The following is a 141,399-nucleotide window of genomic DNA, read 5'->3' on the forward strand; positions in this document are numbered from 1 at the left end:
TGAGTGATGTTATGAGAATCACATTTCACATCTAACTCGTCTATCAAAAAGAGATGGGGCCCACAGAATAAATGATTTAGTATTAATCAACAGTGAAAAAAAAGAAGAAAAAAGAAGCTTGGTTTAGTATTCGTCGATCGTAAATTAGAGCATTTTTAATAGAAGATACAAAATATTTTAGAGATTTTTTAGTTAAAATGGTTTATGAGATTTGCTTAATTTGGTTTAGTATTCGTCAACTGTAAATTAGAGCGTCTTCAATGGAAGATACAAAATATTTTAGAGGCTTTTTAGCCAAAATGGTCCATGAAATTTGCTTAACTCCTTATTTTGGTTCCTAAGATTTGAAATCAATATAACTGGTCCCTGAGATTGTCCATCATCAATCATTTTGGTCCTTCCATGAATAGTTATGTTAAATAAAAATTTAAATAACAAAACTACCCTCATTTTGGTAAACAATAGGCCAAAATGATTTGACAAAAATTGAGGGTATTTTGTCATTTTATTCTTATTTAATGGAGATTTTTCATCAAAGAACCAAAATGATTGATGGTGGACAAACTTAATGACCAATACTATCGATTTCAAATCTCATGAACTAAAGTGAGGAGTTATGCAAATCTCAGAAACCATTTTAGCTAAAAAACCTACTTTAAATATGCATTTTACATTTCTCATTGGTTGGACAGTTCTAACAAAAAGGATATAAGTAAATGGTAGCTTATCCACGAACCCAATTTTTTTTTTTTACACACCTCTCTAAATTTTTGGTTATCCGATCAAATAAATTGATGAAGATTAGTGGATAAAAATTAACATGGTGTATGAAATGTAAAAAGAGAAGGGTAAATAACATTATCCTAATTAAATAAAAATATAAAAGAAAAAAAAGAAAGAAAAGAAAAGTAAACGAAATTTCAAATCACATCTTTGATTTTTACATCTTCCAAATATATAAAATGAATTATAAATTATATTTTAAATTTAGGGGTGTGATATCCACACACCTAATTTTATTTCTCACACACCTTTTTAATTTTTAGTCGTTTGATTAAATGAATTGAAGAAAATTAACGGACATAAATTATCAAGAAGAGTATGAGAAGTAAAATAAGGTGTATGGATAGCACATCCCTAAATTTATGTCTCTTCGTTGGAAAGCTCCAACATCTTTTACTCATGTTAATTGAAAAAAAAAAAAATTCCTTGTATTAATATGATGTTTTCAACTTGAGAGATTTTTAGTAGGCTCGGAACACCACATAATGTTACACAATTGAATGGAGACTTAAAAAAAATTCCGATTGTATAATGACATATAGTGTTTTACCTGATGTTCCGAACATATTGAAAAAAACTCTCTTTGAACTGATTTAAATAGTTGATTATCTTGTCCACAAGTGTTTTTGTTGGGAAAATTGTTTAATGTGCCCAAATACTATTTTATACATCAAGTATCATGATATCGGTGATAATTTTTGTTTGTTGGGGAAATCTTTGATGTATCTCGTCCTCTTTCACTGAAAAATATCTGTTGTTGGGCCAAAAGTCATCGCAACATGGTCCACTTGTCAAACACCGAGTATACACTTATTGTCCTTTTCTGTAATCTGAATGTATATATATATGTTATATAACGAACCCCAACCGCAACACCAAAACCACTTCCTCGCTTCCTCTCTCTCTCTCTCTCTCTCATTGTCAGTTACGTTAAACTCGCAATGGAGCAGCTCAAACCAAACCCTGCAAATCTCTGCCCTCTCACTCCTCTCACCCTGCTAGAAAGGGCAGCCATCGTCTACGGCAATTGCCCCTCCATCGTCTACACCACCACCACCTACACGTGGTCCCAAACACACCGCCGATGCCTCCAGCTGGCCTCCTCCCTCTCATCCTACCTCGGCATCAAAAAATCCCAAGTCGTCTCTGTATTCTCCCCCAACACCCTTGCCATGTACGAGCTCCACTTCGCCGTCCCCATGGCAGGAGCCATCCTCAACACCATCAACACCCGCCTCGACGCCCGCACCGTCTCCGTCATCCTCCGCCACAGCGAATCAAAACTCATCTTCGTCGACCACCTCTTTGCCTCTCTCGTACTGGAAGCCCTCTCGCTCTTCCCACCTCAGCTCCCTCGTCCCCAACTCGTCCTCATCACTGATCATCCAAGGGACGGATCAATCCCAACCGTCGATCATTTCATCGACACTTACGAGAGTCTAGTGGGAAAGGGGGATCCGCTGTTTAAGTGGGTCCGGCCGGTTTCCGAGTGGGACCCAATCGTTTTAAACTACACGTCCGGAACGACGTCGGCTCCGAAGGGGGTTGTGCATTGCCACAGAGCCGTTTACAACGTGGCCCTGAGTTCCCTCACGGACTGGTCCGTGCCCAAAAACTGCGTCTACCTGTGGACTCTACCGATGTTCCACGCAAACGGGTGGTGCTTCCCGTGGGCCATGGCCGCCGTCGGCGGGACCAACATTTGCGTCCGCAAATTCGATGGCCCAAAAATCTACGAGTTAATCGAAGCTAACGGCGTCACCCACATGTGCGCCGCGCCCGTCGTGCTCAACATGCTCATCAACACCCGGAGGTCCGACCCGCTCCGAAATCCAGTTAACATTCTTACCGGTGGGGCTCCGCCGCCTTCGAGCGTCTTGCTCAAGGCCGAGTCGATCGGGTTCGTAGTGGGTCACGGGTACGGGATGACCGAGACAGCGGGGGTTGTGCTGTCATGCGCATGGAAGCCGGAGTGGAACAAACTCCCGGCGATGGAGCAGGCGAGGCTGAAAGCGAGGCAGGGGGTGATGACGATCGGCATGACGGAGGCGGATGTGGTGAATCCGGATTCGGGTTTGAGTGTGAATCGGGACGGGTCGGAAATCGGGGAGATAGTTTTGAGAGGCGGGTGCCTGATGCTCGGGTATCTGAAGGATGCAGCGGGAACTGCCAGCTGTATGAAAGACGGCTGGTTTTATACAGGTGACGTGGGGGTGATGCATCCGGATGGCTATTTGGAAATCAAGGACAGATCCAAGGACGTTATTATAAGCGGGGGTGAGAACATGAGCAGCATAGAGGTCGAGTCCGTGCTGTATGGGAACCCAGCTGTCAACGAGGCGGCGGTCGTGGCAAGGCCCGACGAGTTTTGGGGGGAGACGCCGTGCGCATTCGTGAGCTTCAAGAGTGGCGTCAGCCCAAAGCCAACGGAGAAGGAGATCATTGAGTATTGCAAGGGGAAGCTGCCGAGCTTCATGGTGCCAAAGACGGTAGTGATTAAGGACGAGCTTCCCAAGACTTCCACCGGGAAGATTCAGAAGTTTTTGCTGAGGGAGATTGCCAGAGGTATTGCGCTGTCTTCGTTATTTCCGCCGCTGGCGGCAGTGGCGGCGTCGCGGACGACAAATAGGATGTAAGGGAAACCTCGGACGAGTTTCGTATTTTGTTTTATAAAGTTGACTAAAATTAGCAAAGATTCTAAATTATGGTGGTTAATTTATTTTGCAGGTGCATCGCATGATGACGTTGGACGTTGGAAGCATTTTGGTTTGCCGGATTTGAGATGGCGGGAAGTTTGGACTACGTACATGCTTATGATATTTGCTAGGAAAATTACGTGCATGCTTTTGGCGGCGGAAATGGTCATATCAGTTGTAGTTTGCCATCTCTGACTACGTAACCTTATACATATACATACATATGTATGTATATATAATTTTTGTTTTTTAATTTTATATCTGTTGTTAAAATAAATTTCAAGTACGAATCTCATTTTTTAATAAATTTAAGGGTTCTTTAAATATTGATCCTCACAACTTATGTTTTCTAAACATAAACCCGCATATAATTAAACATCCAACAAAAACCCAAATGTCAAATAAATTGCCACTAAGAATAACCTACTATTACAAATTATTTACAATTTTTACCACAACCCCTTTATCCTTTTCTCACGCACTTGAATTTTAGCTTCAATCAAGGGCATTAAAATCTTATTAATCATCCTAATGTTTTTTAATAATTTTTTTAATCTCTATACAATCTAATGCATTACCTTAAGAGTTGGTTTGAGATTGTGGTGCTTTAAAAAAAAAGTAGCTTACTAAAAAATCTAGAACATTAAATGTGTTTGATAAAACAAAAAAAAAACTTAAAAAAAAATTGCTATCAATGAAAGTAGAAAAGCATAGAAAAGCAGAAGCATGGTCTATCATGTTTCTAAAAAAAGTGCTTTTTTTTTTCTTCAAAGCATAGTAATCAATGCTCATTTAATAACTTTTCAAATGACAAATATACCCTCATATGTTTTACAAAAGTACAACCTTTGCCCCTACATTACTGTCTTTGACAATTATTAGATCACAATAAATACTATATCATTTTTAGTCATTTAACATATTCAAAACAATATATAAAAGTTTACCAAACACTGCTTTTTTTTTTGTAATTTTTTTTTTATTAAAAGCACTTTTACAAAAAAAAAAATGTTTACCAAACACTTAACAACTTTATTTTACAACTATTTATTATCACAGCACAACAGAAATAGTTTTTTTTTTTTAAAGCACAACAATACCAAACCAACCCTAAATCTTGACTACATTATTTTTCAGGATAAATTATTCTCCTTATATATAATAGTAAAACGTCTCTACTAATTTATGTATATAAACAATATTGGTGTATATACAAAGAAATAATATTTCTTTTGGCAATTTACCTATGATAATTTCTTCTTTGAACATTTACCTATGATATATTCTAATAATATTCTCATATTTTGCTGGTAATTTACCTATAATATAATAGTAGGTACATTAAGAGAAAGGAGGTAAATTATGTACGTAATTACCAATTTACCTACATTTTGTATATTTTTATGTCCATTAATTTATATTATATTTAAGGTACAATAGTATACCTATATATTACATGGACACATTGTAATGGTAAATTGGAGTTCGAAGTGTGCCAAAACTTTAGGCTTTTCTCCTTTTTAAATTGGGTAAGAAAAGGAAAGATTGAACCAACAAATCCCTCAAAGTGTGCCAATTGAGAAATGATTATCAAGTTACCATTTAGCACTACGGTTTAGTTGTATTCTTCTTCACTTGTAAGTGAGAGGTCTTAGGTCAGATTGTTGCCAAAGGCGAGTTTGAACCATATTATTACCAGCCCATTGTAAGGCTAAGTCCACCCCTCCCCCAATGTAGATAATATCGTTTGTTTAAAAAAATGATTATGAAATTGATATTAATTGATCCAAACCAACAAGTCCCTACATATATATATGTGTGTGTGTGTAAATATTGATTTTGTAAAATCATTAATTCTCCCTTACAAAGTACAATCAGCATGGAATTAATTGTGTACATCAAACAAAAATAAGGGTTATTTTAGACATTTGAAAATTTTAAATATGTAAAGTCAAACATAATTCATGAATTACTTATGTGGAGTCTAGTCTATAAGTTTTATTGTAGTAAAAAACACTTATGTCGGTTTATGTAGGATATTATGTGGAAAATTTTGAGTTTTAGGGACAAAGTCATATTTTCAATAAATTTAAATATAATTTAAGTTTGATTATTGTTTGACATCTTGACTAGAAAAATAGAAAATCCGTCTCCCGGCATCGAACGTCGACGTTTGATGACCGGCGAGCAGTTTGAATATACCTGGGTTGGTAGTTGTAACTTGTACGAGTCGTCGTCAAGCATGACGGTCACGACTATTTCATTTGAAGTAGATTTCTTGTCGCAGTCACTTTGCACTGTCACTTCATTTCAATAATTTGTGAATTGAAATGTCAAACTTGAATTTAATAAAAGAAACGTATAAGACCGTATGAGAGATTTTGCTTCATGGCATGGGGATATTTTTTAACGGGATCAAAATTTTAAATTAAATTTGCAAATCAAATGATATGTTATAAGTAATGAATAAATACGCTGAACAACACTTATGCAATAATTTAATCATCAACATTTACATTATAAAGGTAATGCTAGGAAAAATAAATTTGCAAACTAAACGATGTGTCACTAATAGAATTGAGCACATTAATCAACGTTTAAGTAATAAATCAATCATCAGCTTTCATATCTGTTAGTTTCCAAAATTTAGGCTCCCTAACATTACCCTTAAAAAATTAGTCTCCTTATAGCATTATCTGTTAAAAAATATCCCCATGCCATGAACTAAATTCGTACACTAAATTTTATAAACTAAATGATATGAAAGTTGATGATTGAATTATTACTTACCTATTAATTAACGTGATTATTTCATATTGATGACACATAATTTAGTTTCTAAATTTGGTCTATAAATTTAATTTTTCTAACATTACTACAGAAGTAAGTGAGTGAAGGAAGTTGTCAACAAGATGAAACGTGAGATTCAACTCTTTGCTAATAAAGTACCAATTTATATATTTTATAAGTGGGTTGGTGGGTGTTAAGGTCAATTTGGTAACAAAGGTGGTGTTTTTAGAAAAGTTAAATTTTGTTATATATGGAGGAGAATAGTTTGAGAGAGAACACGAAAATTCTTTAGTGTTACAATGTGAGGTATAGCGACCTTTAGATTTTGTTTTTTATTTCTTAGTGTTCTACTTAGGTTTTATTTATTTATTTATTTATTTTATTATTTATCATTAATTGATTTAGGTGGGTGTAAAAAGAAGTTTAAAACATTGGGTAGGATTTTCATATGAGAGGGTAGTCAAAAAATAATTTTCAGTATACGGAGCTAATTATAGATAAATCAAACAGAATGTCTTTGTAGAGAGTAAGTTAAGCGTAGAAAATAAAGATATAAAACATTGTAACAAATAAAAGAATTTTCTTTTTTGGGGAGGAATTGTGTGAAAAAGAAACGCTTTTACAATAAGGAATTCATTAGGGCTATGTTTAAGTGAGGGATTTCCGAGTCACAATGAATTTGAGATCAAATTAATAAAGAACTAACTGCAAAATGTTAGATAGGGTGAATTAGAAATGTCATTCATGAGCATTGTAAATGCATGTAGATTGTAAATGTCATTTTTCAAGTAGTGATTTATAAATCGCTCTTACATGTTTTTGCAATGCTTTTTAATCCTCCTCTTCCAACAATTTGTAGCATATATATATTTTTTAATAGTTTAGCCTCGACCCTTGATACTTATAAATATCTCATCCAACACATAGCCTAAAAGTTTATAACTAATAGCACCGTTTTTTTTTTTTTTTTCTGTGTGTGAAAAAGGGAAATTTCATTTGTGTGTGAACTTATTATTTTTTTTTTTTTGGAAAAAAAAAATATTTGTTAAAAGGGAAACTTTTGTAACGGATAAGGGGCTAGATACAGGCTGTGGGTAGAAAAATCAAACCCCAACAGAGGTCGGTCTATGCAAGCAACATTAATATACAGGCGGCCCCTCAGAATTTGGTGCGTGCTCGGGAAATGCGACAAAAGAAGTAAATAGATTTGTTTTTCAAGCTAATAAGTACAAATTTGAGTCGTTTGACCCTTTTTCCTTTTTTTTTGGGAAAAAAAATAATATTTGTGTGTGAAAAAGGGGAAAATACAGGCTTTGGTTAGAAAAATCAAGAGAGTTTTAACGAAAAACTTCTAGTACTGTTCATTTTAACAAAAAATCATATTTTTATACTAAAAAATCAATTCTGGTACTATTCATTTTACCCTTTATTTTGTCCTTATCGTTAAAATTCAAAATTTTCAAACCATTTTTATTAGTTTTCTTAAAAATGAAACCCCAACAGAGGTTAGTCTATGCAAACAACATTAATACACAGGCCAGCCGTCAGAACTTGGGAGCAAATGAGGCCCTAGAATCAGTGGTGGAGCCAGGATTTCGGGTTAGGAGGGGCATCTCACAAATATTAAAAAAAAAAAAATCAATAGTAGTTACAAAATAGTTAACGAAAACATCATGGTATATATATGAAAAGTAACCAAAATTCAAAATAACATAGCATTGATGATATTACATATTCCCAATAATTAAAATAATTGTCCTCGGCGAGTTTTCACATTTTGAAACCGTTGCATAGTGTATATATGCTAATATTACAAACTAAAACAAATTAGGCAATAGTTAAGAGAAATTGCAAGACATCAATTTAATCATAATTTATAAACAAAAAATTGTAAGAGGAATTGAGAGTAAAATACATACTTTGGGTTGCTGACCAATTAACTAAACTTCAATGTCTTTTCTTTGATGGAATGATGGAATAATGGAATTCTTTAAACTGCAAAAAAAAAAAAAAAAATATATATATATATATATATATATATACTTTTTTTTGTTAAATTAATTTACAATTGTAGATGACAACATATATGAATTAGCAAATTGCAAAAAACTTGAAAATAACAACTTTGGAGATTTGAAGTTCATACCTTTGAGGATCATGGAAATTGAAGACTGATAAAAAAACAATACACAGATATCTACCCTAATCCAGACTGCAATCGGCTAGAAACTTGGAGAATAATAAAATACTAATTTGTAGTACTGGGAAAGGGAATAGAAGTGTTGGAAGTTGGAATAGGTAGGCTTTAGGGTTAGACTAGAGTACATAAATATCCTTAAAATATTTAAAGAGGGCCGGATCTTTTGTCTAGCAAATTGGAATGGTTTAAGTGAAAGAGTCACGGACAAGTGATAAAAAAAATAAAAAAATAAGTAGTACTAATTTTTTTTTTTTTATAAACAAAAGCAGTGTGGACCTAGGACTACTGCGGTCCTATGGTTCCTTCGCCCCTGCCTAGAATAAACGAGGGTATATAGAATTTGGTGTTTGTTCGAGAAATGCGACAAAAGAAGTAAACAGGTTTGTTTTTCAAGTTAATAAGAACAAGTTTGAGTCGTTTGACGTTTAACATTTCACGTACAAAATAGTTTTGTTGTTTTTATTCAATTACTTATATAAAACAATTAAATCTTACAAATGTTGGGTGAGCAGCTCAACCCAAAAAATTATTGTATTTAGACAAAGCCGCAAAGTCTAAACTTATTATTTGAACAAACACAAAATTTATAATAGTAAGAATATATATATAACAAAATAAAAATTGAAAGCCCCTCCGAAGCGGGAACTCTAGACCGCCCGCCTACTCAAGCTACCCTTAAGGCCATCCTTGTTAATACAAGTTGAAGTACAAATTGCACAAACTATGAGCAAACGGTAAATATAACATGTATATTAGAGATAACAAAAACTAATCGAGTAAATAAAAAAAGAGAAATTTAAGGAAAAGCTCATGGTACTGTTCATTTTAACGAAAAATCACATTTTTACACTAAAATGTCAATCATGGTACTATTCATTTACCCTTTATTTTGTCATTTTCGTTAAAATTCAAAGTTTTCAAAAAAAAAAAAAAGATCTAGCCCCATTTTTTTTAAATATTAATTATAATAGATTTAGCATGGGAACATATATTTTGAAGAACATGAATATGATAGTTTGTAGTTATGGTAAGAGAAATAAAAAAAATAAAAAAATTGAAAAGACGGGGATCGGTATGAAACTAGAGACTTTATTTTAGTTAAATTGCTAGTTAGCTAGCGACCTTGCTTCTATTTGATCACTAGCTTACTAGCAACTCCCTTCAAGGACAATAGGAAGAAAAGTACCAATTGTAACATTTTTACCCCTCCTTTTTTTCTTTTTCTTTTTCCATTGAATTTTTTTTCCTAAAACTATTTTTTATTGATTTTTAAAGTTGAAAATATGAGAATATCTTTAAATTTGGGTTTTAAATCGTTAATTTCAATTGTTTAAATATTAATTATAATAGATTTAGCATGGGAAAATATATTTTGAAGAACATGAATATGATAGTTTGTAGTTATGGTAAGAGAAATAAAAAAAGTAAAAAAATTGAAAAGAGAGGGATCGGTATGAAATTAGCGACTTTATTTCAGTAAAATTGCTAGTCAGCTAGCGATCGTAATTCTATATGATCGCTATCTGACTAGCAACTCTCTTCACAGACAATAGGAAGAAAAGTACCGATCGTAACATTTTTACCCCTCCTTTTTTTCTTTTTCTTTTTTCATTGAATTTCTTTTCCATTGAATTTTTTTTCCTAAAACTATTTTTTATTGATTTTTAAAGTTGAAAATATGAGACTATCTTTAAATTTAGGTTTTAAATCATTCATTTCAATTGTTTAAATATTAATTATAATAGATTTAGCATGGGAAAATATATTTTGAAGAACATGAATATAATAGTTTGTAGTTATGGTAAGAGAAATAAAAAAAATAAAAAAATTGAAAAGAGGGGCATCGGTATGAAATTAGCGACTTTATCTCGGTTAAATTGCTAGTTAGCTAGCGGCTTTGCTTCTATTTGATCGCTAGCTTACTAGCAACTCCTTTCAAGGACAATAGGAAGAAAAGTACCGATCGTAACATTTTTACCCCTCCTTTTTTTCTTTTTCTTTTTCCATTGAATTTCTTTTCCTAAAACTATTTTTTATTGATTTTTAAAATTGAAAATATGAGAATATCTTTAAATTTAGGTTTTAAATCATTCATTTCAATTGTTTAAATATTAATTATAATAGATTTAGCATGGGAAAATATATTTTGAAGAACATGAATATGATAGTTTGTAGTTATGGTAAGAGAAATAAAAAAAATAAAAAAATTGAAAAGAGAGAGATCGGTATGAAATTAGCGACTTTATTTCAGTTAAATTGCTAGTTAGCTAGCGACCTTGCTTCTATTTGATCGCTGGCTTACTAGCAACTCCATTCAAGGACAATACGAAGAAAAGTACCGATCATAACATTTTTACCCCTCCTTTTTTTCTTTTTCTTTTTTCATTGAATTTCTTTTCCATTGAATTTTTTTTCCTAAAACTATTTTTTATTGATTTTTAAAGTTGAAAATATGAGAATATCTTTAAATTTAGGTTTTAAATCATTCATTTCAATTGTTTAAATATTAATTATAATAGATTTAGCATGGGAAAATATATTTTGAAGACCATGAATATAATAGTTTGTAGTTATGGTAAGAGAAATAAAAAAAATAAAAAAATTGAAAGGACGGGGATCGGTATGAAACTAGAGACTTTATTTCAGTTAAATTGCTAGTTAGCTAGCGACCTTGCTTCTATATGATCGCTAGCTTACTAGCAACTCCCTTCATGGACATAGGAAGAAAAGTACCGATCATAACATTTTTACCCCACCTTTTTTTCTTTTTCTTTTTCCATTGAATTTTTTTTCATAAAACTATTTTTTATTGATTTTTAAACTTTAAAATATGAGAATATCTTTAAATTTAGGTTTTAAATCGTTAATTTCAATTGTTTAAATATTAATTATAATAGATTTAGCATGGGAAAATATATTTTGAATAACATGAATATAATAGTTTGTAGTTATGGTAAGAGAAATAAAAAAAATAAAAAAATTGAAAAGACGGGGATCGGTATGAAACTAGAGAATTTATTTCAGTTAAATTGCTAGTTAGCTAGCGACCTTGCTTCTATATGATCGCTAGCTTACTAGCAACTCCCTTCAAGGACAATAGGAAGAAAAGTACCGATCATAACATTTTTACCCCACCTTTTTTTCTTTTTCTTTTTCCATTGAATTTCTTTTCCATTGAATTTTTTTTCCTAAAACTATTTTTTATTGATTTTTAAAGTTGAAAATATGAGAATATCTTTAAATTTAGGTTTTAAATCATTCATTTCAATTGTTTAAATATTAATTATAATAGATTTAGCATGGGAAAATATATTTTGAAGAACATGAATATGATAGTTTGTAGTTATGGTAAGAGAAATAAAAAAAATAAAAAAATTGAAAGGACGGGGATCGGTATGAAACTAGAGACTTTATTTTAGTTAAATTGCTAGTTAGTTAGCGACCTTGCTTCTACATGATCGCTAGCTTACTAGCAACTCCCTTCAAGGACAATAGGAAGAAAAGTACCGATCATAACATTTTTACCCCACCTTTTTTTCTTTTTCTTTTTCCATTGAATTTTTTTTCCTAAAACTATTTTTTATTGATTTTTAAAGTTGAAAATATGAGAATATCTTTAAATTTAGGTTTTAAATCATTCATTTCAATTGTTTAAATATTAATTATAATAGATTTAGCATGGGAAAATATATTTTGAAGAACATGAATATGATAATTTGTAGTTATGGTAAGAGAAATAAAAAAATAAAAAAATTGAAAAGACGGGGATCGGTATGAAACTAGAGACTTTATTTTAGTTAAATTGCTAGTTAGCTAGCAACCTTGCTTCTATATGATCGCTAGCTTACTAGCAACTCCCTTCAAGGACAATAGGAAGAAAAGTACCGATCATAACATTTTTACCCCACCTTTTTTTCTTTTTCTTTTTCCATTGAATTTCTTTTCCATTGAATTTTTTTTCCTAAAACTATTTTTTATTGATTTTTAAAGTTGAAAATATGAGAATATCTTTAAATTTAGGTTTTAAATCGTTAATTTCAATTGTTTAAATATTAATTATAATAGATTTAGCATGGGAAAATATATTTTGAAGAACATGAATATGATAGTTTGTAGTTATGGTAAGAGAACTAAAAAAAATAAAAAAATTGAAAAGAGAGGGATCGGTATGAAATTACCGACCTTATTTCTGTTAAATTGCTAGTTAGCTAGTGACCTTGATTACAATCGATCGCTAGCATACTAGCAATTCCTTTCAAGGACAATAGGAAGAAAAGTACCGATCGTAACATTTTTACCCCTCCTTTTTTTCTTTTTCTTTTTCCATTGAATTTCTTTTCCATTGAATTTTTTTTCCTAAAACTATTTTTTATTGATTTTTAAAGTTGAAAATATGAGAATATCTTTAAATTTAGGTTTTAAATCATTCATTTCAATTGTTTAAATATTAATTATAATAGATTTAGCATGGGAAAATATATTTTGAAGAACATGAATATGATAGTTTGTAGTTATGGTAAGAGAAATAAAAAAAAATAAAAAAATTGAAAAGAGAAGGATGGGTATGAAATTAGCGACTTTATGTCAGTTAAATTGCTAGTGAGCTAGCGATCGTAATTCTATACGATCGCTATCTTGCTAGCAACTCTCTTCAAGGACAATAGGAAGAAAAGTACCGATCGTAACATTTTTACCCCTTCTTTTTTTCTTTTTCTTTTTTCATTGAATTTCTTTTCCATTGAATTTTTTTTCCTAAAACTATTTTTTATTGATTTTTAAAGTTGAAAATATGAGAATATCTTTAAATTTAGGTTTTAAATCATTAATTTCAATTGTTTAAATATTAATTATAATAGATTTAGCATGGGAAAATATATTTTGAAGAACATGAATATGATAGTTCGTAGTTATGGTAAGAGAAATAAAAAAAATAAAAAAATTGAAAAGAGGGAGATCGGTATGAACCTAGCGATTTTATTTCAATTAAATTGCTAGTTATCTAGCGATCGTATTTCAATATGATCGCTATCGGACTAGCAACTCTCTTAAAAAACAATAGGAAGAAAAGTACCGATCGTAACATTTTTACCCCTCCTTTTTTTCTTTTTCTTTTTTCATTGAATTTCTTTTCCATTTAATTTTTTTTCCTAAAACTATTTTTTATTGATTTTTAAAGTTGAAAATATGAGAATATCTTTAAATTTAGGTTTTAAATCATTCATTTCAATTGTTTAAATATTAATTATAATAGATTTAGCATGGGAAAATATATTTTGAAGAACATGGATATGATAGTTTGTAGTTATGGTAAGAGAAATAAAAAAAATAAAAAAATTGAAAAGAGAAGGATGGGTATGAAATTAGCGACTTTATGTCAGTTAAATTGCTAGTGAGCTAGCGATCGTAATTCTATACGATCGCTATCTTGCTAGCAACTCTCTTCAAGGACAATAGGAAGAAAAGTACCGATCGTAACATTTTTACCCCTCCTTTTTTTCTTTTTCTTTTTTCATTGAATTTCGTTTCCATTGAATTTTTTTTCCTAAAACTATTTTTTATTGATTTTTAAAGTTGAAAATATGAGAATATCTTTAAATTTAGGTTTCAAATCATTAATTTCAATTGTTTAAATATTAATTATAATAGATTTAGCATGGGAAAATATATTTTGAAGAACATGAATATGATAGTTCGTAGTTATGGTAAGAGAAATAAAAAAAATAAAAAAATTGAAAAGACGGGGATCGGTATGAAGCTAGTGACTTTATTTCAGTTAAATTGCTAGTTAGCTAGCGACCTTGCTTCTATTGGATCGCTAGCTTACTAGCAACTCTTTTCAAGGACAATAGGAAGAAAGTACCGATCGTAACATTTTTACCCCTCCTTTTTTTTCTTTTTCTTTTTCCATTGAATTTCTTTTCCATTGAATTTTTTTTTCCTAAAACTATTTTTTATTGATTTTTAAAGTTGAAAATATGAGAATATTTTCTTATTGATTTTTTTTCCTAAAACCTAAATTTAAAGATATTCTCATATTTTCAATTTTAAAAATCAATAAAAATAGTTTTAGGAAAAAAAATTCAATGGAAAAGAAATTCAATGGAAAAAGAAAAAGAAAAAAAGGAGGGGTAAAAATGTTACGATCGGTACTTTTCTTCCTATTGTCCTTGAAGGGAGTTGCTAGTAAGCTAGCGATCGAATAGAAGCAAGGTCGCTAGCTAACTAGCAATTTAACTGAAATAAAGTCTCTAGTTTCATACTGATCCCCGTCTTTTCAATTTTTTTATTTTTTTTATTTCTCTTACCATAACTACGAACTATCATATTCATGTTCTTCAAAATATATTTTCCCATGCTAAATCTATTATAATTAATATTTAAACAATTGAAATTAATGATTTAGAACCTAAATTTAAAGATATTCTCATATTTTCAACTTTAAAAATCAATAAAAAATAGTTTTAGGAAAAAAAATTCAATGGAAAAGAAATTCAATGAAAAAAGAAAAAGAAAAAAAGGAGGGGTAAAAATGTTACGATCGGTACTTTTCTTCTTATTGTCCTTGAAGAGTGTTGCTAGTAAGATAGCGATCATATTGAAATACGATCGCTAGCTAACTAGCAATTTAACTGAAATAAAGTCGCTAAGTTCATACCGATCCCCCTCTTTTCAATTTTTTTATTTTTTTTATTTCTCTTACCATAACTACGAACTATCATATTCATGTTCTTCAAAATATATTTTCCCATGCTAAATCTATTATAATTAATATTTAAACAATTGAAATTAATGATTTAAAACCTAAATTTAAAGATATTCTCATATTTTCAACTTTAAAAATCAATAAAAAATAGTTTTAGGAAAAAAATTCAATGGAAAAGAAATTCAATGAAAAAAGAAAAAGGAAAAAAGGAGGGGTAAAAATGTTACGATCGGTACTTTTCCTATTGTCCTTGAAGAGAGTTGCTAGTAAGATAGCGATCATATTGAATTACGATCGCTAGCTAACTAGCAATTTAACTGACATAAAGTCGCTAATTTCATACCGATCCCCCTCTTTTCAATTTTTTTATTTTTTTTATTTCTCATACCATAACTACGAACTATCATATTCATGTTCTTCAAAATATATTTTCCCATGCTAAATCTATTATAATTAATATTTAAACAATTGAAATTAATGATTTAAAACCTAAATTTAAAGATATTCTCATATTTTCAATTTTAAAAAGCAATAAAAATAGTTTTAGGAAAAAAAATTCATTGGAAAAGAAATTCAATGGAAAAAGAAAAAGAAAAAAAGGAGGGGTAAAAATGTTACGATCGGTACTTTTCTTCCTATTGTCGTTGAAGAGAGTTGCTAGTATGTTAGCGATCTAATAGAAGCATGGTCGCTAGCTAACTAGCAATTTAACAGAAATAAAGTCGCTAATTTCATACTGTCACATCCCGACCCGGGGCGGATCACTTCCCGGGCCCACTCCACTACCGTAGCACGATATTGTCTGCTTTGGGCTTACCATTCCCTCACGGTTTTGTTTTTGGGAACTCACGAGCAACTTCCCGGTGGGTCACCCATCCTGGGAGTGCTCTAGCCCCCTTCTCGCTTAACTTCGGAGTTCCTACGGAACCCGAAGCCAGTGAGCTCCCAAAAGGCCTCGTGATACGTAGGGATGAGAATATACATTTAAGGATCACTCCCCTGGACGATGTGGGATGTCACAATCCACCCCCCTTAGGGGCCCGACGTCCTCGTCGGCACATCACAACCAGGGTTAGGCTCTGATACCAAATGTCACATCCTGGTCCGGGGCGGATCACTTCCCGGGCCCAACTCCACCACCGTAGCACGATATTGTCCGCTTTGGGCTTACCATTCCCTCACGGTTTTGTTTTTGGGAACTCACGAGCAACTTCCCAGTGGGTCACCCATCATGGGATTGCTCTAGCCTCCTTCTCGCTTAACTTCAGAGTTCCTACGGAACCCGAAGCCAGTGAGCTCCCAAAAGGCCTCGTGATAGGTAGGGATGAGAATATACATTTAAGGATCACTCCCCTGGACGATGTGGGATGTCACACATACCGATCCCCCTCTTTTCAATTTTTTTATTTTTTTTATTTCTCTTTCCATAACTACAAACTATCATATTCATGTTCTTCAAAATATATTTTCCCATGCTAAATCTTTTATAATTAATATTTAAACAATTGAAATTAATGATTTAAAACCTAAATTTAAAGATATTCTCATATTTTAAACTTTAAAAATCAATAAAAAATAGTTTTAGGAAAAAAAATTCATTGGAGAAGAAATTCAATGGAAAAAGAAAAAGAAAAAAAGGTGGGGTAAAAATGTTATGATCGGTACTTTTCTTCCTATTGTCCTTGAAGGGAGTTGCTGGTAAGCTAGCGATCATATAGAAGCAAGGTTGCTAGCTAACTAGCAATTTAACTGAAATAAAGTCTCTAGTTTCATACCGATCCCCGTCTTTTCAATTTTTTTATTTTTTTTATTTCTCTTACCATAACTACAAACTATCATATTCATGTTCTTCAAAATATATTTTCCCATGCTAAATCTATTATAATTAATATTTAAAAAAATTGAAATGAATGATTTAAAACCTAAATTTAAAGATATTCTCATATTTTCAACTTTAAAAATCAATAAAAAATAGTTTTAAGAAAAAAAATTCAATGGAAAAGAAATTCAATGAAAAAAGAAAAAGAAAAAAAGGAGGGGTAAAAATGTTACGATCGGTACTTTTCTTCCTATTGTCCTTGAAGAGAGTTGCTAGTCAGATAGCGATCATATAGAATTACGATCGTTAGCTGACTAGCAATTTAACTGAAATAAAGTCGCTAATTTCATACCGATCCCTCTCTTTTCAATTTTTTTTTTTATTTCTCTTACCATAACTACAAACTATCATATTCATGTTCTTCAAAATATATTTTCCCATGCTAAATCTATTATAATTAATATTTAAACAATTGAAATTAACGATTTAAAACCTAAATTTAAAGATATTCTCATATTTTCAACTTTAAAAATCAATAAAAAATAGTTTTAGGAAAAAAAAATTCAATGGAAAAGAAATTCAATGGAAAAAGAAAAAGAAAAAAAGGAGGGGTAAAAATGTTACGATCGGTACTTTTCTTCCTATTGTCCTTGAAGGGAGTTGCTAGTAAGCTAGCGATGAAATAGAAGCAAGGTCGCTAGCTAACTAGCAATTTAACTGAAATAAAGTCTCTAGTTTCATACCGATCCCTGTCTTTTCAATTTTTTTATTTTTTTTATTTCTCTTACCATAAGTACAAACTATCATATTCATGTTTTTCAAAATATATTTTCCCATGCTAAATCTATTATAATTAATATTTAAAAAAAATGGGGCTAAATCTATTAATTAATATTCAAAAAAAATAAAAAAATAAAACCATTGTAGCCCCATTTTGTTAAGCACTAGCGTCGTATATTTCCATGCAAAATGCTTGGTAGGAGCCATGCAAAGACAGACTAATATTTACCCTCTTTCTTGTATTTCAATTTTTCTGTATTTTAAGGTCACTGTACTAAGTGCAGTCTAATAGTATTCTTTTCGAATTATAAAGTGGACAAGGATTGTTTGCCCTCTTACTTCCGCTGCCCTCTCGTGTCCTTCTGTTTGTGTGGTTACGGTTAAGCCATATCAACATTTTATATTACTATTCATTTTTTGTCTTATTATCTCTATAAAAAATAATATAAAATGTTGACGTGGCTTAACCGTGACCACAAAAATAGGAAGGCATGGGAGGGCACCGAAAGTGGGAGGACAGACAATCCTTGTCCTTATAAAGTAGGTCTCAAATTCGAACTTGTAATAAGCGAGGGAGATGAGGTTCAGGCCTTGAAAAACGTCAGTAATCAAGATTTTAATTATCTCATTTCCCACTTTTTTATATGGGAACTTTAACAAAAAGTTTCTTAACTGTTCATTTTAATGAAAAATCATATTTTTACACTAAAATGTCAATCTTGATCAGTGGCGGATTTAGGATTTCAAACTCGGGGGGTCCAAACATAAAAGCTCAAAAAAAGAAAAAAAAAGAATTAGACTAATTTGGTTCCGTATCACTATTTTCTACTGAATTTGGTTCATTGAATAAATCAAGATTAATCTCAAAGGTAATACAACGAACAAATTCTCCTCAGCCACATAACGCAAATTAGTGACTCTACAAAGATAAAATTTGTTAATGTAACATATACATTATTAATTGGGAGTTACGACTAGAGTCTAGGATTAAAAAACTTATATGAATTTGGAAGAAATAAAATTAGGCACCTAAAGGCGGTGGGGAATAGGGTAACCTGGGTTTAAAGTTGGAAGGTCGCGACGATTGGGGCTGAGAGTTCTTAAATATAATTTGGAGATACTAGGAAAGACCGGGGTTCTCGGGCTCTATAAAGAATACAAAGATATTTTAGTTTTTAAATTTTTTATAACGACCTGACTCAAAAACGCTGTCGATTTGACTAGGTCTTTTAAAACAAAAATTAAAAACTTATTCTTCTTCTTTGTTATCAGCATTGTTGCCTGCACATCCATGGAGGCAACAAGCCTCTCCACTGCACCTACCCAAATTGTTGGAAGGTTCTGAAGGTCGATCACAAGTGTTTCTTTGGGCTTCCGAAGGGTCCCGGGTCCCTATATGGATCCGCTAGTGATCTTGGTACTATTCACTTTACCCTTTATTTTATCCTTATCGTTAAAGCTCAAAGTTTTTAAACCTTTTTCATTAATTTTCCTTTTTTTATATTCTCTTGATCCGTGGTCTTCCTGCTCTAAGCCTTGCCGTCTTCTTTTCCTTCCCTTTCCTTTTAACCAACTTATATTAGGCATTTGTGAAATGTTTTCTGCATTACAATCCGAGGCACCGTCTGCTGTGTCATTGTACCTCCACGGATTCGGCCGCCGTGCTTGTGAGGGTGGAGAGAAAGGGTAAGGGGAAAGAGGAAGAGGAAGGCTAAAGACTTCTGTTTGGCCATCCAAACACGTAGAAGGCAGTAAGGCAGCAACTGCTAGCTACAGTCGTTTAGCCATCATTTCTCATTCCAATTTCAGTACCTACTCGATAACATGGATTTGAAAGAACGAGGAAAATAAATAAACACGAAACCCTTGAACGCCAATTTCATGAACCAAGCTTACAAGTAATATACAAAATTTCATCCACAGTGCCGAGAACCACTGCCCGGAGGAATACTAAACAGCGGGGCACTGTGGAGGAATACTAAACAGCGGTTCCCCCACACAAGGGACTACAAAAGGACACTCGCCCCTTTCCCCCCAACAAAAATCACAATCACAACACCTGACCCAGACTCAAAAATCAACTTGTATCTCCCCATCACAAAAGGGGACTGCTCCTAAGTTGCTATATCAGGGATCCTTTGAACAGAACAAGTAATCATCGTCCTTCGTGAAGATCTTCAGAGAAAACAGCTGCTCGAGAGACGTTGTCATTATCAAAGGCACTTAGACCAGAGTAAGGACCAGAAGAGAACATCGAAGATGACACATCGGATTCAAAGGTTATTGAAGACTCCCTGTTATTGGGTCTGGCAGTGGAAGAGGTTAACATGGAATCCTGATATTCTGTGATTCGTTGCACCATCTTCAGTGATTGTACCACTTCACCCATTGTAGGGCGTTGGCTTGCCTCAGAAGCAACACAAGCCGCTGCAATTGTGCAAACTCGTACAAAATCCTCCGTCGGGTACTTTCCTTCAAGACTAGGGTCAGCGAGCTCATCCAGTCTATCCTTGTCTCTAAGAATTGGCCTCGACTGGATAATAGAAAAACCCACATGTATCACTTTCCAATCCAAAATTATAATGGCAAAATACCAATCAAGTATCATTTTTAATATGAAAAAAAAGGTTATACATTTATCGCTTGTTTTTTTTGTTCTTTTTTCCCCTAAAGAATACCATGCTTCTTACGTTAAATCTTTTCAAGAGAAAATGGTCATTTTGAAACAGAAGAATGAGGGGAGCAATGTATGAATAATACTAACCCAAGTTACTAGATTCTCCTGTCCGGCTGGCTGTGACATATCTACAGGCTTTCTTCCAGTGAGTAACTCAAGAAGGACAACTCCATAACTGTAAACATCACTTTTAACAAGTAGGTGTCCAGTCATGGCGTACTCTGGAGCCACATACCTGCAAATCAAATAGTTACGTCTTAGTGCATTCCAAATCGTGGAAGTGAAAAACTTAAGGAGGGGAGAAATCGAGACCAACCCAAATGTTCCCATCACACGGGTAGAAAGATAATTTGCTCTGCCTTCAGGTGCCTGTTTGGCCAGGCCAAAATCAGCAACTTTAGCATGAAAGTTATTCTCAAGCAATATATTGGATGCTTTAAAATCTCTGTGGATGACACAAGGTTGTGAGTCTTCATGCAGGTAAGCGAGTCCTCTGGCAGCATCAAGTGCAATTTTCATTCGGGTGTCCCAATCCAAAGGACAATTTACTCCCAGGGGACCTGAGACGGGGAGAGAGAGAGGTGTCAGTAAGGCACATCAAAAAGAAAAAGTATAATTATGATGTAAAATGTTTTCCATTTTCAACTGCTACACCCAAACTAAACAATTAAATGCATAAATTTAATAGAAACAGTTATTTTTTAGATGGAACATGGCAGTACGTGATTCAAGAAATTACCATGGAGCCAGGCCTCCAAGCTTCCATTTGGTACAAGCTCATAGCAAAGTAAGTTTTGTGAGGAGTCACGACTGCTATAGTACCCCACAAGTTTCACCAGATTACGATGATGCAGCCTGCTCAGCATTTCAACCTCAACCAAGAACTCCTTATCCCCCTGTTGGCCTCCATTGGTAAGTCTTTTAATTGCTACAGCTGTACCATCACTTAAGACACCCTTGAACACCCTGCCAAAACCACCCTCTCCGAGTATGCTTTCAAAGTTGTTTGTTGCTTGTTTAAGTTCTTCATATGCCAGAAATCGAGTGCTGCTTGGGTGAGGTAAAGATCCTACCGCTTGCACTGTATCAACAGTCCTCTGCTTTTCAGGGGCTGAAAAAGTCAAGGAAAAAGGAAGGCAAAAGGCATGAGATAAACAACGTGCAAAAGGAAACCTATACTGTATCATGCAGAACGGTCATATTCAAATTTATATAAGTTCTTTGTTTTTGGGATAAAATCTATTTCAACTTTCTGCTTTGGTGTTTCAAGCAACGTTTTTCATCAGATCCCAAATGTACTTCAGCTGGTTAACTGGATTTAGATCATTGGAAATACAACTAGTTACAAGCTTTAACTTAATTTATACAGACATACTCGCACAAATGCAACCATTTACTCATATTTTTAGGCATGATTTACATATACTTTTATTTTTAAGCAGCAAGAATTTATAGGAATATTATCTAGGTGACAATATCTTCATCATCTTGATGATTGCATACTATGAAAGTATAACTAAAAGTTGGTCTGTAAAATGTTTCCCAGCAGTAAGTTATGAACAGGATAATACCATAGATTATGGGCAAATGGGGAGGAAAAAAAAACAAGAAAATGTACAAATCTGACAATTGAAACACATACCTGTTTCTATAAGAGATGCTTTAGTCTTCTCTCGACGGAATGTGCCCAAACAAAGTATGAGCACAGATATAATGGCAATGAACAATATGCCGACGCCAATACCAATAATAAGACTCCAATTTGAATGCCTCCCTTTATCTGAAGCACTTAAGGATGTAAGAGTAGGGGGTGGATTTGCTTGGCCTTCCACTGGTGATGCAGCAATAGGAGCTTAAAAAAGAAAAGAAAGAAGACCATGTTAAAATTCATATAAGAGATTTAACTTCCAACCATCAAAATCAAGCATGCAACATTTTCGGTAGTGCAAATAAATTATTGCTCTACCCTTTCACAGTTTGAACAACACACGAACACACACCCAATATATTGTATGGTAAAAGCAAGCAGACATCTACCTTGATGCAGATTGCCAAATTAACTATTTCGAAACTGTTACCATCAATTAAAAGAATGAAGATATACCTATTTAGGACGTAAAACATTACAGTCATATCAATATAAAGATTGACATCATATTGCAACCATATACAAGTATAGATGATTCTAAAACATGAGGGTAACAAGTCAGAATTACCATGAGAAGGAGGTGGAGGCTTAAACCAAGTTATATTGAGGAGTTTGTAATCGCCCACTAATGCAGGGTTCAATTTAACCTTGTGCATGACAAGAGAAGAGTTTATTGCGGACGCATCACTCACTGAGAAACTGGATCCTGAATTGGGAGTAATATCCATCGAAATATTTAATCTTGATAATCCGAGTACATAAAAGTTAATCAGCTCTATTTGAGAAACTTGCAAATGAAGCTCGGAAGCTAGTTCTTCAAGAAAAATATTCCAGTTAGGATTTTGTGAAACATTTAGGAGAAGAATATCAAGCTTTATGGGATAAGCACAGTGGCAACCCTGACTTCCTCGTCTCAGTACCATGTCTGGTTTGCAACAGTCTGGAAGGAGTGAAAAAAACACCCTTGTCAGTCTCAGCACTCTTACATTACTCAACATTGCACAGTATAAACAAGAACTGGGTAGTTAATACATTAAATTTTAATATGAAATTAAGTAAGAATTTTAGTGCATCATCACAGGTACATAACTTCAAAACATACATTTAAATTTTTGGGAAAAAAAAGAAAGTAAATAATACTACGAAAGATGGAAAAGAAATCCATCAAGGAAACACAACAACCAGTGCCTAATAAAATTTTATTACATCAAATCAAGACTCCCAACCAATTAAGATGTATTACACCAATAGGAATCACCCGAAAATGCTTGGACAAAGAGGTTCAAAGAGACCATATATTTGACTCTACCAAATAGAACCGTATTGTCCATCCTCTTTTCAAATATCAATTTATTCCTTTCTATCCAAATAGATTAAATAGAAGCCAAAACTGCACATCATCAAAGTGTAATAGCCTTCTTCTTTTCCCCCATTCCAAATATGTTCGCAATCAACAAAGAGTGACACTGTCATAGTTTCTTGGCCAGATTCCACACCACTCCAAAACACTTGAAACAGTCTACTCTACACACGCAAGCACATCCCCATTTCTAAGAAAAGAAAAGGACCACATGTGCGGCACACTCTCAATGTGATCCTGTAATTCAATTTAATAACCTGGTCTATTTTTTTAAGGCCTCATTTAAGGATCATTCTTACAAAAAAATTAGCCAAATCAGATACCATTTAAGCCATGTTTACAGTGATTTAAAAAAAAAAAAATACACAAACCAAAATTATCATGATGGTAATCAGTCGTCCAATCATTTTTTATTTTGCTCATTTTAGTATGGATGATCATTGAAGGAAGCCATAAAACATATGGACAGCTGAAATCATGGAATAATTGCAGCAGATTGAATGTGGTCCCTTACTGTTCTTAGAACTATGGATCCCTTATGAGAAGGGCACTATATGTCTGTATGTGTGCGTGTCAAGCATATTAGTGATTATATCACTTCTTCATGGTAAAGTAGTGATCTAAAATGACTGAATTTGCAGACAGAGAGAGGGAGAGAGAGAGAGGGAGGGGGGGGGGGTATAAGATTGCAGTCCAGAGTGTAACTTACTGGAAATGGAAGGAGTGAGCGGGGGCTGTGCTAAACCAGAAGGAATTGTACCAGCACTCGACTGTGTTGGGGCGATATTCTTAAAGCTAGCAAGTGGAGGTGCCAAGCCACTCCTCTTCATTGATGGCTTTGACAATCGAGAAGCTGTAGGGGGGTGACCAGCAGTTATCAAGGGTCCATAAAAAGGAGGGTGTGCGGGAGATAGAGCAACTGACGCAGCATGTGGCAAGAAATGTTTTTGCCAGCGTCTATGGTAGTGGGACACTGGCAAAGTGGCTGGCAGGGGAAGATTTGGCATAGCTGGTGCAGCCAAAGGTGCACTCGATAGAGATACTGATGGTGCTTTGAGTAAACCATAGGTTTCACTGGCTTCAGTGACGGATATCACATAACAGAACAAAAGCAATTGATTCATCACCAACCATTGAACCTTGTTCAATATTCCTGCATTGTTCATTCCAAAATAGAGTTTAAATGCACCTATCAATAAACAACTCATGCTCGCAGAATACGAAAAGCTCTAAACTTGTAATTGACTAACGCAAATTTTACTGAGAATGGAATGAACGAAGAGATTAAAACATCCCTCACTAACTGAGCCCTAATTGAATGTCTTTTCTATGAAGGGGCAAACGCACACTAAGCCTTGTTTTCATTACTTTTCTCGGCATCCAAACAAAGAATTACAAAAGTTACACTCTAGGAATACCCTCGTCGCCTTCTACTACTAAAATGTAATGGAAAATTCGATAAAATATACGACAATTATATAAAATAATAAAAAACAATTAAGCTTCAACTAATCAATTATTCAACTGAGTCCTCACTTCAGCACTTGACCTAATCACCGAGATAATCGAAAATGACCTAAAAGAAATAGAATTAGCAGTTGGGATAGTACCTGTGAGCTCAGACATCACCGACGCCTCGATTACTAGGAAACGATTCAGATCTGAAACCAAAAGCGAGATCACACCCTTGACGAGCACAGCCTTGAACACGAAGCAATACTAGGAGGTGAAACAATCCCTAAAAGAGCTCAAACGAGGATGATCCAACGGCGGAGAAGTCGTGAAGATGGGAACTCGGAGAAGTGAACTCGGAGCAGTCGTAATCGCCATCGCCGAGTTGAATCGTTGGGACAGAGTGAGCTGAGTTCACGAGAGAGAGAGAGAGAGAGAGAGAGAGAGGAGAGAGAGAGAGTGGTTAACTGTTTGGTGGAGGAGTCGTTGAGTTCACTCTGTTATCAGTGCTGCATAAGCTTTTTGCTTTTCTTTTTTCATTCTTTTTATATATTTTGGGTATGGGGAGGCGCACCTGCTTTTTATCCATTATTAACGTGGGCTGCTGACTGTTAGGGGAAAAAGTGTTAACAAACAAAATTAACGGTAAAAAAAAGGCCGTCTGGGTTGTTGTCTCCTCTGGGCAGGAAGAAGTTGATTGGGACATTGGGTGGCGGGAATGCACGCCCATCGAGTATGAACCTTGTGATGTTATGAGAAGGGACTCGCAAAATTAGACAAATGTGTATACGTTAAGCTTATTTTTAGTCGAGTTTTATGGAACATTATTTTAATTTTACTTTATCTTTTGTCATTTAAAAGTTATCATTTTATTATCTGAAGCTCAGAGTTCGTTCCACTTTTACTTGTGGAGTCTCTCTTCTCCCAGAACGGTCGCATCTTAAAACATATTTACGAACCAACACTCAATAAGACTATGTCACATTTGCAATTAATTTTATTATAATCTTCTAGTAAAAACATTCAACCATCAAAAATATTAAATTTTAAAGAAATTGAAGAGATGAAAAGAAAAAAAAAAATTAATTAGTCTGGCGCACCCAAATCAAACTCACATAAGAAATTAAGAGATTTAAGGTAACGTTGAGCGAATTTTGAGTTTTATGGAGACGACTTTTAAGTTTTAGGGTCAAAATGGGATCAAAATCGAGTTACAAGAGGCAAAGTGAGGCGAACTTTGAGTTTCATGGAGTAAAAGTGGTGACTTTTGAGTTACATGGAGCAAAGTGAAATCAAATTCTAAGAGGCTTAGCTAAAAATAGGCCTATATGTTATAAATAGGCTAAAGTAAGGGAGAACGAAACCGAAGTTGAACGAGAGAATAATGTATTACATTATTTATTTGTGTAACTATACTAGACAATAAATGCCGATAAAGTGAGGGGAGGAAGATTGGTTATATTACTTTTTACTTTTGATCTTTGTGTAAGAGAAAGTATTGTTACAAATTGTTTATTGAGATAGGCAGATAGAAAGACGGGATGATCTTTACGGAGTAGGATTTTCTCCTCTCTTTTTTCCCTTCCCTTCCCTCCTCTCCTATTTGAACGGTCACAATTAAACCACGTCAACATCTTATATTAATTTTTTTATAACAAAAAAAAAGACAAAATAAAAGAATGTGAGAGGAGGGGATGGAAGTGGATGGAAAGAGAAGATGAGAGAATTCTAGTCCGATCTTTACATTGCAAACGCCCTTCATATAGGGAAGCCTTGCACTCGTAGGAAACAATAGCATGAGTGAAAAGTCATCACTTTTCCACCCAAAGCTTTTAATTATTGTCACCAAAGTCAATTTTAGTGGTACGTTGGTTTGCTTCTTCATGCATTTGTATGTGCAGCATTCACACTATATTTCACAACAAAATGTGTTTTTACCATAGATAAGAACGTAATCTTATATGGTTGGTTGTGTTATCTAGAGGAAACACGTAGAAACAGCCTTGCTCTCGAAATACAATCACTACCAGTCCATTATGACTAAAACACTGTCATGATGAAAAATATTGAGGAGATCAATAGTCCCCATATCATATTTGTTGACCATTTCTCTTTGAACCCCTTTCCGTCGTATCGACTGGTTCTCTTCCTCTTCGCTGCACTCTCTACTATAAATAAATTCACCCTGTTTTCCACATACACAACCAACCCACCGCAACCCCTCCACCACTAGTCCCATTAGTGTCAATTTGTGTAAATGTCGGTGCTATTTTTTTTTCTAGGTTTATGCATTATTGTCTCTATTTTTCACTTGTGGGGAACTATTAAAGATTGCTTCACTTGGGTATTATGGGTTTTGATTGCTAATTGAAGTTAAAACTCAAATCAACAATACGACACCATATTAACAAAAAATAAAAATGATATTAACATCTCGTGACAACAGAATATAAACTTAGTGTGAATAATATGGATGGTATATCGATGCCATGTTGAGCCATTGATGAAACTACCGACACCAAAGTGGCACGAAGATATTAAAATAATACCAATGGAAAAACCAAATATATTTTACAATAACCAATGTTGTCAAATACAAAATAAACACTGCATAAAGAGAGACTATAAAATGTCCAACCAATAACATGATTGACTTTGATTCAAGAGAACATCGACATTCTCATCGGTGAGCACTGAGATACATACAAGAATTTAATCCATGTAAAAGAGGTACAACACATTTATATTTAAGATATATGATGATTTGTGGGCTTTTGTAGCCCTAATTTGACAGAGCATACATACATAAGGAGAGTTGAGAGAGCGAGAGGGGCAGCAAAACTAAAACGAGGGCTGTCCAGATGTCCTCGATATTTTTCAGTGCAAAGCTTATGAGTTGAGGGTATTTTTGCGAAAGAAGAGCTATTATGGGTCGTTATGAGATTCCATAGAGGAATAAATCTATTTTTAAGGACAATCATGGTCTTTTTAATGGAGTTCAGACAATCCATTGTTTGTGAACTATGAGGAGAACTTTCGTTTGGGGATTAGCCGAGGAAGAGAGGAAGAAATTTAGAGAGGCTTAGGGTTTGGTTTAAGGAATAGAATGATAAGGACGATACCATACCAGAGCTGAACGTTGTTAGTCAGTTGTTCACCACACAATAAAGTAATTTTGTAAGATAAGGAGAGTGTTTCAGATTGAGACATTTGAGCCTCTTCTAAGCTAAAATTTTGGCTCCACCACTACACATAATGCTTACATTTTTATGGTACGAATTTTTGCATGTGCTTGAGGATTTAGTTTGTAATTAAGTGCATAGTTCTACATTTTTCTTTACATATCAAAATTAAAAAAAATATAATCCCAAAAAGAAAAGATTGGAAAAACAATAATTGAATATTATTATTCATTTTCTAAAAATTTCATTGCGCATTCCTTGTAAATGTAATTTTTTTTTTTAAATAAAAAGTTTGGACTGTAGTGCGTGCGCTTGAAATTTCTATTTCCGTTTGCTACAAACTGGGCCTACCCAACATAGCCCAACGACATAAAAGAACCCAAAGAGAGAGGGGATCCAATCAGCACCCGACCCGAACTATCCCACGGCATCCGGTCCCTCCCAAATCTCATTTGATAATCGGCGGCCGTTGCCTCCCTCCGCCTCACTACTTCTCCTTACACCCGCTCTCTTCCCTCCTTTTATCTCCTCACTGCTCAAACCCCCAACCGATTCCAAACCCTACACGTTAGGGTTTATCAATTTCAATCTCTCTCTCTCTCTCTTTTTCTGAAAAATTCAATTTAGGGTTTTCGTCACTGTAACAGAAGCTGACCAATTTCCAAAGATGTCGAAGAGAAAATTCGGATTCGAAGGCTTTGGCATAAACAAGCAATCCACCTTCGATTTCGAGCGGTCACAGCAAGCCCCTCGGCGGCTCTACGTCCCTCCGTCGTCTCGCGGCGGAAACAGCCACGACAACTTCGAAGACACCGACCTCGACAACATTGATTACGACGACAACGATGGTTCCAATGATCCCGGGAATGATAACAGCCACGGCGACGGTGGCGGCGGTGATGAGGAAGTAGATCCTCTGGATGCTTTCATGGAGGGGATTCACGAGGAGGTGAGGTCAGCTCCGCCGCCGAAGCAGAAAGAGAAAGCCGAGAAGTACAAGGACGATGAGGAGGAGGATCACATGGAGAGTTTTCTGAGGGCTAAGAAGGACGTGATGCTGACGCTGGCATCGGATGCTTTACACGCCGGATATGACTCCGACGAGGAGGTATATGCGGCCGCCAAGGCCGTCGATGCCGGGTTGTTGGAGTACGATTCGGATGATAATCCCATTGTTCTTGACAAGAGGAAGATCGAGCCAATTCCAGCTCTCGATCATAGTTCAATCGACTACGAGCCTTTTAATAAGGATTTTTACGAGGAGAAAGAGTCGATTTCAGGTAAATTCCATTCAACCAACTGAGAATTTTGTTTTGGTTTTTCTGAATTTAGTTGAAATGCGTAGCAAAATATTTAAATTTGAGTGAGAGAGAACATAGATTGGTAGAAGTTCTTAAGGAGATATTTGATTTGGAAGACGAAAGTTAACTGATGTTTTGTTTTCGTTCTTTAGGGATGAGTGAGGAGGATGTTTTTGAGTACAAGAAGAGCTTGGCCATCCGTGCGTCGGGTTTTGATGTGCCGAGGCCGGTCAAGACATTTGAAGACTCTGGATTTTCTTCACAGCTCATGACTGCCATAAAAAAACAAGACTATGTAAAGCCGACACCAATACAGTGCCAAGCTCTACCCATAGTTCTTTCCGGGAGAGATATCATTGGTATTGCGAAAACTGGTTCTGGAAAGACGGCTGCTTTTGTCCTTCCAATGATTGTCCACATTATGGATCAGCCGGAACTTCAAAAAGAAGAGGGTCCTATTGGAGTGATATGTGCACCTACTAGAGAGCTGGCGCACCAAATATACTTAGAGTCCAAGAAATTTGCTAAATCACATGGGATACGTGTCTCTGCTGTATATGGTGGAATGTCTAAGCTTGATCAGTTCAAAGAACTTAAGGCAGGATGTGAAATAGTTGTTGCTACTCCCGGGAGATTAATAGACATGCTTAAAATGAAGGCACTGACAATGATAAGGGCAACTTACCTAGTACTTGATGAGGCTGATCGGATGTTTGACCTTGGGTTTGAGCCTCAAATTAGGTCTATTGTTGGTCAGATTCGACCAGACCGACAGACATTGCTCTTTTCTGCAACAATGCCTCGTAAAGTTGAAAAGTTGGCTAGGGAGATTCTCTCTGATCCTATAAGAGTTACAGTGGGTGAGGTGGGAATGGCCAATGAGGATATCACTCAGGTTGTTCATGTAATTCCTTCTGATGCTGATAAGTTGCCCTGGCTTCTTGAGAAGTTACCTGGAATGATTGATGAGGGTGATGTTTTAGTGTTTGCTTCGAAAAAAGCTGCAGTGGATGAGATTGAGTCACAGCTTGCTCAGACAGGTTTTAAAGTCACAGCTCTGCATGGTGACAAGGACCAGGCATCTCGGATGGATATTTTGCAAAAATTTAAATCTGGCATTTACCATGTTCTTGTTGCAACTGATGTTGCTGCCCGTGGTCTTGACATCAAGTCAATTAAGTCAGTTGTGAACTTTGATATTGCAAAAGACATGGACATGCACGTCCATCGAATTGGTAGAACAGGTCGTGCTGGTGATAAGGATGGCACTGCATACACTCTTATTACACAGAAAGAGGCACGTTTTGCTGGTGAGTTGGTTAATAGCTTGGTTGCTGCTGGTCAGATTGTTTCCACGGAGCTCATGGACCTTGCGATGAAGGTAATTTTGCACTACTATTAACAATTTTTTGTGGTTTATATAGCGAGTTTATGCATGCATCCAACTATGTTAATGCCTTCTTGTTTTAGAGATGTTGGTTATAAGTTATAACTTAACCATAGTTTTGTAATCCTATAATGCATTTATGTTCTGGGGCCAGGCACTTACAAGTTATTCATATGGCCTCTGGTAAAATGTTCTCTTTATGCAATCTGGACAAAAACATCTACAGGTGTTTGCCTCACAAATAAACTACATTAGATTCAATATATAGGTGCATAGGTTGCTTCTGATTTATAGTGCACTTTGAGAGGCCAAGATGGATTTGATGAACCATTTGGTCTTCAAGGCCATATTTAGAAAAGCTTCAGTATGTCCTGCAATTACAGGGATCTTGAGATCTTTGACTTAATAATGTCAAGATAGTCAATTTCTGGAAAAGCACTTAGTTTGGGTAGAGTAACTAGACGGTTTTTAGTAGTCCCATCTCTACTTCAGACTATGGTCTGCATAGCAAAGGAGTTGTTGGGGTGTATTTTGGCTTGTTGTGTTGTGGATTGATTCATAGAGATGAATTGAAAGATGAAGCTCGGTCTGGGGGCTTAATAGTTTTTTATGTATTATAAAGCACTTTGGTCCTCCAAATACTTGCTCGCATTCCGGTCTGCCTATATGTCACTTGAGGCCAACTAATTTGCATTTGACAACTAAGAGATAATTGCATTTTGAGTACTAAATCACAATTACCAGGCATGAACCTTTAGTAAATTGTCACCTATTTTCCTTTGCGCCAATTTATTTCATAGGCATAAATGCACAGGTTATCATGATAGATGGTTGCACATGCAAATGTTAGAAGTTTGACACTACAAGAGCCGCTCATGCATCGCTTCTTCAATCTTGTGTCTTTAATGCTTGCTTGCTCGCTACCTGTAGCTTTTGTGTTTCGTATCCATAAAAAAAATACACTGCAATACTTTTTGTATTTTTCTCTTTAATTGGTTTCTGTCTCCTACTTGGTGGTGCATCTTGATAGTTATTTAGGGTGTATCTCGTTTGTGGAACTTTTGTTTCTCTCCTTTACTATGTTTCTTGTTTGATAGCTTTAGATGTTAGATTTCAGATCTTACATGCTTTATTTCTTAGTGGGATTTACCTTGTTTATTGTCAGGATGGGAGATTCAGGTCCAAACGTGATTCAAGAAAAGGAGGTATAATGTCTGATCATATTAAAATTTCTATCGTTTGCAAGATAAGGATAGTAACTTTTACTGGATATTTGAAGGAGGTTCATTGCATATTAAATTAGTCTTTTCTAGAATTTCACATAATGATATTATATGGATTCTGCAGGTGGAAAGAAAGGTAGAGGGAGGGGAGGCGGTGGCGGCGGTGGTCGAGGTGTGCGTGGGGTGGATTTTGGTCTGGGAATTGGATATAATACGGAGTCCAATAATTCTTCATCGCATACCGTTGCTAGTCGATCTGCTACAGTAACACCTGTGAGGACAGGAATGATGTCACAGTTCAAGACTAAATTCGTTGCTGCTTCATCCAACTCTCCAAGTCAAGCTTCAGGTAACAGCTATAGTGCACCCAGCAGACCAGCATTACGAGGATTTGTATCTGGTGGTTCAATTGGTGGGGATGTATATAGAACTCAGGCAACCAGTACAATTGCTCCTGCTCTTACCCCCGCTCCTACATCAGTGGTAAACGTATCTTCTCAGAACTCTGGAGTAAATGCAAGTCAGAAGCCCTCTGAAAGGTTAATAAAGGTTCTTCTTAATTAGAATTTTTAATGTTTTTAATTGGTGCTGATCAGTTTCATTTGTTGTGTCTGTTGCAGTTCTAGAGATAAACCTAGAGAAAGGCGGAGGCGGTCTGGTTGGGACTGTTAATCATACAGTTGAACTACACCACTCTCACATGTATGAGAAGTTTTGTTTTTGATGTGGAAGATCCAAGTCCTGATATGCCTGTATTATTGTTGATCTTGGTAAGTTTATTTATTTTGTTTTAGTTGGGTACCGAATTATGTATGCCTGTATTTTTTATTCCCTTTGTAGAAATCGGCTTTGGCAGCTTGATCAATCAATTTGGTCAATTTCTTAATTGGCTTAATTGGCTTGCTGCACAAATAATGAACGATCTACAATAGCTTGATCAGCCTGTCCCGTTCGTGTGTACTGATTTATAGCAAACCTCTGCAAGATTAGTCATGCCTCCTTTTCGTTTTCATGCTGTTGCAGATGGAGGAAATTACTTGTCCTGAAATTAAAAGTTAAAAAGGACAGATAAGAGTGTTCCAGATCAAGACCTCAAGTGGTGTATACAAACGATTTTTGATGTTTCCCCAAAATTTTAATTTCGAAGTAGGGAGGTTGTTGAGTGGGAAGAAGGTGAGTAGATATTACTTATCTCTGTTAGAGTTAATTCGTTACTTGGCGTCACAATGCCCGTATGACATTTTCTTTGATAGTTCTTTACCACTGAGAGCCTCTTCATCGACTAGCTTTGGAGGTTGTAGTCTATGTTGGATGTTTTACAGATTTGTAATTTATAAGGCTTGGTTGTTGTTGTTGTTTTCGTTCTACCGCGTGGCTGCATTTTTCTACCAAAACACTCCTCTCCTCGTCCAAAAACCAACAAATCAAGGGTTTCAAGTGGAGCAGAGGTCACTTACCGAGCTATGAAGGCCAGTGTCGTCCGTAATTCTTACCAAATCAAATGCGTGCGTGAGGCCGTCACGTAGTTGAACTTGTAGCTAGACGTACAAACATAGCATTTGTATGATCAAAGCCAAAGGAACGTATAACTGTGTATATATGTGTTGCGAGTATCAAATTATGAGTGAGCAAATGGGATTATGGTTCTTTTCCATCTTCTTTTCATCCCTTTCTCTTACATTCTCTATTTTGTCTTTCTCTTACCTTTTCTATTTTGTCTTTCTCTTTTTATAAAAAATTAATGTAAAATGTTAACTGTGACTGTTCAAATCAGAGAGGAGGGAAGGGAAGGGAAAAAAAGAGAAGAGAGAATCTTATTATGTGCAAATGGATCACATAACTCTTCAGCAACACAAGGAACGTGACATGTTATCCATCAAATTTATGTACTTGATCCCATTCCATAAAAAACATAGTGGTCCATAGGAGACGTCCAAAATTCAATCCCTCTATTGGGTCTGCTCCAGTAGAGGTAGAGGTCGAGGTAAAGGTCTCACCACAAATTTTCCTCCAAGCACATGACTTGATACGTAGTGGGCCCCTTGGTTGCACAGTTAGGCAGGTCATAAATGAATCCGGATCTTCGATGATTCGGAGATCTGTTAATTTTGTCCGTTTATTATATATTGCACGATTAGAAATTATTTTAAATATTTTTATTTAAAATTAAACACAAATAATATTTAACAAAAACTGATCGCACAATATACGATGAACGAATATGATTCACGAATTCCTAGAATCATCGTCAAAAAGATCTAGAGAGGGATCCAGATCCTGAGCCTAGGAATCAATTGATCCGGCCTATTGAAATTTGATCTAACAGTTACAACAAACAGGAATCCCATTAAAAGTTATAATAATGATAACCGTTAGATCAAATTTTAATAGGCCGAATTAATTGATCCATATGCTCAAGATCCTTAGAGTCGGAGATAATCTGAATCCTCTATAGAGGATCCTGTTGGGTCATAAATCACCGATTAATTTGGGATCTAAATCCAACAGCTCAAAAATAAACCAAACCGACCCAAGTCACCCTTCCATTACTCCATCTCACTCACATCTCTCTCTTTTCTCTGTGATTCTGGCGAAGACAAGCATTTGAAGAAGAAGAGGAGGAGGACCCAAATGATCCAATTCTCACATCTGAAAATCTATAACAAACAAATCTGAACACCACCATATCCGATCAAACACTCCAATATTCCAATTATCTCGCCCTTTCTCGGTGATTTTCCGATGCACACCGCCTCCTACCTCCCTCTTCGGCCTCGAGGCGATCTCATGGTCTCTCATCTACCGCACCAACTCCTACAAGTCCCTCCGCTCCTCCATCGACAAAGCCGCCAAGAAGCTCGAGACCATGAAGACTGACTCCTCCTCTTCCGCCGCCACCACCACCACGGCGCTTAAATGGGTGACTTGGGGCTGCCCGGAGCTTCCCAGAATCCTCGTTCAGAAGCACTTTCGCCTTAGACAGGCCGCCACACTCGCACCCCCGTTAATTTTTTTTTTGACAATTTGAAGTTTGATTGAAAATTGGAATGGGTTTTTGAAGGTTGATCGAAAAGTTGTTGCTTGATTTCTGTTACAGGTTCGAAGATAATCATGTTCTGGTCAAGCTGTTGAAGCACATGAGCGCCCACTCAAAAGGGTAACTGATATTTGTCTTACATTTCATAGTTTTTTTGGGGTTTTTATGTATGATTTCGTTCGGGAAATTAAATTGATAGCTTGTGTAATGAAGACTAAAAAATATAGAACAATTTGTAAGAGCTCAATGTTACCAAGACAATAATTTATCATAAGAACAATCCTTAGCTACTCGAGGATGAGTTGGAATTCCTACTCAAAATTGTTCGTGTTCGAATCACAAAGTTTTGTGTTTATGATCATAATCGTTAATAGTATGAATAACTATGTTAAGATCATATTTACAAAAAATGAATTAAAAATAAGGTTATTTAGCCAACTATTCTATTAATTACATAGACGGTTCGTAATACATTACCAATTCCATTTATTTGTTTTTTATACAGTTTGAAGATTAAATGACTTTAGTTTTAATTGATTTTGTATAGCCAATCTTTATAGTGATTTATAATATGAACGTCTTGATCATAAACACAGCGAACAGTTTTGAGTAGGTCCACAACTCAAACAAACAGCTGCAACCAAAATTTTCCCATCTTACAGATTTGCTATTGCATTAGCTCAATCTCCATGGATAACTTTTTCTTAGCCAGAAAAAAGTTTTTCTCCTTGTGATAGTTTCTCTTATAGCTACTGTGCAATATAATTTCTCTACAATAATAATAATAATGATAATAACCTTTTGTCAAACCTAGATCTTCAACATCATAAAAAAAGGTTTGCATTTGGTGACTTGACTGTTAATCGAAAGCTCTACAAAAGCTAAAGCTGATGTATAAGTAGCACAAGATGGGTCCAAAGATTATAAGTCAATTTCCAATCTAAAAAAGGTTTGCATTCTATGACTTGACTTGACTGTTAATCTACGTCGTACAAGGACCCAAAGAATTGTTATACACATCAGAATTGAAGTTTAGATTGAGATGACAATGCAGAATATAACGTTTATCGATGATGACATTGGTAAAACAGTTATCACGTGGAATGATACTGAGCTCCGAAAACTTACTAAAGGTTGCCGATTCAAAATCCTCCACATTCTGTTCCCCGTGCCAACCGTTTTGTCGATGCCATCTCCGATGAATGTTATGTTCGGCATGGTCGTCTCAATCTTGATGTACTCTCTGTAAACGGTGGCTTTGATGTGTATGATTTTTCTTGCGGTCGTACTACGACGCAGATTGGACATAGTAGTCAGAGCCTTGGAAATTGACTTGTAATCTCCAGACTGGTATTGTGGTACTTCTACGTCAACTTTTGGTCTCGACTGCAAAAGCTTTCTGTTAGGAAATGGAAATCTTCTTTTATGATATTGATGATCTAGGGTTGACAAATGGTGGCACACTTGAGGTTGAGGGTATGTGGTTTAGCTGCTGTATGGTGCAGCGACTCTATAAGAATTATACTGCAGCATGAATAGAACAGAAAAGAAGACAAGATAATATGCACTGAACTCCATGGTTTGAACTTTGAGCTATGATCTTCAGAGGGCCAATGGGGATGCTTTTTTTAGACCATAACTTGCCTTATGTAGAGCTTACGTGCGTTTAGGTAGTTTTGAGCTCTTACAAAATGTTTTATATTTTTTAGCCTTCACGTATTGAGAAGATATTTTTGTGTTTGATTATTGCATGGAAGAAGAAATGAACCAGAGTTTTGTACAGAAAGTCCTGATTTTTATTGTTCTTTTGGAATGAAGAAGGGGATGCAAAAACAAAAGGGTGACGTGGAATCACAATTTTAAGGCCTAGAGTAAATTGCAACAAAGGTCCCTCAACTTTAATCAAATTGGAGCAATGGTCCCCCGACTAAAAATATATTACCATTGGTCTCTCAACTCATCAAAACGTGTATTATGGTCTTTTCGTCAACTTCATCAGAATTTTATCAAAATGAGTTATGTTAGAAGGATCATTGCTACAATTGGGTTAAAGTTGAGGACTATTTTTCTAATTGACTTAAAGTTGAGAGACTATTTCTCTAGTTGGATTAAAGTTGAGGGATCTTTTCTCCGGTTAGATTAAAGTTGAGGGACCATTAGTAATGAATTTTTAGTTGATGGGTCATTTTTAGTTTGAGGGACCATTGCCCCAATTGAGTTAAAGTTGGGGGATTATTGCTACAATTTACTATATCACCTATTAATTGGCCCTCCTAGTTTCATATTAGTTCACCCTCCCACTTTCTTCCAGACCCATAATTGGGTTTTTCCTTGCCCAGTTATTAGTCTTTTACAGGAAGACCAAATCAATAGCTTGGATTTAAATATGAAAGTTAGTAATTTCATCAACAACTACTGGGATAGAATGACTCTCTCTAATGTGGTTGATCAAGATGCTGTTAATAAAATCTGTAGTATTCCGCTGCCCATTGCCCAGCAAGAAGACTGACTCTTTTGTTTTGGGGCCTCAATGCTAATGGTAAATTGACTGTTAAATCAGCAACATGGATTCAAAATAATAACATTACTCATGCTTTGAACTCTTGAGTTGCTTAAAAAAATGTGGAATCTCAACATCCCAAACAAAGTTAACTTTGATGGTTCTGTAATTAACAACCATCATGCTGCTGCTGGCCTTGTTGTGAGGGTTGAAAATGACACCCGTATTCTTGTTGGAGCAAGGAGCTTGGGAGAAAACACTATCAATGTTGCGGAATGTGTTGGTCTGGGAGATGTGCATTGGATGGCTAGATCCTAGGGTTTCAGAAAAATTCAAATTGAGGGCGACTCGAAGCTTGTGATTGACTCTATTCTTGGTCGTTGCTCGATTCCTTGGAGATTAAAAATCATTATTGCAGATATCAAGATCTTGGCTAGCTGGTTTGAGGACATCTCTTGAAGCCATATCTTTAGGGAGGTCAACTTTTTGGCGGATGCAATCACAGATGTGGGTTTTAGATTTTGGCAACCTTCATGTGTGGGATAGAACTATTCCTAGTGTTGCTCATGGAGCACTCCTATGTGATTGTATGCAAATTGGTTATACCCTCGTGGTCATTCTTTTTAATTTTATTGTCTTTTCTTTCAAAAAAGGAAAGCCAAAAAAAAAAAAAAAAGCTTGAAATGAATTTGTGCTTGTCAGTGAACAAAATTTCTACAATGGATCCATATGCACACAAAGAAAAGACTTACAGTTATTTGAATCGCCGATATTTTAGCTCCTTTGTTGGACGCCATACTTGTGGAAAAGGCCTCAGAAGTATCCATTGAAACGTTTCCCTAAGCACAAGTATATATTGATGCCATTAACAACTAGCTGCTTCATCACCTCATCGCTGCTGTGAATGCTTTCAGAGCCCTTCTTACACTTCACTCTTAGTAAGACGAGGTTCAGCAAATGAAGATGGGTTCTCAGAAGATCCAGTTCCAGTATCTCCATTCTCAATGGGCAGTTGTTCCTCGTTGTACCTCGATCTTGACGAGCATTTAATCAGTGCTTCTGGTTGTACAACCATCATATTGCCAACTGCTTTTGAGTCCTGACTACAATCAGAATCATTTACCAAGTTCTCACAAGGCCCGTCAATAATGGCAGCGTCATCAGCGGAGGATGGGTGATTACTCGTGCTTCCATTCTTGTTTTCAGTTTCCATTCTATCACTTTCTGAAATGACACCTGGAACTTCAGCCACTTCGACCACTTGTGATTCATCAGGCATAGATGCAGATGGAGCAGTCTTTGTATACACAATATTGTCCTCAGATGTCTTGCAAATAACAGCGGGTTCAATATCGTGGCTGTAGTGATCATCAGGATGAGTTACTGTGCATTGCTCCACAAACTCCATTGTTGAGGAAGGGATATTCATGTCCTCATCCATCGTATTTTCTTGGCTATTTCTATTTAAGATGTCATCCTCAAATCCGGTTGGATTAGTGCGGGCATCATCAGCAGAAGGCAGGTCTTCAAGCTCTCTGTTAAACAATGACCTCTGTCTGCTTTCAGGGAAGACACTGCTAGACACAACCTCGTCAACAGAATGCAACCCGGGTGGGGAAATGCAGATGGATGACGGGTCGACATCCATCTCATCGCCAGTAATTTCTTCTCCATAACTCTCATTACATATGTCATCTCCACGTGCTACCAAATTACTAGATTCAGTAGCCACCTTACCCTTGGTTCTCTCAGCAGCTACATCTCCATCCCCACAGTTATTCTCATTTAGAGATAATACTTCCTCATTTACTGATTCTTGATCTCGATTGGCAAAAAATGCCACATCCATTGCGGTATCGTTGCTTTCCAAATTAACTAGTCCACTTAATTGCTTCTGTACAAATACTGCTAAAGAAACAGCATGATCACGAATCAAAGAATCATGAGGTGGGCAGTGCAGCATGTCAATCAAGGCCTTGTGGTACTGCAAAAGGCTGATAGATGGCGTAGACGACCTTTTCCGGCAAACATTAATAACTTTGAGTATATGTTCACACAGGTTGCCCATTTCTGCCCAACGGCAGTTGCAAATACCGAACTGAGAACCAGGGTTCCAAACAACATAAACCCTGTCTTGGTCGAGCTCGTCAATAACTTTTGCACGTGTACCTTCTATGACAATATTGCGGTCAGGAATCTTCAAAGCCTTACGCCAAGATGTTAAACCACTCGCCCACTCATCTTTCCAATATCGTGCAAAATCATCCTTCTCAGAATATTCATCAAGCCAGAAGTAGGAATGCACTTTTGTACCCAGCTTATCAACCAACCAATCAACTCGTTTGTATACGCTAGGTTTCTTCTCGTTCAATAACCGAAGCTTTAGTTGGTTGTGGTAGAACTCCATTGCCGCAGAGGTTTCCTGGCTAGCAAGAGGAAGATTTTGTAGTGCAGAGATCCACATCCCTAAGTCAAAAGACATTTTTCTTGTATGAATTATTCAAGATAAAAAGAGAAATGGTTCCTATTTAAAGAGAAGGGGGTGAATGAAAACGAAAAACGCCACTATCTCCAAGACCAAGTTTTATCTTGATCCCACACAATACATTGATCTTCTGCCACATAAAGGTTGCCTTAAATTCGGTAGCCCAATTGTTAACATAACCTATTCCCATCTATGCAGAGAAATATATCGCATGCAAAGCATTCGCGTATCAGCATACGAAGATACCATTACACAAACACATATACGTGAACATCCACACATTTATACACTTATATTGTAGAATTTATGAGCATACTGTTTGGGTGCATACGTTGACCTGTATGTATGCAACACACAATCAAATCAATCTTATGCATAACAATTGGCAGGTTAGGTCTTAAGAGATACATACATAGGCATAGATGTAGATTTGTAAAGATAAGAACCAATTAAAGGGCACTTGTTGCTTCGTATCATAAGGCTCTACTAAATATGATAGTGACTTACCAGTTCTAGGATACCAGGTTGCCTTAAAGTAATCCATAAAATCTGATTCATCAAGAAAATCTTCTATGAAGTCCTCAAACAAACGCTCGGTTCCTCGTTGTTGACAGATGTTATCCATTGCCTGATGAAGCCTTCTTGATATTGTAGCTCGCATCTCATTGTCCACACAATTCTTTACTAAGTTTTTATGCCATGCATGACGGACCCGCCAAAAGCTTATCAACACTGAACACTGGAATACATCCCTGAGTAGAATGAAAAAACAATATTTACTCATCAATTCATGCATGTATTAATCCATTAATAACAAGAAGAAGAAATACTACTATGAATCAAGTCCGACTGCCTTGCTCCATGTCAGATAGTTGACTGTAATGTCACTAGCCCAAACCCCAAAATGGCATGGCATAAAATTGGATATCAAAACAAAGAAAAAGAATGATTTATTTTCCGGCCTTCAGCGTTGATTTTAAACATCTGTTGGCATTCACAAGACTCTGTTGAATTAGATTACAAGTTGTAAAAACCATGCACAACAAATCACTCAATACTGATGCATAAACTAGATAGTCTGGCCCGATCAAGAGGAATGGCATTAATTTGAAGGAGAGCGACCCACCCGCTTAGCATAATAAAAATACAATTGGATATTTTATTTATAAGTAAACAACTGAAATCGAATATATTGCAATAGGTTAATCAGTAATCATGTAGTTGCTTCACATTGCCACTTCTGTAGGAAATAACCTACGGACTGTTTGCTACCAAACAAAACATTAGTGACTAAAATTGTCAGTATGAAGTTTGGACGAGAACTGAGCAACCAACCTGATGGTGAGCACATCAGCTAGAGGATCATCCACTATGAAACCAGCTAACTTCCATGCAGGATCTTTCGTTTGAACTCTATTGCAAAGAGCTCTCATCCATTTATGGGCATTGGAACTTTCAAACTTTGGAGCCACTATCCACGCTATCGGAATGGCCTTGTTGTCTTCATTAAATACAAGGAGACTATGCACGGGATACTAAATAATGTTGCAACATGAACACATTCAGTTTCTCATTATTATTAACAATTGTAGTTAATAATAAAAGGTTAAACATACTAAACGGACCTTCAATTTGGTTGTTCCGAACCTTGAATCAGAAGCTATAAGGCTGCGATTGCCGAAGCGAATCATCTGTTGCAACTGCCACTCTGTTTGAATGCCCAAAGTGAAAGGGTCCACATCAGAGAAATCCTCATAGAAGAAAACATGACTCTGATGGTTTTCTACCCACAAGCTAATACTAACCACATCATCGGCATCCAATTCATATATAGAACGTCGAATGACCCTCTCCTGCCTCCGAACATACCTATGGGTTAAAAGGTCATCACGATTAGATGGACCACCCTGTTTCTCTACTGATTCATTGTGTCTCTGCATTATAGTCTCCACGGACACCCCCACGTATAACAAAGATTGCACACGAAGACGTAGATCCTCAGAGATATAAGGGGCAAACATAGCACGTGTTCCAGCAGCCATCTTATCTTGGGGGCCATGGCAGGGCGCTCCTTTCCTATCTACATGCTTATCCTGATTATATATAATAAGTGCCACTGAGGGTTCAGCAATTAATCGTTTCACAATAAAGTGACAGGTACAACCTCTCTTGGTGTTCGGTCGACCAGCATTTTTCTTCTTTGGGATATTAATCCTGCTGGGTCGTACAAGCCCACCCTTCCTATGGTCATCAGGACCAAAGGAACACCAATATCTACACATTTGAAAAAAGATAGTTTAGGCTGATAGAATACAGGAATGCTGACTAAAATGGACACGGGGGGGAGGAATTGGAACTTACAGAATATATTCAAGAATACCATCAACCTTTGGTTTGTAAGGCGTTTTTGGCTGCCGCCGCCGCCTCGCTTCAACATGAAATTTTGTTGGACATTCTTTACTAGAGGATTCACCCCTCAGAAAATCGTCAACTCGAGGAAATGGAATTAGAGCAACTCGATCTTTCTTGTCCCGCCAACCTTCCACCTTTGACCACACAAGATCAGAAGATGAAAACTCCAGTGCAGGTGGACTCTGTACAGGAAGGGACAGAATCTCATCCCATCTGGCCATCTACAATGAATAAACAGAAATGAAAAATTTAATAAAAACAATAATTCAATGGTCATTTTAGCAGAACACTCTAGACCAAAATCCGGATGTTAACCTTGATAGCCCTACTCTATAAGAAACTACTACTTAGGCCTTGTATTATGAATTCAGCTCAACTGAAGTAAAACGACATGGTCAAACTTATACGAATTGGCTGTTCAAATCCTATGCAAAACTCATGTCAATATAGTTTAACAACAGGCCTTCCCAACTTGAACATGTGCTTAACTGCTTATTGCCGTAGTTTTCATTCTAGTATCACTATCCAATTCCTTCAAGCTATCCTCAGTTAAACTCATCTCTAATTTCCCAAATACACATTTAACCCCTATTATCTGTTCCTCTTTGTAACTACACATCCAAGTTGACATAAATACTTCACACTGAGGTAAATAACAAATAATCCACGTGCACTGGCAAAACCGGGATTTCAATTTTGGCTGCAATGAAACTTGGACTAAACTTTGGTGCTTCCTAAGCTAAAAAGTTTGTCAAATTTTGGCAACAATCCTTGTATTTCTTTGAAAATTTTCAAATTAAAATCGAAAATTTGCAGCAGCCACTTAAAGATCAAATATATAATGCGCTAAACCAAAATATAAAAAAAATTGCATATACATATTCACGATAATTACAGCCTCCATATCAAATTGCAACGAAATCCCGAACATAACAACTCTAAATTCAACAAAATCACTGTCACAGTTTGAATTTTAAACAAATTCCTAAAAATCACACCAAACCCTTATCTATTAGTTGCATAAAAGGTTTTTCAAATCGAAAAACTGAACAAAAATGGCGGATTTTGCAGCTTGTTTCGTACAGTCGCACAATAACAGTAACATAGGTCCTTTTTGCCCTGAGGAGGACCAAAAAATGTCAAAAACTTCAAATGCGATAACAAGAAAACAAACAAACAAACAAAAAAGAAGAAACAATTTAATCCATGCAATACATTTCCTTCCCAACAACAAGCTCAAAACTTCAGCAAACAATTTAATTTATTTCTTCTGTTTTCAGAACTTCTCAGAGATCACACAGTCGAAAACACAAAATTAAAGGGGGGAAAAAAAAGAATTCTTTGAGTTTTCTGATATGTATTTAGTTGAGCTATATCGATTTACAGACACAAGTATGTATGTATATGTGTATATATATGTATGTATATTTATATATTAAGGGGTAGAAGTTAGGGTTAGGGTTACCTGGTAAGAGAAGGGCAATAGGGAGAAGGAGCTTGCGCACTTGTGGTGTCTGCGGAGATTGGAGACGGAGAGAGAAGCAAGGACTGAACCCCCAAAAACCCTTTCGTCGTGTATTTTTCTTTTTCTTTTTCTTTTTCTACTTGTTGCTATTTTATCCAACTTCGCAGTATTTGCAAAAAAGGCCAACTATTCTTGAAAAACCCTTAGACAGACGGACACTTTATCCTTTTTAGTAAATAAGCTCATAATGCTCGTATAATACACTTACGTATGTATTTAAAAACAAATTTCTTTGTATACATCTGTCATTCATACGGCCAAATACATGTAAGTGTGTACTTTCCACGTTGAAATAAAAATATTTTTCATACATTTTTTAACACTTGCGCTTGGTACATGAGACATTTTCTAGAGCATTTTTGCTCACCATTTTAAACTTTGGTGTATGTTTACCGTACACCTAATCATGTGATATGTGTCATTTCACTTAACCTTGGTTATCTTTTTCAAAATTAAAAAGGTAACATTTAATATGAAAATTAATTAGAGTTAATTGAAAGGATACATGATAAATTATTAGGTGTATAATAAGCATACACCATAATTATGATGGTGAGTAAAAATGCTCCTGACATTTTTGCTGGACTTGCGAGTTTCGATACATCGGCCACTTAACTCAATAAAGTTATTGACCTCGCACCTAACTTAAGATCTCATCCAGCACTGATGACCTGGTCTTTATAAGTTTATCAGTGCTGGATAAGGAACGATGGGTTAACATTAAACAATCCCTAAAAATGTGGCCCAGTCGTAAGCCCTGCAATGTTAATTAGTAATATGATCTTGAGTATTCTTCTTCACGTGAGAATTGCATTGCAGCTTTGGTTTTCTGTGGATTCAGAAATGGCGTATTTTGTGGTACCGTTTTTCACAAGTTGGGATTCCAAAGCTTTACTCACTTTTCACCAGACGGACCCCTTGGATTTCACATTCTTAATTAAATACAAAAATTAAAAAGAAAAATAAAACAAAAGAGGAAACCATCGCTTTGTGATACTTTTGTAACCGGGAAAGCTAGAATCAGTGCTACTATACATTCTGCACATCGCTTTGTGATATGCATCGAATAGGAAGGGTGGGAAAATTGAGGTTGAAGTGGAACCATTTCATCTATTAACTTGCTTGTTTTCTCCAACCACAAACTCTAGTCAATGTCACAGATGTCTCCAAGTACCTAAATATTTTCTGTACGAGAAACGCTCGAACCAGTGTTTCGGCGCAGCTGGATGAATTCCAGAAACCCGCGCTACAAATGTCTTCTCGCTGGTAGCAATCATGGTGGCAATAGAGTAGCTTTCAAAATGCAAACCCTTCTTCTCTTTGAGCCACACATAAAATCTATATCTGGGCATGATCCGGTTCTCCAAGTTGAAACAAAGAAATGATGGAAAAGTATTGAGGTACTCCAAAGAAGATTTCATTTCCTCACTAAGAAAGCTTACTTTTGCTTCTAGAAATTCTGGACTCTGATTCAAGATCTTTGGTTTCATTCTTATCATTGAACAAAGCCGTGAGAATTCAATGCCCGTCGAAAGAAGGATATCAAACCGCTTTTGTAACTCGCTGCTTCTGCCATGCAACTGGGATAAGCACATTAGCGTCAAAGGGTTCTCTCCAAACCCGATTCTATGCATGAAGTCCAGTTTTCCCATTGTATGAATGGGAGTCGTCGTAGATTGGATCCTCTCCAATCCTTCACTAAATTCTTTCGCGATGCCTTCATCGAAGTCACTGATAACGTAATTAGCTAACAATTTATGTTCATTCTTAATCTTAGTGAAGAACCATTGATGAAGATCCAGAGCCCTTACTAAATGTGGTAAATTAGCCATTCTATTCTTTCCCATCACATGAGGGTACTTTTCACTCACCACCTCCAATTCTTTCGCGTTCAATCCAAAATGTTTCAGCAACCCCAATGCTGATATCTCCGGCGTTTCCAGGTCAAGGTTCAAAACCTCCGGACTTTGAAGAAGCAGCAACCCGACATCTTCCATCCTAACACCAAATTTATGAAAGTAGTTTGATTTCTGCAACAAAACCTCTTCCGAGCATTCAAGAAAAATGTCTTTCTTCCTCCCCATCAATTCCCCTACCTTCCCTTTCTTGCAACCCCAATCGTAAAACACACGAACTTTCTTACAAACACCATACCAAGCATCCACATTTCCCTCAACACAATTTTCCAAATTAAAATCCACAAGAACCCTTTTCAAATCAACAAGCAAATCCGCAGTATCACCGCCCGGCTCGCCCTCCAGCAGCAGCAAATGAGGGAAAGCCAAGCACATACCCACAACAGAATGGTTGCTGAACCCACATTTCTTCAACCTAGTAAGCCTAGCTTTCAACACCTCTGAACTCTCACTAAAAATCGAATTCTCCTCCTCGTACAACTTCCCTATCATATTCCAAGGAAACCCAAACCCGGAAAGTAGCGAAGCAACATCCAAAAGGGTCGGATCCTCAGAGAAAAAGTACTTGTCGGGAGGCAAAAAGTCACGAACTTGACTGTAATGTATGCCTATGCTTTCAAAGAAAAACTCAAATTCGTTGATGGGGTGGTACCTGAGGAACCTCTCGAAGCGGTTGGAGAAACTCGGGGTCGAAAATTTGATCTGCTTGATGAGATTGGCGAGGGAGAAGGGGGAGTTTCTGCTGATGTGCTCGGCGGAGGGGAAGGACAAGCAGCGGGTGGCGTGGAGGTAGTCGGTGAGGACCTGCTGGGCTTGGCTGATGGCTTCGGACTTGTACCTTGGGGGGACATTGGGGAGCTTCGGGAGCCTTGCGGCGGCGGAGGCGGCGGCGGCTGTTGCAGCGGAGAAATGGTGGGAAAGGAGGAGGGCGTAGAGGCATTTGGGCAGGGGCATGCTCTCACTCCTTCTAAAGGGCAAAACATGTAATTTCGTATTCGGCTTGGTTTTACATCCCTTCCCTTTCGTTACTTAAGGCCACCCGCAACTCCAAATGCCTACATTCCTAGTTCCTACCACCCTAGAACCCATACGCGGGTCCGAGTCCGCCCAATCGCCGCCCTGAAGCGCCGCCGTGAGGACGAGTTTGCTGCGGTGTGTGTAACACTCTCCGTTTCGTTTCGTTTCCTTCTCAAGCTCACAAGGTTTTCTATTCCATCTATTTTCCTAATTACTGCTTGTTGAATTCCTGATTCATTGAAAAATCAAAGAGACCACCAAACCTCTGAAACTCCGCAATGCTTACACATCTTAAATTTCGCCACATTCTCTGTACAGTTCAATCCAGCAGGCCAGAAACCCTAATCTCTTTTACCCAATTGGTTAGATATTGTCATTTTCAATTGAAAACGGGTTTCAATTCTTCGAATCCTTCCTCATGTTTAGCACCAAAGAAAATTTCTGAAAACAGTGTTGCAATTTTCTGGGATTTGGATACCAGACCACCCAAATCAGTCTCACCGTACAAAGCCGCCGTCAAGCTCAAGACTGCGGCTTCATCTTTCGGGATTGTCCGGCATATGATAGCGTATGCGAATCGAAATGCGTTGAATTATGTTCCACAAGTTGTTTGGGAAAGGAAAGAGAGGAATAGGGTTGTGATTAGGGATGGTGAGTCGAATACATGTCCGGTTTGTGGGAGAAGATTTTATACCAATGAGAAGCTTATGAATCATTTTAAGCAGATTCATGAGACGGAACATGTGAAGAGGTTGAATCAGATTGAGTCTGCTAGAGGGAGTAGGAGAGTGAAGTTGGTGGGTAAGTATTCCATGAAGATGGAGAAGTATAAGAATGCTGCAAGGGATGTTTTGACAACCAAGGTGGGGCGTGGTTTAGCGGATGAGGTGGAGCAGGCAGGGTTTTGGATTCGGAGTGTGTTGGATAAGCCACAGGGGGTGAAAGTCGCATTGAGACATCACATTGTGGACATGATGGATCACAGGAGATTTGACTGTTTGATGCTTGTGTCGGATGATTCGGATTTTGTGGATGTTGTGATGGAGGCAAAGTTGAGATGTCTGAAGACGGTTGTTGTGGGGGATTTTGGCGATGGGGCTCTGAAGAGGGCTGCGGATTCTGGTTTTTCTTGGAATGAGATTTTGATTGGGAAGGCTAAAAAGGAGGCAGTGTCAGTTGTGGGGAAATGGAAAGACCGTGATGTGTTGAAGAGATTGGAGTGGACATACAAGTCAGATGAGGATCAAAGTTTGCATAAATGGAATGATGAGGTTTATGGTGAAAGCGAGAGATTGGAGTGGACATACAAGACAGATGGGGATCAGAGTTTGCATAAATGGAATGATGAGGTTTATGGTGAAAGTGAGGATGACGATATCGAAGGTTTTGTTGGTGAGGCGAATGACAATTTGGGGAAGGATGATACTTGCAGTTGGTGGGAGCTTGACTCTGATTCCGAGGCCATTTCATCACAATCATCCCGATGACACACGACTCCTTGTGAAACCTGGTCGACTATCATGTATTCTACTGAGTTTGTGATTTTGGTCAGGTACGTTCAGTTACCTATTCTTGGCTAGTGTATGCCCTATTTCAAGACATAGTGAATTGTGTGCCTGGATTATCAGTTTCTGTAAGTAAATTTTAAAAAAATTAGTGCCCAATTGGTTTGTGTTTTGTAGGTTCATGATGGGAAAGGTGAGGAAAAAGCATAGGCAAATTCTGTTTTGTGGTAGTACTCAACAGGTATATTCATCTTTTACTTTATTATTTTAACTTTCTTACCCATTCGTTTTAAAAATCATCTAAGAGTCAGCAAGGAAAATGTTGTGTTATAGCTTCTTTAGCATGGATTCGAGATGAAGTGATAGATTGTTGTAGTCATTCATCATGTGATAAGAGCTGTGATTAAAAAAAAACAGAAATTTTGGAAGAAACATTCTATGAAATGCTGCCTAGAAAGAACAATCATAAGGATTTGACGTAAGATAGGAGTGCCAGCTGTCGACTACCTGATGCCCTCCCCCTCCTCCTTTATCCGGGCTTGGGACCGGCAATGTAAGATAAACTTACACAGGCGGAGTTGCTGCCTAGAAAGAAATGCAGACAAATATGTAAATAGTTCTACTTTAAATTATTTAATAGTTAATACATTGCTGCAAGAGTGTTTGCATTGCAGTTGGTGGTATTAGGTCCGCCGATATACAGGTAAAGCGTATATGATATTGTGATAATATTATTTTTACATATTTCAAAAGAAAACGAATAAGTTAATTAATTGTTGAAATGCAATCTAACTAGGAAAAACAGTTATTTCTTAAATTGGCGTAAAAATTATAATATTTGTAAACTACATTTTCATTCCGACCAAAAACTTTATTTCTGAAAAGGATTTGATCCTTTACCTCTCAATGAAAAATTTTATGATATAGTAATGCTATTTTTTCAATCTGGTTGCTTGTTCGAGAAACAAGCATGCTCGAACTTTTACTTTTAACAATGTATAAACTTCTCATTTTCATGAATCTTTGGGTGCGTACCAGGTGGCACAGGTAGTGCAGAGGGTTGATGAGCATATATTCTCAGCTGGTACAACAGCCTGGTGCTCAACAGCCATCGTGGGTTCCCTGCTTTAAAATGATAGGCAAAAACGTGTGCGAACCCATGCTATACAGAAATACGCAACTGAAGTGATCAATCCAACAGTTCAAGCTGTTAATCATACAATTGAACAACACCACTCTCACGTAAATGTAATCTTCTGTTTCCGTCGTAGATCGAGTCCCTTTTGTTTACAGTTATTGTAGATTTAAGTATTGACATGCCTGTATTATGTTGATCTTCGTAAGTTAAGTTTTATTTTCGGCTTCCTAATTGTGTATGCTTGTACTTGTTATTCCCCCTACTGCTAGAAAGATGAATCAATTTGGTTAATTTCTTTCTCCATTGTGTATTTAAGTTGAAAAAGGTGATAATTTAGGAAGCTGATTGACCTGCTGCAGAAAGTGGATGATCTTTTATACTAGTGAAACTTTTTGTATGATACCATGCAGCAAACCTCTGCTTCTTTTGCTTGCCAAATCTTGATTTCAAATAAAATGGCTTCAGTTAAACTCTGTGTCAGATTAGTCATGCCTCCTCTTCGTTTTCATGCTGTTGCAGATCGAACAGTATTCGATGTGTGCCCAAGGTTCCATTTTTTTTCTTTCCAAAAAAGATAGGTTGCAGAATACATATTGTTCATTTCTCTGTACAACCCTTATGTCACAATTTAGGTCTGATAACATTGTAAATTTGTGTCGGGCAAACAGAAAAACGCATTCTCGTTCATTCACCTCTCTCTACCCAGTATACGCTCGCTTATGACAATTTATTTGGTTGTTTCCTTGCCACCACATTGAGAGAGAGCGCTGAACTCGACTTCATTTGAAGGCTTTACAGAATTTGTAGTCCCTGTCGGATGTTATACAGAATTTGCAGTACCTGTTTTCTAGTTTGATTACCATCAAGGATCGATCGTTGTGTCGGATTCATTGTTATTTACAGCAGACTTTTGAACATACAAAAAGACCTGCACAAAGAGTTGGTTATGACAATGACCGTTCCTTTCGAATCTAGTATTTTGATGTCACCTGTAGCAAAGCGAATGCTGCAGTCATTCATGCCTTGGGACATTTCTCGACGTTAATGTTTCTGGCGATTTCTCTCCGTCGAGTGGCGTTAGGGCAGATTTCCAAGCAGGGTTCTTTGAGAGTGGCATCATCTTCAGGAAGTGGGGGGAGGACACCGAATTTAAACTGCCGTATTCAACTTCAGTCGGGTCAATTGCAGGACAATCAATGTGGAAATGAGTCGAGCTGTAGAAGAGGTCTCGGGGTTTTACCTGGCAGCTGTAATCGACGAAGTTCGGCTCCATCACTAACGGAACGCCCATATAATCTTTGATGAAAGCCTGTAGCAACCGTTTTTATGGATTTCGAACCAATCAGTTACTACTTAGTTTCTATGAAAAAGAATACTTTGTATTTCTCGTAGAAGCGGCCGTGAACAGGCTGTTACTGTCTACTTCGACAGTCCAGTATTTACTCGAAAAAAAAGAGTTACTGACCTGAGTGGGAAGCTTGCAAGTATTCAGACAGATACCGACGCATTTGCTTTCTTCCAAGTACTTGCATTTCTCTACAAACACCTGCATCAACGGCAGACCCTCCCATCCATTACGACAACCATTATCCGACCTCAGAAGGGAATAATGAAAGAATAAGACAGCGAACTCACTCACCCCACTGTTCCATGAAGTCCCGTCTGGTAAGTCGACTGAGTTTACTGTGCAAGGACCCATAAGCCATTGACAAGTAATTGCAGTCACCCTTGCAACCATGATGGCGGCTACTTTTCCTCCTTGTAAAGGTGCTACCAGCAACTTATAAAGGTCTAACAGTAACGGCGGGAACAAGGATCTCAATATTCTTACCTGCCATTTCAGCACATAGCACATACATAACACTCGCTTATGGGGATCATCCAGTCATTTGACGAAAATACTTGGCTCCTTACATCTAAGTGAATAATTTGTCGGTACGAGGGTCACACCTCGCAACATGTCAACTATGTCAGCCCCCTATAGTATAACACGTGGGTTAATAGCTACATCTGACAGTGTCAGTTTTTTATTTTCTCCCTAACAAGTTACTTCACGTTACGTCAGTATATGTTTCAGTTTGTGATTTGCAGGTCCTAATCGAGCAACGTTCTTTGTTAATTTGGGGCTGACACTTACGCAAGGATATAGAAAGAGAGAAAGAGAGTAGTGAGTACCGCAGCTTCTTTAGCGTGAGAATTGGTTGGACTTGTGAGCATAAGCCGATTCGCCACATCAATGAGTCCGTCGTATCCGGGATTTTCGGAATCCCATCCAACTTCCTCAGCCATTTTGCTTCTAAACACTTTGAGGAACAATTCATCCATCACTCCAAGCTTCTGCTGCTTCTCCCGGAATTGGGATTGTGGCTCTTTTATCTGAAAAAACCGAAAACCGAAAATTGTGGATTAGGATTCAGCTACTTTTGATATTAACTTCCACAACTGCGAGCGGTGGATTGCGCTGATGGATAAATTTTGTTTTTCAACTCACTGCATTTCGAGTTCGGTAACTAGTATTCTTCTTACCAAAGAGGATGAGACCCGAAAGCGTTGGTTTCGGAGCAGCTGAGATTTGGGTTGGGATTGAAACTGTGGTGGCGGAGATGATCGTGAGAAAATGGTGGTCGGAGGGCCAACAACAGCCGAAGCCTTCATTTTTTTGTGGAATCTCACCTAAAACTCTGTATCCTCGGAAGCATGGACCTTATTTGAAAGGCCAAATTGCACTTACAGTCCTCCTAGTTTGTTCAAATTTTCAATTTTTGATCACGTAGTTTTTTTCTTGCACTTTCGCCCGAATAGAACTTTTGTTGCATTTTCTTATTTGATGGACTAGATTAAACATGATAACACGATTGAATACAAAAGTGAAGATCCAAGAAAAGAATATACAAGAACACAAGTGAAAATATGAGTAAACTATATGGACTTTGTTGTAAAATTGTGAGAATGAATGCCCTCGTGCTTTAAGTGAGGAAGACTTGAGAACAGTAATGTATTTGTTATTATGTGATGTTTTCAAAAATAGCAATTGTTTCACTTTTTGGTTTATCACAAATGTGGCTCTATATAAAGAGCACTTCGTGTGTGATTACAATACACAGTAAAAGAAAAGAAGTGAAAACAATAATATCAGTATCCTCTTCCACTTTTTACCTGCAATCCTTTTATGTTATATCTACGAAACTAAACAGTGTGATATTTTACACCCGCTTCTCTTCTGTCCCTAATAAAGGTTATCTCTCTAACTTTTACCTATTTATAATAGACTTCAGAATAATTCAATTTATTTCAAATTGTCCCACCAAAAAGGGTTAGTAACTAAATAATGATCAATTTTTGACATTTTGATTGCTTAATTGATTGAAATCAAATGCCGACAACATAACAATATATAGTAACAAAATAATGGTAATATAACAACTACATGATAAAAACCGATAGTTTGGACAAACACATGTCAATTTCGAGACAAAAATAAAAAATTATCAATTGAGCCGGTCCGGGCCTCAACCCATCATCCAGCCCAGTTTAATTAGTAATAGACAGTGATTTAAAACTCACTGCTCGAAATCCGCAATTCCCATTCGAATGAGAAAGCATATCAACGTTAAACCCTAACAAAACCCCTTTGGCTTCGAGAGACATAAAAATCGACTCCGACGAAAATGAATCTGAACCGTTCGATATCCACCGGAACGTGGCTGGTGAGGAAGCTTTGCACGGCAGTTGAGGCTGCTACGGTGGCGGAGGCTGCGACGGCGGCGAAAACGGGTCAGCATGGAAATCCCAATAGGCTGTATCGGAGGTTATCGGCTTTGGGAGCGACCGGAGAAAGCGTGGCCAAGACGTTAAACCAGTACGTTATGGAGGGCAAAATGGTCAGGAAGTTTGAGCTCGAGAAATGCATCAAGGAGCTCCGCAAATACCGCAAGTACCAGCATGCCCTCGAGGTTACGCCCATTTCCACTTCTACCCTTCCGCTTTCTTGTTTGCTCCTTTTTATCTCGAAATTTTCAATTGCAGACAATGTGAATCTATATAATAGAATTTTAGTGGCCGCTTGAAAACCATTTCGTTTTTAGTTTTTATTTTAGACGTATGGAGAAAATAAGAAACGAGGGGAGTCGAGATGTAGAAGAAATGTCTTAGGAAACTAAAAACGAAATGGTTATCAAACAGATTTGTAGTTGTTTAGAGTGCAATTTGATCCAATTGCATTGCTTATTTGTTCATAGATTTCAAGGTAGTCTGTAGTAGCATGTTCGATTTTTGATTCGGTTTGTTAGTGCAGATAATGGAATGGATGGAGTTTAGGAAAATGAATTACTCAAAAGCTGACTATGCCATACGCGTGGATCTTATGTCCAAAGTCAAAGGGATCGGAGCCGCTGAGGATTACTTCAGCGGCCTACCAGAATCTTCAAAGGACCGATTCACTTACGGTGCACTTTTGAACTGTTATTGCAAGGAACTGATGGAAGAAAAGGCATTGGCACATTTTGAGACGATGGATGAGTTGAACTTTGCTTCCTCTACTTTGGTCTTTAACAATCTCATGTCTCTGCATATGAGGAAGCAGAATCCAGAGAAAGTGGATCCTTTAGTGCAAGAAATGAAGAAGAGAAACCTCCCTCTAGACACGTTTACTTATAATATATGGATGCAGAGCTATGCGGCCTTGAATGATTTTGAAGGAGTAAAAAGAGTCCTGGCTGAAATGGAAACACAAGACGAAGAGAAATGCAGTTGGTCAACATATAGTAACCTGGCTGCCATCTATATAAAGGCAGAACTTTTTGACAAGGCAGAGCAAGCCCTTAAAAAGTCGGAAGAAATGATGAAACCCCTGAAACAACGCGAGCCGTACCATTTTTTGATTAGCCTTTATGCCTGCACTTCTAATCTAGGCGAGGTGAAAAGGGTATGGAAAATGCTCAAGAAATCTTTCCCCGCAACAAACAATATAAGCTATCTTGTAATGCTTCAGGCCCTTTGTAAGCTAAACGACATTGAGGGGTTGAAAGAATTGTTTGAGGAATGGGAGTCCATTTGCTTTAGTTATGATATGAGGTTGGCAAATGTTGCTATACGCGGGTACCTCAGTCTGGGCATGCATGAAGAAGCAGAATTGGTCTTTACAAATGCCTGTAAGAAGACTAAAGGGTCTTTCATGAAGGCTCGGGAAATGCTTATGGTTCACGCCTTGAACACCCGTAGGGTGGATTTGGCTGTTAGCCATTTGGAAGCTGCTGTTTCGGAAAGCAAGAATGAGGAATGGCATCCATTCCCAGATACCAGAATTGCATTTCTCAAGTATTTTGAGGAAGAGAAAATTGTTGATGGTGCTGAGAAATTTTGCCAGATTCTGAAGCGTCTAGGTTGTCTCGGTTGCAATGAGTATTATTTGCTGCTTAAGACTTACATAGCTGCAGGAAAGTCGGATCCTGAGATGCGTCACAGATTGAAGGAAGATCATATTGAAATAAGCCCCGAGCTTGAGAATCTGCTTGAAAAGGTTTCCGCAAGTGAATTGACTGCGTAGAGCAGGCCCCTAGAATTTTGACACACTATTCAGTACTTGAACTTGTATAAGGGGATCTTTCGAGCTTTCAGTATTTTCAGGTGGATGCAACCTGTATTGTATCGATATGCAAGTATGCAGGCATAGATTTTTCTGTTTATGGTATCAAAACATTTATTGCACTTCAATGCACATGCTTGTCATTGACTCTGAAAATTGGAACGTACGTTTTTAATCCCATACTTGTATTACATTCTGCCTGTACAGATATATTCAAATTCGTTATAGATGAACGCCTCTTTCTTTTTCATCCGTTGTGTAATATCATTGTCTGAATGTAATCTTACCCGTGTAGTTACATGACACGCATTTGGCATTGGGGGAGATAACTGTAATGGTAGAACTTCGCGGAACTTTGTTGATTAGGTTTTGGTTGTTCATAGTAACAGGCATCGTTGTGCAGGTAGGTCATTTTTCCAGAGAACTGAGGAACAGATCCATTGCTACATAGATTAGTGGCAACGATCATATGAATATCGCCAACTACCACTACTTCGAAAACAAAACCCAGTTAAGTGATTGTAAAGATGTTGCTGAGACACGAAAAACAAAAGGCTCCTAGAACTGTTTGTTTTAGTAAAAATGTAAATTTCGAACAACATTGTTTCGTGGTGCTATGCAAGCCAACTACATCTTCTGCGACCGCTCACAAGAATGTGCTTCAGAACAATGGTGGCAAGAGCAAGTCTACAAGCTGAAGATGTCAAATTCCTGACAAGAACATATATGATATATTTCCTTCGTCTTCGCTTAGCTGGCATCGATTCCCATTGTTCCTCTCTGAGATGAGCAAGTTCAACTGCCTTGCAAAATAGTTCTGCTACTGGCTTCTTGCTGCATATAAATAAAATGCAACTAAGCACACGGCAAATTATCACTACATAGCAAAATAGAAAGAAAAGATGGTCATCGTAAAGTGGCAGGAGGTTGTGAACTAACCTCCCTCTAACAAAACCAGTGGTGACGAAGCCTATTGGTGAACGGTGAGTTTTTCTAAGAACAGTGTTCTCTGGTATTTGGAGTTCCCACTTACCAGAAGGTTGCTCTGCACAGTAAGATGCCACAGCAGATTGAGGCAGTTGAAGTCCACCATCGAAACCCTCTGACCTGCAAGACACACATGAAGCTTTTTTTTTCAAAATTATTGGTCTGTAGAATGAATATTATTCTGAAATACGTGTAAACATCTTTCAAAAATAGCCACAAAATTTAAAGTCACTCCCAAGATTAAAACTTTCAACGGTTACAAAATTTCAAGTCACTCCCAATATCTCAGGTCGAAGCTGCTACACAGGTATCTTCTCTATAATTATTGTGTAGCATGCAGTTTCTAAAATATTTTTTCACTTCTATTTGGTTAGCATTTGTTCTATTGCAGGGAATCAGTTCAATTATAGGAGCAGTTGCCCATGACTTGGGAATTATGACTACACCGTAGCTGCATTGGATGGTTCGTGCTAGAAATAAGGGTTTGCGAGTATCAGACATTGATTACTTCAAACAGCTATCAAGTTCGTTTAGGTTAGTTAGAGATAGAGGTTTGTTTTATGAGTTCATATGTTCTAAAAAGGAAAAAAAATTCATATTTTGTTTGAGTGGCTTCTATTTGTGTGGTTGGTTAGGTGCTTGCCTGCTTGGTAGATTTGATTCCCAGTGAATTTCATGCCATCCTATTTTGTTTGAATACGTGCTTTGTGTGGTTGGTTAGGTGCTTGGTAGATTTGATTCCTGGTGGAAATCATGCCTGCAGCATGGATGACAAGTTGGTTGTGGATGGGGCAAATGGTGTTGGTGGAGAAAAACTCGAAATCTTGTAAACGATGTTGAATGGTTTGGCTATTGAGATTCGGAAATGTGGAAAAGAAGGAGGTGTACTGAATGAAGTAGTTGGTGCAGGTCATGTGCAGGAAGAGAAGGTTGCTCCTTGTAGTTTTGGTTCACAGGATGTTGGGATAAGGTCAGCCGTCCTTTGATTATAAGACGAATCATTTACTTTAAGTAGCTTGTTTGAAATGTCTGCATCACAGAGATACTGTAAAATACATAAATTCCATTAATGACGTAGATGGGAGAAAATCTATGAATTTTGGTGATTGATTTGTTATTATTATCTTGTTTGATTTATAGTACATCTTGGACGGCATTAATGATGTTTGTCATAATAGCATAACTAGTAGGAAGTTTACTGCTTTTAAGAACCTTGAACTTTTATCTGATTTAACTAGTTGGACTGCTTACAAGGGATACAAATGATCGTTAGATCGGAAATAAGTTTGATGTAAAATGTTTCTTTAAATGATAAGAGGAGGGGATTAAGTATTTGTATGGTTCTAGCTTTTGAGGTGAGCTAGTTTAGATGATGACACTGATCGGCTTGTATATTTTATTGTACCATCTAGAAGTAGCAACAAGATTGAACTCGTTGATGGGGACAAGATTTTATTCTTTGCTATATTCATCAAGGAGCAACTAAGCATTTTGAATATGGAAGTAGATGTGAATGGAATAACGGTTATCAATGTCGCCTTGGATCGCACAAACAGCTTATGCGAATGGAGCATCCACAGTCAGATTATCCCAAACAGTTAGGTCTAGATGGTCACTTTTACTCGTACAGGAGTGAAATACCTGCATGAGAAAGCTGCAGAGTATGGTAATCGGGATTTACTTTGAGGCAAATGGCCATGGCACCATCTTGTTCTCAGAACATTACTTATCCTGGCTGGAGGCTAGGACTGCTGAGCTTTCTCTGGTAGCTAAAGGTCATGCAAGGCGTTTTATTTTGTTGGGGTCAAAAAGACCAGGCAGTATTTATTTATGCACGAGTGCTGACTTGATTTTCCATTACTGATCTAAATGAAGTATATGATCGTTTCTTTCAGGTTCAGAACAGCATAAGGCTGCCTTGAGGCTCTTGGCTGTTAGTGAATTTATTAACCAGGCTGTTGGGGATGCGTTGATCGGAGACCTCTTGTTGAGGCTATTCTGAAACATACGGGCTGGTCAATACAGAGGTGGAATGAGCTCTATCAGGATCTTCCCGGTAGGCAGCTTAAGGCAAGTGTCCTTGGCCATCTTCTATGTTACGGACTGTTTATTCTATTCATAATTGTTTTCGTAGCATTCTTAAGTTTTATAATGATACTCGATTCAGAAACTAATTCTTCTCCTTCTTAATTACCAGGTCAAGGTTGTCGATAGAGCTGCTGTTGTTACAGCAAATGCAGAAACCGTGGCTGTGAAAACTGCCCGGCATTCAAGAAGGCGTCGATGCTGAAACTGGTAGGCATCATAAGTGGCGCTGTTGATTCAAAGCGATAATTGGCATGCTTTACATTTTAGAACTAGATGTCTGGTAATTGATTGTTGCACGAGAAAATTGCCTTTTTCCTAACTTTACTGGTATATAATTCACAAACAAAATTTTGAGGATTTTCTTTGTTCCTATTTATATTGCAGTTAAATACCGTAGAGGCCAATGTTTTATACGACCATCTGGTATTGAAGATGTTATATGCGTATATGCAGAGGCATTCACAGACAGTGCAGCAGACAGTCCAGCCAGCTCTATTGCAAAACTAGTAGACCAGTTTCTTGGGTTTGGTAGCTCATAAGTGTCGAAAGTGATGGAATTATCATATCGTCGATGTTTACGACAGCTTACAGGGTGTTGTGGATGTGGTGGACCTCGGAATACGTTAGGGGCAGACAACGAGAAGCAGAAGCGTGAAACATTGAATTTTTCTTTACATTGTTTCTGTTCTTATTTCCATTTGCCACTCTGTTAACACATCAGTCACATAAGTAAATGTACAATTTTAACAAATTGAGCATTCTCGCAAGCGACTTGTAGCTGATGTGATGAAGAGCGATGAAAAACTGATGCATTTGGAATAACATTTCTCAAATGTAACACGACGGTCTTAAAAAAAAATCCGAGTAAATTATTCTCGTCTGTAAAACTAGAGTGGTGGTGGAAGCTGCCAAGCAGTAAGATGAAATTCCAGAACAAAAAGAAGACCATCCAAAATCAGCTCGAACGATGTTCTCACAGGCCTCTGCAAAAAATAAATTCAGAACATGAGAAGAGGTACATAAAGAAAATACTTAAGAATCCAAAACAAGAAAGACATCATACGAGTTAATAGTCACATAAGAAGGAAGTTTGAAAGACAAACTAGGTAAGCAACAAGTGTAAAAATAAGAACAAAAAAACCTCCATCGACAACATTATAACCTTGTGAACAGATGGCCCTTGTTTGGTTTGGGTCGTAGATCCTTGTCTACATTCTGAAATCTAGAAATCTAGTAATAACCAAACAGAAAGTTGGAGAATTTAATAAAATTTTCTCTTCCCTTTCAGTTTAACCATTGGTGAAGCAAACAAAACAAACAAATGGTTGAGTAAATTTCAAAGTTGTTTTTCGCTTTGGAAGGGTAGTCAACAAACTACAAGAAGAAACTAAGCACTCAAGTAAAAGTTGTCTTTCCAAGGCATAATCTCAAACACTTGAACTGCAAAACAAACTACAAGCTGGGAAAAGGCTTAAATACAGTAAAACCTTCCATTATTCTTAATCGTGGAGTGTAAACCTACAATAAACGCCCTAATCTCTATTCCAGCTATTGCAACTCACTTCACCCAATTACTAATCAATAATTCACGTTGATAATGGGCAAATAAAGCGATGGTAGCATATTGGTTTTGTCGTAAAATTTATGCATAAATCATAATCCAGCAATCCAATCACTGATCAATAAATTTCAATGAGAGCAAACAAAGGAAGTTTGTGGTTGTGAAACTGGGTACCTGACTTTCTTGAGGAGGACGGCCTTGAGCTTGCGAGCAAGGTCTTGAGACCGGAGCTTCTGCTCGAGATTCTTGCGAGCCAAGATTCGTTTCTCAGAGTTTTTGAGGTGGTGGGTTTGCTCCCGCTTTATCATCCTCTCAATCCCACTCGACGTCATCTTCCTCTGCATAACCGTCAGGGCCCACTCCAGGTTCCCGTTCATCACCTTCACCCGAATCCCTCTCAATTGCTCATGACGATGGTACCCCAACTGACTCACTGACTCCATGCCCTGACTGGACCGTTTCAACACATTCCACGCACTCCTTGCTACCGCATTCATTGCTTCTCTTTCTCTGTGCTTCCTGAGAATTTGACTGAACTCTAATAACACTACCAGCTAATAATATTGTCTGAAATATTAATCAACACATAACACATTTCAGTTCGGCATGTAAATTATAATCAGCCACAACATTAATCAACACATTCATCAATCAGCAAATAATATATAAAGGGCACATTTCAGAATCCATAACAAGCTATCGGATTCAAGTTTCGACATATTCATTATTTCACACAATCTCTCCACAATTCAGTTCACGGTGTCACACGTTTCATTCCCACAATTGAAATTTGAAGCTAACCTCAAGCAAATGTCAAAAACCCAAATAAAATATAAATCACAAATTGGAAACCCTAATTGTTAATGCAACAGTAAACGTGATACAGATAGGGATATCAATGCAAAATGCATGAAAATCAAATATCCAATGCCAAAACAAATGAGAAATGTGCAAACTCCACCTCTTGAATTGCCATTGAAACCTCCAAAAGTAGAAGATTAAAAGTTTGATCAGATTATTACGACCAAACACCCCAAATTGCACATATTTTTGCACAAATAACAATTTACATCTTCTTTTTCTTCTTTTTCTTCTTCTTCTTCTTCTTCTTCTTCTTCTTCTAATACAAAGATGATAAGACTTCTAGCAGCCAAAAATCTCCAGTGTCTGCCTAACTCCAATATATAACAAACGCAATCCCAAATAGAAAACCCTAATTTCAAAAACCAAGAACCAAATATGAATCTTACCTTGAATTAGGCTGGAAGTGGAGTCGATTTACGCTTCAGGGAGGTCCGATTTCGATGTGGAACTGTGGAAGTGGGACTGGTGTTGAGTGGTTGTGGAAGACGTAGGAGAGAGAGTTATGATGGTGGTCGACGGCAAGATGAATATAGAGGTGGTGGCGGGGAGTGCGAATTTTGGAGGTTGAATTTGAAGTGGGGGATATGTGAATGTGAGTGAGAAAGTTGCAGAGAGATGGGAGGCGCTTGTCGTCGAGAGTCTTGACAGATGGGTTGGGCCTCCGTCAGTCTTGACAAATCTTTAGTGGTGTAAAAGCAAATCCACCCCCATTAAGAGATTAAGAGATGGTAACTTTAGTGCTGTAAGAGCAATTCCACCCCATTAAGAGATGGCAAGGTAAGTCTGGCTTATGTCAACGAGCAAAATTGACGTCAGCATAATGTTATTCATATTCTTTAATTTTTTTTTTTGTATGTTTGGTGCGTGCATTGGATGCCCAATGTGGAGAGAGAGTAGACATAAACTGCATCAGTGGGTTTCGCTGTAGCAGCTGCAACCAAAAAGCCTAACGCCTGTTGTCACCCACTAACGTGCATGGAGCTCCTTTGAATTTTATTTATTTTTTATTGTATTTTTAATTCAACTACTAAAAAAGCTTTATTATAATTATTTATTTATAACAAGTTCATAAAAAGGGTCAGGTTGTTTCTTTTGAATTTGTACTATTTTGCACTTATTTAATTCAAATTTCTTTTTACTCTTTAAAATTTGTAAGAAGGGAGGAGATTCTTATTATTACGAATGTTTCACCAAATTTCCTTTTTTTTTTTTTTTTTTTTCTTTTCACTAGCTTTTTAGCACATACATATTGATGAATATGTTGTTCCAAACAAACGTATACTGATAAATATGCGGTTCCAACAATTAGTTTAATATATTAAACTTAAAAATTGAAATTGCCAAGAAAAATTTTCCGACCCAATATAAGAGTTTGATTGCCATAAAAGTGGAATCAAACTTAATTTTTGGGCTACTTGTGAATGGCCTTACAAATAGGTGGTGTTAAGTTCCACTCTTGTTAACAATTTCAATGTCAACCATTACTAGCTCGTTGTGTTGGGTTTAAGTCAAATCTCCTTAAAAAAAGAAAAAAGAAAAGAAAAAGAAAAAGAAAAAGAAAAAGAAGTCACTGTACTGAAATACTCGAGTCTCCACTCTCTTGCGGACTGATTCGTAAGCTCTCTCTCTCTCTCTCTCTCTCTGTTGTTTTAAATGATGGATCATATAAACTAGGCAGATCTGCGTCGTTGCTTTCAGAGAAACACATCTTTTTCTCGGCCCTCGCAAATATCTCAACTACACAACACACGCGCACGACGGAGGCCAAATGGCCATCAAAGACCACGCCTCACCCTTACTCTTCTTTTTCTTCTTCCTCGCAATCTCTTCCCTCTCCACCACTTTCGCCGATTCAGTCCACGGCTGCGGCGGTTTCGTCGAGGTAAATAACTTCATATTTTTCACTGTTTGAGTTAATGGGTTTTACCCTTTTACTTGATCGACTAAGGAATCGCACTGTAAACTTGCAGGCTCGCTCTTCTCTGATCAAGGCCAGGAAGCCCACCGATGCTAAATTGGATTTTTCTGACATCACGGTAAAACAAATTTTACTGAGTTTTCGTCACTAATGCAAATCCAGATACAAGATATCGAACGAGTTGCAAATTGATTTTGGGATTTTAGGTTGAGCTTCGGACAGTTGATGGGTTTTTGAAGGATAGCACTCAATGTGCTCCCAATGGTTACTACTTCATTCCCGTATATGACAAGGTGTTATTTCTTCTTCTTTTTCGAGGCTTTGGATTTCGCTGCATCTTTTCATTTCACATGCTCTCATGCTTCAGTGGTGATTTGTGTTGTTTTTAAAATTATCGGAGTTGATCACGAAAAGCCACACACTTGATGTTTCTTACTTGACTGAAACGTTCTGTTGTTTGTTCAATGCTTCTCGTTGCCGTTATTGATAATGCAGGGTTCTTTTGTTATTAAAATTAACGGCCCAGAGGGATGGTCATGGAACCCAGACAAGGTTTATTAATTTTTCTTTTCTCTGTCTTTCGATCTATTCCTATATGTGGTTCGTTGACTCAAAATTTGCGCTTGTCCTGAAATCTGATAACAGTAGTGTTTTCTAGGTTCCTGTTATTGTTGATGATTCCGGCTGCAATGGCAGTCAAGATATTAACTTTCGGTTTACAGGGTGTGTTCTTTTGCTCTTATTTGAGTTTGCATGATCTTATAAGCATTTCTGTCCTTCCTTTGGGCTTTTGGTATAAACTACCTTGTGGTATATGTGGGTAGGTTCTCCTTGTCTGGTAGAGTAGTGGGAGCGGTTGGTGGAGGGAGTTGTTCCGTTCAAAATGGAGGTCCTCCAAATATTGAAGTTGAACTTTTGTCTGATACTGGTGGTGTTGTTTCTTCTGTTATAACATCACCAGGGGGGAGTTACTTGTTCAAAAATATTATTCCAGGTACAAAACTTGAGCTTTTGTCTATATTACAAATTTACAATTCATAAATCCTTTCAATATATCACATACTTTTCAAAACAGATTATAATTTGATTATGTTTCCCATATGTCCTGTACACTTCAACAGTTGTGATTATATGTTTCCTTTGTGAAACTGCAATTTTCATCATGCATTATTTTGTATATCATGATTTGGTTTCCAAGACCGATTTTATGAATGAAAGATTTCCTTGTATTTGTCTCTCTCATTTAGTGCACTTTTCAGCAGATGAATAACTTTGTTATCAAATATCCGTCTTGTGTGCAGGAAAATATGAATTACGTGCTTTGCACCCTGACTTGAAAGTTGAAATAAGAGGTTCAACAAAGGTTCATTTATTATTCTTTCTTCTGCCATAATTGTTTTACTTTTCTTTTGGACTTGTGTGTTGTGTTTATCTCCCATTGAATTTCTCTTGCCCTTTCTTGCCAAATATGAGTATGTCATCTTATATTAGGTTACTCGGTTTTATAAAATTATAACATGTTACTGGTTTCATAAGATTATAATAATTACATGGTTTTGTAAGATTATCTTACATAGTTTCTTAAGATTATGTTATGTTACCATTGATAAGCCTTTACAAATTTATATGACACTCATGTGGAAATTATATACTTCTTGCAGGTGAATTTGGGGTTCGGAAATGACGTAGTGGATGACATTTTCTTTGTCCCTGGGTATGATATTCGTGGATTTGTTGTTTCTCAGGTAAGAATGTTACTTTAGAGATGACAATTGTTCATCATACATTTTGCTTTGTCTACAAGTCCCTATCTTAAATATGTGCAATTAATGAATTGAGAAATCTATCCATCAGTACAAGAGTTGGATTGCTTTATTTATAGTTGTTTTCTTCTAATTGATGTTGGTTCCCCTAATGTGGTGGTGGTCAGGTGAAATTGGACTTCTAGTTTGTCTACTTAGATTGTAGACTGATTTCTTTGTTTCTTCTTGTTTGGGATAGGGAAATCCAATATTGGGAGTTCACGTTTATTTATACTCAGATGACGTCTTAGAGGTAGATTGTCCCCAAGGTTCTGGAACTTCTTCTGGGATGAGGAAGACACTGTGCCATGCTGTATCTGATGCTCATGGGATGTTCATGTTTAAATCAATACCTTGTGGTAATTGTATACGTTTGCTATTTATTTGGTTTATTTTAGGCAGTTTCATTACACTTTTTCCCCAATATATGTCCTCTTTGTTTTATAACTTCTGCTTATTTATGCTTTATGTATTATTTAAAGTTTGATTGTTTGCGGTAGATGTTCCATTGAGATGTTTAACTGATCAGTGCATTTTAAATCATATAAGATTGTATACTTTTAGAGTTTGTGGTCAACAAACTATATAGAAGCTGCATTTGGGATTTCTTTTAATACTAAGTGATCAATGTTATACTGGTATTCTTTTAGTACATAGTTAAATGCTTGCAACTATTGCAGAAAACCACGATTTTGTTTTCCTTGGAAAACCTAACAGAAAAATCTGGTTGGCGGACAAAATGACACCTCTTACCCTCTAAAAGTTAAAAGAAAGGGGTAGTGGGTGCAGACAAAGAACAGAACATTTATATTCAGACAAATGTTTATATGATCTTTTTCGCTAACCACTGTCTTGCTACCTTATGTCGTATATGTAGTCACAAATCTTAATTATCGTGCCACCTTATTTTGTTAATGAAGTTTCAAGATTCATCTGGTTTGAAGCCCTCTTGCTTGGAAAATGCTCATCATATGCATCTCACTTTTTACTGCCTTCAAATTGAACCTAGTGCTCAGTTTCATTGAATCATTGGCAGGAACGTATGAGCTCATACCTTATTACAAGGGGGAAAACACAGTATTTGATGTTTCACCTCCTGTCATGTCTGTAACTGTTGAGCATCAACATGTGACAGTTCCTCAGAAGTTCCAGGTAAGATGTATAGCGGTCTGCAAGGTCAAAATTCAGACATTTGGTGTTTTAATATTTGTTGCACAATTTGTCTTCCCGAGATACTTCTGTTTTTTTCTACGGGCCTGTTTGGTTCACGTATTACGAGCTTGGGAATGGCTATGTAATTTCCCAATTGTGGAAAGTGCACTCATGGGAATTCTAATCATGTCACATGGGCTTCAAACTCCCATGAAGGGGGAAGTTGAAACCCTTGGGCCCCCTTGGGTTTGCTTCTCACTTGCCCTGTGAAAGCATTTATTGCTCTCTCATCCCTAAATTACCCTCATTATTAACTACAACTACAACTTTGTCTCTAAATATTCGAGGTGTTTCTTTTTCTTTAATAAGGTATTATTGGGAAGTAGGAAAAACTTTAATTCGTATTACTATAAAAACCAAACATTGGAATGGAAATAAAATGTATTTCCTTGTTACCATTTCCCTGCATTTTCAAGTAAAGGATTGGAATCATTTCATTCCCAACCTATTAGGAATATGTATGGGAAGTGTCCAAATAACTCATTCCGTGAACCAAACAGGCCCTTATAGTATACAAGATTAAACTGTATATAACCAACCACTCTAAGTCATTTAGCCTCATTTGGTTCGGGTTAAATCTATTGATTGGCTGCCCATCCATCAATGTGAAACTGTCATATTGCAATTATGTATACCTGTATAAAGTTAGAGTAAAAATATGTTATTCACACTGATTCAATTAGATTAGACAATTGGAAGCCCCTTCATTCCTTTGAAAATGTTATATAATTTATTTGTGTATGCTGACATTAGTTATTCTTGTGTTGTGTTTGGATTTATATTTGACAGTTTCATCTTTTTGTTTTGTTTTGTTTTTGTTTTTGTGTGTAGGTCACTGGATTTTCTGTTGGGGGACGAGTTGTGGATGGAAATGATGAAGGCATTGAAGGTGTTAAAATTAAAGTTGATGGTCATGAAAGGTCCATCACTGACAAACAAGGATATTACAAGCTTGACCAGGTATGCATCTACCTTTTTCCCTCCCTGTTAGCTTCCTTTGTTACACAATAAAATAATGAAAACGCTCAAAAGCTCACGGCTGATAATTTTATTGAAAATTCCTGGCATTTAGCTCAACAAATGGCCAATATTTGGCGTTTTTACCTTCACCAAAGGAACGGCTGATAGTGCCTTGGAGTTTGCTATTAGCTGTTCCTTAAACAATTATGCGAGATGGGGGAAACACAATCTTACTTCCCTAAGCCTCCACAAAGAAACAAACTACATTTTAGCTTCACCCAAACACATGATCTGCCAATGGAAAGAAAGGCACGTATTAAGTCTTCTCGTTTGAACCATATTGCAATTTGCAAGTGATGGCCTTACTATGATCAATTGTCGAGGATAGAATGTGTACCTTGGGTAGTCTGTATCCTTTCAAATCAAAGGAGCAGGATAAAATTAGAAAGAGAGAGTTGCACTCAACCTCCTTGCAAAAGATTTACAAGTCCATCCCTGATGGTTCTAAACTAGACAGCATACTATTGTTATTGTTATCGGTAATGAATTTAGGTTACTTAGCTGTTGAATGTTGCAGATTACTTCCAATCGCTATGCAATAGAAGCCACAAAGGAGCATTACAAGTTCAGCAGTTTGAAGGACTATTTGGTATATTTTATGAGAACCTGTTTCTGAACTTTTACATTGAGTCTATAACAAGGTTACCATCTTATGTGTTATTAGAAGCTACAATGTTTAGTATTCTGCGTTTAACTAGGCGGTTTCCATCATTATGAATTGTGCTCCGTTATATTTTTCTTTCTTACTTTGCTTGCTGATCCAGGTATTACCAAATATGGCTTCAGTAATGGATATTAAAGCAGTTTCCTATGATGTCTGTGGTGTGGTTCAGATGGTTAGTGCTGGTTACAAAGCAAAGGTAAAGATCACATTCCCTATGTTCTTCTTTCTATGTTATATGCAGGAATAATATTTTCATATTTAAATTTAGGTAGCTCTGACTCGTGGCCCTGAAAATGTCAAACCGCAAGTGAAACAGACTGATGGAAGTGGAAATTTCTGCTTCGAGGTATGTTAGTTTGGTGTGCAATAAGGAGGTGGTCTTTATTTCCGGGCGTGTCTAGAAACAAGTAGTATTTTCTGATATTGAGATGGTTGAGAGTATGATAGAGAATGGGTAACTGGCCCAGTTCTCAATGATTGAAGCCAGAATTAATTACTCTGTGCTCCTTTTAATTTAATTTATACATGTTTGATACTGCAAGTGTGAAACTTACTACATTTGTGAAGTGATGCAAAGTTGTTTGGTCAATGAACTGACATGTTCCTGTTTTAGAATCCAGTTCTGATCCTAGGATTGCTTGTACCGCATTAGAATTTTCGATAAAGAAAAGTTCTTTGAACTAACTTAGTCTTTGTATGATGAGGTGGAGAAGGACAACTTCTTTATTTTTTGTGTAAGCAGTTATCAACATAGTAAATTTATTGTGTGCTGTAATTTTCTTTTTTTTTTTTTTGGTTGCCTATTGTAGGTGGGTTTTCAGCCATGCATTCATTGGTTTATGTGTTGTGGATCCAAACTTAACCCCTTTTGCCTATGCAATTTACATCTTCTTTGCCTTTTATGCCCAGGTCCTACCTGGTGAATATCGTTTATCTGCTATATCAGCTACCCCTGACAGTGCTTCTGGCCTAATGTTTTTGCCGTCTTATATCGATGTTGCTGTCAAAGGTCCATTATTGAACGTCAAGTTTTCTCAGGTGACTTTTCTTAAATGATACGGATATTTGTTTTTCCATAAAATATAACTTTTTTCTTTGGGAATTTTTATCGGCACTCCATAAGTCTAATTGTGCACTGCAAACTTTCTATAGTCAGAAGGAAAAATGCTTTTATGAGGAGTGCACAATTAGATTTTTGGAGTGCCAATAATAGTTCCCTTTTCCTTTCTATTCTTATTTTTCATCTTTGAGTCTTCAATGCTTGTGCATACTTATATGCACTAAAAGCTGCGTTCTAACATGAATATAATACCTTTTCATATAAGTTCAGATTGATTTGGTTGGTCTAGTTATTCATTTGATTTATTACCGCATATGAGATGGACACAAAATTGCTTCTTTCATCAACATAAAATCAGAAGTATTCTACATTGTGCTTGCTTACGTTAGTTATGCAATTTCTTACTATTTTTTCTTTTTTTTCTTTTTCTCTCTTTTTGTCATTAATTAAGGCATTGGTCAATGTACGTGGAACTGTAACCTGCAAGGAGAAGTGTGGCACATCTGTTTCTGTTATCCTTGTTGGTTTAGCTGGTAAACGTAATGAAGAGAAGAGGACAATTAATTTGACTGATGAGAGTAGTGAATTTCACTTCGAAAATGTCATCCCAGGGAAATACAGATTTGAGGTACAGTTATTCATCTCTGCCCATTGCATTTTATTGAATTATTCTGTGTTGCAGAATGTTGTTATGATACGATACAAAAAGTTTTAATGTCAGAATTAGCATTCATTTGGTATAATTGCTATTAATATGCTTATTTTCTTTGGATGTATGTTGTTACCTTAGGTCAAGCACAATTCAGAAGAACCCACAGCTGTAGAAGATAATTGGTGCTGGGAGAAAAGTTCCATTGATGTGGATGTTGGTGTGGAAGATGTAAAAGGAATTGAATTTGTTCAAAAAGGTTACTGGCTCAATGTCGTTTCCACCCATGATGTAGATGCTTTTATGATTCAGCCAGATGGTTCTTCCATTAATTTGAAAATTAAGGTTTGTTCTGTTATTTAATAAGCCTCCCGGTGATCTAAAGATTCTAAACTAAGATGCATATGCACCAGCATCTGAGTTCTTTTTTTTTTTTTCCTCCTCTGTATGAATTGCAGAAAGGTTCCCAGAATGTATGTGTAGAATATCCTGGAGTGCATGAACTTCATTTTGTCAACTCTTGTATTTTCTTTGGGAGCTCATCAATTAAGACTGATACTTTAAACCCATTGGTATGGTGTTATCTTCCCTTTTGTGTTTTTTTTTTCACCACTTGTAGTGATCTTGCTTGAGTAAAATCTCCTTCCCCTCAAATCTTTTATTTATTTTTGCAGCCTATTTATCTGAAAGGAGAAAAGTATCTTGTCAAAGGACAAATCAGTGTTTCATCAAGCTCATTTGAGGGTGTCAGCGAGGTACCTGAGAATTTCATTGTGGATATTCTGAATGCCGGGGGCAGTATTATAGATGAGACCACAGCTAGGCTCACTTCCAGTGGAAATGATCAGAGTGCTGTAGTGTATGAATATTCTGCATGGGCCAATCGCGGAGAAAGACTTACCTTTGTTCCTAAGGATCCAAGGTTCATGGTTAATTGTTTCTCTTTATAACTAATCAGTCATGGCTCTTGCACATCTCAAATGTTTAGATGTGTCTACTACGAAATGTCTTTTGGTTTCTTATGCGCACTGAATTGTTACTCTATCCTTTTAAGATTTACTCTCTGTTGCAAAGAAAACTTGGTGTAGTACTGCATTTGTGTTACTGTTTGCTTTTACTTCATTTTTTGCTTCTGACTTGAGCTGTGATGTTTTGCAGAACTGATGAGACGAGGAAGATATTGTTTTATCCCAGACAACATGATGTATGTATTGGGTTTGGATTTTTCCAACTGAAGAAATGAAAGTCCATTATTTTTTTTATCGAAGATTAATCTTGCAACTTTTCTCCATCAGATCTTAATTTCAAATGATGGCTGCCAAGCTTCAATCCCTCCATTCTCTGGTCGATTGGGTTTATATATTACAGGATCAGTCTCTCCCCCTATTTCTGAAGTTCATATTAAGATTCTTGCTGCTGGGGATAGCCACATTGCTCAACTTAAGGACGGTGAAATAGTACTGGAGACTACCACGGGAATGGATGGCGCTTTTGTTGGGGGACCTTTATATGATGACATAACATACCATGTTGAGGCTTCAAAGGTTTGGAACATCTACTAAAACCTTAATTTACTTTCTGCAGTAAAGTGTCCAGCATTGTGTACTTTTTTTTAACCGTCTTGAAGGTGATACATTTGAATATTGTTGACTTGATAATTGTTGTTTGCTCTTTTTGGATTTTAGGTGGTGGTTTGTAAAATTTGTTTGGAATTTACAAGGATTAAAACGTGCTACATAGGAGGCCAAGAAAATCTAGTAAAGCAATTTAAAAGATATATAATTCAGATAGTACAAATCTTGGAGACCTTGCACTTTAATTCTCTTTGTCTTGAGATTGTCAGTATAAACCTCCCCAGGAAAACTTGTGATTCTCCAACCTTTTAAATTTTTGACATATTTGTGCATACTCTTACATCTTTTTGTTTTTCTCAATACGGATAAATTAAATGAAGAACAAAGGAGAGGTTGATATCTTTGTTCCATCGTTAAGATTCTCTCTTCCTGGCTTGTTACCCCGCACGCTTAAGATGGTCATAGTACATAGATAATACATATCAATGATTAAGAGAGGAATGAACTAAGATTATTTTCACTTGTGAACTGAGTACAAGAAATACGTGAAACTGCAATTCCTTGCTATCAACCTAATGTCTTCCATTTTGTGCAGCCTGGGTATCATTTAAAACAAGTTGGGCCTCATTCCTTTTCTTGTCAGAAGCTTGGCCAAATTTCTGTAAATATTCATTCTAAAGATGATGCTAAAGAGACTATTCCTTCAGTGTTATTATCTTTGAGTGGCGATGATGGCTACAGAAACAACTTGGTATCTGGAGCTGGTGGAGCATTCCTATTTAACAACTTATTTCCAGGGACATTCTATCTCCGTCCTCTGCTAAAGGTACCCTTTGAGGATATACATTCTGAATGCAAGATTCCTATTATCTTCCAGGATATACATGCTAATAATTCTCCTTTTCTTCCTATTCTGCCTTCTCTTTCTTTAATCTCCTTGTTTTCAATCTTCATAATGCATGAGTTAAGTATGCATTAGGATGTTACAAGGCGTGTTCAACAATCATCAATCATGTTACTAAAAAAATTTATGTTATTTTTGTCTTATATTTATGGTTGGTGACGTTGGTCACAAAACTAGTCACACTTGCATTGCTTACCTTTGCTTAGAAATAGAGTCTGACAAGAAAACTCAGTTCCACCATGCACCTTGCTAAAATAACATTGGAATTAAAATGACTGTAAAGCTAGTTTAGGCAAAAGTCCGTAGGATATATTATTGTTTTTACATTTTAAAGTACAATGACATTTTTCTCATTTTTATCTTTTGACTAGTCTAAAGAACAATGATATTTGTTCAGTTGAAGTTTACTGTATGTATCTTAAAGATTCTGTATAAATACATACATATAAATATATATATATATACATACATATAAATATATATATACATATTACATACATATAAATATATATATACATACATATAAATATATATATATATATATATATATATATATAATACAGTCACCTATGTTGTGTGTATGTGTATCTGACATATAATTCCTAAGGACTATGATGTTTTTGTAACACACACACTGGCAAGACATGTATACATCTTATTTATTTGTGTCATAATGTTAGGGTTCTGTACAAAGTTATATTATTTCAAAGATACCATCAAAAGAGAAATAAAAACTTGTTTATATCTACTTTCAAGAGTCAGTTTTTCTTTCAGGTACCCGTACCACATGCAATGGGTTTATAAACTTGTTATGGCTTTGACATTTGCAATTGAGAGTTTTGTTTATATAATTTACAAGCTAGTTAGCTCTATTTTTCTCATATTATGTTAGTGCTGTTATGCCTCGTTTGATGTTTAGGATTGGCATGGGGGACAACTCACTAAATTTAATGAATGTTTTATGGATATATGGATGCCAGCTTGCATATTTTGTCCAAGTGAAGATAGAAGATGGAAAAATCATAATGAAAACTTATCCCTCCTAATCCCCAAAAAATGGTAGGATTGAGAGGGACCAATTTTCTTCATGACTTTTCCATCTTCTACGTTCACTTGGACCAAACTTTGCAAGTTGACATCCATATTTTTATTCAACATGCATTGAATCTAGTGGATTATCGAAGCCAAGCCAATCCTAGACATCAAACGAGCCCTTATAGTGTAAGTTTGTCTTCATATAGAGAAAATCCTTGGCTGGCCATTGTAGATTGATCATAATACAAAAGAGGCTAAATATCCAAAATGGTCCATGAGATTTGCATAATCAATAGAAATGGTCCTTAAGATTCAAAATCAATAGAATGGTCCCTGAGATTGTCCACCATCCATGATTTTGGTCCTTCCGTTAAAAACTCTTTGGGCAATTTTCAAAGTTTCGTAACTCAATCGATTCTTAACCAAATTCGACCCATAATATATCAAAATGAAGATAGGAAAGTGTAGAACAAGATTATACATATTTGGAAGCCCAATGGTTGCCGGAGATGCCCGGAAAATAGCCTGAAAGGTGATTGGTTCGCGGGAAAACTGGAAAACTCGCCGGAAACTGGGTTAACTTTAAACATTCATAACTTCTTAAATACTTAAAGAAATTGAGTGATTCAAAAACGAAAATCATACTTCTCGATGAGACGAAGATAATAGTACCTTTCGTGTTAGCCACTTTCGAGCCGTTTTCTGGCCAAACCACGACTATTTAGCTGTCGAGAAAGGTATCATTATCTTCGTCTCATCGAGAAATATGATTTTCGTTTTTGAATCACTCAATTTCGTTGAGTATTGAAGAAGTTATGAACGTTTAAAGTTTACCCAGTTTCCGGCGAGGTTTTCAGTTTTCCCGCGAACCAGTCACCTTTTAGGCTATTTTCCGGCCATCTCCGGCAACCATTGGGCTTCCAAATAGGTATAATCTTGTTTTACACTTTTCTATCTTAGTTTTGATATATTATGGGTCGAATTTGGTTAAGACGAAGCTTTGAAAAATGCCAAAGAGTTTTTAACGGAAGAACCAAAATCATGGATGGTGGACAATCTCAGGGACCATTTCTATTGATTATGCAAATCTCAGGGACCATTTTGGATATTTAGCCTACAAAAGATGGAACTACGGACAGGCCCCCTAAAGACCCCGATGAGTTATCTGTATGCTAAGGCTATAATTAATCACTCCACCTAACAAGTGAATTTTTGACGTCCTATAGGAGTTTGCCTTTTCTCCTCCAGCACTGGCGATAGATCTTGGTTCTGGGGAGTCTAAAGAAGCTATTTTCTTGGCTACTCGAGTGGCTTACAGGTTTTCCATTAGTCTTCTCTTGTATTTGATTTGCATAATTTTTTTTATTTTAAATGTGATCCATGTACAAAGTTTATTTTTATTATTGCTGTTGCACATATAAATGTTGACAAACCATTTTCTCTTTCATATCTAGAATTTTGAACTTCATGTTTATTACAATTTGGAATTTATAAATTTGAAGTAATTAAGGATTTTGTTGGATCTGTGGATTAAACTATTTCCAGATTGTAGCAATTTTATCCACGGATTTCTCCTTTGCCAAGAATTGATAAAATTGATTTGAAACATGATATAATTCTTGTGCAGTACAACTTCGCCTGATTGATTTTGCTTTTCTTCCCTTTTTAGTCATCATTGTTTGCTTTTGGTAATTATCTTAATATGAGTTTATGCTACTGTGATTTTGACTTTTAATCAGTTTTCTTTTTCTTTTTCCAAAATAACTTTAATCCATATTATATACATCGCAGCATATTTATCTGTGCATGCATGGTCCAAGTTTTGAAGTCTTTAAAACCAAACCTGTTTCATTTATACTGATGATAGTACTTTAGAATTTGTATCAGTGCAACCATGTGGAAACATACAGATTTGATATTCATTTATGATTCTTTCTGTGAGATACTAAGTTGGTTTATACCCTTTCCAGTGCTATGGGTGTTGTTACTCTATTGTCTGGCCAACCAAAAGAAGGCGTGTTGGTTGAGGCCAGATCAGAATCAAAAGCCTATTACGGGGAAACAGTGACTGATTCATCTGGAAGTTATCGTTTGAGAGGACTTCTTCCTGACACAACCTATGTAATCAAAGTAGTGAAAAGGGATGGTTTTGGTAGTGCTAAAATTGAGCGTGCGTCACCAGAATCTGTTCCCATCAAGGTTAGCAGCTAGAAATTTTTTGCAGTATAGTAGACCGAACTTCCTTGGAGTGGAAAGATCAGTCCAGTATTTAGAAATTAAGTCTTTGATAATGTTGCTTCCCATCCATGTGTATGTATTTATTCACGGTTTTGGTAATTTTGTAGGTTGGACACGAGGATATCAAAGGATTAGATTTTCTGGTTTTTGAACAGCCAGACACAACTGTTTTAAGTTGCCATGTTGAAGGAAAGAGAATAGAGGAACTGCATCCGCACCTACTGGTGGAAATCAAATCATCTAGTGATCTTTCTATGGAGTCCGTCTTCCCTCTTCCGCTTTCCAACTTTTTCCAAGTGAAGGACTTACCCAAGGGTAAGCACCTTCTGCAGCTTCGTTCTAGTCTTCCGTCAAGCAGCCATAACTTTGAATCCGAGGTTATTGAGGTTGATTTAGAGCAGAATACTCGTATACATGTTGGCCCCCTCAGATATGTATTTGAGGAGGATCACCACAAGCAGGTTTGTTCTACTTCTCTTTCCAATTGTTCTTTAACAATCTTGTAAGAGTGCAATGCCTTAAAGTTATACACCCCTTCCCTTATTTTCTTAAATCATATAAACATAGATGCTTCTAATTTATGGTACTTTCTGGAACGGCATATCACCTATTGTGGTGCTTACTTTTATTTAGGATGGTTCAATTTTTTGCATGTGAGGCTATGAATTGAGTTTAGAGTTAGGCTAACGAAATATTAATTTGTTTCTCCTCTTCCACTTCCATGACCTACAGGAGTTGACTCCGGCGCCAGTTTTCCCTCTTATAGTTGGCGTCTCAGTGATTGCTCTGTTTGCCACCATTCCAAGGTATTTGTTATATTATTTTCTTCCAACTACATCTGCTGCTTACTGGTTCTGGAACTTTTTGTCCTCGTGAACAAGCTGTAATTGTTGTCTACTTTTGTTATGCCTCACCTTGAAGCTTGAAGGACTTATACCAATCCACAGTGGGAATACCAACACCCGGATTCACTACAACTGCAAAGAGGGAAGTGCGGAAAACTGTTTTGAGAAAGAAGACTTACTGAATATCTGTTTGTGCCTAATAGAAATGCACCTCGGGTAATATCTAACATTGAATCGGATAATGCCCTTGCTGTGTGGAGGTTGAAGATGAGCTTAGCCTAGGAAAAGAGCTTAGAAAATTAGAGCCACTCGCTGTATTTCTCCTCGCGTCATGTAGGCAGGTACGGTTGTGTGATATAAATTTTGTATTTCTCATAGCAAAAACTTCCACCACGGTTGAGGTCCTTCATGACCAAATTTTTGGTCTAGGGTTCATGACCTAATTTTTGGTCTTGAATTTTAAGATGACTAATCTTGCACTTACGGAAATTAGTGACATACAGGATGATTCATAAGGGTAGGATTGAGTTGGGGGGCCTGAAAGGTCTCACATTTCTTGACAACAGGGATGTGTATGTATGTTATGAACCTACATATCTTAACAACAGATTATGTAATGTTTATTGTTTTCAAATCACGATTAGACATCGTAGTACTTTTTATTGACATTATCGTTGTTCTCATTTATCTTGAAGTTCCAAGTGTTCGATTTTAAGAACACAATCAAATTTATAATTGTATTGTATGCGACTCTCCATCGTGTATAACTTGATCAGTCTTTCGACCACCTTGCTTGATTCCCAGGTTAAAACCACTAACCCTTGAGAAGAAACAAACGAAAACTTCGTTCTTTGGTGAATAGGGGAAAAATTTGCATACCGAAATTTTACTCTTTTTCTTTGTGCTGCATTGGTAATTGTTTGCGGATTTTTTAGACCACTCGTATGGCTTAAAACTTCTAGGACTTGCAATTTATAATTCTTTCACCAAAAAGCCTACAACCGCTACTGCAGAAATACACTGCAAAGTTCCAAATTCGGATTGAGAAAAGGGAGCATCAACCTTGTCTCAAATAGCTGATGAGAGAAAGCGCCGTCTAAAATGCTATGCTAGAACTAATGATACAAATATATTACATTTCGTTAACATGTTTACAAGAATACAAAAAATTTGCATATGTTACAAACAACTACAAGGCTAGCGCTTGAAAATTGGAGATTTGGTCCAAATGTGCACCTTTTGGGTAAGTCCTGTCATCGTGAAGAACGAGCACCTCCAGTGTCCCAGATTCTTTTAACCAGGCAGCAGCCACAGAGCCCGTCGATATAAACCTACCCAAGTTACACTTGGCAACGTGAAAGGGTGCACCCATGCTAGTAAGAAGTGCCTCAATAGCTCGTCGTAAGGTACTGTCACCTACTACTTTGCTGTGCTTCCCCCATCCTGTTAGAATGCTGCAGGGAGTCCGACAAATAAACTCAAGATTCTAACAAATATTATGCAAACAGTGACTTGTTTGATGAGAAAAAAATGCAAACCTTAACAGGTTCGGTAATTGTTGGCCTTTAAACACTATAGTGCGTATATTGAGCAACCATGCATGAACCATTGCCCGGGCAGCCCCAGGAGACATTAGATGCAAATCTAAGCACGAATCAGACCACACACTTTCCCATACATTTCGGCGTTTCCCTTCAAGCACAACCAGTTGTGCCCCTTGTTTCTATTAAAATACACGTTGATAAAAATGAAAAAACTTAATATGGGGAAAAAAAAATTTAGACCTTGAATTGTTTGGGGTAAGGGAAAAACATGTTACACCTGAAAAGGTGGCATCTTCTAAAACTTACCTGTCCGTAGTGCCATAGCATGTCGGTCAGAGCATTATAGAATGCAGATGCAGTCGAAGAGTCCATCTGCTTAACTTCATCAAACAGAGACTGAGCTTTAACCCATACATTATCCCGGTAACCCATAAGAAGTCCGTGGGCAACCCCATAAACTTGATTATCAAACAACCGGAGTTCCTCCAATAACATTGAAGCATCGTCAAATGAATTACAACGGCTGCATTGAAAAGCCAATGAAACCGAGATTAACCATATATTCTGGGATGCTATTGGACTATGTTTACATTAAAAACATAAGATTAGGGGAATGCAACGGAGATTAAAGAATCCACATCGTACTCAACATTAGATATCCTAATCAAAGCAACTGATCATTGACATTGTAGCATAATAACCTCAATGACACTACAATGAATAGTGGTTGTTTTTCACCTTCCACGAGTTGAAACGAAGTGAAGTAGGTAGAGTTTCCTTTGCTTGATTTGCTTCTTTTCTGGACTAACAACTTACTATGAGTAAACAGTCCTTAAGACATACGTCTACAATTGTTGTGTTTGAAAGGTTCCACTCTGCCTATATCAGTGCATATATTTAAGAACCCTCCAGTGCATATAATTCTTAACTGTATCATAGCCATAAATTTTACTTCACGTACTCTCATGTTCTTGACATGCCTCACAACCCACAGAGCTCAACTGCTCCGTAGAGAAAATGAAAGCAAACTCTTGAGAAGCATGACACAGTATGTAAGGCATACACCATAAGAAACCGAGACTGAAACACTTATGAAATATGTAAGGTACAAATAAATCTAAATTGCTAGTAATGCACAGTTTAAAAATTGACTTTAACAGATCTTCAAGCAACAAGGTCCTCAATATACCATATACGAAAGGTAAAGAGATGTACCTGCACGCATTTAAAATGGCAGAAAATGTGACAACATTCGGCTTGATGTCTAGCTCATGCATCTTCTGAAAGATTCCCAAAATGCACAAGATTTCTTGTCTAACCTTCCTATCTTTTATCGCATAACCTGCTTTCTCAGCTGCAAGTTGCCCAAACATCTTCATAAATCTGTTATCCTCCCTATCTCCCACCTGAATTTCAAAGACCTTCCTTTCAGAAACTGTAGATGAAGATCCGGTCTGTATCACAATGCCTCCTGGAGCAGCATCTTCTGCACATTCTGTAGCTGCTGACCGACCAAAGGCATCAATTATTGAATTATAAGTGACAACATTAGGTCGAATCCCTTCCTTGGTCATCTCATCAAGCAACGAAAGAGCAGATTCCACCAGTCCATTTTTGCACAAAGCATTGATAAGTTCACTATAAAGCACAACATCAGCCTTCAACCCTGCATGCTTAAACTCTCTAAAAACCTTCATGGCCTCTGCATACAAACCACCTTTTGAATACAGATCGATCAATGTTGAATAAGTTAATATGTTTGGTGATACATGTTCTTCTATCATCTCATTGTACATTCTTTTAACTTCATCATACTTCCCTTGCTTCCCATACCCACCAAGAAGTGCATTATAAGACACAACATCCTTTGCAATCCCAACACTCTCCATCTCCTTGCAAACATTCAAAGCGTCCTCAAACCTACCAAGCTTCCCATATAGTGAAAGCAATGTGTTATATAGAACTCTGTCCAGACTGATGGCCAAAAACTTCATTTCATTAAATAAACTGAGTGCATCTTCTAATCTACCAGCCTTAGCATATCCATCGATAATAGTACTATAAGTAACCACATTGGGCAAAATATTCTTTGAAGGCATCTCTGACATCATCTGATATGCCAAATCCATCTGCCCACCTTTACAAATCGCATCTAGAAGCGTATTGTACGTGTAAATATCCTGATCAATCCCTCTATCCACCATCTCACTAAATAGGTTTCGAGCTGCCTCCCACAATCCCCCTCGACTACAAACCGCAAGGAGTGAATTATAAGTAATTCGATCTGGCTGAACCCCAATTCGCAGCATCTCATTGAAAATCTCCACTACCCTCTTAAATTCCACTCCCCCTTTTCCACACGCATCAATTACCGCATTGTAAGTAACCAAATTCGGTTTCAAGCCCGCATCTTTCATTGACTCGAGAACTCTTATAGCCTCCTCACAATACCCACTTCGCCCATAAGCACTAATCAACGCAGAATACGTATAAACGGTCTTTCCGTAGCCCTCATCAACAGCAGTTTGAAACACATTCTTAGCAAGCTCAACCTTTCCTAACCTACCAAGAGTACTAATCATAGAACTAGCTAATTTCCCCTGCTCAGTTCTCCTCCTCTCCCTCCTCACCGCAAACTCGAAACATCGAATTGCCTTCCAACACTCACCCCTATTCCCAAGCTCTCTTAGCAAAAACGTGTAATCATCAGACCCACAAAGCCTAGTCTCAAAACTAAGCAAAACATCATCAAGCGCCAGATTATTCTTACCGTATTGGACGGCGTGGTGCAGGGCCTCCTCTGCCAGCGCCGAGTGGCGGGAGCCCACGGTGGTCTTGGGGCGGCCCAGGTGCATTTTGGAGACGAATCGGGTGGAGCGGCGGCCCGAGAAGGCGGTGACAAGATCAGATTTTGGAGGAGGGAGAGAAGAGAGGGATGAAAAGGAGGAGGTGGGGGCGGGAAGCGGCGGCCTTGGGGCGGAGCGCGGTGGTTGGGAGGGTAAAGGCAGAGGCTTTGGGAGGGAAACTTGTTGGGTCGTCCATTGATTGGGTTGGCGGGAGTTGCGCTGAGATTTTAGGCGCTGGTTTTGGGGGTATTGGTGGCTCTGGTAAGGCTTAGTCGCCGTGATTGAGCAATGCGGCGGCGTTGAAGCCATTTTTGATATGTAAAGAGAGAGAGAGAGAGAGATGAATATACTGAGGAGGGTGAGAGAAAGAGAGAGATTTTCCTAATGGAGGTTTAGGTAGAGTTTGGTGAGGGAGAGGAAAAAAAGAAAGAGGGAGGAGGTGAGGAGGAAGGCATTTGGATGGATATGGCGGAGATAACAGAGAGAGAAAGCGAAAGGGTTTTAGAGATTGAGTGCGAGTGACAGCTTACGCGTATGCGGTAAATACTACGTAGAGTAGACTAATCAGTTGACTCTCTCTCTCTCTCTCTCTGTCCCCTTTTTTTTTTTCCAATCCTTCAAAACAAAAAGTTAATCTTCACCTTTTTTCCATTTTTTTCTTTTCTTTTTATAGTAAAAAAAATGAAAAAGAAAATATTATATTTCTTGAATAAGGGATGAACCAATCATTAGGATACCCATCCTTCTAACCCGGTTTTAATTTTTCGAAAGGACCCTTATCATATCTCTTCCACCAATTCATGTTAATCAACAAAATTAGATCTTTGAAATTTGATCAACAGCTAAAAATAGGAGGCTCATTTAAAAGTTAAAACATGAGGCTTCTTTAAAAATTATAATAATTTTAGCTGTTGAATCAAATTTTAAGGGTCCAGATTGGTTGATTGATTGAATTTGGTGGAAGAAATCCGGAGAGGATTCCTTTCCTTAATTTTTAGGTTTTAAGTATTTCAAAAAATTTCACCCAACTTTTTTAAAATTAAACATTTGTCAAGTTACCAACGTTATGTGATGACGTTATAAATATTAAGTGATGATGTTGCTAGCACTAAATGATGAGATGAACAAATTCTAAAGCTTGTTTTAATTAATCATTTTCTTTGGAGCTCCAAATTCCCAATCGACTCCTTTTAGTCAAGTTAAACCGTAAATTTGTTTGGCTATGTGTCCATTTGGAGATTCAAAGCTCCATAATTGAGAGTTAAATTCCATTTTAATATTTGTCCATGTCATCACTTAACGCTAGTGATGACATGCCCCTATCCCAATGTTCAGAGGACAGCGAGATGGCCACGTGCTGACCGACACCCGAGGTGGCATAAGCCATTTAATCAATGCATATGCCAAGAACATGAGAAAACATGCATATTAATTTGCTTGAACTACATAATATAATATTATTCGGCCGTACATAAAATGATAATGATAATGCATGACATGTTCAAAGCATATATCTAATTTAGAATACAAGCGGAAGGTGCTATTACAAATGAAGTCAAAGCAGAGAGGATGGCACGATATCATTGGTAGGGGAACGCCTCGTAGCTCGGATCGTATGCCTCGTTCCTATGTCCTGAGGGGGGGCGCAAAAACAAACATGAGTGGACCAAGTTGATATATATATATATATATATATATATATATATAATACTGAAACAGTTATTTATCAACGTACTAACCCCCAAAGTTTATGAACACTCATATAGCATAATAAGTAATAGGTTTTCCGAAAACCCTAGTATGCCATAAAACCTTTCATAAAACATATGTCATATGATGTGCTAAATAGTGGTATCATGTATCAGTGTCATACGGCTGAAGCCACCAACCTATGCCCAGCCGAAACCAATATAAGTATCTCCCGGTTAAAGCCACCAAACTATGCCCGGCCGAAGCTAATATAAGTATTGTCGCCCATAGGCAAAACAATGACCACTAGATATGCACAAAAACATTGAATATAATCTTTCCAATATAAGTACATATATCTCAAAAACATCTTCACAGTATATAGTCATCCATGATATATACTACAAAGAGTGTGTAAAAATATGTTCATAAATAGCATATATTCATCCATCATATATACTACCAAGAACATAAATTTGATAAAGTATGGTATTCTAAAATATTCTCAGTTAAGCATGATAATCATAAAGTGTAAATCTAATTTACTCATAAAACGCAACCATTAAATCATATTATTCATATATGCATTTCTATTAGTAAAATATGCATTTTAGACGGGGTCCACTCACAGATACTCCGTCGTGGAAGAGTCGTGCGAATTAGGAAGAACGAAATTGCCTCTAATGATCGCACTTAAGCACATAAAGGTTCCAATTAATAAAACTCTACCATAACGATTGAATTTCGGAAAGTGGATGTCATAAATGGATTCAGGACGTCGAAAAACATAAGAGGGGACTTCAGGTACCCCCCCCCGGAGGCTCCGATAGCCACATACCTCTGTGGGTTGCTCGAAAGTTGGCCGGAAAAGTAGCTAGAGCCGCCGTGGACGGCTCCATGGCAGCGCGTGTGCTCCACGCGTCGACATCGGCAACCTTTCATGCGCAACCCAAGCGTAGCCTGGGTTATGGGTTGGATTGGGTTTGGGCTTGGGTATGGGGTTCTGGGCTGAGGCTAGGGTCCTGGGCTTGGGTTCCTTGGGCCGTAGGCCCAAGCTTGCACGGCCTAAAAGCTTGGGGTTCATTTGGGTTTTAAGTTGAGGGTTTAACGGGCTTAACGCCCGAGTTGGATGGCCCAAGGGTATTGGTTAAATAGGGTTTGGGTTTGGGCTAATAAATGGGATGGGCTTGCCCAGCCCAAAACTCTGGGCTAGAGGACCTAGGCTTTTAGGTTTGAATTAGCTGACCCGTTTTTCGACGAGGAAGAAGGTCGGAGCCTTTCGAGTTTCGGTCAACGCCGATTCACCACCTTACCCTATGATCTACCTATTAAAATGAAGGTAGAGAAGAGAGGGAGAGATTCTTACCTTCGTGGTCCTTTGCCGTGGTCGGGAAATGGGCTTAAACCCTAAGTCGTCGAACTCACGGAGAGAGTTAGGTGCACTAAGCTCTGATGGGTGTGCTCAGTGTTTCACGAAAGAGAGCACGAAGTGTAGGTGGTGGTGAGTGTGTCCTTGGGGAAAGAGAGAGAGAGACAGTGAAAGTTGAGGGAGGGAAGTCTACGAGAGGAAGAGAGTGCGAGCTGAGAGAGTGACTTAAGGGAGAAGAGAGAAAGAGAAAAAGAAAGAGGGGTGAAGGAGCTGCCATGTGGCAATCAAAAAGAGAGAGTGTTAGGAGAAAATCCAAAAGGGAATCCGGATTGGGTAAAGGATAGGGGACAAAAAGGTAATTTCATCAATTTAAAAATGTGAAATTACAATTAACTTTGGGGTGGGGTTTCACAAGTGAACCTAACATGTATGCAATTTTCAAAATGTTAAGTAGTTATTTGAAATGTTTTAAAAGGTTAGGACCAATTTGGAACCACCCCCAAAGGTTGGATAGTTATTTGGACTTAAGGGTGGGAGAAGCAATTGATATCGAACTTGTTATTCATGATATTTGAACATAAGACCACTCACGAAAAAAATACCACTAAATTGTAATACTAAGCAGCAAAAGTTTGAATAATTTCTCAATTTACACTTGTTTTATTTACTAGAAAAAAAACTATTTTCTCATTCTCTGATTTCTTCGTTTATGGCAATTGATTATCATGCAAAACATGAAACATTTATTTTTATTGAATTTTGAGAGATTACATAAATTGATTATTATTATTATTATTATTATTAGAGATTTGATTAGCTTCTGTCATTTTCTCAAGGCATGCAACAATGATATAGTTGGTAAAGTGAATAGTTAGGACACCTTTAGGACAACATGACTGCAATAATCATGTATATTTGTTGATATTTGTCACAACAAGGTGATGGCATGGCCAACTTTAAAGGCCTACATTTGCAACCGTTTGCGGAAAGATTACAGTGCAGTACTAAAAAGGATGCAGATCTCATCTCGACTGTATATAGACACTATAACTGGAAAAGAACCTTCATTACTAATTGGTGTGTTGTTTTTTTGATGATAAATGCTAAGGAGACTCTCTCAAAGTCAGACTTTCTATGGACTTTCTGCCACCTAAAGTATAACGTCAATTTCTGTGTCAACATTCTAAAGCATTGTGCCAAAGAACACGAGCATTGCCTTCGTCCATATTAATCATGGTGGTCGAGTTGCCTACAGTAAAGGATTAAGTATTTCCAAGCGAGAAAGTTTAGCCATGGAAAACTCTCAAGGTTCAAGGATAGGCTCTATTTTTCTACCTTAATTTCTAGGCTTCAAAGCCTCACAATTAGATACTACTAAGCTCAAAACTTCCTCCTAAATTAATTAACATCAATGCGGGGACTCAAAGTAAAATTTTGACTAAGATAGTTTGAGATTTTTTCGTCTTAGCAATCTTTACAAGAATGTTCGTTAGACATTCATTAAGCCAACAAATGCTACTGTTTGAGCTGCTTAATCAACACATCAAGTTAGTGTAAGAAGACCCACCAAGTGTCGTAGCTGCTTCTGCTTTCTTTTTCCATTCCCTACTCTTTTCCCTCATCTCCTTCCCTTTGTCACCCTCCATCAATTCCCTCACAAGCTTTTCAACCTTGTCCCTCTCAACCTGTGTGTCAATCTCCATCCCAAACCCCCACTTATTACACAAGTAAAAGCAGTTGGTTTGTTGTTCTGCAAAAAAAAGGCCAACAAATTAAGGGCACTCCCTCACAAATGTTTTCCAATGTGGAATTCTAACCACAATGTGTTAGAAACCCTCTAATTGAAGGGTGGCTGAGCATTTTCTCCTGTGGACCCCACTCCAAAAACAAAGCTCTATCCTTTGTTTCCTCCATGAAATTCAAGCTTGATATGATCTCTTCCCCACCATCTACCAGATTTGGCCTTATCACCCATAGAAATGGATACTTGCTGTTAGCAAGCCCCTATGCAAACTCGGCTAATTGTTCCTTTGTCATGATCACTAGGCTTCCATAGTTCACATAAACCACAAATTGTCGCGATCTTTTGTCTAACCAATCCAAACATTTCTCGTCTTCTGTCCACAAATTGGCTTTGATCAAGTCCAAGTAAATAATCGTGGAGGGGTGATGTTGAAGCAGTGAAAGCGGACCAATGGTGTAGAGGTTGGGAAACCTGGTTTTGATCACGTCCAAGACTTCTTGCTCCAGTTCATCAAATGTGTTGAGGATTACACCTTGAGCTTTCATAGCAATGTTAACTGCTTATAGATTATATATAGTTGAACATTGTATCATCACTATCGGTGGTCCATAAGAAGGTGGGCAGATCTTTCAAACGAATTCCCTTCATTGCTGTATCCAATCAATCGCCGTATCAAGAAAGCCATTGCTCAATTGGCTTTCGTCTGCACATCATAAAAAATAGAAACATGATATGGATTACGATTGAGAAGCCTTTAATATGTGTATTTCCATTATGATATCAATCAAAACTGAAATTACTATTGCTCAAAAAATGAGGTTACAAGTTTCAGAATGTGGTTGTGTTATTTATAAACATGGTAATATTCTCTTAGTACAAGGATGTTACCAAACAAATATTTCTGTTACGAACTGTGAATCTTGACCAGAAATTCATGTAATGATCGAATTGGTTAATGATTCAGATCCATAACTTGACAACCTAAGTTTTTATCGAACAACATTTCCATAAAGAGTAGAGATCAAACCTAAATTATACTGCACATAAAGTGAATACAAGTATTGTCTCAAAATTATGCTGAAAATGTTTTCCTAAAATAAATTGGAAAATTTGATAGGCAAAATAAGTGTGTTTAATTTGAGATCAATGCGATTGTAGTTGGAAATTAAGAAAGATTTGTACCCTTCAATGGAAAATAGCCTCTTTCTACTAGATCTTCATAGTGTAAATACCCTAGCATACCACAACCACTAGGAGTAAAAAAAAGCATCTCCGGGATGCCAAATTCTTGAGCAACTTGTTAAGTAAATCTCATCACTCCATCAGAAATAATACAGCTAACGGCAGGCACATGATGATCCAACGATGAAGCATAATTGAGTTTAGTGGCGAGGTCTCTGAATGAGCGCTGGCCATCAACCTGTATCTTTGTGACCAACTCTAGGAGGTCAAGTATCCCTCATTCGTTCGTTGGTGGTAAGTCAACAGATATGGTCTCAAACCGGAAATCGTTTGAGCTCTGGAGGTCATCTAGACTAGATAGTAAACGCCGAGCGTTAAACTCCGTGTTCACGAAGGTGATGCAAAAGCCTTTGAAGTGGAGGAGTTTTGCAAGTTTAAGCATTAGGTTTATGTGGCCTTGCGTTGGAAGAAGAATACAAACGACATGAGGCTTCGTCATTGAATTCATTTTTTCACTGTTAACTTTGCAAATGAAAGTCGAAGCATTTATCTTAAAGATACGTAACAGTGGGAATCTCGCCAATCTGTACAAAGACAAAAAGAATAGACAAAGTAAAAAGCATAAACTATAAAACAAACGCATGGTGGGGGTCTCACCAATCCATATAAAGCCAAACGGAACTTTTGTATAAATCACAATAAAGTTAAAAATAAATATTATAATATTTATAACAAGGATAGTAAATTATTCAAACAGTTAGCTGGCCCCCACCTTTGGCCAAAAAAATAATATAGAACACCTATGCATGAGTGGAAAAGAGAGGATCTGGACAGGGAGAAAGACTTCCATGGAACGGGATTCGTTCTAGTTGTATTCCCTCCTTAGTCAAATGGTTGATCATTTCAACGTCAGTGCCGCCTATAGACTCCAAATAGAACAAGCCCTTACATTTTGTCATTTCTATGCCAATGCTTCTCAACGGTTTATCAACAAACTTCAACTTCAACCAACTGATCATAACCCCAAATAAGTGATTCCAATGATCTGCACATGGTCATTAATCTTTGTGCAATTATCTACTAAAACAGTCTCCAGCCTTCAGTTTTCTTGTAGGCACATGCCATGGCGAACCGTCATAATTAGTGAACTAGTGTAAGCTTCGCTGCCCGACAGTATGAAGTACTGACCACCCCGAGGGAAGGGCATTGGGTTACCAATTAGATACAAATAGATTGCAGTAACTTGTTGTTCTAGTGTAATTAGGAATGTTACTGGGAGGTACTTATTTTTCTTGTTTCTGACCAGTGTATTAAAAGCGTGAGGCATGGGCGAGACGTTCGAGGGATAGCCCAGCCAATAGCGGAGTCATGAATTATTTGGTGGGTGTGCTAAACTAAAATTATTACTAGGAGATCAAATGGTTAAATTTTTTTGTTACTTAAATAAAGTTACACAATGACAAAAATGAATCAATAGTTCTTAACCTCTTCATTAAATGTTAACCTAACAAATTGAACAACAATAATGCAAGTTTATATAATAAATTATATTTTTAAGAAATCTATCAGACTATCAGAAAAAATATATTAAACTTGAAATTGAATTTTTAAAGCACATATTCTTAAAATTAAAACAATAAACAAATAAAATCATCAAGACATAAGAATAAAGTGGTTAAAAACTTACCTATTGATAAGAAAAATAAACAAGTTTTCTCACTTGTATTGTATGCTTGGTTTCTGTGAACTGCAGTGCAGAGACGAGAGGTCGAGACGGGACAAAGGCTTTTCTGAAAGTCAGAAAGTGAAAGAGGGTCACTGTGTTGTACCCCAAAAGTCGAAATAAAATAATAAACAAGTCTACTCCTAGGAAACCTAAATTAATAAAATCTTAAATTTACTTTTTAAAACCGGATGAGATGACTACTCTACTCCTAAACTAATCACTATACTACTCCCTAGAAACTAATCAAATAAAAAGACTTAATAGGACGTAACTGCCAGTGTGTGTGTGTACGATTTGAAATATAATAATAATAAATTTTGATATTGATTAAAGTAAATAATTTATTTAATATTTATTAACTCTTACTTTTTCTAAAAGTAGTCCTATTGTTCAGAACTTTTACTTATTAGGTGGGCTATAATAATTAAAATTAATAAAATAATCTAAATTATCAGTATTTTAACCTTAAACAATTAAAACTCTCCCTATGCTAGAGCCCACCCTAGCCCTGTTACTAGCTCCGCCGTTGAGCCCAGCTTGGACCTAAATTTTTTAATATATACACTGAGCGTACATATATATTATATTAAAAAAAATTATTACCCAATAATCATCTTGAGCACACACATATATCAAAAATATATATCCACACATATATAGACATATATTATATTATATTATATTATATATAGAGGATGAAAAGCACAATGAGCACACATATATCAATGCACACAGACAACACACACATCCATTATATAAAAATAAAAATCAGAAAAAAAAGTAGAGAGATGATAGTGCAAGGAAGGTATGAAGCAATTAAAACCCAACCCAAAATTTGGATTTGGGAGTTAAAAAAAAAAAAAAAAAAAAACCGCCTTGAGGCGTGGCTTCCCCCACCTAGGTGGCTCTGACAACACCTTCCGCCGCCTAGGTGGCTTCGGTGAAGCCTTACACCCACTTCCTCAAAACAGAGGCGGCAACCCTCATGCCCAACCTCAGAGAGCGCCTAGGCGCACCCTGATGCGAGCCTTTTAAAACATTGTTTCTGACACAAGGTAAACTTGTATACATTTACCTTCACATCGAAAAGAAGTATTACATCAGAAAATTTCCAATTCAATGAATCTAGGAAAATCTGAGAGTTAATTAGTGCCATTCATGGTTAACTTGGGGCATTGTCATTCATGGTTTATAGGAATAATATCTGAAAATCGATTTGCATGCATATGTGTCATGTGTGGAGAAGAATCTTCTAACTAACCTTTCACCCCTTAAGTCACGTTAATTTCGTGCAACCTTTACTTAGTTCTGCAACTTATTAGTTTTAAGTCAATTTTCATCCAAACAAACCCCCCTTCATGTTTTGAGTCAAGTTAGTCAATTTTCGTTCAAATCATCCTCTAGTTCATGTTTTAAGTCAATGTAACTTAGTTTTGTGTTATTTGAGTCAATTTAGCTTGTTTTGAGTTGTTTGAGTCTAGTTTTCTGTTTTTGAGTTAAATAAGTGTAGATTAGCATCTCTCCTAATCTCCGGCCTAGAACGATCCTTACTTACGCATACTACAATTATCTAAAAGAAGGTTTAATTTGTGTGTTAGTTTATATCACATCATGAAATAATAAGAGTACAAAAATAACTCTTACTATTCTCTCTCTTCTTTGTAGTCCAGCTCACTGGTATTTTCTTCTGTATCTCTCTTCTTTCTCTTTTTCCTTTCCTCTTCTTTTCTTTCTCCCTTTCTTTCTTCCGTTTGTTTTGTGTTCTCCTTATTCTCCTCTCATTCATTTTATAGTCAAAGGAATCACCATTCATGTGGGCCATCTACATATTATCTATAACACTTCCCCTTAGATGGCCACATGTAAATATCGGTTGCCTTGTTAAAATCTTGATCAATTTTGGATGCTCCCCCTGATTTTGAATTCTTTGTTTTGGTTGATTACTAAATTAATGTAATCCGATACCATGCATGACAGTTGGAGTGTTAGCTCTGAAGATGGTTCATAAGCGCTCCAAAATTTAATGGACCGCAACTATTAACCAAATACATTCATAACTAGCTTCATGGAGATATGTATTTATGAGAGATATGAAGATGCGGTTGATAGTTGTAGAACCAATCTATTTCCATATGTAAATACAAATCCTTCCTGAGAGTGATTTGTATGCAGGCTAGAGAGGTATTCAAATTTTGCTTGCCCAATAAGACCATGACTATTAGTGAGTTCTTTGGAATAGAACAAGCACATGTTTATAATTTCCTGGAAATATCAATAAATAAACTTTATTTCATTACAATACCCATTTGTTGGTATTTTGCTCCACATGAAGTGTAACATCTGATTCAATGTATTGTGCTAAATATAGTAACACACATACTTCACTAAGATATGGTACTCTTAGACCAAGTATCAATTCATCATTTTCCTCACGAGGATGAATGATTTTTCTTAGTGTCTAAATATTAATTAACCATTTGAGTGTTCAACTCATGATCTTCAATCCATATGGTTCTTTAATACCATAAACATCATGGATAAGACTTGTGTTGGCATATTGTTCAATCTCCAGCTCCGGACAATATTCATTTCAACACTTTATAATCTTTTTAGACTCTTTAGGAGTCCCATTCTAATATTATCAATTCTTGCAAGAGATTTAGTATGTTGCAACAACAACATAATGATAGTACTCATTAAGGCAATTTATACCATCTATTGGTATTGAGTACATAATTTATGCTTTACCTTTCCAGGGCTTTCTTCAAGCAATCTGAATCATTCAGGGATTTTCTACACTTCATGACACATTCTCCTTTGGAATTTATATATAGCAACTTGCTTCTATGTATACTTGAGGGATTTACTTTTGGAGACATGCTTCGGGCATATATATAATTCTCCACTGAAATGAACAAGTTTCACAGTGAGAAATCATGTTTTCAGGAGTGTATTACAATTTCAAGTTTCGACTAGGAACCATGTGTCATATCATGTGAGTGTATTTCACTGTATTACAAATGCTCATACGTAACCTTTTGGGTTCAACATCATTTGGCGATTTGTAAAATAGGTTCATTTTTCCACGTTTTTGATAAATTGTAATGGAATTGCCTTTCTCCATTTTGGCCAATAATTTTGTTTTTTGTCGATGAACAAAAGAACGTGGCTCAATATCAACACATCTCATTGATGAATTTAGTAGCTACTAAAAACCAAAATTAACATTTGTAATCATCAATTCGTGATCCTATAATTCCCATGTGCATGCGCATGCATATTTATAATCATTTCATTACTTTGGATATCCTTGCCTCTTCAGAGCTTTACATTGTCTCTTTTAGGACAGTTATATCTTATTAGATGAATTGTTTGAGAATATGGATCATAACCTCCTTTAGAGCATTATAGAGCTTCAATTTTTAATCTCCACTTCTTGGGAGTTGAATAATTGGAACCTACACATTGATCATGTTTCTGGCATGAGACATCCCTTTTGAAACTTGAATCCATTCGGTGACTGTCATGCTTCGGGCATGCAACAGTTCAGTAGTGCCAAGTCTATGGATAGTTTAACTGACATTTCAATCCGTGTAGCATCTGTGTAACTTGTAATCAATTAGTAGTTTTTATTACCTTTTTGTACATCATGTGAATGATATAAACTGGTAGAGTTTGTTGGGGCTATGAGTAGGATTCCCATCATTGATCTTTGGTCTTCCAATCACTCTGCAAGCCACCAATTTTCTCATTTTGGACTTTTATGGGCTCATCGTTGATCATTTTGCATCAGTCTCTTGCCTAGTAGAAGTGGTGTGCAACCTTTGCCCTTATATGGTCCATCATTTCTTGATGACTCGTCCATACTTGACAGCTCCACCATACCAATTATTTGCGGTGTTGGTGACTTGAGGCCCGACTCCAACAACAGTTGAAGATGACTACTCGAGAGCAATGCAAGGTGAGCAATCAAGGAAAAATTCCAGGCAGTCGGTTCCTGACCGGAAGTTTGATTTCAAGTTCCAACTAATTGCTTTCTTTATCCTTGCCTTGTAAGCCATAATGCAAAGGAAAAGACAGGGAAATAACATGATATGAGATACTCTTGCTCTCAACCCTGATGATATAAAATACTTTTGCTCTTGAAGGAAAACAGTAGAAGGATTTGATGCTGAGAAAATAAGTTTGGCATTTTGAGGGAGTTGGTTGAAGAGGTATTCCCATAGAGAAGGAAAACTGGATATATTGAAAGGTTTGGTTGTAGATGCATTCTCGGCAAGGAATATGAGTTAGGCATCTTGGAGGTATGCCTTGCCATGGAGGACGAATGTCGACATATATAGGGATTTCCAAATAGCAGGTAGTGGTGCGGATGTAGCTTTGTCACCCACGCTTGTTGGCAACAGTGGTGTAGTTGGAATAGTGAACTTTACGCGTTTGAAGTTTGCTAGAGTTGTCCTTGATATCCAGAAATCTGAGATTGTGTTTGAGAAAATGTTGACGAACTTTATGCAGGAAAATCTATCTTTTAAGATTCGGAGATTTGTGTCTTTTCGAATTTTGAACAAGTGGTTGAGTTGCCTCTCCTTTTATAGAGGTATCAATTGTATCCAAAATGCACACTTTGAAGATTGTCCGTTTGTGAAAATTGTCTCTGTTGTTTTTTTTTTTTTGAGATTTCCCTATATCCAACCCTTTTCTTTCATTATTTTTGAAAATGGCTTGCCCATCTAACCTTTGTTTAGGTTTGAGTCTTAGGAGAGATGCACACATCCTGCGTCAGGATAATATATGGTGCCCGTTCTTCTTATCTTCTAATGACCATCTTACGATTGGAGACTTTGTGATGAGGGATGATATAACGGCTACAATAGTAGTTATGAACCTTCTCACTCCTAGAGATAAAAGAATACTTTCAAAGAGGTCTGATGAATTGGATATTCAAGACTCTTTGGCTTTTAGTGTTCAATGTGCTGGTTCTGTATCCAACATGGGCCAACACTTACTTGCTCGAACTCGCCAAGTTGAAACATTAATGGCTGAGGTGGCAAGTCTTAGACAAGTGATCAGAGGGCTCAAGCACAAGAATAAAGAGTTGCACAAACTTGCAAATATTTACTCGACGAGCATGAAAAGAAAGCTTGACCAGCTGCAGGAATCCAAAAGTCAGATTCAAAGTGATCACCAAAGATTAGTGGCCAGATTTCGAAGGCAACTGGTGCCTTCCTCTTCTGGTGTTTTTCCAAGTACTGGGGTGTCATATGATCAATCTCCAATGCCTCCCCCTTATGGGGTATTGCCAAGTACTAAGACTTCGCATGAGCAACCTTTGTGAAGGTCCCTCTATTTGTTTGGTTTTGTAGTTGTAACTCATGTGTATGCGCGTGTAATTATAAAGTTTTTTTTTTTTTTTGTGCTATTTGATTTTATACATGTCTGAAAAACTTCTAGTTTAGCTTGTTATATATGGGAACCCATGGAAACTTCTAGTTCCATAAGTAATGAATTAATGAAGAGATGATGGAAAATTCTGGTTCTATGAATATGATTCAATGAGCTTTTAAGTAAAGATATTTTCTAATATCATATGCTTTCACATGAATTCTTAAGCATTATGAATTCATGAAAGTATCTCTTGTGTAAGATGTCGATGGTCACATAATCGGGTTTTGCAAAGGTCATCCTTTTCTTATTCCCAAAGGGAAGAAATTCAGGTATGGCAGAAATTGCGATAATTAACTCATACCACATATAACATATGTCTACATAAAATGTTAGAACTTCAGGTTCTTAACATTATTCAAATTTTGAACTTCAGGTCAAAACATTATTCATATGTACCCGAAATTTAATCTCAATATTGACATCATTAGAACCTTTAGGTTCATATTTTGGAATTCATGCCCATACTTAATCTGTACATGGATTAAAGAATTTATGGTCCCTATTTACATGAATCACGAAACTTTTGGCCCTCATTTAATAGTTTGTGGACAAAAGCACTTGTGGCTGTCATTTTAATTTAGTTAAGGAATTGCTACTCTCTCAGTTGATGACACACCCCGACTTGGAATGTCCACTTGGACTCCGAATCGAGCTGTACTGGCCGTCACTCGAAAGGTGACGAAGCCATATAGTGTATTGATGTGGAAAAACTGAGTAAATTTAAACCTAAAAGTGCCTAAATGGAAGAGTGCACTTGTGAGTGGGAATGAACCAATTCATACGTGATGTCAGAGCATAAGTAAAGTACAATAAATGTAGGATAAGAATTAAACTGTTGAATGTAATCATCTATACCAAAGTTTACCAAGAACCCTCATCAACACGAAAGCTCAGCATTAAAACCTAGAGGGGCGAAAAACAAGGGTGAGTGGGCCTAAAAATAAAGTTTTATAAAAACCTTTTTGAAAAACATTATAACCCCTCGCTGTAAAATAAGTATAGTTTCCAAAATACTACATATAGTATGAACATACTTACCGTAGCCTACAATATCTCAAGAATTCAATACGTCACAAAATCCGTAAATAGGCATATAACTTCAAGTAATCACAATATCTCGCAGAAATAAACATATCACATAGAGTGCTCATCGACATATGCTGGCACACGAGTTCATATAGAGGTATTCTGACATGAACATGATTGGGTGTAATAATGATTTACGCTCTAGTACTACAATCACGTGAAGACTGGCGCTATGTGCATCACATACGTGTCCTAATTGCCTATAGCAATCTAGGACAGGACTAGCACCTACAATGGATCCAAAGTGAGCTTACGGTGCGATGTAAACATACACGTGAAAGACTGGCCCTGACCTGGGCGAGTACTAACACCAGTGCAGCATACTACGAGCAAATAACGTAAATATGATCATACAATGGTAAATCAATAATTCGATAATTCGATAACCCTAGTCAATGAAATACTAATCAGAACCGTAAATACTATTAAAGTATCCATACTAGTACGTATACTTGTGTATCACGTGGGACGTAGTATAATTGCATGAATTTTGTCAATGCGGTAAATTTTATGTACATTACACTAATCTAGGTATGACGTAGAAAATTATTTTTCAAATATATTAATGGAAACTAACAAATATATATACTATATAGAAGAAAAGACCCACTCACAGATCATGTCGTTGTGTCAAACCCGTCTTGCGGGCTTTGAAGATCCTTGCGATGTGTTTCACCTGGAAACGAAACCATTAACGTAAATATATAATGTACTAACGTATAAATACTTTTTCCTACAAAGTATGGCTAATAAAGGAACTATTTCAAAATGATCAAATTTTAGAAAACGGATGACGGATTCGAGTTTGGCATGTCAGGAAACCTAATGAGGGACCTCGGGTTCCTCCATGTGCCACCTCAAGGTGGCTGCAGTGGCAGCCATGCGCTGCACGTACTACTTGTAGTGGCTCTTTCACGAGCGCTCACTACATCGCCCGACTGAAGCCATGTAAAAATATCTTCCGACCGAAGCCACTACATCACCCAACCGAAGCCATATTTAAGTATCATTCGTCCATAGGCACATAATATGAATAACCATTAAGTAAGCACGCTAAGGGTATCTAAACTTCTTTTATCAACAAAGATGTTGTCTTCCACAATTATTAAATCCCAAAAGTTCTTTTGGAAGAGATAAGATGTCTTTTAAATATACCATTAAGGAGGTCGAATTCCAAACTTATCTCTCAAGTATACCCATTACCAAAAAATGGTAGAAGGAAAAAGAAAGGGGTTTATAGTCGAAACCACATAAAACAAAGCTTACCCTTAGGGGCCCTATGAAATAGAAAATCATGAACATAGTCTTTCCAAAATATATCTCGTCGGAGCTCAATAGCTCAAACACCATATCATAAATCCATTGTTCCAAAATATCTCAGTAAACATAAATTCAATATAGTATGATATCTCAAAAAGCGTAAATTTGATTTACTCATAAACGTTTCATAAAACGTAGTCATAAAATCATGCTTTTCATTATGCATTTTAGAAGGGGTCCACTCACAGATACTCCGTCGTTGAAGAGCCGTGCGAACTAGGGAGGAGGACAGAAACGCCACTAACAAATGCACCTAAGCACATAAATGGACCAATTAATAAAACTATACTAAAATGATTGAATTTCAGAAAACGGATGTCGTAAACGGATTCAGGACATCAAAAAACCTAGGGGGGAACCTCACGCATGGCCACGGGGTGGCAGTCTGGAAGGCCACGCGCCAAGTTGGGTCGTCGAAAAGTTGGCAGGAAAAGTCGTCGGCTCCGCTGTGGACTGCGGCAGAGCATAGTACCTCCGACAGAAGTGCATGTGCTTTATGCACTGGCCACGGCAAACACCCATGAGCTGATCTGGAAATTGGGAACTGATCGGGTTGGGTCAAGTCGAATCTAGGCTTTGGGTTTTTTGGGTTGGGCCGGTTTCTGGGCTTGATTTAATGGGCCAAACTTCTGGGTTGGGCTGGGTAGTATGGTCCAAGGATTTGGGCCTCGTATGAAGGTTGGGTTGGGATCTAATTTATGGGTATCAGGTTGGGTCGACCTGGTTTTAGGCCGTGGGTTGCCTGTAAATTAGGCAGGAGTTCTAGAACTTCTTTCGAGCTCATTTTGTCACCATTTTCAACGTACAAGCTATGGAAATGAAGCTTAGGATGAGAGGAAGAACTTTATACCACTTTGGAGATGTGTCGTGGCCGGAAAATTGCCTGGAATGCACGGGTTCTCGTCGGCATCTGGGGAAAGCTCACTTCGAGCTATTTCTGCGTTTAACAAGTATGTACAACTTAAAACAAACTTCAATCTAACCTTAAAACACACCCCAAAGGTTTTAAGGGACTTACCCATGTAAGAAAAGCCACAAAACACGTCGGAGTTCGTAGGGGAAAGTGTGAACAATGACTCTATCATTGTTGGGGTTCCACCGCTTGGCATGGGGGTTTCGACGTCTCCACGTCCAGTTGGTAAGGGTTGTGGTTGTTGTTGTTGAGCTCGGGGAGGAAAATGAGAGGTTGCAAAGAAGAGAGAGCTCGAGGGAGAACTTAAGGGAAAGAGAGAAAGTGAGGGGAGAAAAAGAGAATGAAATCAGAAAAAGGGGAGGGAATCTGGATAGGGACATGGATAAGGGGACAAGAATCCCTATGTGGGTCCCATGGTTCACAATTTAAGATCGCATGATACGAAATGCAAAACATCTGAAAATGTTCGACGTTTCGAACATAGAATCTTCGTTGCAAATCCAACTTTGAATCTGTTTGTGCCTAAACATTCATGGTGATGAGTATGATAAGAATAAATTACTAAAATTAGAACTACGTGTTTCGACGAGATGGTCAATGAAAGTCAACTCAAGGGTAATTCGGTAATTTTATAAGTTCGATAATATGAAAATACAACAAATTAAAAACGGGGTTTCACAAAACGACTTTCTCATACATACAGATTACCAAGGCTGAGCACAAGGCTCAAGGCCATCTCTCTGAACTTTGATTTCATCAAGAAAGGCGTTGTGAGCAAAACTATGGCCATGCGGGCAACGAGAACTTGTATTCCTCCAAGGGGTTGCAATGCCATCAAAAGACGACGGCCATAGGCACCGGGTCAAGCAACCTAAGACTCAAAGCTAGAATTATCTTGAGTCCTCGAGATCCATCGAGAACGACGCGATATGGGTTTCAAAGTTTGATGAGATTCTTCTGGATCTTTGGAAATCAGTTTTCAGGTACGAGTTTTCTCATCTTGTGATGACTACAGGTCGTTGTAAATTTCAATTCTCACAGGAATTCGGTGGGGGCGCTTCTGGCACGGTGGGAGAGACGAAAATAAATGAAAAAATGGAAATACCTAAGAACGATGTCATCTTGAACCATTGTTTCGGGTCAGAATTATGTGTAGTGTTTTCCACTTAGGCGAGAGCTTCTTGTGCGGATACCGTGTTGTAAAATCGATGGTATGTGTGCAGTGGAACATAAAGTAAATGAAAAATAATATTTACGAGATTCGGCAAGTGTGCATAGGTCATCGGGGCAGCATTACTTCTTTCTTGTATTACGTGAAATAAGAAAAGTACAAAGATAACTCTCACTATTTTCTCTCCTCTCTAGTCCAACTCACTGGTAATTTCTTCTATATCTCTCTTTTATGTCTTCTTTTCTTTCTCCCTCTCTTTCTTCCATTTGTTGTGTGTTCTCCTCCTTCTCACTATTCATGTGGACCATCCACATATTATCTATAACAAACAAGTTATTTCTGTATTATTACTATACTGATATATATCATCCATTGAAATGATTGATAAGATAAGATATTGAACAGTCGTTTATGCCATCTAACAACTCCATATCCATTTGACTGGATAGGAATAAACCAGAATCCAACAACTTTTGGGGGAATGAAAAATTACTGATCTCTTAAAACCATTCCTCTGAGATCTGCAACATCTCTAAGAGCTCGTCTCCACTCCTCCACCTTGTCCATCTCGTCCTTGAAGCACTCTTCATGTCCACAAAATGATTATGCAAAACTCCCACTTTGCTTCTTGACATCATAGAAAACTAGCATAACCATGTGTCCATTTGTTCTTGTACTTTCCATGATGATAGCAAGTTCATTTAGGCACCTCCTAGAATGATTGTAGTCCATTAAGAAGACAATATTAATACAACTTGAACTAAAGTTCAACATAAAAATGCCTTCTTGCATTATTTAGTACAACCCAATTAAAAAATTTAAGTTTACCATACTAAAACTAAAGTTCAAACAAACTTCAACATCAAAATGCCCAATGGCATTAGTAGAACAACACGAAAAAATAAATTGCTCATTCAATTCAACAAAAAGGTTTTGGTAATACAATTTTCAAGTCATTACTTTGCATCGTTCAACCCTTTCTCTTACCATTTCATTTTGGACACTTACTTTTTGAAGATTGAGGAGGCTTTTGAGCTTGTGGACGGGTTGAGAAAACGATACTTGAGAAGAGTTTGGACCTTGTGACAGGGAAACCGATGGATGAGGAGCCATTGAACCTTGTGAACTAGAAGCTTGAGATTGCCTTGAAGCTTGTTGTTGTGGTTCTGGATTAAGAGTAAGAGAGGCGTACTTGAAATCAAATTAGCCAACTCTAAACAATATAAATTACATTAGTTGTTATAAACTTTAAAAGCCTACAAAAGTAACAAAACAAGGTAACAAAACACATTAAAATAATAAAACAAAGAAAGCCGACAATATAAATTACCTAATATTGGTATAAATATTTAATTAATTTTTGCACGCGGTTTGGTTTTAGATGTTCAAAATCGAAACCAAACCATGTTTCCATATTGTTGTTCAGTTCAAATTAAAACCGTTTCAAAACCACAAAAGCGGTTCAATTTGGTTCGTGTTTCAGTTTTTGAATCCAAGTGGCCACCCTTAACGGGCGCTATGCACCCCTACAATCTTTTACATTATGTCAAACCACATATGTCATATGGTAACCTTTTTATTCTCTTATTACGGGTATTACACGTTTTTTTATTAATTATGTCCAGTCCACATCCGTATTTTCTCTTAATCTTAAAAGTACTCATACCAATGCCCCAAGTTCGGATCCCTAAATTATCGAGTTCATGGTTTACAAATACCATTCAGCCCAAAATCCAATCCCGATTTGTCAAAAAATACCAAAAACATTTAAGAAATTCCACAATTCAAGAATAACAAAATTCAATTCGGGATCGGTATTTGGATTCTTGTCTCGAAAAGGGTTGGTTCGGAATTTGGAATCCCATTTTTGATTTGAGATCCCAAACCGAAGTAGTCCTAGTTAACTCCAAAAGGAAAAAGACTCGGTTGCTGTTTTGATATCTCTGACATAACACATCTTAAGAGGCGCAAGCGCCGTGATTTAAGAAAAAAAAATAAAAAATCCTATGCACAAGACCTCTTTAAAGGCGCGTAACTCCTATGATTAAAAAAACCCTAGTAAATAGATCAAACTTATCCATTTTGTTTCCCTATTTTAATGAGCTATTTACAATTTGGGGCAGAAGTTTCAGGAAGCACAGTTATTCCGCATCATAGCAACAAAGACAGAAACAGAAACATGTAGAGAAGGAGAAAGAGATAGACACAGAGACAGCGAACTCAAAGATGGGGTCGAGAGCGAGAGCAGCCGGGGCATTACCAAACCTCATTCGGACCCTCCGGAAAGAAGCCCACCCGAAACCCACAACCCAACAATCACTCCCGTCTCTCAGACGCGCCTTCTCTCTCTACGATCAGATCAATCTCATCGACAACGTCCCCGACGACCAGCTTCGCTTTCAGCGGTACCCGCCTACTCCTTAATTAATTGTTGATTAGTTTTGATTACTCCCTAATTAATTTCAGTTTTAGCCACTGATTATTACAATTCTGCCATTTGTGTTGGTGAAGGTACACAGAGAATGGATTCACAGTGAATGGTGTGGACTACGAAGGAAGCTTGCTTTGTGTTGGAAATATGTTAATGTCTTGGGCTCCCACCAAATTGTCTGATGTCACTCCTGATAGGTACTCGCTCTGCACTTTTCCGTCTTCATTTTTTTCAAATGTATACATGGACGCGTTGGCTGTCATCTATAATGTGTCGATATATAATTGTCCCAACACAATATAACACCATGTTATTTCGATGCATTTTCTACGAATTCTGGGTTTAGATAGAGTACTGGTTAAGATACGGGAAGGATGTGGCTCAAGATTGCTCTTAATTTTGTGTTTTTCTGTGGAAATTATACCGAATAATCTAATTGGTATAAGACGTTGGGTTGCTTATTTGCCGTTGTGGTATATGTTATGTTATGGATATGTATGTACTATGTATATATATTTACTAGTTGAGTTGAGCAGTGAGCTAGCAGTTTTATCTGAATTTCATCTACATTGTTGTGATGCAGCTTATCAATCTTCCAACTCGTGCGGCCTATTCCTGGTAAGTTTCAAACTCTGGTTTAATACGGGATTTGTGTCTCAAAGTTTGTTTCTTCTTTTCCTTCTTGTTATATGTGCCTTGTTTAAGATTGGCCTAAGTCAATTTCTTAAGGTAGACTCCTAGGCAGAATTAGAAGAACACATTTCGTTTCTTTAAGAAGCAGTAAGCCAATATGTGACCAGTTCATTTGTAGGAAACATGGGCAGCCAGCTAACCATTCGTATAGAGAGCATTTGGTGCAAGCTGTTCACTTGTGTAAAAAGACTCTTTGTATGGCGCATAATTTTTAGGGCGTATTTAAGTGTGTTGCAGTAGCTTGCTAACATAACACCGCTAACATTCATACAGAGAATGGTTATCCCGGGTTCAACCATTGAATTCTAAAGTCAGCTTATAAGTATAATACCTATAACATTCTAACACTAATAATCTAACATTCCCATGATAATATCCAAAGCAAACCAAAAAGGTCTTGGATCTTCAAGTAACTGAACCGGAAACCTTTTTATAACTATAAGCTACAGGGAATAGTGCCCTTCACATAGCATGTGACTCAGATAGAATGAGGCCGACGAAGAATAAGCATGTAAATATACATCCTTGTGTACTGATCTCCCTTGTGTTGTTAACTTGTAGCATTGTGATCCTGTGTCATCTTTTGCATCCAAATCTGAAATAGTAATGACCTACAAGTACATGTCATTCATTCTGATGGGAAAAATTTAAATGTCAACTAAAGTAATATGTACAACCTTGGCTTCAATCATGGGGATATTTTAATTTTCTTTCCAACCGATTTTCTTTTCCTCATCTCCCTCACTATGTCTGGCCATCCCCTCCCCACTCGAAGACAAAGTGACCTAAACTACTATATATATGGCTCTTAAAATGATTATACTTGAAACAATGTAGAAATTGTAAGAAATTCTAATGCGTAGAAAGGGAAATGTAGAATGTGGAGCCTCAAGTTTTTGTCTCTTACAGATTTTGTTGATTTTTGTGATGATTCAGGCAAGGGAACTGTTATTAGCACTCCAAAAATCTCATTCTACACTCCTCACAAGTGTATTTTTCTTTCTAATTATAGAAAATTTGGATTGCTAAATGAGATTTTAGGAATGCTAATAACAATTCCCTTTAGGCAATGAAAATTAGAAGATGAAGGGGTATCACTTTTTCTTGAATTTTAAGAGCTCTTTACAAAGTTGAAACATAGCGGATGTAATTCCTTTTTTCTTATAATGTACCCTACTTTTTGTCATAACACTGGAAACAATAGGTTACTCTTTAATTTGAAATTATTCCTTGTTATTTCTCTTGTGACATTAATTTGATAATTTATTTCAGAGATTTTGATTCTCGGCTGTGGGAGAAACATTGAACCTGTAGATCCTGAACTACGACGCTACATTCGTTCTACGGGAATGAAGTTAGAAGCCGTTGACTCGGTATATTTCATCTGTGTGTCTATTTTATTTCCCTTTCTTGCACATTATTCTTATTGTGGTGAATATGTAACATAGCTTGTAAGAAAATGATGATGCTACTTTATATATATATATATAATGTTAGGAAAGGATATCATGTGAATAAAGTAGCATCATCATATATAGGATGTATTAGGAAAGTAGGGAATATATCAAAATTTCAAAACATGATCAAACTATTATGGTAGTATGATAACTGGCCACTTATAGTGTAATTTTGCTTCTAGGTTCCATATGGACCCTACAAATCTTAATGTCAATGAATAAGAATTAAAACTCTAGAGGGGCGGAAACTTTCTTCCGGCATCAATGGTTTTTTATGTTTCTTCCATCTAAAAGTTGGGATTAACAAGGATTTGTAGCTTCCCCCTCCCCCCTCCCCACACTTCACCCCCACACCACACAAAACCCACCCCCCCAAAAAAATAACACCACAAAAAAAAAAAAAAAAAAAGACGAATTTGATCGTCTCTTTGTAATTAGTTTTGTATTAGCCAACTTAATTTTTGTCTTAGGAATGCCCACCTCTAGTTGAAACAGTCCAGGGTCATACTTGTTGAAACAGTTAATGTTTTGAGTTACCAGTGAAGGTGTTCTATATGCAGGGTTACAATTTGTATTGAGAATCTTTAACGTCATTTTATATTTCTCAGTTTTTTCGCTCCCATGTAATCTGGGCTGTTTTTAATGAAGAGTATTTTCCGCATCTATTAGTTTGTTGTTGGTCTTTATGTCTAGTTGGAAATTTGTGCAAACATTTTTATTTAACAAAAAGAAGAAATTTTTAGTTTATTATCCCCAGAGTCCATAGACTCGAGAGTCCTTGGGGGGAAATTGTATTAGGAAATATCCTGACTACCGCTGTTTTCTGTGTGAGGCCACAACCTACTATCTCTTTCTTCAGTTTATTTGCATACATTGTTCTAACTGGAACACATTCTACTGCAAGCCCTGTACTAATTTTCAAGATCAAATTGAGGCATGAAATCAATTGCTGGATTTTTGCTGTAGGCATGATGTGAACTTTAGTTAGTGTCCGGTAAAATAATAGGTTGAATTCAAGCGTCGGTTCTTGTTTAGTTTCAATATATAGAGTATTCGTACTTTTATTTGGATCTCTCAGTCTAAGGGCTGGTTTGGTATTGCTGTGCTTTGAAAAAAAGTTGCTTCTGCTGTGCTGTGAGAATAAGCAATTGTGAAATAAAGAGTGTTTGGTAAACTTTTTTGTAAAAGTGCTTTTGAAAAAAAAAAACAGTATTATAGTGTTTAGTAAACTTTTATGTAAAACAGATGTGAAAAAAAATCGGTTTTTCAAAGCTGAGTTTTGTAGCGTCTTGTTTTTGGCTTTTTTTCACCCAAAACTGTGAAAAAAAGCTGAAGTTGGATGTTTATCAAACACAAAAACAGCTCTCAGTTTTTTTTGATACCAGCTTTTTTCAAAATCACTTCAGTACCAAACCAAGCCTAACTCTCTCCCGTAACTTCTATTGACAAGTTTTGTTGTAACTACTCTATTTGCCTCTTCGAAGGTGTGATTGGGGCCTGTAGTTCCAATTGGTGGAGAGTTAAAAAGCTGATTTGGATGCTTCATTTCAATCTCTCTATCAAAATGATATGACAATTAGTGCTCCATTTCAACTGGGTATGATCACAGTGGTGGGTTCTACTACCAACTTCTTTATATTGTGTGTTTTTGTCTCAGAGAAACGCTATATCGACTTACAACATACTGAACGAGGAAGGTAGGATTGTGGCTGCTGCACTCGTGCCATACGGAGCTGCTTAATGATGCCGGAGACTCAGTGCAAGATGCTTGTTTTCCGCGTCGTAAGAATCACTCATCACTAGGTACATACAACTTCGAGAAAACGAATGCATTGATCAAGTAACTAGTGTATTTGGGAGGCATTGATTACATAAAACGTGGAAGTATTTTATCAAGCATAAACACGTCACATTCTGAAAGAATTGCGTGTTACGTGATTTTATTCTGTTTATGGCTTGTGTTTTTTAATCGACAGGCGCAGGATGATTCGAACTTTTGATCTCTTTTAATGGTCTGAAGAGTAATATCATTAGACGAAGAGCGAGTTACTGTTTTTGTTGAGGTTTAAGTGGCATAAGCCTCAAATAAAGTTGGATCAAAATAAATCGTAAACATGTGAAAGGAAAATGGAAAATAAATAAATAAATTGCTGAAGGTTGAATGTTAGTGGTAAGTCGGTGCTATTTGTCAACCTTCTCCTCATGCCGACACGTTTATAATTAAAAAAGAGGAATTTTAACGAAAGGTCTACGGAATTGTTCATTTTAACGAAAAATTATATTTTTACATTAAAAAGCCAATTTAAGTACTATTTATTTTATCTTTTATTTTGTTTTTACTTTTAAGATTCAGAGTTTTTAATTTTTTTTTATTAGTTTTTCTTTAAAAAGATGACCTATAATTGAAGAAAAAGAAATTTGGATAAGACTTGTCTGATTAGGGAAGTTGGTACATAGTGAGATAATATTGGGTGATAAGACATGTCGAATATGTTGTAGGGAAGAAAAATTCGATTTCAGGTATTTTTCTTTTTTTCTTCTTCGTTTCCCATATGATATCAAGTTAATATGTCAAGGAAAAAAAGAAGATGGATAAAGTCTTTCATTTCAACTAACTGTGTCTTAAGTTTAAATTATTTTTTCTTCCCTTAGTATAACAAATGGATAACGCCTTTCATTTCACCTCATCACGTCTTAAGTTTAAATTATTTTCTCTTCCTTAAACCATCTCCAACCCTTGACCTAAAACCTAAAATTTTTAGCCCAGAAAATTTGGGTTTTAACCCAAAAACAGTTTTTCTGCTTCATTCCGTTTTGCCTAAAATTTTAACCCCAGATTATTAAAGAATGAGTTTAGACTAATTTTTTTTCTTAAAGTAACTTTTTTAAAATAAAAAATTATTTAGACTATCCTAATTTAATTTTATGAATATTTTAACCTAAAAATATTTAGATTCTAACAAATACTGAAAAATGACTAACCAACACCATAAAACTTGTTAAACACTATGAAAAAAATATGAAACAAATGAAATTATTTTTTTATAATTATTTTAGCTGTTAAATTTAAATTTGGACCGTTAAATTATTTTTTTTACCGTTGAATTTCATCAAATTAGATCTTAACCGTTGGATTCAATGAATTTATAAATATAAAATTAAATAAAATATACATAAATAGTGGGTCAACCCTACTAATCCTGGGCTAAATTTAATTTCTATTTGAGTTTTAGGTTTTAGACCACATTTTAGCCTTGGATTGGATTGAGTTTTGAAAGGGGGAATAAAAGTGAAAATTTAAGTTCGTAGGGTTGGAGAATGTCTTTTAAGTATAGCTTGAGTAATAATTTCTATCGAAGCAAAAGCCTGAATTCTCGTTCTTTTGATTACTTTGTAACGGTGGCTCATCTGTGGCAAATGTGCAACAATCCCATCTGGCATCTTCCATCTTCCTCTTAGTGGGTCCTGCATGAGGAAATTTGAGTGATGGGACTGCAGTAACAAAAGTCAAATGATAAAAATTGACCATTCGATAATTATAATTATTTAGTTTTTAATTTTTTTTTTAAATTAAAAACTGAAATATTGTTTAAATTTTCCTTTTTTTTATTTTTATTTTTTAAAAATAAATTCGTGGAAACTTCCAGTTTCTGATTTTTATCTTCCTTCTCGTTTTTCCTTTAAATAATGCTCGAAACTTCCAGTTTTCTGAAATAAATAGAAAACCGCCTACCAAAATCCAGAACTTAAATTCATCATTACATTCAAGACCCACGCATGCTTCGACATCATACATCAACTTGTCCAGCTCTTGCCTCTTGCCTTTTAATCTGGTCTTACTGGTCCCACTTTCTGGGACCTTACATAAGTTTCTAGTCAATGTTCCATGGGTCGGTTTGCTTTTTTCATGTAAAGAAATTCTAAAAAAATTAATTATTTTATAAACTAAATGATGTGTCATCAATAAAAAATAAGCACGTTTAACAACATTTAAATAATAATTCAATCATCAATTTTTATGTTTTTAATTTACAGAACAATAATGATATTCTTACCATAATTTTATACCATATTTCTTTACCATCTTAGGTGGCAAATGAGTTGGACAGCCACATCATCTAAATTAATTAGCATTTAATCAAAATGTTAATTAATAATTAATAAAAATATTGTTAATTAAATGATGATTATGGTATACAAGAAGTCTCATTCTTCCACCTAAGATTATTTAAGTATTTTAGTTAATGAAAAGATTGAAATTAAATGATGTAACTTGTCTAACTTATTTGCCATCTAGAATGATAAAAAAATATGGTATAAAATTATGGTAAGAAAAACATTACTCTTTACCAAATTTAATCTACAAATGTAAGCTCCATAGCGATGCTCTTTCACGTAGTCCAAGCGAAAACAAAACTCAAAAACCTCAAAGTTTGCGAAAGACCAAACACTCTTATCCTCAGCTACCAACCGACCACCTCTTTCTTTTTCTGTCACCCTCTGCTTATACATACGTGCATAGCCCTCCCTCTTTCTGTATTAACCAAACCCCTCGCTCACTCCAACCCTGCATTCGAGGTTCCGAGTTCGGTTCCAGTTTCCAACTCTCTCCCGCTCTCGCTTGTATCACAAACAAAGAAAAATCTTCATGCACTCACTTCCAAAGCTAAGTAACGTTGCTCATTTCATTACTTTTTTTTTTGGCTTCTCTGAATCTTCTTTGTGATCTCCCTTTTCTAGCTTTTAAACCATATATTTCGAGAATATAATCAAATTCTTGTTCTAAACTTTAGCTATATACCACCTTAATCTTTTGTTTTAGCTTTTTCTTTGAGTTCTAGCCCTCCTGTTTATCCTCTGCTCATGGCACCTCCTAATGATCCTGTTAATCCGATCCCATTCGCGTGTCGGTCTGACAGTTTAGAACAATACTTTGATTTGTCTAATGGAAGGTTTAGTGTCAAAGGAGTTCCGTTGCTCGCTGAAGTTCCAAGCAATGTCACTTTTAACCACTTCCACTCAATCTTCAAGTCTTCTGATGCTCCACTTCCTGTGTTCGAACGCGTTCGCGCCTTGTCCCGCAAGGGCGGGTTCCTTGGATTCAGGAAGGAGGAGTCTTCGGATAGGTTGATGAACTCCTTAGGTAAATTTAGCAACAGGGATTTCCTTAGCATCTTTAGGTTCAAGACATGGTGGTCCACCATGTTTGTGGGAAGTTCAGGGTCAAATTTGCAAATGGAAACCCAATGGGTCCTCTTTGATGTCCCGGAAATTAAGTCCTATGTTATAATCTTACCTGTTATCGAAGGCAACTTTAGGTCCGCTCTTCACCCTGGCACTGATGATCATGTCATGATCTGTGCTGAGAGTGGTTCTACCCAAGTGAAAGCATCAAATTTCGATGCCATCGCTTATGTCCATGTTTCGGACAATCCCTACAACTTGATGAAAGAAGCATATAGTGCTCTTAGGGTCCATCTTAATACCTTTCGGCTGTTGGAAGAGAAGACGGTCCCCAATCTGGTTGACAAGTTTGGTTGGTGCACTTGGGATGCCTTCTACTTAACCGTAGAGCCTGTTGGTGTCTGGCATGGTGTGAACGAATTTGTCGAAGGAGGTGTATCCCCTAGGTTTCTCATCATCGATGATGGCTGGCAAAGCATCAATTTGGATGATGAGGATTTGAATGAGGATGCAAAAAATCTAGTTCTTGGCGGGACTCAAATGACTGCCAGGCTTTACAGGTTTGAGGAGTGCAAGAAGTTCAGGGAGTACAGAGGCGGTTCGATGTTGGCGCCGGATGCTCCTTCGTTTGATCCCAAAAAGCCAAAGTTGTTGATAGCCAAGGCAATTGAAATAGAACACGCTGAGAAGAATCGTGACAAGGCCATTCGATCTGGAGCCACTGACTCGTCGCAGTTTGAAACAAAAATTCAGAAGCTGAAACAAGAGTTGAATGAGATCCTTGGCAAAGAAGAAAGCGCTGCTTCTAATGAAAGCTGCGGAAGCTGTTCTTGCAGCGCCGAAAACTACGGAATGAAGGCTTTCACGAAGGATTTGAGAACCAAATTTAAGGGCTTAGACGATATATATGTATGGCATGCTCTTTGTGGTGCCTGGGGTGGTGTTAGACCAGGTTCAACACATCTTAAATCAAAGATCACTCCATGCAAAGTCTCTCCGGGACTTGATGGTACCATGACTGACCTTGCTGTGGTGAAAATCGTTGAGGGCGGAATTGGACTTGTTCATCCTGATCAAGCTGATAATTTGTATGACTCGATGCACTCCTACCTTTCCAAAGTTGGCATCACAGGAGTTAAAGTGGATGTTATTCATGTAAGTCTTGTATATATCACCGTCTTAATTTCTGCTATATTGTCTTGTTTAGATTATATATATTCAATTTGTGCGCTCCAATTGTTGATACGAATTTTCTATACAGACTCTCGAGTACGTATCTGAGGAATATGGAGGCCGCGTGGAGCTCGCAAAGGCGTATTACAAGGGGTTGACTCGCTCTCTTCAGAACAACTTCAAAGGGAATGGACTAATTGCTAGCATGCAGCAGTGCAATGATTTCTTCTTCCTTGGGACAAAGCAAATCTCTTTTGGAAGAGTTGGTAAGTAACTTCAAACCAAACTGATTTTGTGTTCAAACAATAATTTCCTTTTAAACCGCGGGACATTCGATCTTAATGAGATCGTGGATGTTATGCTTGTGTTGCAGGTGATGATTTTTGGTTCCAGGATCCGAACGGAGATCCGATGGGAGTTTATTGGTTACAAGGTGTTCATATGATCCATTGCGCCTACAACAGCATGTGGATGGGTCAGATCATACATCCCGATTGGGATATGTTCCAATCAGACCATCTGTGTGCCAAATTTCATGCAGGATCTAGAGCTATCTGTGGAGGTCCGGTGTATGTAAGTGACTCAGTTTCTGGCCATGATTTTGATCTCATTAAGAAGCTTGTTTACCCGGATGGTACCATTCCCAAGTGCCAGCATTTTGCCCTCCCCACTAGGGACTGCCTCTTCAAAAACCCTTTATTTGACAACAAAACTGTTCTTAAAATTTGGAACTTCAACAAGGTATGCATATGTTCCTTAGTCTCAAGTGCTTTTGTAGTTTGTAACAATTTAGACGCTAAACGTATCTACTAAATTTGTTATTGTTACACAGTATGGTGGTGTGATTGGAGCTTTCAACTGCCAAGGGGCTGGTTGGGACCCCAAAGAGCAAAGGATCAGAGGATACTCAGAGTGCTATAACCCGAAATCTTGTTCACTGCATGTTTCCGAAATTGAATGGGACCAAAAGATAGAAGCAGCACATATGGGCAAGGCTGAAGAGTACGTAGTCTATCTCAACCAGGCTGATGAACTCCGCCTAATGACCCCGAAATCTGATGCAATTCAAGTTATTATCCAGCCATCTTCGTTCGAGCTTTTCAGCTTCGTGCCAATTAAAAAGCTCGGACACAACATCAAATTCGCACCAATTGGACTTACAAACATGTTCAACAGTGGAGGTGCCCTCCAAGAGTTGGAGTACAAGAGTAGTGCGGCTGAGGTTAGTGCCATGGTGAAGGTCAAAGGTGGAGGCAATTTCTTGGCCTACTCAAGTGAGTCTCCAAAGAAATGTTATTTGAATGGTGCTGGAGTGGCTTTCGAGTGGTCGGCCGAGGGTAAACTGGCTCTGAACCTTGCGTGGGTTGAAGAAGCTGCTGGCATTTCCGATGTGGTTTTTGCTTTTTGATAATTAATTAGATTCTAATTAACATTGCTTAGGGTCTAAGAGTGTGACAAATTTGTATAAGAAACAATGTATTTATTTGGTCCTGTATTTTGTGTACTTAATCCAAACTTCGTAAAGATTTTATTACTGCTTTAAACTTCTCTTCGACTTCATATTTTCTGCTTGTTTCTCCACGGCAAAACGAAACAATTGAAGTTACTCTCTCTTAAGCACAACGGCTTCATCTTTTGTACCACGTAGTGCCCACATTTGTTGCATCATATCCCACAGGAATCAACGGGGAATTCAAAGTGCGCAAGATCCTTGCCGCTAGTAATACTACTGTCTCCTGATATTTATGTTCATCTTATAAAAGTGAGAATTAAATTTGAGTTGTTCGACCTCAACAATGACAGTGCTAAATTATTATGACGGACTACAATGGTTGAATGAGTAGCTAGAGGCCTAAACCAAAAGCAAACTGGACATGGCCCATATGTTATTCTAACAAGGAGAGAGATTCGGTCTTAGAGCATCTTTAAAAGAAATGTCAAATATAATATATCAAAATTTTATTTGATGGCTGATGTAGCCAATTGAATACAAATATCAAATCTTCTTTTTCAATACATACATCAAATATTAATTTTATTATTATATTGGGCCTCATAGTTACATTAACTATTAAAATTGATTTAGTTTTTATTTTAGGATTTTTATCATAAATAGTCCCTAAGATTAACCAAACTCATCATTTTGGTATCTCATTTTCAAAATCAATCAATGTCCATTCACTACCCTACGTCAATTTGGTCATTCCGTAAAGATTTCGTCAACTATTATATTAGTTTGTATGTGAGACCCACAAATCCAATGAAATGGTGACACGTGTATTTACACAAATAAGAGTTTTTATTGTAAATGGTCACTGACATTGATCCAACTCCTCATTTTGGTCCATGAGTTTCAAAAATCGATAAATTTGGTCTCTGACTATCACTATCGCACATCAATTTAGCTCTTCTGTTAATATTTCTCATTTATGTGTTGATGTGGTCCCACAAATCCAATCATATGGCTCCACTTGGATTAACTATAAGAAACTATTTTTTTTAAGAGTGAACCAACAGACGAGTATTCTGCGCTGACATTGTCCTTACATCCCACAACCCTAATCAAGAAAAAATTCAATCTAAATTCGATAAAATCGAATTCAAATTCAATTCGAATTTGATAGGATTATAACCAATTAGAGAGAATGAGGAGTGAGTTCAGGAGACCAAATCTTTCGTGGGGTCATGGTGTCTTCCTTTTCTATTTGAGCATACCCTGATGAAGATGACGATGACTTTTCTTGCTCTTAGTTTTAGTTTTTAGTTTCTTATTTCACTTTTAGTTTCAGTTTTATATCTTAAAAAATAGTTTTTTTTTATAGTTAATCCACGTAGCACCATATGATTGAATTAGTGTGACAAAAGATATTGACAAAACTTTAACAGAAGGGTTAATTGATGTGCAGTATTGAAAGTTAGAGACCAAATTTATCGATTTTTGATACTCTAATACCAAAGTGAGGAGTTGGATCAATGTTAGGAACCATTTGCGATAAAAATCTTATTTTGTGTAATCCACGTGTCACCATTTCATTGGATTTGTGGGTCCCACACACAAGCTAACAGAATAGTTGATGGAATCTCAACGGAATGACCAAATTGATGTGCGGTAGTGAATGTCAGGGATGACATTGATTGATTTTGAAAGTAAGGGACCAAAATGATGAGTTTGATCAATCTCATAGACTATTTGTGAAAGGAAAAAAAAAATCTTTATTTTATTGGTTGTTAATGAGATCCATGCATTAAAAAATTAAATTAAATATATTTGACTCTTTTTTTGTTTGTTATAAAAATAGACACCTAAAAAGCACTGAGCCAAATAACTCAACTACCACGTTATATATGACATATTTATTAAAAACACCTAAATATCTTTTAGTATTTGACATCATTTGAAGATGGTCATAAGCATTAAATTCAAAAGCTAATCGTGATTATGTTCTTGCCAGTTAATTACTGGCATACCAAATGGCTAATTCTTTTGGTTTTTAAACTTGTCGGCTGACTCCTTGTTTTTTCTTGGGAGGAAATTTGTCGGCAGATATTTTGCAATACCTAATTCATAGTTTGCCCCTTGATAGGGATGAAAACTAAAGGTATGTCATTGTCGATCAATTAGTTAAGGAGAGAGACATAAGAAGTGGGTTCTTAAAGTAAGCATTTTTCTTGGACAAGAATTATAATATCTCAGAAGATTTTCTTTGACAAATGGTAATTAGTGAATTAAATAATTAGTCATTAACGAAACTTAGTGAGGATCGAATCCGCACTAAGATGCATAAACATAATTGGTTTAAGCTATTGCGGTAAAATATTATATACGACTCCCTTTAGTTACAAGTAAAAATATTTCTCTTCAATGTTCCGCATTTTGCATGAAAACAACATTTATGTTCAAATCCGTTTCATTCCTTATTCACAGAGTCTAAATTAGAAAGCACTATCACTTAACAAAAATAAATAAAATAAAATAAAAATTACCCCCTAAATATCTCCCAATCAGAAATATATCACACTATTTCTAAGTTTGTATTGCCTGGTATATGGTCCTACTTTTCTTCTTTTTGGGCTTAAAAAAATAAATAAATAAAAGTTAAACCCTAAATATCTCCCAATATGAAATTTATCACTTTATTTATTATAAGTTTGTATTGCATGGTATATGGTCCCACTTTTCTTCTTTTTGGATCAAAACCTAGAGAAGTCGGTCTACTTCTGCTCATAGTTTTCGTTATTATTTTAACATTGTTATAACGAAAATACTAGTTTTCTCTGGATAAAGCTAAAGTTGCTTCCTCTAATTCTTCATTTATTATTTCTTTTAGCTAACCTGTTATCATTTCAATTGATAGTGGAGAAAATAAGGGTTTTGCAGAAAAATTTGAAAAATCAGATTTTAGTCATTGTCTTATCAGGTAGACGAATCACCACGATTTTCCCAGGAAACAGACAAGAGGGTGTTAATCCAATCAAACCAAATGAAAAGGCCAATCAGAGGGTGAAACAAATTCAAGTCAATAGTTAGTTAGTAGTTAAACTCATGACCTTGTGAAGACACGTTTCCTCCGTTCCTGACTAGAGTATTAGATTTATCGACATCTATCTTTTGGTCGGCGCAATGCCATGCAATTAGACCAATAATTAACTGCCAGCCTATAGCTAACAAACTACAACAATCATACGGGTTGTATGTTCATTAAAGACGAATTTCAGCTCCATATTTCACACGATGTATCTTAAGTTCGTTTTTTAATGCTAATGAATCACAAGATAGTGATTAGAAGGTGACTGAAATGATATATGAATCCTTTCAACTCTGAAAGCATAAACTAATGTGGCGAAGTTATTAGCTAATCCCTTCATTAAAAAAAAAAAAAAAAAGTTATCAGCTAATCCTTTTCAAAAGAAAAAAAGAAGTTAACAAACTAACACGTAACATATGGCTTGGAATTTCCTACTTAAATCGTTTTCTCCATTTCCGTATAGAATATAGATTTATCCACATTCAACTTTTGGTCGGCGCAATGCCATGCAATTTGACCATGCCAATTAACTGTCATCCTAACTAACAAACTAACACGTAACGTATGGCTTAAAATTTCCTAAACACATCGTTTTCTCCATTTCTATGTAGAATATTGTTTTATCCACATTTATCTTTTGGTCGGCGCATTGCCATGCAAATTAGACCAGTAATTAACTGTCATCCTAACGAACAAACTAACCTATACACAATCAATGTCGTCCTTGACATTCATTACCCTACATCAATTTGGTCATTCCGTAAAGATTTCATCAACTATTATGTTAGTTTGTATGTGAGACCCACAAATCCAATGAAATTGTAGCACGTGGATTTACATAAATAAGAGTTTTTATCATAAATGGTCATTGACACTAATCCAACTCCTCATTTTGGTCCATGAGTTTCAAAAATCGATAAAATTGGTCTCTGACTATCACTATTGCACATCAATTTAGCCCTTCCATTAAAATTTCATCAATATATTCTCATTTATGTGTTGATGTGGTCCCATGAATCCAATCATATGGCTCCACATGGATTAACTGTAAGAAACTATTTTTTTAAGAGTGAACCAACGGACGAGTATTCTGCGCTGACATTGTCCTTGCATCCCACAACCCCAATCAGGAAAAAATTCAATCTAAATTCGATAAAATCAATTCAAATTCAATTCGAATTTGATAGGATTATAACCAACTAGAGAGAATGAATAGTGAGTTCAGGAGGCCAAATCTTTCATGGTGTCATGGTGCGTTCCTTTTCTTTTTGAGCATACCCTAATGAAGATGACAATGAATTTTCTTTCTCTTAGTTTTGGTTTTTAGTTTCTTATTTCACTTTTAGTTTTGGTTTTTTATCTTAAAAAATAGTTTGTTATAGTTAATCCACATAGCACCATATGATTGAATTAGTGTGACAAAAGATATTGACGAAACTTCAATAGAAGGGTTACTTGATGTGCGGTATTGAAAGTTAGAGACCAAATTTATCGATTTTTAATACTCAGAGACGAAAGTGAGGAGTTGGATCAATGTTAGGAACCGTTTGCGATAAAAACCCTTATTTTGTGTAATCCACGTGTCACCATTTCATTGGATTTGTGGGTCCCACACACAAGCTAACAGAATAGTTGATGGAATCTCAACGGAATGACCAAATTGATGTGCGGTAGTGAATGTCAGGGATGACATTGATTGATTTTGAAAGTAAGGGACCAAAATGATGAGTTTGATCAATCTGATAGACTATTTGTGAAAGGAAAAAATAAAAAAAAAACCTTTATTTTATTGGTTGTTAATGAGACCCATGCATTAAAAATTAAATAAAATATATTTGACTCTTTATTTGTTTGCTATAAAAATACACCTAAAAACATTAAGTCAAATAACTCAACTACCACATCATATGTAACATATTTATTAGAGAACACCTAAATATCTTTTAGTATTTAACATCATTTGGAGATGGTCATAAGCACTAAATTCAAGGGCTAATCGTGATTATGTTCTTGCCAGTTCTTACTGGCATACCAAGTGGCTAATTCTTTTGGTTTTTAAACTTGTCGGCTGACTCCTTGTCTTTTCTTGGGAGGAAATTTGTCGGTAGATATTTTGCAATACCTAATTCATAGTTTGCCCCTAGATAGGGATGAAGACTAAAGGTATGCCATTGTCGATCAATTGGTTAAGGAGAGAGACATAAGAAGTGGGTTATTAAAGTAAGCATTTTTCTTGGACAAGAATTATAATATCTCAGAAGATTTTCTTTGACAAATAGTAATTAGTGAATTAAATAGTTAGTCATTAACGAGACTTAGTGAGGATCGAATCTGCACTAAGATGCATAAACATGATTGATTACAATTATTGCGGTAAAATATCATATACAACCCCCTTTAGTTACAAGTAAAAATATTTTTCTTCAACGTTCTGCTTTTGCATGAAAGCAACATTTGTGTTCAAATCCGTTTCCCAGTCTAAATTAGAAAGCACTATCACTTAACAATAATAAATAAAACAAAATAAAAGTTACCCCCTAAATATCTCCCAATCAGAAATATATCACTCTATTTCTAAGTTTGTATTGCCTGGTATATGGTCCTACTTTTCTTCTTTTTAGGCTTAAAAATAAAATAAAATAAAAGTTAAACCCTAAATATCTCCCAATTAGAAATTTATCACTTTATTTATTATAAGTTTGTATTGCATGGTATATGGTCCCACTTTTCTTCTTTTTGGATCAAAACCTAGAGAAGTCGGTCTACTTCTGCTCATGGTTTTCGTTATTATTTTAACATTGTTATAACGAAAATACTAGTTTTCTCTGGATAAAGCTAAAGTTGCTTCCTCTAATTCTTCATTTATTATCTCTTTTAGCTAACCTGTTATCATTTCAATTGATAGTGGAGAAAATAAGGGTTTTGTAGCAAAATTTGAAAAATCAGATTTTTGTCATTGTCTTATCAGGTTGACGAATCCCCACGATTTTCCCAGGAAAGACAAGAGGGTGTTAATCCAATCAAACCAAATGAAAAGGCCAATCAGAGGGTGAAACAAATTCAAGTCAATAGTTAGTTAGTAGTTAAACTCATGACCTTGTGAAGACACGTTTCCGCCGTTTCTGACTAGAGTATTAGATTTATCGACATCTATCTTTTGGTCGGCACAATGCCATGCAATTAGACCAATAATTAACTGCCATCCTATAGCTAACAAACTACAACAATCATACGGGTTGTACGTTCATTAGAGATGAATTTCAGCTCCATATTTCACACGACATATTTTAAGTTTGTTTTTTAATGCTAATGAATCATAAGATAATGATTAGGAGGAGGCTGAAATGCTATATGAATCTTTTTGACTCTGAAAGCATAAACTAATGTGGCGAAGTTATTAGCTAATCCCTTCATTAAAAAAAAAAAAAAAGTTATCAGCTAATCCTTTTCAAAAGAAAAAAAAATTAACAAACTAACACGTAACATATGGCTTGGAATTTCCTACTTAAATCGTTTTCTCCATTTCTGTATAGAATATAGATTTATCCACATTCAACTTTTGGTCGGCGCAATGCCATGCAATTTGACCATGCCAATTAACTGTCATCCTAACTAACAAACTAGCACGTAACGTATGGCTTAGAATTTCCTAAACACATCGTTTTCTCCATTTCTATGTAGAATATTGTTTTATCCACATTTATCTTTTGGTCGGCGCATTGCCATGCAAATTAGACCACTAATTAACTGTCAGCCTAATGAACAAACTAACCCGTACAGATGGCTTAGAATTTCCAAAACAAATCTGTTTCTTTTGTCCCTCAAAACTTGGTCCATGATTCTGTGTAATGGCCGAGCTAGAAATTTTTCATCGAGTGGGCTAGCTTAAAAATTTTAATCTTTTTAAACAAAGAAACTTGATACTATATTTTTTACAGTATCAGCTAGCTTAAGAAAACTTTCACAAGGTGAGCCAAGAACTTTCATTATTCAAACAAATTCAAACTTGTACATGTACAAGAAGCGATGAGAAAAAAGATGTGAGAAAAAAAGATGGTTTATAAACTGTATTATATAATTAAACCGAGAGAATTCGAATCAGTGACTAAATATATGGTGGGCTACATTCGAAAATCAATAAAAATTACATGTAAAATTATTTTCTACCAAAAGTTGCCTAGGCTACAGCCTAGGGTGGCCCTTAATGTGGCTTCGCTGGTGATTCTGTGGTATTTGGTGTATTACTAAATGAATTTATGCATGTACCTTTGACGTAACATAACATGCATGGTATTCTCATCTACATGGATGATGGATGTGATCATATATATTTAGCATAGTTCTATTCACACACTCATTTTTATCTCACACACCTTTATTAATATTTGTTTATTAGCCTTCTCTAATTCATTTGATCTGACAACCAAAAATTAAGAAGGGTATGTAAGAGGTATAAATCAATATGTAGATAGCACTACCCTATATTTAATTTTGCCGTGAATGCTACCTTGTTAATGTGCACTTGGATTGTTATCAAATAGAAAATTTGCGGTAGTCACAAGTAAATCCTTTAAACTATATTTTGCAATTTGGACAAGTCGTATTGTAAATTACTTTAATTTACAAAGAGAGAAATTCAGATATCGGTGCAAGAAAAAGGCACACTACTTGGCTATCATGCCTAACCAGTATCTACGACTACGTTATTGCACATAGTTGTTATTTCACCGTAGATTATATGTTGATAGGTGGAACATTTTTTTTCTTTCTATAATTTTATTTCTAAAGTGTTTCTCACTAACGTTAACAAATGTCAATGGTGTTATATTGATTAACTAAAGAAGAAGAAAAAAAAGAAAAAAGGTCTCAAATTTGGTTAATTGCAGCAGTAAAAGGCTTCAAGTCCGGCTTTGAGCAAGAAGAAATTTGGGCCACCCGGATATCGATTTGCTCTTGATAATTGGCATCTACTCAAGTCCAATCTAATAGGGACTTGGGCCCTCTCTCTCTCTCTCTCTCTCTCTCTCTCTCTCTCTCTCTCTCTCTCTCTCCCCCTCTCTCCCCCAATCTAAAACCTTCTAGTAATCGTGTTTAAATCATAATGAAACAAGGATTAACTTATGATCAGAAAGTGTTTGTTTCTCAAACGTGAATATCAAGTAGAGAAGGCTTGTCTTTATTTAAGAGCATCATTGGTAAGGATGGACAACGGTTAGGCAGGCGGGTAACCGCGGTTATTTACCCATAACCGTTTAAACTCATATCTGCTAACAGTTTACTCGTTAGGTATTGTATAAATGAGTATATTCATACCCATAACCGTTTATAAACGGTTAATCGTATCCATAATCGTGTACCTATTTAACCGTAACCGCATACCCGTTTACCCCTTGTTTTTTACTTATTTACTTGTTTTTTTAACTGTTATCAATAAATGTAATATAATATATTTTCCAAGAATTGATCAAGGGTTATTAACAAAAGACCTTTCATTACTTGACCAAGTAAATTCAAATTTCATAATAGTATTTCTTCTTACAAACTAAAGTATATTGGAAATAAAATTCATGCATTTTCAACATACTTTTTCGCTATGCTTAAGCAAGTCTTTAATTATAATATCTAGATCAAGAGAAAAATAAATCAAACTCCATATGGTCACAAAGTAAAGCTTCTAAAATTTCAAGGTAATCATTATCTTGAATACTAGATAATTCAAAGCTCCAAAATATTCCAAAACTAAACTTTTGAACACTCTAATGCCTTAGCACATTCAATCACAAAGTCTTATTGACTCAATTCATCAAAATAAACGGCTAAATGGGTACCCATTTTTAATTTTTTTAATTATATATATATTAATATAAACAGCTAAATGGGTATCTGTTTGTAATTGTGGTAATGCTCATAATCACCCATTTAAATTTCGCGGGTAAACGGTTATACTCATAACCGTTTGTTTAAACGGTTAACCATAACTGTAACCATGAATTTTAAATGAATGGGTAACCACATTTACTCATGCCCGCGAGTATTTTGCCCATCCCTGATCATTGGATTAAGTCCTGAATTAAGAGAATATATTTAGTTTTCATGCTACTTGTTTCCTTTCTTGCAACAATTAATTAGACAGAGAAGAGGGAAATCTCCAATTCTATGAAAGCTACAAATGTGACTCTCTAGATACATTAGAAAACTTAGGGCCTGTTTGGTATCTTACTAAAAAAAAATTATAATTCTTAAAAACAACTTGGATGAACTTCTCTCAAGAACAGTTTTTTTTACAACCCAGAAACTTGTTTGCTATCTAACCTGGAACACTATTTTAAATCTTCAAGGATTTAGTCTATATAACCCAAAAACTTGTCTGTACAAAACCATTAGGTGGCAGTGGCTGAGGGAAGATATTAAGGTTGGGTCGGGATCCGAGAAGCGACCCGGAAAATACTCACCAACACCCAATATCTTGACGACTTGATTTGGAACTCTCAATTTCGCACTTCATACTATGAAGTCATGTTGTCTTCAGATGTGTTTTGTTCACATATATGGTGTTAGGTTGCAAATTTCAAATGTTGCCATTGAAATTGAGCAAATTGAGTTTGAAATAAAGCTTTGGTAATGGCGGAGAGGTGAGGTTGGGGCTTGTGGGTCATTAGAGTGAGAGGACGGTGGGTTAGGGATGGTGGGAAGAAAATATCTCAGTCGTCGGAAAGATCCATAACACGGTCGCCGAAACATCTCTCTCAGTTGCCGGAAACATATCTCTCATCACCGTTACTCTCAGTTGATGTTTGGTGTCGCTGGCCTCGACGCCAAGGTCCTGCAGATGTCGCGAAGAAGAAAAAAAAAAAAACAGTAAAAACAGACTTTTGTTGTTCTCAAATTTTAGGCTAGTTTTTGAGTTTTTTTTGAGTTCCAAGTTTTGCAAAACAGGCTTACCAAAAAAATTTTTGAGTTGTGAATTGAGAAACAGTTTTTGAGTTAAAAACTTTGAACTCAAATAGAATACCAAACAAGCTCTTAAGAACCAACTATCAAAAAGAAAGGAGAAGTGAAGAACCTTCATGTTGAGGCTATAACAAAGGTAATCTCTAGTTGCCTTTTTCTGACGTTCTTGTTGCGCTACGTTGATCTACTTGTTTCTTTTTTCTTTTCATTTACACCAAAATTCTTTTCAACTCTTCTCGTCTATCTTTCTTTTTCCTTGATTTGTTGTTATAATGTCTACTCAAATTAGTTTCATGTTGATAATAGTCTTCTGTCCTAAATTCTTTGTAATATTTTAGCATGCTCACTTCGATCATCATACGTAATCTCTTCATATTTTAGGTTAGTTTTTTTTTACACGGTTCAATTCATGAAACAAAAAAAAAAAGTACTGGAAACCTTGATGTATATTATGATTGGTTGAACTAATTATAAATGAAATCGTATTGGAAACCTTATCACGCATAATTCTTAAAAAGTTAATGCAACAAGAAGAGCACATCCTTGTTTTCTTCAAGTCATAAAAAGCATAGTAGTGCAAGTATGCCCAGTTTTCTATTATCATGTCCACTTATTGCATCAAATCAGTTTCATGTTGACTGCAACGTGTATTTTAGCACGCTCACCTCGATTATCATGCATAATCTCTTAATATGTCAGGTTATTTTTTTAATATGGTTCAATTCATGAAACGAAATCAAAAGTACCGGAAACTTTTATGTAGATATGATAGGTTGAAATATTTATAAATGAATTCATACCGGAAACCTTGTCATGCATAATCCTTGAGCAGTTAGTGCAACAAGAAGAGCACATTTTTTTTTTTTCCTTCAAGTCATGAAAATTCTCATCAACATTTTCATCATTATGACACATACAGTGTGTGTCTAAGTCTTTGAAAAACATAGTCAACGACCCATATTTTGTTACCCTACACACACATTTGCTTGTTGCTACCAAAGTTATTGTTGAAGTACCTCGAGAGATTCTAGCTACGGACTGGTAAAGCTGTAAAAAATCAAAAGGCATTCACCACTTATAATGACATTTGATCTAACAAAAGCTACTATTTACAATTGTTATTTACTACCACCCCTCATCAACCACCCTCTCTTAACCTTTTTTACAGCTCGCACCTTTTATATAATTTTTGCATATTTTTCCACATACAAATTGTTAGTCCTGGTCACAACTGTTTATAATTTAATGCTCGTCCTTTCGCAAGTTTTTAATGCTAAATCTTTTCTTTAACAATCAATCAAACTAGCCAGTATTTTTAAGTGAAATTTTATTTGAACTCGATAATTTATGGGGCATTTAGACTTAAGGACCTAAATATGAGTGGTAAGGTTTAGCTAGTATCTTTTGGTTTTCTATAACAATGAATCGACCTGACTAGTATCTTATATTATGAGGGGTAAGATTTAGCTAGTAACTTTTTTTCTGATTCAATAAAAATTTTCTCGTACCGTTGAAGTTTTCATTAGACTTAAGAGCCTAAATGAGTTATTTTTTTATTGTAACCTAAATAGTTTTATAAATTTAATATTAATCCAATATTTAATTATCATTCAATTATATTAAAGCACCTTTCCCCATTTGTTACTAGCAAATTTTGTCCAAATTCCTTCATTTACTCCCAAAATGACGTTTAAAGTTTTAGATATACTTATCAAACTTTGTTTACCATTTGTTTTATTTCCTATTTAAACTTTAAGTTCTTTTACATTTTGGTTTTATGTTTTGGACGTATATATACATCTCTTAGGTGTTGAAATTGTTATCTTCCGACAATTATCAATAAAACCTAATTTTTAATTTTTCTCTCTATTTCTTCCTAGTTGATTCTAGTGAAGGAATATCGTTTGATTTTTTTTTTTCTTTTTTTGTTGTATCCATTGCGTCACATAATAAAGTAAACTTTGACAACCTAAATTAAAAGTCACATGCATCCATATATGTACAACAAATTAGTACCATCCAATGTCATGATTATTAAAAATAATGACCATTTTACTAGTTGAATACGAAATGTACTAAACTATCGGTTTATATGATCAATAAAATTAATGTATTCATAGACTTTGTAAATAAAAATTGAAAGTTAAACCAAATAAAAATAAAAAAAGCAACACAAAAGGTCATCTCGATTGTGGTCATCATGTGAACGACAGTGCGGGCATGACGCTCGATGATGGTCATCATGTCGGGACAAATTGAGGAATCGGAGTAGAGTTGTTGTCTGAAGCATTACCAATTGAGGAGGAAATAAGAAAAAAAAGTGAAAAAAGGCCATGCTTTTGCAGCTTCTCAAAAGTTGTTCTATTGTGGAAGATGTAAGGATATAGACAGTGGCTAGGATTGTGCCACTTGTCACAAGATTGTAAGCCTTAGTTGGTTAGTTTGTTAGAGAGTGTGTTCTTTATATAAATACATCATTGTAATAGCTTGAAGGTTAAGAAAACCAATATAACAATTATGCAGTTTGTCTCTCTAAAACCTTTCTCTCTTTAGTTCTTGAAATTCTGATCTTCTCTCTCTATCTCTCCCTCTCTACATTAACATGGTATCAATTGTCATTGTTGCTCACGTTGCTTTCTCCGATCTTTCAGCTGCTTTCGCTCGACTTCTCGATCTCTGATTCTTTCTATTTCTCAACGATAGTACATTGCTGCGTTCTTGGACGAATTCTGGTATTTTCTTCCTCTGTGATTTCTAGAGTTTCTGGATTTCTTGATCTCCTTCTTTATGTGATTACAAGATTGTGCACACCAGGTGTTTGTGATATATCTTCTATCAATTTTCCATCTCAATTCTGCAAATATGGTTACTCCATCTCAATTACAAATTCCACAATCGCCTATTACTGGTCTTATATCTACAATTTCTACATATGTGAATGTTAAGCTTGATGATTCTAATTACTTGAATTGGCAATTTCAAATGCAATTCTTACTTGAGGGACACTATATCATGTGATTTGTTGATGGCTCCACTCCTTGTCCATCTTGTTATATTACTTGTTCTACTACTTCCAATGCTTCTGGTGTTGATGCTGAGAATTCTTCTACTCAATATGAGAATGAAGATTACATTGTTTGGAAGATGCACGATCGTGCCCTTATGCAGTTGATCACTGCAACTTTGTCACCTATTGCAATTTCCTACTTCCACAAGTGCCTGTGATCTTTGGACCCAGTTAAAGGAACAATTTTCTGCTATCTCTTGGACTAGTATTTTTCAGCTCAAGTTGAATCTTCAAACTATTAAGAAAGGGGTTGATTATGTGTCTCAATATCTACAAAGAATTAAGGAAGCCCGAGATTACCTCTCTGCTGCTGGAGTTACTTTTACAGATGAGGATATTGTTATCTTAGCATTAAATAGTCTACCTCCTGAGTTCAATATTTTTTGCAGTGTTATAAGGGATAATGATAATGTTATTTTTCTCCAAGAATTCAGGGTGCAACTTCTTGCTGAAGAATTGATTGTTGACAGCAATGTGAATTCTCATTTATGTCTGCCATGATGGCTAATAATTCTGGTGGTTCTAAATTCTCTACATCTCAACGTCAATCTGGTGGTGCTAATCCTGATTTTTTAGGTCATAATTCCGGTTCCTCAGGTGGGTATCGATCTTTCAACAATAACAAGCAGGGATATAGGTATCCTAATCCTAATCCTAGATAGCAGTTTCCCAATCATGGTTCACATTCAGCACCTGTATTCTTCAGGGTTCTTAGGCCTTTTCCATCATAACAAGTTCTTTGCCAATTGTGTAATCAGCTTGGCCATACTGCTCTATTTTGTCATGCAAAACAGTTGGAAAGATAGGGATGCCAAATCTGTGGTAAGACAAATCATACTACCTGGTATTGTTTTTTCAATGATAAAGGTCCCAACTTTGGTGGTCCACACTATCCTCAAATGTCCAGCAATGCTTATGCTCATTTAACACCAACTTTTTCTCCTCAGACCAATATCCAGGCTATGCATACAATTTATTCTTAGTCATCTTCAGCTACCACACCTCATCATAAGCCATAAATTTGGCTCACTGACTCAAGGGCTACAAATCATATGACTATAGATCTCAGTAACTTGTCTTTGGCATCTCCTTATCCTTCTAATGAGACAGTGCAAATTGCCAATGGTGAATGTTTGAAAATATCACATATTGGTAGCTCCATTATTCAAACATCTGTGCAACCATTAAAATTGAATTCAATTATCCATGTGCCTAGACTATCTCACAATTTATTATCAGTTCATCACATTTGCCTTGATAACAATTTTTGGTTCGTGTTTGATGCTTATTGTTTTTGGATTCAAGACAAAACCACAGGGAGGATATTGTACAAAGGACAATTCAGTAATGGACTTTACCCTATTCCATCCCTTGTCAATCATCATTCACTTCATTCTCAAGGAAATTCCAGGCTATGCATACAATTTATTCTTAGTCATCTTCAGCTACCACACCTCATCATAAGCCATAAATTTGGCTCACTGACTCAGGGGCTACAAATCATATGACTATAGATCTCAGTAACTTGTCTTTGGCATCTCCTTATCCTTCTAATGAGACAGTGCAAATTGTCAATGGTGAATGTTTGAAAATATCACATATTGGTAGCTCCATTATTCAAACATCTGTGCAACCATTAAAATTGAATTCAATTATCCATGTGCCTAGACTATCTCACAATTTATTATCAGTTCATCACATTTGCCTTGATAACAATTTTTGGTTCGTGTTTGATGCTTATTGTTTTTGGATTCAAGACAAAACCACAGGGAGGATATTGTACAAAGGACAATTCAGTAATGGACTTTACCCTATTCCATCCCTTGTCAATCATCATTCACTTCATTCTCAAGGAAATTCCAGGCTATGCATACAATTTATTCTTAGTCATCTTCAGCTACCACACCTCATCATAAGCCATAAATTTGGCTCACTGACTCAGGGGCTACAAATCATATGACTATAGATCTCAGTAACTTGTCTTTGGCATCTCCTTATCCTTCTAATGAGACAGTGCAAATTGTCAATGGTGAATGTTTGAAAATATCACATATTGGTAGCTCCATTATTCAAACATCTGTGCAACCATTAAAATTGAATTCAATTATCCATGTGCCTAGACTATCTCACAATTTATTATCAGTTCATCACATTTGCCTTGATAACAATTTTTGGTTCGTGTTTGATGCTTATTGTTTTTGGATTCAAGACAAAACCACAGGGAGGATATTGTACAAAGGACAATTCAGTAATGGACTTTACCCTATTCCATCCCTTGTCAATCATCATTCACTTCATTCTCAAGGCAATTCTAAAGCTTCTGCATTACTTGGATAACTTGTTAGCTCTAATCTCTGGCATAGTAGAATAGGGCACCCTTCAAATAATATTGCCTCTATAATGCTAAATAAGTCTCATTTATCTTGTACAAAGGATATTGTTCCTATGCTTTGTCATAGTTGTTTAGAGGGCAAGTTCACTAAATTGCCTTTTCAGTCTAGTGAACACAAATTTGTAATTCCATTTGAAATTATACACAGTGACCTTTGGGGTCTTTCTCCATGTAATTCCATTGATGGTTACAAGTACTATGTGACTCTTATTGATGAGTGTACTAGGTATTGTTGGTTTTTTCCTCTTGTTAATAAATCAGATTTCTTTGAAACTTTTGTTACCTTCCATTCCTTTGTGCAAACTCAATTCTCTGCTTGTATTAAGACTTTGCAAACTGATGGTGATGGGGAATATAGTAGCAATAAACTTCAAATCTTTCTTCACAGTAAAGGGATTATTCACCATAAGTCTTGTCCACATACCCCAGAACAAAATAGCTTGGCTAAGAGAAAACATAGACACATTGTTGAAACCACTGTCACACTGTTACAATCTGCAAAATTAATTTCTTCTTTCTGTACATTTGCTTTTCAAGTTGTTGTCTATCTTATAAATAGAATGCCTACACCAGTTTTGAAAAATAGCTCACCATTTGGAATACTTTTTAGGACTCCTCCTGTTTTGACATATCTTAAGGTGTTTGGTGTTCTTGTTTTCCTCTATTGAGACCTTACATTCAGACAAAGTTACAAGCTAAAACCACAGAGTGTGTTTTTCTTGGGTATGCGTCCAAATACAAATGATTTATTTGTTTTGATGTGTTAAAGGGTAGGTTCTACATTTCTAGACATGTAGTGTTTGATGAGTCTAGATTTCCTTACACTCATTTGTCTTCATTACCTAAGTGCAAACATGTGATGTCTTTTTTCTCTCAGTCATTATCACCACTTGCAGTTCTAAATATGGACAATGTCTTAGTTCAATCTCTGATAGCACCATTACCACCACCACACTAGGCAGCATTCTCACCAACAGTTGCACCTCCACCAACAGACTCTTTACCCATTGAAATAATATCCTCACCATCAGTTTCTTCTGCATTACCTCACATTTCACCATCATCACCAGAGAGTATCTCTTTTCAGTCCATTACTGCTACTACAAGTCTTACTCCTCAACTCCCTGTGGACTCTGACTGTAGTCTTGATCTACTTCAAGTGGTTTTATCAATTGTTCCAGAAGTAGTTGAATCTAGTGATGTTGATTTAACCTTGGTGGAACCTGCAATAAATCTGCAATGAAGGAACTAGTTTGGTTTAAAGCTATGCAGAAAGAAATTGATGCATTGAATAATCAACACATTTGGAGTCTTGTACATTTGCTTCCTCACAAGAATCTTGTTGATTGCAAATGGGTTTTCAAACTCAAGGGGAATTCAGATGGGACAGTGGCTAGGCATAAAGCTAGACTTGTTGCAAAGAGGTTTCATCAAGAGCCTGGCGTGGATTATGGTGAAACCTTTAGTCCTGTGGTTAAACCAACCACTGTGAGACTAGTTCTAGCTTTGGCAGCCACTTTAATTGGACACTCAGACAATTGGATGTCAAGAATGCTTTTTTACAATGATTGTTAAATGAAGAAGTGTATATGGCTTAACCTCCTGGTTTTGGAGATGTTGCACATCCTGAATTAGTTTGTAAACTTCACAAGTCACTGTATAGGTTGAAATAGGCTCATCGAGCCTTGAATGACAGATTTTCAAGCTTTCTTCCCTCTCTTGGGTTTCAATCCACATATTCTAATTCTTCTCTATTTGTTAAAGACTGTTGGCAGTGATATTGTGGTGCTTTTACTCTATGTCGATGATATTATCATCATTGGCAGTTCTACTTCAGTTCAACATGTGATTCACTCTTTAACCTTTGAATTTGACATCAAGCACTTGGGAGAGCTCCTACCAAAACTGCTAAGGGGTTATTTCTGTCTCAGTCCAAATACATTCAAGATTTGTAGCAGAAAGTTGAGATGGTTGATTGTAAGGCTTGTGACACTCCTTATTTACCTTACAATTGGTTAATTAAATATGATCGTACTCCCTACAACAATCCAACAGTATATAGAAGTATAGTAGAAGTATTACAGTATCTCATATTCACTCGACCGGATATTGCATTCTTAGTTCATCAAGTCTACCAATTTATGCAATCTCTAATGGTATCACATTTTACAGCAGTTAAGAGGATTTTGAGGTATCTAAAGGGGATATTATCTGTTGGCATTTTTTATACTTGAGGAGATTTAACACTGAAGGCATTTAGTGATACAGATTGAGCTGGTAATCCCAATGATAGGCAATCAACTACTGGTTTGGTTGTATTCTTGGGAAACAATCATATTTCTTAGTCATCAAGAAACAAAACACTGTTTCTCGTTCATCACCAGAAGCAGAATATAGAGTTATGTCTACTACATCTGCTGAGATTAACTGGGTTTAACAATTGCTGGAACTTATGTATGTCAAGTATACTGCTACTCATGTTCTCTTTTGTGACAATCTTTCTGCCATAGCATTGTCCTTTAATCCCGTTCAACACCAGTGCACGAAGCAAACTGAGATTGATGTGCACTTTGTGCGTGAAAGGGTTGCTAAGAAGAAACTTTTTGTTCAGTTTGTCTCATCTCGAGAACAATTTGCAGATATCTTAACTAAGGGTCTCACTGCTCCTCTTTTTCGGTCTCATTGTTTCAACCTCATGCTTAGATCATGCAATCATGAGTTTAAGGGGGCATGTGATATAAACAATGGCTAAGATTGTGCCACTTGTCACAAGATTGTCAGCCTTAGTTATTTAGTTTGTTAGAGAGTGTGTTCTCTATATAAATACATCATTGTAATAGCTTGAAGGTTAAGAAAACCAATATAACAATTCTGCAGTTTCTCTCTCTAAAACCTTTCTCTCTCTAGTTCTTGAAATTCTGATATTCTCTTTCAATTTCCCCCTCTCTACATTAACAGAAGAGACTACCCGTTTCCTACTGGCGACTTAGCAATCCAAGTCCAACTTGTATAACAGGTTTAGTAATCAAGAGCTAGACTTTGAACTTGTACTTTTTTTAGGATAATAGGACAGGAGAACTTTGAACTTGTTTTGTGTATAAATGAAACTTTTGAAGGACCAAAAAAAAAAAAAAAAAAAAAAAAAAAAAAAAAACTAGCTAGACTAAGTTATTATATATGTGTAGGAGTGGGCATAAAAACTGTGGAACCGAATTGAATCACAACAAACTAAACTGTGAAAAACCGTGTTGACTAAAAGAAGTCAACTTAGGTTCAAGAACTAGACCGAACCATTCTTATCGGTTCCGGTTCTGTTTTTTCATCTTGGTAGAACTGCCAGAACCGGATCGAACTGCTTATTTATTTTTATAAATATCTAATTTACTTAGTCCATTTTATATATAGACCCAATTGTAATTTAATTAAGTCCCAGAATAAAAGCCATAACTAAACCCTAATATTTAAAGCTGGCATTATTGTTTTTTTTTTTTTTTTTCTCATCTCTTTCTCTCTTCTTCTTTTGCACCGCACCACTTTCCCATTTTCTTCGGTTCTTCTCTTCTTCATTTTTTCCTTCAGTTTTTCTCCTCATCCATTAACCCAACACATGGCCTCCATCTCATAATACTCCAAACATAGGTTTTCTTTCTTATAAGCTTTGCTTGATCTTTTCTAATGATTTACCAATATTAGAATTTATTTTAGGGAGATTTTGGATGCGGTCCTTAGTTATGAATATTCTTTGATTGAAACCTTGTTGGTTTTTAATTTTTGATCGAGGTCCCTGAAATTAATGTGATAATTTATTTCTATGTACATTACTATATTTTTTAAATTAAAAATTAGAAATTTAAGTTGTTTATATAAATGAGATTTTAAATAAAAAAAACCATAATTTGTGGGATTAAAAATATTTAAATATAAATATACTATTGTGTGTGTGTGTGTGTGTATAAACATGGGTACATTCATCAAAATTAACCAAAAAAATTATTGTATCAAAACATGGGTACATTCTTCAAAATCACAAACAAAAAAATGAAAAAAGATATTAGGCTTAATAACATTAATAAATTTCTTCGAATAAACTTGACATGGATACATTTTAAAATCAAACAAAAAAGAATGTACCCACATAAGTTTAAAAATGGATTAGAAAAAAATTGAACAGATTTTATATAATAAAAAAAGGGTACCTTTTACATATAACAAATTGGTATATTTAAGAATGAGTACATTTTAAGATTAAAAAGTTTTACATGAATGGGTACATACAATTAGCATGGGTACATTTAGCAAAATAATTGTTAACCATTAGTTGAATTTATATTTCTTGTTGACACAGATTTGTGTATGTATGACATATGCTCTTGCTCGGTATTGGGGAGGAGTAAAACTAGCTAGGATGGGCATAAAAATCGGGAAAGTAGAAGGTTCGGAAAAATATAAATAATTGGTTTGAACAGTAAACAGGTATAAATCGAACCGGAACCTTCATCAACCAAATCGTACAATTTTGATAATAAATTTGAACAGAAACACACCAAACCAAACTGTAGTATCCCACATCGCCCGTGAGGGCGTGGTCTTTGGGCCTTATATATCCATGCCCAGAGCTTTAACTTCAGAGAGGCCTTTTGTGGGCTACGGTCCACAAGAACAAAACCGTGCGGTAGCTGGGTGGCTGCGACATAGTCCAGACCCAGAATGCCAAAGCGGACAATATCCGAGAAGTTGGAGTCTGGGATGTGACAATTTGGTATCAGAGCCAGACTCACGGCCGTGGTGTGCCGACAAGGACGTCGGGCTCCTTAAGGGGGGTGGATTGTAGTATCCCACATCGCCCGTGAGGGCGTGGTCTTTGGGCCTTATATATCCATGCCCAGAGCTTTAACTTCAGAGAGGCCTTTTGTGGGCTACGGTCCACAAGAACAAAACCGTGCGGTAGCTGGGTGGCTGCGACATAGTCCAGACCCAGAATGCCAAAGCGGACAATATCCGAGAAGTTGGAGTCTGGGATGTGACAATTTGGTATCAGAGCCAGACTCACGGCCGTGGTGTGCCGACAAGGACGTCGGGCTCCTTAAGGGGGGTGGATTGTAGTATCCCACATCGCCCGTGAGGGCGTGGTCTTTGGGCCTTATATATCCATGCCCAGAGCTTTAACTTCAGAGAGGCCTTTTGTGGACTACGGTCCACAAGAACAAAACCGTGCGGTAGCTGGGTGGCTGCGACATAGTCCAGGCCCAGAATGCCAAAGCGGACAATATCCGAGAGGTTGGAGTCTGGGATGTGATAATTTGGTATCAGAGCCAGACTCACGGCCGTGGTGTGCCGACGAGGACGTCGGGCTCCCTAAGGGGGGTGGATTGTAGTATCCCACATCGCCCGTGAGGGCGTGGTCTTTGGGCCTTATATATCCATGCCCAGAGCTTTAACTTCAGAGAGGCCTTTTGTGGGCTACGGTCCACAAGAACAAAACCGTGCGGTAGCTGGGTGGCTGCGACATAGTCCAGACCCAGAATGTCAAAGCGGACAATATCCGAGAAGTTGGAGTCTGGGATGTGACACAAACTGTTGATATTTTCAATTCCGGTTTTGGGTTGAGAGTGGAACTAGACCGTGCCCACCCCTATATATGTAAATATTTTTGTTTGGGGGTGAATTTCTTTCAATGCACATTATCAAAATACAATATTCTCAGAAACAATATAATTAATTGGATACTAATAGAAATATACAAACAGTGCATAGCAAGATAATTACACATAATGCAAGTTGAAACAAAAAATTACTCTTTCATGACTTGCACAACTACAATATCCTCATTTGGAAGCTTTCATAGAATAGTTTCTAAATGCATTTTTCTTTGTTTTATTTCTACCTCATTTGGAAGCTTTCATAGAATAGTTTCTAAATGCATTTTTCTTTGTTTTATTTCTACTTGCATAGTTGCATACGTATAAAAGCATGATAGTTAAAGATAATTTAAGCCAAGATAAAAAGAAACATTACTCATGAATTTGACTTGCCCTATTATTTTCATGACTTGAACGAAAGAAAGGATGTGCTCTTCTTGTTAAACTAATTTTTCAAGAATTTTGTGCAACAAGGCTTCCAGTATTAGTTCATTTATAATTAGTTCAACCGGTCATATCTACATCAAGGTTTCTGGTACTTTGTTTTTGTTTCATGAATTGAACCATATAAAAAACTAACCTAAAATATCAAGATATTACGTATGATCGAGGTAAGCGTGTTAAAATACATGATTTGCACGACATATTACAAAAGAATTTAGAACAGAAGACCACGATCAGCATGAAACTAATTTAATGCAATAACTAGACATGATAACAATGCCACCTAATATGCATGTAATTTTACAAATAATGATGTCTAAAAAGTATATTACCACCTAACATGCAAAAGCAATTACGTAGTAATAAACGCCACAAAGTTTTAGCTCTTGATTGTATTTTTAGTTTTGTTTTTAATCTTTTAGTTTCCAACAAAAACAAGATCTTTTATTTGTTTTTATCCTATAATAAAAATATACTGGGTAGAGTCAATGTTATAGAAAAGATTTTGCGTCATGGAGTTGCACAAATGTCAGGAACTGGATTTTTTAACAGTAGCCTACTAACCATGCATGAGCATTGAGTTTTAAAAGACCAGTCGTGGAGCACGACTAACTATATACGTGGAAGTGTTTGAAAAACAAATATAGATATGCAATATAATTTCCACACACCATGATTTATACATATACACATTGGTTTCTAGTCATTATATTGAATAAATCAATTAGTATAAATGTGTACAAAGATTAAAAAAAAGATGTGTGGTAATCATTTCCCTTACAATCCATACCCAATACAAAAGATAATTACTCAACACATCCCATCTTATCAACAATGTCTGTTAGTATCCAATGAATTATATTATATCACGCGAATATTGTATTTTGGCTTGCCCTGACTTATGAATTGTACTTAATAATAACATTATGAGTGTACAATTAGCTTAGCTTGAAAGGAATTCACCCCCAAACAAAGATATTCACATAATAATCGAGTTTAGCTAGTTTATCTTTTTTATTTAAAAGTTTGGTCTATGCACAAGACAAGTTCAAAGTTCTCCTCTCCTATAGACCCAAAAAAAGAACAAGTTCAAAATCTAGCTCTTGATTACTAAACATGCTATACAAGTTGGACTTGGATTGCCGGTGTAACTAGCTAGGTATATCATGCAAGGTGACAAACCAATTCCAAAACAAAATATTCATCAAGCACGCAATTGAAAAATTAAAGAAAAAGAAATTAAATTATAACTCAAACGATTTCTTATGTATTCATATTTAGTATCTTTCTTCTTTGAGATCATTAATTTTCATTCATGCTCCACGTTTAAGTCTAGAGGGCATGCTAGTTATATATTACCACGTACCAGCAAAAAATGGGCAGTCTATTCCACAACACAAAATCTTTTGAGAAGGTTTTGAGATGTTGCAAAAGCATGGGTTTCTTCTCCTATTTTTCCTTATTTCGTCCTCCTTTATTGCTAATGCTTCAGACAACACCTCTAACGCCTAATCCTCAACGTGTTCTAACAAGATGATCATCATCGAGCGTCATATCCACACTACATTTACGACGAGACGCACATGGCAACCTCGCTCCTCAACCTGCTCTTTCACGACTGTTTCGCGAATGTGAGTATGCTTAGATCTGCATGTTTATTCAATCTTTGTACAAATATTTTGCTAAATTGTATATTGGACTATACCATGGCTCTCTACTCATCTAAATTTTGAGTTTGTGGAATTTTCCACAATAAAGGCTCAGCTTCAATTTGAACAACTTATGAATATGTTAAAAGGATGAACTACGATTATTTACTGCGAAAGAGGAATGTGATTTATGTTTGTGTTGCTGTGTAGGGGACTTAAGGGTTTTGGTTTAATTGTTCAATGTGGGATTATGTCCTGATACATCTTGTCATATTTTTCGTGGTTGTTGCACCGACGGGTAGATTCGTAAGTTGCAATTTTGGATTTATTGTGTGTTAAAATCATTCTGGGATCGATGGTACCCCTTCCATAAAAATTAGTGAACTAAGACCCTGATTCTTTTATTTTCTAACAGTAGGTAACTTTTAAACTTCAAGTTCGCTTTTAAGTTTTTGGTGTTTTCTATTACTTACCAAATTTCTAAAGACTACCTTATCATGTCGCAACATGTTTTTCTTCTTAGCAGGGTGACATGTTTCTCTTCAAGTTTTCTTTTTGTTTTTTTTATTATATGGATAAACCCCATGGCCTGAAATGAATTTGAACAGATAATTCAAAAAGAAAAGAATTTGAGTAGATAATTCAAACCTTAATTTTTCTAAGGGAAATTTTATTTAAACCCATCTAACATCTTTCTACACCCAACTTACTCTCTCTACCCATATTATTTTTAATTAAGAACTAATATCTCTTTAAACCCAAATTTACTACCTAAACTACCCTAACAAACCCAATTTAAAGTATAAATTTATCTTTACTCCCATTTAGAAAATAAAATCCCAAATGAATAATTTGGTAAAATTTCTACTTGTTTATGAGAATGAAAGCTTTCTGGAGTTCGACTTTTGTGGACAAGTTGAATAATTTGGGGAAGTTTCTACTTGTTTATGAATATTCCATATCTTGTTTTCTTGATATCCATGTCCCCATATTTTTATTTGCATAAGCATAAAGTCTCGTACTTTCGTATGCCTGCTTTCATATTTTATATGGGTCTTGCAACATTCCTGCTTGTAATTGATAGAGTGCAAGGACCATATCTGCAGTTCAGTCCAAAGAGATGGGGTCCCATCACCGGCATAAGAGGATACTTGACATCTACTTTCCTTACCACGAGATTCAAGGTCATGGCTCTTCTGTTTGCTGTTTATTTAACCTGGCCATTGCTTGGCTTTCGGCCTTGGTTTCTGTCATTCCCCTTCCAGTTGGCTGCGTTGCTCAACTTGCATTTGAGACGGGTCTTGAAAAGCGTCAGTCATCTTCCTGGCCTATAGTTCCCATTATTTCTTAGGTAGTTATAGTTATTTTAGATTCATCAATGTTCTTTGTTTTGGAGTTAGATCCAAGGATTTTGGCATCTATTGGAATTCTTCTTTTGTCAAGCTTGAAGATTGAACTTTACTTCCTCGAAATCGACCACCAAAATTCAAGGCAGATTAATGTTTTGCACAAGCTAATCAAGTTAGGACCAAAGAATTTCTCTAATGCCTAAAATGAATTTAGTTTAGAAGTAAAGATGTAATACAAGGGAACATTCATAGGGCACATAAGTATAAGAAACTCTACAATCACCGAATTTTGTTCCTAAACTTAAAAAAAATAAATTGAAATCAAGCGAAAAATACTTGCATAAATCGATTCATACCTTAATTCGAGGATTTAAAACTTCAAATTACCATCTATTGATAAAAGAGCTTGTTTTTCCTCTATGAGAGCTCTTTGAGCTTTAGCCGTAATTAACATAGGATAAAGATTGCGTGATGGTAGGTTTGATTATTCGGTGTCGGTTTATTGAAAAATTTTAGTTTTATTGTTGATTCATATTGTAATTGATGGTAATTATGCAATAGGGTAAAAAAGAGAATTCACATTTAAAGTTTAAATTGGATGTGAAAAGAGGTTATATGGGTTCAATTAAAATTTCTCTTTTTCTAATTAGTTCGGGATTGAGAGTAATTATCATGATTTAGATTCCTTACCATGAATTTTGAAGCTGAAAAGAAACCGATTTTATTTCTTTAATACAAGGAATAGTTACACTTACACATTTTGACTATGAATCTATAATAACATTTATTAATTTTACCAATTTTCACCAGCACACTTTGCTTAATCAAAAAATTCTATTTCAATTTTTGAAAAAGATTACTTTTAATATTAAACCGTGCATAAGATTAAAAACTAACTTTAATCCTTGGCATTTAATTGTAACATTCAAATATTAATTGGATTGTAATAATTATTGAGCTTTTTATGTGTAGGTTATATGTTGATTCCCATAACAATAAAAAAATTATTTGATAATTATTATTAAGTTTCACAACAAAAAAGAACTATATTTTATCATATATTCTTCATTGTGCATGAATTTCTCTATATATATGTATATGCATGTTACGTACCTATGTATGTACTATAGTTATGTACTGAGATATGTTGTACCAAAACTTATGTACTAATACATTCGCAACGAATTTATGTACTGACACATCGTATCGAAATTTATTTACCGACACAACATATCGAAACTTATGTACTGCGGCAATTGTACTGAAATTGACGTACCAATACTTTCATACCTGTGTGGGGGTGTGGTTGGTTTAAGGGAGACAGAATTAGTCTTTAGTTATGTAGATTGTTTTGGAGACGAGATTTTGTAATAATGTTGATTTATTTATAAATTAACTACTTGGTTTTTTGAATGCAGGGGCATACACCTTTGGAGAAGCACATTGTGCCTCCTTTTATCACCGCGTGTACGAGGATAAGGATTTAAACACAAATTAACAAGAAAAGAGTTACAAGAGTTACATAAGAAGAAGGCTAAAAGGCTCCAATCTTAATCTCACTCTAACAACAAATAATGATAACCATCTTAATTATCACTAACAACAAATAATTTATTTATTTAATATTTACAGCTCATTTTGATGTGCTTTTAAAATGACTGAAAATGCTTTTGGTGAAAATATTTTTGAAAGCAATTCCTAGAAAAAATGCTAGTAAATCCTTGAAAAGCACTTAAAGTGCTTCCAGAAAAAAACACATAACTGGTGTTTTCTGAAAGAAGCACATAACTGATGCTTCTTGGAGAAAACACTTAAAGTGTTTTTGGAACCAAAAACATTTTATTTAAAAACGCTTTCAGTCATTTTAATTAAAAGTATATCCAAAGCCCGTAGACAATTATATAATCAATTATCACAACATTTTTTCAACTTATACTATAAATGTCACATCCTGACCAGGGCGGGACCACTTCCCGAGCCCGCTTCACCACCGTAGCACGATATTGTCCGCTTTGGGCTTACCATTCCCTCACGGTTTTGTTTTTGGGAACTCACGAGCAACTTCCCAGGGGGTCACCCATCATGGGATTGCTCTAGCCCCCTTCTCGCTTAACTTCGGAGTTCCTACGGAACCCGAAGCCAGTGAGCTCCCAAAAGGCCTCGTGCTAGGTAGAGATGTGAATATACATTTAAGGATCACTCCCCTGGGCGATGTGGGATGTCACAATAAAACTCTAATTATGTCGATAAATACTACTCACCCTAATTATGATAAGCAACTAAACCCATATTAAAATTATACCTATCTTGTATCATAAATATTAGTGATATATAGATTAATTTACCCATATCATAAATATTAATAGGTATCTTTCGTATGAAAAAATTTCCTTTATACAATCAATTATTTGGAATCAAATAGGTTTGATAAAAAGGCAAAGAATCAATTAATATTCTTTTATTTTGTAGGTAAATTTTTTGCAAGCACTATTACATATATTAGGCACTTTTTAATGTTATTATTTATGCGTGTAAAAAATAATTTATCTGTATTTATATGTAAAATATAGGTAAATTAATTTTGAATCAAATAACATTCTTTTATTTTGTAGGTAAATTATTTTGCATGTATTTTTTTTTAACAAAGGGTAGCGTTAATGGGTTAAATTGTTACCTGTTACGAGGGAGGGGGATTTGTGAGGATCGAGCTTGCAAAGGGTGCATAGACATAATTGCTTTCGGCCACTACATTAAAGAACCATTTGCAAAATTATTTACTTATATTTATATGTAAAATATAGGTAAAATAATTTTGAATCAAATAACATTTCTTTATTTTGTAGGTACATTATATTGTATGTACAATTACATATATTAGGCACGTTTTATTGTTAATATAGATGTGTGATTAAAATAATTTACCTATATTTATTTTGCATGTTCATGTATTCAATACATTTTATTGTTATACTATGTGTGTTTAAAATACGTTACTTATATTTATATATAAATAGGCGGATTTGTGATACCACTTTTTTTACACAAAATTTGACACACTTTTTTGTGGGCCCTACTGTGTAATGTAAACTTAACGATCTGAACCGTCTATCTTTTAGAAAATCATTTATGGATCATCCTTGGCAAAAGTTAGACAAATAAAAAAACCATTTAGACATTCATCTGTAGTGAAGAAAATGGACAAATACGATTCTACAAGAAAACCTTGAACCTTTACTCCAATGGTCATATGGGTTTATATTTGGTGATTTATGGGAGACATGATCTTGGCGGAAAGACCTAAAAGATAGGTGGGTTAAATCATTGAAATACATTACGGATTGCGCTCCACAAAACTGTGTAAAAAAATTGCGTAACAAAAGTGGTGTCATGGATCGTCCCAATGTTGGGGGACCTTTTGGTCGAGTTGGATTTGGGCTTTGGTGGAAACTCTCAGCTCCCCTGGTTTATCGATACCTCGAAAGAATTGGCGTGGTTTAAGAAAAAGGACAAATACGATTCTACAATAAAACCTTGAACTCTTACTCCAATGGTCATATGGGTTTATATTTGGTGATTTATGGGAGACGTGATCTTTGTGGAAGGACCTAAAAGATAAATGGTTCAAATCGTTGAAATACATTACGGAGTAGGCTCCACAAAAATGTGTGTAAAAAACTTGCGTAAGAAAAGTGGTGATATGGATCGTCCCAATGTTGGGGGACCTTTTGATCGAGTTGGATTTGGGCTTTGGTGGAAACTCTCAACTCCCCTGGTTCATTGATACCTCGAAAGAATTGGCATGGCTTAGGAAGTACCTTAATTGAATTAATGATTCAAAGATAGAATAATTGCAATAAGTTAAGACTTGCCTGAGTAAAGCATGGTGTGAAAGCTAAAAAGTTTATCAGTTTAGTGTGAGAGAGCACTCAACTCATGCTTGGATGGTTTTGGGAATGCTAATCTAGGGTTCTTAATGTGCTAGGATACTTATAGCGGCTAAGGGAAACTTGAAGAAATCCCAAGAAGGTTAGGAGAATTCTCATTTCAAGAATCAAGGTTTCCTGCACTTAAAGAAAGCTTGCTCTTCCTACTGCAATCTTGCCTTGATCATCTACATTCTCTCTGTTGTTTCTCCCACGTTGTCCCCCTTTCTATTATGCTAACTTCTTTCTAATTTAATAGGCGTATGGCTCTTTTCCAGCTTTCCTTAAGGACTCCTTTGATTTCCTCTCTTCTTTCTATTTTTGCTAAGTCTTTGTTCTTTATTTCCTTTGCGTAGCTATGACTTTCCCTTTTGGTGTAACATTGAAAAACGTTGCTAGCCTCATGAAGAATGGGATGCAGACACTGCCCAGAACACCCTCTTTCATGGTTAGTTCCCAGAACGTCCTTCCTTGTTTTCCTTCCTCATTTTCCTATGTAAACTTGAAAGGGAAAGATCTCTCCTCTCCTCATTAATGTAGTGCGCTGCGCTATGCTGAACGTGATCTTGTAGGCAATTCAACTTTGGGTTTTTATTTCTTCCTAAGTATCCTAGTTGGTTTGCAAGGGAAAAGGAAACTTGGCTTTGTTCTGTCTTAGACTTACCAACGTGAAACCAAAAGCTATGTACTTGGACTTTTGGTCCTCCCAAGCAGCCCACAGTCTTCCATAACCTTAGTTTCACATAGGTCCAATAAACTTTGTAACCATACACACCATGATCCCCTTGGCAAGATCCGATATGTGGCTTGGGCTCGCTTTAGAGTGTAGCATATTTGACGTGATTTAATTACAACGTTGGTGTCATAACATTGCTTGGGGTGATAAATGTGCATAGATTTGTTAGGGCTCGGCGTGATTATACAAACGTCCAATATATAAATTATTATTTTATTAGCATGGCACTCTCATAAATTATTATTTTATTAGCATGGCATAATCATGGAGGGCTAAAGATAGTTTGGGCTATGCTTTATGTATAGCAAGAGTTATATGTTATTCGTCACCAGTTATACAAGGCTATATATAGACTATTACTTTTTAGTTTATAAAATGTTTAAGTTAAAGTTAAACATAAAGGATAGAGAGAGGGGAGTAGGGGACTCATGTGGGAGAGATGGCCGGAGTGCAGAAATCGCCACTCTTAGGATAGTATTACCAATTATCTACAATTGAAAACAAATTAACTTATTAGTAGAGCGGAGAGAGCATATAAGTTTTAGATTTTGAAGGAAAATGAAGATGCACGATTCATTAGGAATGCTAATGAAACTAAAGAGGAAAAACATAAATACCAAAGGAGAAATAATGATGTTTCATTATTGAAAGAAAAAAACATGTTTTCTCATGTGAGCACGCCGCCATGCACATGAACATGTGGAATGTCGATAGGTAGAGCAAGCTTTCCTTGTGCAACGCAGGTGGCCACCAGACCACACCTGCACCTTAATTTTGTTCCTAAACTACCCTGCATAAGCATGACAATGCAACATAACCCCAAAATTTCAAGGAAAAAGGAGAAAAAGAGAAGAATTAAGGCCAAAAAGCCACAATTAATACTAAGCACATGGAGAACATTTGATTGCTTGCTTACTCCTTGATTACAAAGGGAAATATTGTATTGCATGGGTAATCATAATTAAGATGAGACTTATATATATGGTCACAAAGCTAACAACTCATTAGAGGGAAAAAATAATAATTAAGAACATAATTAAGTGTCTGCATATGTCTGGATGATGGTTTTAGGGGAGAGGTGTAGCTGCCCATCAAGTTGGACACGATTGTGCTAAAGTGTAGGTTATTATTTTATCTGTTTCAATTAAGTGTCAAGCTTCCATGTTCACTGAAATTAAAATTTCTACAAAATTATATTTCTATTCGTGCAAAATTCATCTAACAATATTGTTACGATAGAGATATGTGAACAAGTTCGTACCTAATTTTGTTGTGTATTGGTTTATTTCACAGTATTTCTCATAATCTAAACTGGTTGTCTTTTAAGTTATTATTGAAAGATCATTCTTGTAAATATTAGCATAAACAAGAAGTTGTTTAGTTATCTAATTGTGCAATAATTGTTGATAAAAACAATAAATAGACACATTAATAATCAAAGCCTAAACATATTTCTGATTCAGTGAATTTTTGCAAGTATGATATTTGAAGAGGTACTTAAAAAATGGATGGTTCGGATTAGAAAAAATATTTTGTTGAACAAGCTCAAACGAGTGGTTTGCCGTATTAAGACGTTTGAGCACTCTATCACGAACACACTCAACAAATGAAGTCCAAATAGCAGCTTTGCTAGAAGAAATGTTTTTACTAGTTCATATTTACATGGCCTTCCAAAATTAAGAATATTGATGAATCAATAATGCTTAGGGTTAGGATGATCCATGTGCATAGCCGTCACAAATTAGTTTATTTGTTTTGTTAAACCGAGTTTATATTTTCCAATTAGTATACATTAAAAATGGTATGTAAACACCAACCAAAGGATGACAAGAATATCATGACACACTAATTTCTTATCCATTGGTCGATCCATATATATTTAATAATTAGCACAATCATTATAATTAGAGAGATTATATTCACACATCCCAAATTACTTCTCCCACATCCTTTTAATTTTTTAATATTTTTCTATCAAGTGTTAGTGATGTGTAGAAAATATTAAAAAATTAAAAGAGTGTGAAAGAAGTAATTTGGGATGTGTACATATAATTTCACTATAATTAAGTAGCCCTGGCCACGTATGGCGAAGGCATATACTAGCTAGCAGCTAGCTAGGTAGAGTTCTGTTCTAGGTTTTTCCGCGTTGCATATTTTAGAACCGTTCGATCTATGGACTTGGATAATGCTGGACAGATATATGGTAACC

At 36.3% G+C, this 141,399-nt stretch overlaps 13 protein-coding genes, 1 long non-coding RNA gene and 1 pseudogene across 19 annotated transcripts; 8 read left to right on the forward strand and 7 right to left on the reverse strand.

The window, feature by feature from the left end:
• Positions 1-1,661: 1,661 nt before the first annotated feature.
• Positions 1,662-3,803, forward strand: LOC137740804 (2-methylpropanoate--CoA ligase CCL4-like). Its single transcript, XM_068480606.2, has 2 exons — positions 1,662-3,415; positions 3,511-3,803. The coding sequence occupies exons 1-2, from the start codon at positions 1,725-1,727 to the stop codon at positions 3,521-3,523; spliced, it is 1,704 nt and encodes a 567-aa protein (XP_068336707.2). The 5' UTR covers positions 1,662-1,724; the 3' UTR covers positions 3,524-3,803.
• Positions 3,804-19,623: 15,820 nt separating this feature from the next.
• Positions 19,624-25,506, reverse strand: LOC137739475 (putative serine/threonine-protein kinase PBL22). 2 transcript variants are annotated; one of them, XM_068479049.2, is made up of 8 exons: positions 25,067-25,506; positions 24,166-24,609; positions 22,665-23,036; positions 22,091-22,300; positions 21,188-21,559; positions 20,765-21,008; positions 20,536-20,683; positions 19,624-20,304 (listed from the first exon to the last, which is right to left on the reverse strand). In XM_068479049.2, the coding sequence occupies exons 1-8, from the start codon at positions 25,080-25,082 to the stop codon at positions 19,927-19,929; spliced, it is 2,184 nt and encodes a 727-aa protein (XP_068335150.2). In that variant the 5' UTR covers positions 25,083-25,506; the 3' UTR covers positions 19,624-19,926. The 2 variants fall into 2 exon arrangements, with proteins under 2 accessions (XP_068335150.2, XP_088556261.1); XM_088700135.1 differs by lacking the exon at positions 24,166-24,609 and having other exon boundaries at positions 25,067-25,459.
• A 2,982-nt stretch (positions 25,507-28,488) lies between these two features.
• LOC137740133 (DEAD-box ATP-dependent RNA helicase 24) lies at positions 28,489-33,666 on the forward strand. 2 transcript variants are annotated; one of them, XR_015966512.1, is made up of 6 exons: positions 28,489-29,370; positions 29,544-30,772; positions 31,944-31,983; positions 32,126-32,540; positions 32,622-32,771; positions 33,025-33,666. XR_015966512.1 is itself a non-coding variant. In XM_088699979.1 (5 exons), exons 1-5 carry the CDS (start codon positions 28,758-28,760, stop codon positions 32,671-32,673), a joined length of 2,349 nt encoding a protein of 782 aa, XP_088556105.1. In that variant the 5' UTR covers positions 28,493-28,757; the 3' UTR covers positions 32,674-32,944. The 2 variants fall into 2 exon arrangements, 1 of the variants encoding a protein (XP_088556105.1); XM_088699979.1 differs by lacking the exon at positions 33,025-33,666 and having other exon boundaries at positions 28,493-29,370; positions 32,622-32,944.
• Positions 33,667-34,784: 1,118 nt separating this feature from the next.
• On the forward strand, positions 34,785-35,279 carry LOC137739262 (uncharacterized). The gene is made up of 2 exons (XR_011069088.2): positions 34,785-34,921; positions 35,099-35,279. It is a non-coding gene; the product is annotated as an uncharacterized LOC137739262 (long non-coding RNA).
• Positions 35,280-35,855: 576 nt separating this feature from the next.
• LOC137739261 (uncharacterized) lies at positions 35,856-44,062 on the reverse strand. Of its 2 annotated transcripts, XM_088700548.1 has the most exons (7): positions 43,901-44,026; positions 42,385-42,656; positions 41,649-42,297; positions 41,359-41,558; positions 40,531-40,775; positions 38,291-40,004; positions 35,856-36,424 (listed from the first exon to the last, which is right to left on the reverse strand). In XM_088700548.1, exons 2-6 carry the CDS (start codon positions 42,654-42,656, stop codon positions 38,461-38,463), a joined length of 2,910 nt encoding a protein of 969 aa, XP_088556674.1. In that variant the 5' UTR covers positions 43,901-44,026; the 3' UTR covers positions 35,856-36,424; positions 38,291-38,460. The 2 variants fall into 2 exon arrangements, with proteins under 2 accessions (XP_088556674.1, XP_068334917.2); XM_068478816.2 differs by having other exon boundaries at positions 35,856-40,004; positions 43,901-44,062.
• Positions 44,063-44,859: 797 nt separating this feature from the next.
• Positions 44,860-46,830, reverse strand: LOC137741053 (transcription termination factor MTEF18, mitochondrial). The gene has a single exon (XM_068480859.2). The coding sequence runs from the start codon at positions 46,828-46,830 to the stop codon at positions 45,115-45,117; it is 1,716 nt and encodes a 571-aa protein (XP_068336960.2). The 3' UTR covers positions 44,860-45,114.
• Positions 46,831-47,171: 341 nt separating this feature from the next.
• Positions 47,172-49,834, forward strand: LOC137741054 (zinc finger (C2H2 type) family protein). Of its 2 annotated transcripts, none has more exons than XM_068480861.2 (3): positions 47,172-48,445; positions 48,576-48,639; positions 49,437-49,834. In XM_068480861.2, exon 1 carries the CDS (start codon positions 47,172-47,174, stop codon positions 48,378-48,380), a length of 1,209 nt encoding a protein of 402 aa, XP_068336962.2. In that variant the 3' UTR covers positions 48,381-48,445; positions 48,576-48,639; positions 49,437-49,834. The 2 variants fall into 2 exon arrangements, with proteins under 2 accessions (XP_068336962.2, XP_088556675.1); XM_088700549.1 differs by having other exon boundaries at positions 47,172-48,415.
• A 237-nt stretch (positions 49,835-50,071) lies between these two features.
• Positions 50,072-52,223, reverse strand: LOC137741055 (beta-carotene isomerase D27). 2 transcript variants are annotated; one of them, XM_088700550.1, is made up of 7 exons: positions 52,063-52,223; positions 51,712-51,912; positions 51,176-51,367; positions 51,002-51,082; positions 50,777-50,845; positions 50,526-50,690; positions 50,072-50,464 (listed from the first exon to the last, which is right to left on the reverse strand). In XM_088700550.1, exons 1-6 carry the CDS (start codon positions 52,189-52,191, stop codon positions 50,553-50,555), a joined length of 810 nt encoding a protein of 269 aa, XP_088556676.1. In that variant the 5' UTR covers positions 52,192-52,223; the 3' UTR covers positions 50,072-50,464; positions 50,526-50,552. The 2 variants fall into 2 exon arrangements, with proteins under 2 accessions (XP_088556676.1, XP_068336964.2); XM_068480863.2 differs by having other exon boundaries at positions 50,072-50,690.
• Positions 52,224-53,097: 874 nt separating this feature from the next.
• On the forward strand, positions 53,098-55,370 carry LOC137740262 (Tetratricopeptide repeat (TPR)-like superfamily protein). Its single transcript, XM_068480110.2, has 2 exons — positions 53,098-53,489; positions 53,831-55,370. Exons 1-2 carry the CDS (start codon positions 53,205-53,207, stop codon positions 55,079-55,081), a joined length of 1,536 nt encoding a protein of 511 aa, XP_068336211.2. The 5' UTR covers positions 53,098-53,204; the 3' UTR covers positions 55,082-55,370.
• Positions 55,371-58,834: 3,464 nt separating this feature from the next.
• On the reverse strand, positions 58,835-61,270 carry LOC137740362 (uncharacterized). Its single transcript, XM_068480232.2, has 3 exons — positions 61,007-61,270; positions 59,931-60,323; positions 58,835-59,178 (listed from the first exon to the last, which is right to left on the reverse strand). Exons 2-3 carry the CDS (start codon positions 60,251-60,253, stop codon positions 59,169-59,171), a joined length of 333 nt encoding a protein of 110 aa, XP_068336333.2. The 5' UTR covers positions 60,254-60,323; positions 61,007-61,270; the 3' UTR covers positions 58,835-59,168.
• Positions 61,271-62,130: 860 nt separating this feature from the next.
• Positions 62,131-76,209, forward strand: LOC137740956 (uncharacterized). The gene is made up of 27 exons (XM_068480760.2): positions 62,131-62,502; positions 62,591-62,656; positions 62,745-62,831; positions 63,034-63,090; positions 63,197-63,261; positions 63,363-63,532; positions 63,840-63,901; positions 64,200-64,283; positions 64,540-64,699; positions 65,377-65,492; positions 66,384-66,512; positions 67,090-67,161; positions 67,337-67,432; positions 67,505-67,582; positions 68,146-68,274; positions 68,748-68,924; positions 69,087-69,290; positions 69,404-69,517; positions 69,620-69,867; positions 70,104-70,149; positions 70,241-70,489; positions 71,115-71,345; positions 73,685-73,776; positions 74,429-74,657; positions 74,804-75,157; positions 75,429-75,502; positions 75,618-76,209. The coding sequence occupies exons 1-27, from the start codon at positions 62,389-62,391 to the stop codon at positions 75,721-75,723; spliced, it is 3,609 nt and encodes a 1,202-aa protein (XP_068336861.2). The 5' UTR covers positions 62,131-62,388; the 3' UTR covers positions 75,724-76,209.
• A 442-nt stretch (positions 76,210-76,651) lies between these two features.
• GUN1 (s uncoupled 1) lies at positions 76,652-80,504 on the reverse strand. Its single transcript, XM_068480761.2, has 4 exons — positions 78,301-80,504; positions 77,392-77,608; positions 77,080-77,264; positions 76,652-76,995 (listed from the first exon to the last, which is right to left on the reverse strand). Exons 1-4 carry the CDS (start codon positions 80,238-80,240, stop codon positions 76,731-76,733), a joined length of 2,607 nt encoding a protein of 868 aa, XP_068336862.2. The 5' UTR covers positions 80,241-80,504; the 3' UTR covers positions 76,652-76,730.
• Positions 80,505-84,504: 4,000 nt separating this feature from the next.
• On the reverse strand, positions 84,505-86,423 carry LOC137739020 (7-deoxyloganetin glucosyltransferase-like; annotated as a pseudogene).
• Positions 86,424-99,624: 13,201 nt separating this feature from the next.
• On the forward strand, positions 99,625-104,196 carry LOC137739622 (uncharacterized). The gene is made up of 5 exons (XM_068479258.2): positions 99,625-99,981; positions 100,088-100,204; positions 100,591-100,625; positions 101,973-102,073; positions 103,815-104,196. Exons 1-5 carry the CDS (start codon positions 99,803-99,805, stop codon positions 103,896-103,898), a joined length of 516 nt encoding a protein of 171 aa, XP_068335359.2. The 5' UTR covers positions 99,625-99,802; the 3' UTR covers positions 103,899-104,196.
• A 2,354-nt stretch (positions 104,197-106,550) lies between these two features.
• Positions 106,551-110,058, forward strand: LOC137739748 (stachyose synthase). Its single transcript, XM_068479438.2, has 4 exons — positions 106,551-108,496; positions 108,603-108,780; positions 108,888-109,255; positions 109,347-110,058. Exons 1-4 carry the CDS (start codon positions 107,021-107,023, stop codon positions 109,920-109,922), a joined length of 2,598 nt encoding a protein of 865 aa, XP_068335539.2. The 5' UTR covers positions 106,551-107,020; the 3' UTR covers positions 109,923-110,058.
• Positions 110,059-141,399: the final 31,341 nt, after the last annotated feature.

Source organism: Pyrus communis, chromosome 9, assembly GCF_041283825.1.
Source record: "Pyrus communis isolate YQ-2024b chromosome 9, ASM4128382v1, whole genome shotgun sequence".
NCBI lineage: Eukaryota > Viridiplantae > Streptophyta > Magnoliopsida > Rosales > Rosaceae > Pyrus > Pyrus communis.

Excerpts from the sequence above, each read along its gene's own strand:
- LOC137740804 (XM_068480606.2), top strand. The coding sequence starts at position 1,725 with ATGGAGCAGCTCAAACCAAACCCTGCAAATCTCTGCCCTCTCACTCCT.
- LOC137739475 (XM_068479049.2), bottom strand. Across the intron at positions 22,301-22,664 it reads GCCTCCACCTCCTTCTCATG|CTCCTATTGCTGCATCACCA; the intron begins GTAATTCTGACT and ends TTCTTTTTTAAG. Across the intron at positions 21,560-22,090 it reads AGCATCTCTTATAGAAACAG|CCCCTGAAAAGCAGAGGACT; the intron begins GTATGTGTTTCA and ends TGACTTTTTCAG.
- LOC137740133 (XM_088699979.1), top strand. The coding sequence starts at position 28,758 with ATGTCGAAGAGAAAATTCGGATTCGAAGGCTTTGGCATAAACAAGCAA. Across the intron at positions 29,371-29,543 it reads GGAGAAAGAGTCGATTTCAG|GGATGAGTGAGGAGGATGTT; the intron begins GTAAATTCCATT and ends TTCGTTCTTTAG. Across the intron at positions 32,541-32,621 it reads AGTCAGAAGCCCTCTGAAAG|TTCTAGAGATAAACCTAGAG; the intron begins GTTAATAAAGGT and ends TGTCTGTTGCAG.
- LOC137739261 (XM_068478816.2), bottom strand. The coding sequence starts at position 42,656 with ATGGCCAGATGGGATGAGATTCTGTCCCTTCCTGTACAGAGTCCACCT. Across the intron at positions 42,298-42,384 it reads GGTATTCTTGAATATATTCT|ATATTGGTGTTCCTTTGGTC; the intron begins GTAAGTTCCAAT and ends TCAAATGTGTAG. Across the intron at positions 40,776-41,358 it reads GCTGATGTGCTCACCATCAG|GGATGTATTCCAGTGTTCAG; the intron begins GTTGGTTGCTCA and ends CATTCTACTCAG.
- LOC137741053 (XM_068480859.2), bottom strand. The coding sequence starts at position 46,830 with ATGCCCCTGCCCAAATGCCTCTACGCCCTCCTCCTTTCCCACCATTTC.
- LOC137741054 (XM_068480861.2), top strand. The coding sequence starts at position 47,172 with ATGCTTACACATCTTAAATTTCGCCACATTCTCTGTACAGTTCAATCC.
- LOC137741055 (XM_088700550.1), bottom strand. The coding sequence starts at position 52,191 with ATGAAGGCTTCGGCTGTTGTTGGCCCTCCGACCACCATTTTCTCACGA. Across the intron at positions 51,913-52,062 it reads TTCGGGTCTCATCCTCTTTG|ATAAAAGAGCCACAATCCCA; the intron begins GTAAGAAGAATA and ends CGGTTTTTTCAG. Across the intron at positions 50,846-51,001 it reads CTTGCAAGCTTCCCACTCAG|GCTTTCATCAAAGATTATAT; the intron begins GTCAGTAACTCT and ends CGGTTGCTACAG.
- LOC137740262 (XM_068480110.2), top strand. The coding sequence starts at position 53,205 with ATGAATCTGAACCGTTCGATATCCACCGGAACGTGGCTGGTGAGGAAG. Across the intron at positions 53,490-53,830 it reads AGTACCAGCATGCCCTCGAG|ATAATGGAATGGATGGAGTT; the intron begins GTTACGCCCATT and ends TTGTTAGTGCAG.
- LOC137740362 (XM_068480232.2), bottom strand. The coding sequence starts at position 60,253 with ATGAATGCGGTAGCAAGGAGTGCGTGGAATGTGTTGAAACGGTCCAGT.
- LOC137740956 (XM_068480760.2), top strand. The coding sequence starts at position 62,389 with ATGGCCATCAAAGACCACGCCTCACCCTTACTCTTCTTTTTCTTCTTC. Across the intron at positions 67,583-68,145 it reads GTGGAAATTTCTGCTTCGAG|GTCCTACCTGGTGAATATCG; the intron begins GTATGTTAGTTT and ends TTTTATGCCCAG. Across the intron at positions 70,150-70,240 it reads TTTATCCCAGACAACATGAT|ATCTTAATTTCAAATGATGG; the intron begins GTATGTATTGGG and ends TTTCTCCATCAG.
- GUN1 (XM_068480761.2), bottom strand. The coding sequence starts at position 80,240 with ATGGCTTCAACGCCGCCGCATTGCTCAATCACGGCGACTAAGCCTTAC. Across the intron at positions 77,609-78,300 it reads GCCATTTTAAATGCGTGCAG|CCGTTGTAATTCATTTGACG; the intron begins GTACATCTCTTT and ends TTTTCAATGCAG. Across the intron at positions 77,265-77,391 it reads TGCTATGGCACTACGGACAG|AAACAAGGGGCACAACTGGT; the intron begins GTAAGTTTTAGA and ends GTATTTTAATAG.
- LOC137739622 (XM_068479258.2), top strand. The coding sequence starts at position 99,803 with ATGGGGTCGAGAGCGAGAGCAGCCGGGGCATTACCAAACCTCATTCGG. Across the intron at positions 99,982-100,087 it reads GACCAGCTTCGCTTTCAGCG|GTACACAGAGAATGGATTCA; the intron begins GTACCCGCCTAC and ends GTGTTGGTGAAG. Across the intron at positions 100,205-100,590 it reads TCTGATGTCACTCCTGATAG|CTTATCAATCTTCCAACTCG; the intron begins GTACTCGCTCTG and ends GTTGTGATGCAG.
- LOC137739748 (XM_068479438.2), top strand. The coding sequence starts at position 107,021 with ATGGCACCTCCTAATGATCCTGTTAATCCGATCCCATTCGCGTGTCGG. Across the intron at positions 108,497-108,602 it reads TTAAAGTGGATGTTATTCAT|ACTCTCGAGTACGTATCTGA; the intron begins GTAAGTCTTGTA and ends TTTTCTATACAG. Across the intron at positions 108,781-108,887 it reads AATCTCTTTTGGAAGAGTTG|GTGATGATTTTTGGTTCCAG; the intron begins GTAAGTAACTTC and ends CTTGTGTTGCAG.